The sequence below is a fragment of the Pongo abelii genome, chromosome 15 (assembly GCF_028885655.2).
Source record: "Pongo abelii isolate AG06213 chromosome 15, NHGRI_mPonAbe1-v2.0_pri, whole genome shotgun sequence".
Classification (NCBI taxonomy): Eukaryota; Metazoa; Chordata; class Mammalia; order Primates; family Hominidae; genus Pongo; species Pongo abelii.
In genome coordinates this window covers 44,649,757-44,793,935 of record NC_072000.2, presented here as the reverse complement: position 1 = coordinate 44,793,935, position 144,179 = coordinate 44,649,757, and the positions used below count along the sequence as shown (strand labels likewise).

General features: G+C 34.2%; 1 long non-coding RNA gene across 1 annotated transcript; it reads right to left on the bottom strand.

The window, feature by feature from the left end:
* Window positions 1-34,330: 34,330 nt before the first annotated feature.
* On the bottom strand, window positions 34,331-105,110 carry LOC134759971 (uncharacterized). The gene is made up of 3 exons (XR_010136873.1): window positions 105,058-105,110; window positions 93,600-93,650; window positions 34,331-34,602 (listed from the first exon to the last, which is right to left on the bottom strand). It is a non-coding gene; the product is annotated as an uncharacterized LOC134759971 (long non-coding RNA).
* Between the last annotated feature and the right edge of the window lie 39,069 nt (window positions 105,111-144,179).

The following is a 144,179-nucleotide window of genomic DNA, read 5'->3' as shown; positions in this document are numbered from 1 at the left end:
ACAGATAGAATAAATATGTGGAATAATGTGGTATATGATGTAATATGATTCAGCCTTAAAAAGAAATGAAATTCTGACATATGCTATAACATGGATGAACCTTATGAACATGCTAAGTAAAATAAGCCAGTCACAAAAGTACAACTACTACTACTTCATTCTATTTATATAAATTACCTAGAAAAGTCAACTGTAGAGACAAAAAGAGAAATAGGGCTTCTGAGGGCCTAAAAAGAGAAGGAAATAAGGAATTATTTTTTAATAAGCATAGATTTTTGTTTGGGATGATGAAAAATTCTGGAGATGGATGGTGATGATGATTTCACAACAATATGAATGTACTTAATGCCACTGAATTGTACACTTAAAAATGGTTCAAATGGTAAATTTTACATTTATTTTGCCACTGCCTAAAAAACAGAAATAAAAAAGATGCTCTATTAAAGAATCCTAAGTGGCTAATTTAAATCTATCAGGATTAACTAAATAGATACACAATAAAGAAACAGGGGACAAGACAAAATCCTGAATAAGAGAGAACTTGAGTTGAGAGCATACAATGAAATATCTTTTAGTAAAATTGACGAAACAGGAGGGAGCTTGTCTAGATGTTTGTGATGTTAAGTAAGAAGATGGTGGTGAAATCTCCAGAGTAAAAAAAGTAAAAACTCTACTGTGAGAATTGATCACAGGCTACTAACAAATCTGAAACACAGTATCAGGTAACTGGACTAAACAGCATTGAATTCTTCTTGCCTTGCATAAAGATTTATAGTTTAAGGTAGAGGGAGGCAGAGTTCTGGTTGGCACCAAGTAACCCAGCTGTGGTGAAAATGGGACTAAAGGAAAGTAAACAAGGAAAGACTGACAAATGCACACTGTATTTTATAGAAATCCTACGTCTGTGACTTTAGTGGTTTTAGTGAATCTGGAATACTTTATAATTCAATAGAATTTTCCTGCAGCAGAGCAGAAGTTGATAAATGTGACTTCAGCTAGCCTATCAACAATTGATGTTTGTCAAGAGGAAAAATGGAAGTATTTTCCCTCTGGTACTTTCCTGCAATAAATCAAAACACTTTGGTCTTTGACCAGATAAGACAATGAATCAGCAAAGGTTATCAATAATTGTCTTACTTTTCTATAGCCCAGGAATTTGCTACATTAAAACTGTTTTTGCATTCTAAATTTTACAAATCAATAACATATCTTCCTGATAATTCAAAAAAGTCAGTCACATAACTAATATCTGATTATTAAAGCTGTGTTGCAAAGAATCAGCCAGATGTTATGTGGCAGCTTTTTACCCAGGTAATAAATTATGAAATAATGATAACTTGACTTTACAAATTTGTCTTCCACATGAGCATAAAATTTATATTTGCCTCAGTTTTTGTCAGCATTAATAATGTGCATCATTAAAGGACATTAGGAACAGACCTGATGAAAAGGAAAGGTGAAATAGAATAAATAAAGAGTACTGTCTTTAAATCAATGAAGGCAGCCTACATGAAAGGAGAAAAAAAAGATTAAAGAAAAATATTTTAACGTGTTATAAAATAAGGTAAAACATTTAATGGAAGCCATGCTACTAGAAAAACATTTGTTTTATGCTAAAATCCATCAATTTTGTTTACTTTTGGTAAAATACAAATGTTTATACCTATAGTTTATAAATATTGATTGCATAATTAATTATATTTTGATTATTATGTATAAATAGCAAGGATAAATGTGCTTCAGTATAATTGTTTAATAATTATTTTATAAATATTAATTTAAAGCAGGTACTACAATTCAATATTCACTCTATTCCAAAATTGAATATCAAATATTTTAGTTTTGCATAATACCAAGTATAATTGACCTTTCTGGAAGGTATGCTATATTAATCTTGCGGCATTTTGAATCCCCTAACTCAACCATCCACTTATCCTGGAATGTTCTAAAATGTTCTAAAATCTACTTTGAAAAAAAATCTTACAGAAAGATTGGTATTCTATATTCATTTCTCAGTGTTAATTTTGTGGAAAGTGGGATATCAGAATACATTTTTTTAAATCTCGCTTTGTAAGGCCTAGACACGCTGCTTTTGTTTCTGCCCCTTCCATGCTTTCAGATACATCAGAGAAGGCTGATCTCCAATTCAGAATGAAGAGCAAAAGCTTGACTTGGTATGGCCTATCTTGGCAGTCATTTGTCAAGTTGACTGATGGATTTGTAGATGAGCACACAATACCTTTCTGCAAGTGAAACCCTAGGAAGTCTGCAAGAAATATCACACAAACAAAATTTCAAGTTCCACTAGGAAAGTTATGTTATATGTTCCAGCTGAAAAAAATTAGTTTGCAGCACTGGAGAGTGACTAAAGCAGGCAGAAATTGAAGAGATATAACCTATCAAAGAAAGAAATTACAATATGTACTATTCACATTTACATATCTTTTTACCTGAGGACACTCTCCAATCTATGAAGCCTGGTGTAGTAATAATTCAAAGAAAAAAATTGGTGTGGCTAAAATTCAAACAAACTTTTATTGGATTCAGGAGTTGGAGGATTCATTCTGGGGGTATCATAGCTTGTGGAAATTTAGAGAAAGGAACCTAGGAAGGAAGAAGTATGGAGATTTTTAAAATGCTCATATAAACTATGCTGAAATCCTCGAATAACATGTGGACTACACATATGCAGGAGGTTTTCCTGAAGTTCTGTCAGAAAACAATAGTTTAAGGCATTAAGAAGGCTGAGTAGGAGGTTTTACCCCACCCCTCAAGAGAGATTGAGTTTGTAACTTAAGTGTCATTAAAGTAAAAACCTTCTAAGAAGATAATCAAAATTCTTATGCGAAAGATAAAATAATTAGGTACCCTACAAAGTATCATCCACAATTTATATTATGCAATTTAAAATGCTATATATATATATATATACACATATGAAGAAACAGAAATTCATGAACCCACAGAGAGAAAAATAAGTCAGCAGAAATTGACTGCAATATAACAATGTTAAAATTAGCAGAAAGTGACTTTTAAACAATATTATAAATAGGCTCAATGACCTAAAGTAAAATACAGTCCTAATGAGTAACAAATGGAGAAGCATCACAGATTTTTAAAAAACTATAAAAATATTTATCATAAAAACTACATATAACGAAGAAAAATCACTACATGAGCTTAACTGCGTATTGAAAAAATAAAAGAAAGTGTTGATAACCCAGAAGATAAATTAATAGAAATTATCAGCTATGACAAATAGAAAAAAACTGCAATGAAATGATCAGGTCTTTTACGACCTGTGGAAAAATATCAGGTGCTATAACAAATGGAGCTTCAGTAGAAAAGGAGAGAGAGAATGAGACCAAGGCAATGAAATACGAATGGTGTAAAATTGCTGAGCACTGATGATAAGTCTAAAATTTATAATTTCAAGAAGCTCAACAAACTCATAATAGTTACAAAAACAACTTTTTCAATATACTAGATAGCTGGAATTAATAAGTTTGAAATACCTAGTGCTGTCTAGAAAATGGAACAATGGGAATTTTTGTATACAGTTTGTAAGAGTGTTAAGTATTAAGTTACCTTGGAAAATAGTTTGATACTTCCTTATAAAGGTAAATAATTAGCTATCCCAGGTTAAGCATTTTTTGCTACTAGGTATTTTCCTAGGATAAATTAAAACCTATGCCTCAGGATGATAGGCCCATTTTTTCCCCTGTAATGGTCTAACACTAGAAATAAACAAGATGTGTATCAATCAGTGAATGGATAAAAAGTCGTATATTGATACAATAGAATATTGCTTAGCAATACAAATGAAATGTGGATACATGCAACCATATGGAAGAATTACCCTGATACCGTGTTGTGCAAAATAAGTGAGATAGAAAAGAATGCATGTTGTATTGTCTCCTTTGTATAAACTTTCACATTAATCAAAATAATCTATGGTGACATACATCAGTTCAGTGATTTACTGAGACAAAAGGGATGTCCCAGTGAAAGAGCTGTTAGGATAATTTAAAAGGTGTTGAAAATCATCAGGATAATGGTTATCCTGATATCCCAATTGTATCCTGGTTTTGCTTATTTACATTTACAAAAATTGCCTAATTGTACACTTGTCTGTACATCTTTGTACATTTTACCAAAAAAAAATACTAAAATCTAAATGGTATGTGTATTAGTTTCTTATTGCTACTGTAACAAATCATTACAAGCTTAGTGTTTTAAAACAACAAAAAGTTATTTTCTTACTTTTCTGGAGGTCAGAAGTATAAAATCAGTCTCACTGGCTAAAGTCATAAAGTGTTCAGGCCTAGTTCATTCTGGAGGATCTTAAGAACAATCTGTTTCCTTGATTTTTAGTTTCAAATTACATATATGCACATACACAAACCTCTGTTTGTGTGCCTATACATATATATGTATATAAACATAAACATACACATATGTGTATTTATGCACAAATACATTCATATGAACATATATAGCATATAAACAACTATATATGTGTGTATCTACCTATTTGTATGTATGTAATGTTCTTATATTGTCTCCTGAAAATAGTTCTTCAGTAGCAATGAGCACACCCAGCACTCGGATCTCAGCCTTTGGCTTCTAAATATCATTCTTTACAAACACACAAAACGTTAACTCTTTAGAGAAATTATAGATTTCAGATCTACGGCAGGGATGTTAAGAGATAAGCAAGAAAAACCTTGTTAAGCCAGAAATAAAAGAAGTGCTAAAAAATGACTGAAATGTGTTGAAAGGGTACAATTACATGTACAGTGTTCTCATTAGCCAATTCAGAGACAACTTTACAACCAAAACTACCAAACATTGTAATGAGTTAAATACTATAACCAGCGTGTCCCTAAGTAAGTAAATAAATAACACAAAATTAAAATTCTTCTTTTGAACAGATATCAACTAATTAATGTGGATGAGTAATATATTTAGAAAATGATTAATGTTTACTAAAACTAGTGGATGAAAACTGTATACGAAACTTATCCAGACATCTTTGAAATATCCGCCAATATCTATTTAGTTAATACAAAAGGAAAACTAGGAAATTCACATGAGAGAAATCTGACAGAAACCACATTAACCATTAACTAAGCATTAAACAATTAAGCATTAATGTGCTTAAATGTCAGGAAAAAGAAACATGCCTCTTTATGTGTACTTGTTTACTTTTGCTACTTTTGGAAATTTTTTGAGTTTGAAATTATAACAAAGTAAAATGATTTTAAAAATCAGACACACCACATCATCTTCGATCTTCCCCTCCCTTCCTTGATCTGTGTAGTTGTAATCCCTATGTATCCGACATTATCATATCAACATGAAAGTCATGGCAAGCATGCTGAAGGTGCAGAGTGAAAGTGGGAGACAAATTTTAGCCTTAATTACACATTTGAGTCAATGACTTAGCAAATTTTGTAGCCATGAAGCTCTAGAGTTCCTATGTGACATAACACATACCATGTATGTTTAAGCCTCTTTTAATTGTGTTTTCATTTATTGCTGCCAAACCCATCAATACAAACAAACAAAAATGCCACATCTTACAGGAGCCAAACCCTGTTACCACCATAACAAACTAACTTAATAATATATATGGAAAAATCATTTGGAAGAAAATTATTTACCAGTGAAACTGTTTCAACACTCTTCTGATTGATGGATTTCAATCTTGTTAAACAATTTACCCTTAACACTTGCCTCAGTGGCATGAGTATGTTATTTAAATTCTTATGTGGCAAGTTTTGCATCTAATTAATTATCTGAATAGTCAATATGCAAGCAATGCTATTTCCTTACTCAAAATTAATGTCTGGGCCGCACATAGTGGCTTAGGCCTGTGATTCCAGCACTTGGAGAGGCCAAGGGGTGCATTGAGACCTGCCTGGCCAACGTGGGGAAACCCTGTCTCTATTAAAAATACAAAAAACTTAGCCAGGCTTAGTGGCGGGTGCCTGTAATCACACCTACTTGGCAGGCTGAGGCAGGAGAATCACTTCAACCATGGAGGCGGGGGTTGCAGTGAGCCGAGATTGTGCCACTGCACTCCAGCCTGGGCAACAGAGCGAAACTCTGTCTCAAAATAATAATAATAGTAATAATAATGTCTGAGTTTATTAATCTAATATCTTGTGAAGAAAAAGCAAGATTCAGATATTATTACAATGCTATTGGATATTGCTGATGACAAAGAGTGAAAGAAAGAGAGAGAGAGAGAATGGACGAGGGGGAAGGAGAGAAGGAACAACTTTTAGAGTCTTTGTTGATAAGTCATGAATTTTTAATTCATGGAAAATCTACATAGGTTGTATGTAAAGCTAATAAAATTTCTATAAAACCTGCATCATATCATAATTGTGACATTATTTTGAATTTAATGTTTTAGTCTTTCATATTAAATATCTCCCGGTTTCTTCATTTTCATTTCAAAATACACATTGAAAAAGCGTGTATTTTTCATTTTTATTTCAAATACACAAACAAAATATCACTGCAGTCATACCAAATTTGGGGCTGCTAATATAGTAATGTGTTTGTAATTAACTGCCACCAAACAAGGCAACTAGTCACTGGTAGTTATACTTACTATTCAACATTTCTTTCATTTGAAATTAGAAACATATATAATGTCTGATCAATTCACTTCAAGATTTCCACCATTTCTTTTTTGGATAATGCGTCCCTTGTATGTGATAATTAAAACCAAATAATAACTTTGGTGTTTCAAACTTGCAACTCTGAGCAATGATAATGTAAGTCAAGTGAAAGAAACACTTTATTAAACGACCTGATTTTAGTGTAACTATGTACCAAAGTCAAGGTTTACTTGTTTCTAATATACTTTTTAAGGTTAATTTTGTTCTTCTATAACATTCTCTTCCAAAGTGAGCTATTTAAGTACACTTCTTTTATCATTTAAATCCAACAATTTTTTTATCCTTTTAAAAAATTATAGATACATATATACTAGTTTGTCCTATAATTTCTTTGCTTTTTTGCTTATAAACTCTCTCAATTATGTCAAAATTTCTGCAATTATATTTTGGTTTGTTAAAATTTCAAGTTCTATTTTTGCCCATCATCTATACTGCAATTTTGTCACCAATTTTTTTTTTTTTTTACTTTCCACTAAAGAAAATACCTATTTTCTTCCTTTCTATAATCTATATCAGACCGATTGTCACTCTTTCTTTAAGTCATTTATACTCCGTTGTTCTTTATATTTTCATCTAGGTATTTCTCATACTTTACCTGAGATTAAGTTTCAGATTAATTGAATTGAAATTCTACAGTTAAACCTATTATCCCTAGGCTTGATGATAAGTCATGTGTCAAAAAAGTTAATTTGCTTGTGACATTAGCTGTAGTCTAGAAAATGAAATATTGTTTATCCATGAGTCACTATTCCCTCTTGATATGGACTTTTCTTCTTCAAAGTCTTAACTCTCAAATAAAAAGAAGTAACATTTGTAGCCATGAAAATAAGCATTTTATTTTTCAAATCAGAATTTGCCTTTTGTTTTAAACATGCAAATTATAACGAAGGTTTTGGGAGTAAAACTGTGGTGGTAGTATGATAACTTCATTGATTTTCTTTTCTTTTTTTTTTCAAAAATTATTATTATTATACTTTAGGTTTTATGGTACATGTGCACAATGTGCAGGTTAGTTACATATGTATACATGTGCCATGCTGGTGCACTGCACCCACTAACTCGTCATCTAGCATTAGGTATATCTCCCAATTCTATCCCTCCCCACTCCCCCTACCCCACAACCTATTCATCTGACAAAGGGCTAATATCCAGAATCTACAATGAACTCCAACAAATTTACAAGAAAAAAACAAACAACCCCATCAAAAAGTGGGCAAAGGACATGAACAGACACTTCTCAAAAGAAGACATTTATACAGCCAAAACACACATGAAAAAATGCTCACCATCACTGGCCATCAGAGAAATGCAAATCAAAACCACAATGAGATACCATCTCACACCAGTTAAAATGGCAATCATTAAAAAGTCAGGAAACAACAGATGCTGGAGAGGATGTGGAGAAATAGGAACACTTTTACACTGTTGGTGGGACTGTAAACTAGTTCAACCCTTGTGGAAGTCAGTGTGGCGATTCCTCAGGGATCTAGAACTAGAAATTCCATTTGACCTAGCCATCCCATTACTGGGTGTGTACCCAAAGCACTAGAAATCATGCTGCTATAAAGACACATGCACACATATGTTTATTGCGGCATTATTCACAATAGCAAAGACTTGGAACCAACCCAAATGTCCAACAATGATAGACTGGATTAAGAAAATGTGGCACATATACACCATGGAATACTATGCAGCCATAAAAAATGATGAGTTCATGTCCTTTGTAGGGACATGGATGAAATTGGAAATCATCATTCTCAGTAAACTATCGCAAGAACAAAAAACCAAACACTGCATATTCTCACTCATAGGTGGGAATTGAACATTGATTTTCACATAAGACAATTTATTAGTGGTTTAGAGTTTAAGCTTTTTTTTTTTCTTTTTTAGTTTTGGCACATTTTAGTCATGTTTCAAGCAACTACTTCCCAAAAGAAACAATAACCCTATTCTTTATCACTTTTTCTCAGGAAAATAGTTTCTAGTCTTAAATTTCATGCCCTACTAAGCAAGAAGCCATCAACTAGAGGGGAAATGACACTTGAATGAGAAACATCTGTGTTCATTCATGATTTCCCATTAAATATAATTTCTCAAGTTCAACAACCATTCTGACTTGGTAGGTGATAACTTTAAATACAGGCGAAATGGCTGTATTAGAGCAGATGACATTTATTTTACATAAGCTTGAATATTTAAAATCTTAGATATGGTCCATAGAACAATATTGGTATATTGTTCCCAGGAAAACAATTACTCTAGTAAATAATTGCATATTCAACAACATGGTTCTATGAACTATGCTCAAACCTTTAAATATAGAAGATATATTACTTTTTACAAAGGTTTGAAATTAATTGGAAAGTAATAAGTGCATTTAAAACACAGTAAACCTAACATCATTCCTACCTGGTAAAAAGAGAAATAATCCCCATTTAAGGAAGAAGAAGGAGAAAAGAAGAAATTTCTTTGTAATTACATTGTAATTTTCAAAATATAATTATAAGGGCCGGGCGTGGTGGCTCACACCTGTAATCCCAGCACTTTGGGAGGCGGAGGCGGGCAGATCAGGAGGTCAGGAGATCGAGACCATCCTGGCTAACATGGTGAAACCCCATCTCTACTAAAAATACACAAAATTAGCAGGGCGTGGTGGCGGGTGCCTGTAGTCCTAGCAACTCGGGAGGCTGAGGCAGGAGAATGGTGTGAACCCGGCAGGCGGAGCTTGCAGTGAGCAGAGATCGGGCCACTGCACTGTAGCCTGGGCAACAGAGCGAGACTCTGTCTCTAAATAAATAAATAAATAAATAAATAAATTATAAGGTCTAGAAATATCTACATGACATTAAAATCTTGCTTTTTGTACTATCCTAATAAAGTATGCAAGAAAAATACATTCATGATTTACAACTAATCCATTTCATGTAGACTTCAAATGTTTTCCTCAGATATTGTAAAGCGTAGTCAGCTCATTTTACCACAGAGTAATATTAACCAAGTTACATCCTTGGACAGCTGTTATGCACAAAAAAGCTTTGACTAAGGATTTTTAGAGTTTTTAAAATAATTCTTGTTTGTAATTTTTATGTGTATATAAAATGTTCCCATAGACCAATGCAAAATAAAATAATGCCTAAGTTTGAACGTGGTTCACTACCTAATAATATGAATATAATAAATACTTAGTTTTTCAATTTTATACAGTAATTGTTAAATAAATTTCTTTTCAGTACTTTTTAAAAAAACTAAACATCTTATTTGTTATGACTTGCAAAATACACTGTCATTATATTGACTTATTTATTTATTTATTTATTGAGACTCTTGTCAAGTTTCACCAGTCGCCAAGGCTGGAGTTCAATGGTGCTATCTCGGCTCACTGCCACCTCCAGTCACCAGGTTCAAGCGATTCTCCTGTCTCAGCCTCCTAAGTAGCTGGGATTATAGACACTTGCCACCAAGCCCAGCTAATTTTTGTATTCTTAGTAGAGACAGGGTTTCACAATGTTGGGCAGGCTGGTTTTGAACTCCTGACCTCAGGTGATCTGCCTGCCTTGGCCTCCCAAATTGCTGGGAATACAGGAGTGAACCACCACGTCTGGTGCTATATTGACTCATTGATCTTTGAACGTTAACCCATATCTTTCCCAATACTTGAATTTAGAATTCACTCACATAGGCAGACAATGACTTTTACCATTTCAACTATATCTTGATGTTGGAATACCATTTACCATCTCTCAGCAATATGTCTAGACACAACTGAGCTCAAGGCATTATTTGAACTTGCTTGTTTCATCTCCTGAGAGGTGAAATACTAATGTACTGTTAGTATATTGACAAAATACAGAATACTAGAACATATTCTTTAGATGAGAAAATTCTGAGAACAAACTAAAACAATCTTCCTTATTCATTTACAATCCATCATTCCCCGTATTGTTTCTGTATATAAAAGTTGCTCTAATATAGATTGATCACATATGTGACATATATTATACTAAAAGTATAGTGAAATAAATACATTTCTGGGAAGATGAAGTATGGTAAGGAAAATTATAAATATGGAAGAAATCTGCAAGATGATGAGAAATCTGGGATAATGGAATACATATGTATATAATAATGTCATGGCTGTGAAACAGATCAAATGCACATATGATAGAACATATTTCCCCAACACTGACAAGGCCTCAAACAAAAAGCACACATATCAGTGAAACAGGACATTTATCTAGCAAAGTGATGATTGAAAGATGAATGACAGTATAGGTAGATAAAAAGCGAAGGAAAGCAAGTATTAGAGCAAGCCTCTAGCCTGAAATCTGAGTGACTATAAACAAAGGCATGAAAGCTACCAGGATATGTTTACAAATACAGTGATGACAACAACAAAATTAACAATAGTGATTCTACTTCTCTTCCAATACTTGACGAGTTCTGTACTCCTGAGCTGGTTATATGAGGCTAAGTTAAAATGAAAACATTGTCATTTTTTATGGGTAGCTAAAGCATTCAGATAGAGGGGCACAATTAACCAAGAAGCCCTGACTTTAGAAACCCAAATTATTTTTGTTTATTTGTTTGTTTTAATAAAGGAGATATTTATAAGAATCACTTATTTACTTGCTTCTGTCTTCACTTGTCAAGTTTTGACCCATGGGTAATAACTTTCTTGCATTTCAGGACTATGTATGTGTGCGTACAGAGCAGATTTTCACAGTATGTGTTCCATACCGTGGCATCATGAAGTCCCAGAGCAGAAAGCATGAGAAACAGGGATAATTGTCAGTTTGTCCCCACAGGTTCTACTCTGTGCTTATAGGTTTCAGTTTCCCCTTACTTTCCTTCATTCCTTCACTTTTCCCTTATCCCTTACATCCAGATTTTTTCCAGAATGCCTGCAAGGCTGAACTATATAAACTCTGGGCCCACCACCAGACAAAAGAGTAAAAGCCTTCCATAGACTTCTTCAGCAGCACACTTTTATGTTCCATCGTAAATGATATCGACACTTCAAAGATCATCTTTCAAATCTTCATTTCTCATGTTCTCCCACAATTGTAAGGTTTAGTTCTCATAGTAAGTCCCATTTCACATCACTCGTAACTGTTGAATTGACCTAACCAACCTCTAAATAACATATGTCGTATTTATAACACAGAGTAGAACATAAATCTAGATGGTTTCTTAGTCGATCTGTAATACAGAATTTTGGTAAATGCCAGATAGTGAATAGCAGAAAAATCAATGTATATATTTGATAATAAATAAGCAATATGATGTCTGTACCCTCAGAATCCCATGCAGTGGAGCACAAGGTGAATAAAATCTATATTGGAGCAGAATATTATTAAGAATGCCATCATCATATTAGCAATTTAGCCATTCTTGTTACATTTAATCTAGGAATGAATGAAATGAACAAGGCAAAAGGCCAGGTTGCTATTCTCTCTTCTCTGAAAGATAGTATCCCTGGGTAAGAAGGGAGACCATAAACACACACACACACACACACACACACACACACACAAACAGAAACAAATAATCTACTGCTTTACCTTATCTACAGTGAAAAAACAAAAACAAAACAACACACAACTGGCTTGTCCAGACATAAAGATCAGAAAGATAGCATGAGCACTTACATGAGAACAGGAGAAATTCAATTTAGTGGTGGCTTCCATGAGCGGCAGACACTGGTAAGATGAATAGATGCATAAAGTCTAATCAAAGTTTTATTCTGGAGATTCTATATTCTCAGACTTTCATTGGTATATGAATCACCTTGGGGTCTTGTTAAAATACCTATCATAACAAATCTGTGATATGACCTTGTTTTTTGAATTCTTACAAGCTAGTAGGTCAGGTCACTGCTATTGGTCTTTGGACAATATATTGCTTAACAAAGATTTCATAGACAATAATTGAAAACAACAAACAAAAGCATACTGTTGGAAAAAAGACATGTAGATAATCAAATATAATCAAATGAGTCAACAAAGTTCATGAAAATAACCGTTTCCTGTCTGTAGGTATATTTAATTTCTTTGTAAATTACTTATAATCAGCTAAACATTTTAATAAAATATATTATGAAGAATAAAACATTAAAGATATGAACATGCTGAAGATAAAATAAGAAAAGGCCAGGGGTAAACACTCTCGCATCAGAAAATGTTACCTAAAGGAATTCATGATGGAAAAACTATAAGAAGGTTCTCCTTTTAAATTATCCTCATTTAATTTGTAATATTAATTATAATCAATTTTAATAGACTTGATCAAGAAGCTCTAAATATCATTTAGAATAAAAAATACTTGAGCTTTTTAAATAAATACTAATAAAGACAGTTTATCATGCATTAAAATCCATGTAGTATAAAATAAACTGTATTTTTAGACATGAAGTCCTTGCCCATGCCTATGTCCTGAATGGTATTGCCTAGGTTTTCTTCTAGGGTTTTTATGGTTTTAGGTCTAACATTTAAGTCTTTAATCCATCTTGAATTGATTTTTGTATAAGGTGTAAGGAAGGGATCCAGTTTCAGCTTTCTACATATGGCTAGCCAGTTTTCCCAGCACCATTTATTAAATAGGGAATCCTTTCCCCATTTCTTGTTTTTCTCAGGTTTGTCAAAGATCAGATGGTTGTAGATATGTGGCATTATTTCTGACGGCTCTGTTCTGTGTCTAAAACACCAAAAGCAATGGCAACAAAAGCCAAAATTGACAAATGGGATCTAATTAAACTAAAGAGCTTCTGCACAGCAAAGGAAACTACCATCAGAGTGAACAGGCAACCTACAAAATGGGAGAAAATTTTCGCAACCTACTCATCTGACAAAGGGCTAATATCCAGAATCTACAATGAACTGCAACAAATTTACAAGAAAAAAACAAACAACCCCATCAAAAAGTGGGCAAAGGACATGAACAGACACTTCTCAAAAGAAGACATTTATGCAGCCAAAAGACACATGAAAAAATGCTCACCATCACTGGCCATCAGAGAAATGCAAATCAAAACCACAATGAGATACCATCTCACACCAGTTAGAATGGCGATCATTAAAAAGTCAGGAAACAACAGGTGCTGGAGAGGATGTGGAGAAATAGGAACACTTTTACACTGTTGGTGGGACTGTAAACTAGTTCAACCCTTGTGGAAGTCAGTGTGGCGATTCCTCAGGGATCTAGAACTAGAAATTCCATTCGACCCAGCCATCCCATTACTGGGTATATACCCAAAGGACTATAAATCATGCTGCTATAAAGACACATGCACACGTATGTTTATTGCAGCATTATTCACAATAGCAAAGACTTGGAACCAACCCAAATGTCCAACAATGATAGACTGGATTAAGAAAATGTGGCACATCTACACCATGGAATACTATGCAGCCATAAAAAATGATGAGTTCATGTCCTTTGTAGGGACATGGATGAAATTGGAAATCATCATTCTCAGTAAACTATCGCAAGAACAAAAAACCAAACACCGCATATTCTCACTCATAGGTGGGAATTGAACAATGAGAACACATGGACACAGGAAGGGGAACATCACACTTCAGGGACTGTTGTGGGTTGGCGGGGGGGGGAGGGATAACATTGGGAAATATACCTAATGCTAGATGACGAGTTGGTGGGTGCAGTGCACCAGCATGGCACATGTATACATATGTAACTTACCTGCACATTGGGCACATGTACCATAAAACCTAAAGTATAATAATAATAATAATAATAATAATTACAATAAAAGAAAAAAAAAAATAAAAAATAAAATAAAATAAAATAAACTGTATTTTTACAGGCACGTGGTGAGATAGATGAATCAAACATAAGAAATAATGCACAAAGAGATTCAAACGTAGATTAGAAAATAAAAAAGGACTGGCTGTGGTGGCTTGCACCTGTAATCTCAACACTTTGGGAGGCAGAAACAGGAGGAACGCTGGAGCCCAAGAGTTCAAGGCCACCTTGGGCAACAGAGTGAGGCCTCATCTATACAAAACATAAATTTAAAAGATTAGCCAGATGTGGTGACATGCACCTGTAGTCCCAGCTACTCAAGAGTCAGAGGTGGGAAAATTGCATTAGTCAGAGAGATGGAGCAACAGTGAGCCATGATTGCCACTGCATTCCAGCCTGGGGGACAGAGTGAGACCTTGTCGCAAAACAACACCAAAGAATAAAAATGACATTGAAATCTACAAATAAAAATGTTATTTAACAAATATTACTGTCTAAAATATTTTATCAATATGCTACATGTGCCGACATAAATTATGTTTTAAATATTTTAGGGTAAAAGTAAATTGTAATATTTTAATAATATTATGTTGAAAAAATACAGTATAATAAGGGTATAAAATCTTTAAAAACATGACACTTAAGAGCAACTGTAAAACAAATTATTATCTCTACCTCTGTTAACAGTGATACTGACAAAAATACATTTTTATGGCATAATAACATTAACTATAAAAAGGTAAATTAATAATTTGAAAAAAATATGTTGCAAAGGAATTATATTCTTAAAGATAAAGTGTTTTTTAAATTATAATGAGAAATAAGCACCGAGAGTAAAGATACATACAACTGAAAAAACTATGTCCATTGTAGAGAATAGAAATTTGAAAATTAAAAAAATTCTTCAAAAAGATAATAAAATAACATGTCCCACATTTCTCCTTAATTAATTTCACAGAGTTAAAAATTATTTAAAAACTTATATTGATGAGTATGGGTAGGCAAACTCATAAACGACTTAGGGAGTATAAATTGGCACAACCATTCTGGAAGGAGACCAAATTAACATACTTAGCATTTAAAATGTATATACAGCACTTGACACAGCTAATATACACCCAGAAACTGTCTGCAATATTTGAGGCAAGAATATTTACTTATAAATATTTATAATTGCAGCAACATGTTAAAACATATACCCACTAATAATCCAATGGTAAAAATTATAGAACACATTGTTACAATGAAAATTTTCTGTGTTAAAAAATTTTCTATAGAGTATATTTGCATGACAAAGAAAAGTTTTCAGACAAATATCTAGATCATGACTATATACTTAGGTCAGTTTATGTATTGATTCACAGTCACTTATTTTGGCCAATATTTCTTTCTTTCTTTCTTTTTTTTCTGAGACAGAGTCTCGCTCTGCTGCCCAGGCTGGCATGCAGTGGCTCGGCTAACTGCAACCTCTGCCTCCTGGGTTCGAGCGATTCTCCTGCCTCAGCCTCCCAAGCATCTGGATTACAGGCACACGCCACCACGCCTGGCAAATTTTTGTATTTTTAGTAGAGAAGGGGGCTTCTCCATTTTCGACGGGCTGGTCTCGAACTCCTGACCTCAAAGTGCTGGGATCACAGGTGTGAGCCACCGCACCCAACCTGGCCAATATTTCTTTCCGCAAGCCCTGAGAACTCCAGAACTCACCTTGTTTTCCAGCTGGAGCTGCCCTGCAGATAAATCACATTTTTGCTTTGATCACAGGGACCAGAGAGCTGCACTGGTTGAAAGGTAACTAGAATGACTGGACATCATACTAGCTAGACAGTCCATGTAGCCCAACCAGGATTTCTGGAGGAGTAACTCTGGTCACTGGAAGATGGGAAAAAGGATGAACACCATGGGTAGATCGCTGCCTTTGTCTATATCCCCTCCCCCTGAAACTGTTCTGAGAAACTTTAGATTTCTCAGAGGCTCTCTGAATACATTACATGAGACAAAGTAATTGACCATAATTTTTTTGTGAAGCATTGGACAGTTTGGCAATACAATCCCATATACTGTACATATATTAAATTTATTGTGCTTCACTTTATTGCACTCTGCAGGTATTGCACTTTTTTTTTTTTTTTTTTTTTTTTTTTTTTTTTTAACAAATGGACAGCTCTGGGCAACCCTGCATCCATCAAGTTTCTTGGCACCATGTGCTCACTTTGTGTCTCTGTGCCACATTTGGTCATTCTTACAATATTTCAAACTTTTTTAATATTAAAACTGTTATGGTGATCTGCGGTTGGTGAGCTTTAAATGTGACTGTTGTAATTGTTTTGAGGTGCCACAAGTCACTCCCATGTAAGATGGCAAAGTTAATCAATAAATGCGTGTGTTCTGACTGCTCCACAAACCAGCCATTCCCTGTCTCTCTCCCTCTCCACTGGCCTTCCTATTCCCTGAGACACAACAATATTGAAATTAGGTCAATTAATTACCTTAAAATGGCCTGTAAGTGTTCCAGTGAAAGAAAGAGTTGCACATCTCTCATTTTAAATCAAAAGCTAATCTTAGTGAGAAAGACACATCAAAAACTGAAATAGGCTGCAAGTGAGACCTCTTGTGTCAACTAGTTAGCCAACTTGTGAATGCGAAGAAAAAGTTATTGGAGGAAATTAAAAATGCTACTACAGTGAATACAGAAATGATAAGAAAGCAAAACAACCTCATTGCTTTTATGAAGAAAGTTTCAGTTTTCTGGATAGATAAACAAGCCACTAAATTATATTAACACAAGGCCTAATTGAGAACAAGCCCTAACTCTCCCTTTATTTCTATGTGGACTGAAATGGTGAGAAAGCTGCAGAAGAAAAGTTTGGTTTATGAAGAGGTTGTTTATGAAGTTTACAAAAAAGAAACTGTCTAAAAATTCATGGTGAAGCAGCAGTTGCTGATGTAGAAGCTGCACAGGTTCTCTAGATGTTTTAGCTAAGGTAATATATAAAGAGGGCTACACTAAAAAAAATAGGTTTTTAATGTAGGCAGACTTAAACTGGAATACAATGCCATCTAATACTTTTATAGCTTGAGAGAAGTCAATGCCTGGCTTCAAAGCTTCAAAGGAGAGGCTGACTTGCTTCTCAGGAGCTAATGTAGCTGGTCACTTTATGTTGAAGTCAATGCTCATTGACCATTTCAAAAGTCCTAGGGCCCTTAAGAATTATGCTAAATTTACTCTGCTTGTGCTCTCTAAATGGAACTACAAGCCCTGGATGTTTAGTCTACACAATTTAGTGTAACTTTTATATGCACTGGGAAGCAAAATGTCCTGTGACTTGCTTTATTGAGATATTTTCAACAGAGTAGTTGGGCTAAGATTTTTAGACAGACAGACAGACAGATAGATAGATAATTTTATGAAGACACAATGACTATTCACATTTCATTTATTGATCAGTTACCACTATGTCATCATTCTCCTTCCTTCCTTCCTTCCTTCCTGCCTTTCTTCCTTCCTTTTTTTTTTTTTTCCAAGATTTCACTCTGTATCCCAGGGTGGAGTGCGGTGGCACAATTACAGCTCCCTTCCCAGTGGCTCTGGCCTCCTGGGCACAGACAATCCTTCTGCCTCAGCCTCCTGAGTAACTGGCACCGCAGGCACAAGCCACGGTGCCTGGCTAATCCATTATTATTATTATTTGTAGAGACGGGTGTCTCACTATGTTGCCCAGGCTGGTATCAAACTCCTGGGCTCAAATGATTCTCCTACTTCTGCCTCCCAAAATGCTGAGATTGCAGGCACGAGCTACTGTGCCCAGCCCACTAGGTAAGTGTCTTTTGGGCACATCTTGAAAAAGATGGATTTTTAAACTCTGTGACACATTGTCTAACCATTTGAGGAGAAACACCTACCCTTCCAACTTTTCTACAATACTCATAATTGGGTAACTAAAAAGCAAACAAACAAGCTAGTTTAGTCAACAATAGATTCAGAGGTAGTTTAATAATAAAAAACTCGTTGTATGAATGTAGCCCTACTATATTATTTTGCAGAAAGTCATCGAAAATCTGAAAACTCAGAATATTTTTGGCTTTTTAAATCTGGATCCAAGTGGTCTCTTTTAAGCCACAGGTGATGTGCTAACCTAAAAGTAACAGAGGGTAATTGGAAAATTTTCATTTCCTATCACATCATTGTGGAAATGGAGTTTATGAATAAACTTCTTTTCTACTTTGAATAAATCTAAAATGGTTGCATGTACTTCCAAAGTTTCTAATGGTGATACATAATATAAATAATGCAATCAAGGTAACAAATTCACAAATCTATTTAAATCTGCAAAATCTATTTATCTTTAAAATATGTTATCATATCAAATCTGCAAAATCTATTTGTCTTTAAAATATGCTGTCATTTGTTGTATGACATATTTCAAATATAGAGTACAGAAATGGACGGGGGTAGTGGCTCATGCCTATAATCTCAGCATTTTGGGAGGCCAAGGCGGGCTGACCATTTGATGGCAGGAGTTCGAGACTAACCTGGCCAACAAGGTGAAACCTCATCTCTCCAAAAATACAAAACTTAGCCAGGTGTGGTGGTGTGCATTTGTAGTTCCAGCTACACGGGAGGCTGAGGAGGGAGAATCGCTGGAACCCAGGAGGTGGAGGTTGCTGTGAGCTGAGAATACGCCACTGCAGTCCAGCTTGAGTGACACAGCGAGACCTTGTCTCAAAAAAAAAAGTACTTGCACATACTCATTTGTACCCAAACTAAGCTACATCATCTTAACATGTTGACACATTAGATCTTTTTGTCCATGAAGTAAAACATTATGGGTACATTGAAATTTCCAGTGAAACCCTCTGCTCTCTACCTGTTTTCCCTAGATTTAGTTTAATTATAATTAGTATTACTACATTCCTACATTCTTGAGTGATAGGAGCATTATGTAAAATGATCTGGTTGTCTTGTTAGTAGTGGATAAAGTTTTAACAGTTAAATCCATTACTTGAATTTCCATTATGCTATTAAGATTTCCAGTTTGTTTCACAGTAAATTTTGGTAAGAACTAATTTTTTTCTAGGAAATTGGATATCCCATTGATGTTTTCAAAGTACATGGCTTAGAGTTTTATTTAATATATTTAAAGTTGTTTTATGATAGGTGTTCAGAGCAATTAATTACCTCAAAGTGAAAACATCTATGCATCTTCTAACCAAGTCAAGAAATATAACATTATTGGACACTTACTATGTTCTGTTCCCTATGACCCACCATTCCTCCTCCTTCTCCAAACCTGATCTGACTTCTAATTCCATAGATAAAGTGGAATTTACTTTTTAATGTGAATAACAGAACCATAGAGTACATGTTTTGTGATTGACTTCCTTTATACAACATATGCTTGTGAAATGTATCTGTATTGCTTCTCATATAGCAGTTCTCATATTACATTTGGTTAGGTAGGGAAATGATCATTGCCACATAGCATTCAAATGTATTAACATATTATAATATATTCTATTATATAATTATATGAATATGTTATTTAGTACCTTGGTACTCAAATTAGCAGCAATAAAGTTGACAGACTGAAAGTCCTGTGGTAGTGCTCATGTGCACGTGTCATTTAGGAGTGGAATTGTCAAGTAGCAGCATTTAGAAATGCGTTTCACTTTATCTAATTCCACTAAGTAATTGTCTTAAATGTTTATAGTAATTTATATACATACTTGTATAATATAAAACGTTTTTCTTCACATTCTAGCTAATACTTGGTTTTCCCAGGATTTTTTATTTTAGTTATTCCTGTGGGTGTGTTTTTGTATGTTATTAAGATTTTAATGTACATTTCCCATATTATTAATGAGGTTGAGCAGTTATATCCTCACCAGAGGGTCACACTTAGCCTTATTCGTAGCAAGAAAACTGGCATTGCGCAGCCGTGATGATATTCATTACAAAATACGGAGAATTTATCTATTTTTTTTTTGCTAAAACTACTTAACCTGTATCTATTCATGCCTTAAAAGCTGCCAGTTTACATAAAATAGTCATTAGTAGAATAAGTTAAACAACATATAAAGATATAATTAGAAAAATGTATAATGTGAGACATGCTTGCTCTAAAGCTCCATTGGCATACTCTCCTCAGAATCAAGTTACTTGGTAGGAGAGATGAAGATGAGAGAATTGTTCTAGCTTAACAGAAACTAAAGAGTCATGAAATAACAGGGAAATCCTTGAAACTTGGTATGGTCTTTTAATGAAAAAGTAGTCAATTGAAGGTGTTTCTTCGGAGTAGGCTCTGAAGAAATTTAAATATGGAATGGTTTTTAAATATTAAGCAATTACTTTTAATTTTTAAATTAATGATAAATAACTTCAGGAGATGAATGCTGAATTATGAAATATTATGTTATTTTCAAGTTACTTTTTCAGCAGTTGAAGGATAGAGGGATTGTTCTATTATTTCATCTTCTTATTTTTTTCAATGTGAAGTAGTAAAATTTTTATCATACATATCTATTAGTCTTAATATCTTAAACTCTCAGTGCTCTAGTCCCAGATATAAAGGGCTTAGAGTTCAAAGTGAAAAAGAGTTAAGTGTATGCATCTTCAGATTATATTATTTTGTACATAGAATTTCCTGAGGAATTAATAAATAAAAATTAATAAATTAATGGAGTAGGGTCACAGGATACAAAATATGACTGTATACAAACATAAATTGTCTTCCTATATACTAGCAACAAGCAACTGGAAACAGAGCAAAAACTATTTATAAGACAAGAAGGACCTAAAATATCTAAAATATCTAAGACTATATATATGTATATAGTTATGGTTCACAGGCAATGTTTTGATCAACGATAGATCACATACATGACATGTTCTGCTAAAGAAAGCAATAAAAAAAAGACAAGACACGGTAGAGCAAGACAGTGGAAATGGGAATGTGACAATGAGAATGTTATATATCATGATTTGGGTGTTAATTACATGGAATTCATATATTCGTCAAAGTTCATCTATAGCTGGGGGGAGGGATAGCATTAAGAGATATACCTAATGCTAAATGATGAGTTAATGGGTGCGGCACACCAACATGGAACACATATACATATGTAACTAACCTGCACGTTGTGCACATGTACCCTAAAACTTAAAGTATAATAATAATAAAATTAAAAAGAAAAAGAAAAAAAGTTCATCTATAGCTTTTACTGCATACCACACTATACCTAATTTTTTTGACCTATCACTATTTATTATTTCAGCACTAAAACTGAGGAGACTGAACTACTGGCTCTTATTCCCTTTGTATTTCTGTAAGGATCACTGCACTAGCATAAAATGTTTTAAAATACAAAATGTACAAGAAAACACAATCCCAAGTGCTATAAACATAACTGAGAACCAGTTCCTTTACTAAACATCCATTTTATAAAATAGGAGGCTTCAACTTGAACCCATCTGAGCCTTAAAGTGGCTTAATGCAGAAACTATTTATCATTTCTCATGATTCTGTGAGCAGCAGCAGCTACATTATTTGCAGGGCCTTGTGCGAAATGAAATGCCTTTGGGGAAAATTATCATTAAAGGGCCTAAATGTAAAACTTTTTTTCAGTCTTCCCATGGGCTCTCTTTCTCTCTCTCATAAGCTATGTTAGTACTATTTTAATTTGTTATTTCATGGACAGTGAACACTCACTGGCAAGTATGAACCTGACAGGTGTTGGGAGTCCCATCCATGGCCTGGCACATGCCTGTGGCTCAGTTGCTATTAAATTCCTTCTCCCGCCAGCTGCCAGAAAAATGTGCTATGATCCTACAAAGGACAAGGAAGTCACTCAGCCCATTCCGTGGTCTCAATACCCCAACCAGTGACAGACAGTTGACCTCCAAAGGATCGCAATCTCTATTCAGGCATGTGTTTATCCTGGATCAAGGGAGGGCCAGGGGCTTGTTCCAGCTGAAGTAACTATAGAAAATGCCTTGGCAATTCACCGTAGGGCAAGGACAGCTGCCACCATTCCCCAGGCTGAGATGCCAAGGAGTGGATACTAAATATGGCCCTGACAAAGCTCGCACTCAGGCGCTTGAGGGCAGTAGGGTAAGGAGGGAAGGCCAAGTAGAGTCCTGGGCACCTGGGGAAAGTGGAGTAACTGCTGAGAATATGTTTCAGGGAGACAGGGAGGATATGGGTTGCAGGATTCCATGTGAACAAAAATTCCAAGCACTTCCTGTATGCTCCATTGCCCCATGAGACTTCATTTGGAAAATATAATTTAAAAAATAAAATTATTAGAAATTTCAAGACAGAGATCACAGTATATTTAACCCCTGGAGCTTTTACAGTATTGTTCTCAGAGTCCTGTGTAGTTACAAACTCATGAAGCCACATTTGTCTGTTTACCCTTGGAGGTTCTTCAGCTATGGGCTAACTCAGACAATCTCCAGTGTCAGAGTCCTAGTTTGAACTAAATTTCTAAGATGGCCACACTCACATTTGTGGTGTTTGGTTAGATTTCAGCTGGAGCAAGAGATGGCTTGATCACATGTTGATCATCATTCAATAGACTTGTTTTGCCTTTTTCAAACAGTTGTGGTTTCAAGGTTTCCAAGAGATGTAAGCAAGCACATCCCATGTGAAAGTATTTTCAAAGGCTCTGCTTTAGTCTCATGTTCCAATATCCCATTGGGCAGATCAAGTCTCAAGACCAGCACAGAGTCAGCGTAAAACTATATTTGCAAAAGGCTTGTTTAGAAAGAGAGGGACAAGTTGCAGCCTTTTTTTTTTTTTTCAACCTACTAAGCTCATAAAACTGTATACTCCAGATCTGTGTTTTTCCTTTATGTAAATTATGCAAGAATAAAATCAGTTAATTTTAAAAATCAATATACAATCTTGGAGAACACCAAGCCCAGCAACTTCTCCTGGAGCTGTTACTACATTGGCTCAGGTGGGTTGATTTGCTTTCCAATTCACTCTTTATTCTGCTCCAGGAATTTTTATATTTTATTTTGTTGTTCTTGTAAGCACAGTTATGCATTTAAAATTGTTTTCTTAAGCATTTTCTAAGATTTCTAGCAGATGGATTTTCAAGGTATCTAGTTCATCATTTTGCTCAAATAAGCAGCTTGCAATGTGATTTTAGAATGACTTGAACATTAAAAGAATGAGAGAGCTATTATATTTGTGAAAAAGAAGAATAATGCTATTAAAAGAGAGTTAAAATCATATGAACACATTGTAAATACAAATTGCTATAGAAAGAATAAGATAAGCTAAGATAAGATGGTGGTTGAAATAAAAAGTCATGTAAAATCCACCTTTTTGCCATACATCTAGGATATTTCTTTAGCTGCTCTTTTTCTATAATTTGATTATTTAGCATAAAATGACAAACAGTTTATGTCTCATTCTTACAATGATGGATCATCTATGGAAAGAGTGTATGTCTACAAAAATAAAATGTGAATTTCAATATGAAAAGTTCATATGTGTAATCACAGTATCATTTAATTTTTAATGCATTATAGCATTTTATGAATGACTGAATTTTATTTGCCCCAATGTACAAGGCTGGTTTAGGATACATGTCCTACCTTTTTGTGTGTGCGATATATCGTATAGATTATCACTCAACTAAAAAGTGGAATTTTTAAGTCTCCAAATACTGTATTCAATTCCAAGCCATTTCTATTAGTAACATTTTTCTTTGATAGTGAAAGCATCTTTTCATAGATTCAACGGCTTGTCTTCAATGCCATACTTTTGTCCATTATATTATAGTCCTTTATTTAACAAGAGTAGTGAAAGCCTTTTTAAATGTCAAAAAATTATATCAAGGGCCAGCCTATGTGAATTTTGTATCACTGTTCCTAAAAGAAATTCAATCTTACTGCAATCTTCCTTTTAGTAATTCCTGCTGACCAAAATGAATTACATTCCTAATATTTAGGTCACAATGGCAGATAGTTTTGTGTTCAGTTGCTCTGAAATCTTGACATTTACAACCTGAAAGCTGCTAGAATTTAACCTAGTGCACATTATAGTTTTCTTTCAATGAAATTTTCCTCATTTTGCTTGTAATTTTGTATTCTTTTTATTTTTACTCCTTAAGCTTTCAAGTTGTAGTGCAGAAGCTGTTTATTCCGTCTCAATTTCAGTGTACTTCCAAATATATGTATTTTTTCATACGTGTTTTATCTCTTTTTTACCATTGCCTTCTGAATTTTCACACAACCAAATAATTAGCTAGAGGACATAAAAGTATTTCTCTCTCCTAAAATAAACCATGTTTTCATATTATGAATTTTGAAAGTATTTCTTCTCTATTATTTATATCTTTCTTTTTGAAATTTGTTAGACTATGTCTGTCTATATTTGACTGCATTTCATAAATCCTAAGAGGCATGATTTCCATATTTGAATGCCTCTGAAATTGAGTTTGTCTTAGAGTGATGTCATCTTACAATTACTTCTGCTTGAATAGCTATCATGACATAATTACCATTATTTTTGAGTATGCAAAAAGTGATCATATTTGTCATAATTTTGTCCATCAATTAATCTACATGTAGAGCTGATACTAAATTTTAGGTTTAATTGTCATATTTAAACATTACTTTAGATTCAGCATTGCAACAGAAATTCATTGTGTACATACACATGAGTAGTATCAAACCATAGAGGTATAAATGTGATCATACCAAAGCCAATAGTCATCATTGGAGGAGTGACGGAAATTATCTATTTTCTTGCAAAACAGCAACCAAGTGCTTCATATCATCTTAGAAAGGAAGATATCTATGAGTAGTTTATTTATATTTCAAAGCTACAACCAAAATACTATCACACATCAGAATGGAACTGATTCAAGATAATTGTATTTTGAAATAATACATTTTAGAATATGTGTGCATGCAAATGGAAAGAACTTAATAGAAAAGAAATTCATATACAAAAAAATAATTTTTAAGGAGAGAATTCTTGAGAAAGTTAAAGGGGTTAAAATATGACTAGAAGTTGAAGCATGGGCCTTAGAATAAAATTCTGGAGACAGTTTTCAAGGCTGGTAAGAAATAAAAATAAACCCTAGTCATAGGTTCTGACTCTTATATTCATGTTTTCAACAATGTGTATTGAGGACTTATTATGTGTCAGACCTTGTGCTAGGCATGGGAGATGGAAAGAGAACAGAATAAATATTCCTCCTATTAAAGAAACTGGGTGTTAGAATAATTGTCACTCCTAAAAGTTTTAATTATACACTGAGGTGGGTTAAATTGTGTCCTACACAAAATATATGTTGAAGTTCTAAATGTTGGCTCTCACAAAAGATATGTCAAAGTTCTCATTCAGTACCTGTAAGTGTGACACTATTTAAAAGTAGGGACATTGAAGATGTAATCGAGATAAGATAAAGTAATACTGAATTTGAGTGGGCTCTAATCCTTATGGCTTGTGCCCATATAAGAGGAGACAAAGACATACACAAAAAGATGGATATATGACAATGGAGGTAAAGATTAGAGTGATTCCTTTACAAGCGAAGGAACACCAAAGTTTTGAGGAGTGGATCTTCTCCTATTCTTACTGGCAGTTTTTCTGACTATGTTTGTGAGTCAGATTTAGTGTATAAATAAGTATATGTGGGAAGGTGTGTATATGCATGCCAACATACTAAGCTCCCTAATAACAATGCATTTAGGATTTTTTCTTTTTGTTTCAATATATAAAATGCTATACATGATATAAATAAATTTATTTTTAGGGAAAAAGCACCATTTTCAATAATCTTAGTGTAGTGCAATTTTACAGTGAGTGTTGCTTTCACCAAATACAATGTAAAATACAGGACATAAATGAGGAGATATGTTAGAATCTTGGGAAATTATTCTGACATTATTTAGTTTTAAAAAGTGTTCTTTTTTTAAAGACAGTGGATTCAGTGAAACTGCCACAGTTATTAAAACATAACTGGCAGGAGCAAGGTAAAGTATTTTAATATCCATTTGGGTTGCCCATAGTAGCAAAGGGATATGAAGTAAAAGTAAAAATTGGGAGGCCTAGGCAGGCAGATCACAAGGTCAGGAGTTCAAGACCAGCCTGGCCAGCATGGTGAAACCCCATCTCTACTAAAATACAAAAAAGTTAGCGAGGTGCGGTGGTGCATGCCTATAGTCCCAGCTACTCAGGAGGCTGAGACAGGGGAATTGCTTGAACTCTGCAGGCGGAGGTTGCAGTGAGCCGAGATCGCACCTTGTTGACAGAGTGAGGCTCCGTCTCAAAAAAAAGAAAAGAAAAAAAAAAATCTAAAATCCTTCTTGATTAACTCCCACCCCCCAACAAACTAGTCACAGGGAGAATATACTCAAAATAGTAAAAGCCACAGCCAACATTATACTGAATAGCCAAAAGCTGAAAGTATATTCCTTAAGAACTGGAGCAAGATAAGGATATCCACTCTCATCACTGCTATTAAACGTAGTACTGGAGTTCCTAGACAGAGCAGTAGGAAAATAATGATAGATGAATTCACGAAAGTATCAGGATACAAAATTAAGGCACAAATCAGTTGCATTTTTGTATACCACCAATGCTCAAGCTAAGAATTAAATCAAGAACTCAATTCCATTTATGACTGCCACACACATACAAAAAACTAGGAATATATTTGACCAAGGGGATAAAATACTTTTATCAAGAGAACTACAAACCCCTGATGACAAAAAGGATAAGTGACACAAACAAATCTAAAAACATTGCATGCTCATGGATAGGGAGAAACAATATCATTAAAATAAATATACTTTCCCAAGGATCTAGAGATTCGATGCAATTCTTATCAAATTACCAATGTTATTATTTTTGTGGAATTAGAGAAAAATTCTAAAATTTATATAGAACCAAAAAAGAGGCCAAATAATCAAAGCAATCCTAAACAAAAAGAACAAAGCCAGAGGCATTACATTATTTGATATCAAACTATACTATAAAACTACAGTAATCAAAACAGCATGGAACTGGTACAAAAATGGACACATATATCAATGGAATAGAATAGAGAACTCAGAAATAAATCCATACTTTCAACCAACTCATCTTCAATGTAGTCAATAAAGGTAAACAAAGGGGAAACAACACTGTTTTCAATAAATGAGGCTTGGGAAATTGACTAACCATATGCAGAGGAATTAAACTTGACCCCAATCTCTCACTATATACAAAAATTCACCAAGGTAGATTAAAAACTTAAATGTAAGACCTCAAACTAAAAAATAAAATAAAATAAATAGAAGAAATTTTAAGAAAAACTTTTCTAGATATTGGGCTAACCTAAGAATTTATGACTAAGACCTCAAAAGCAAATGGAGCAACAATAAAAAATAGACAACTGGTACTTAAATAAACTAAAGTGAATCTGCAGAGCAAAATAAACAATCAACAGAGTAAACACACAACCTGCAGAATGGGAGAAAATATATGCCTCTGACAAAGGACTAACATCTGGAATCTATAAGGAGCTTAAACAAATTAACAAGAAACAGTAAATAACCCCAATAAAAGTGGACATGAGACATGAAAAGATACTTTTCAAAAGAAAACTTAACAAGTTGCCAATAACATGAAAAAAATGCTCAACAAAACTAGTCATCAGAGAAATACAAATCAAAACACAATGAGATGCTATCTCACACTAGTCAGAATGGCTACTGTTAAAAAGTCAAAAAATAACAGATGTTGAAGATGAGGAGAAAAGAGAATGCTTATAAACTGTTGATGGGAATAGACCAACTTCTATGGAAAACAGTATGGAGATTTTTCAAAGTACTAAAAATAGAACTACGATTCAGCCTAGAAATCCCACTACTGTGTATCTACCCAAAAGAAAAGAAATCATCTTACCAAAAGAACACCCACACTCATTTTCTTTTTGTTGCAGCACTATTCACAATAGCAAAGACATAGAATCAACCTAGGTGCCTATCAATGGTGGATTGAATAAAGATATCACATTATACATACACCTTGGAATACTACACAGACATAAAAAAATAGTGAAGTCATGTCCTCCGCAGCAACATGGATGCAACTGCAGGCCATTATCTTAAGTTATTTTCTCAGAAAGAGAAAATCAAATATCACATGTTCCCACTTAAAAGTGGGAGCTAAACAGTGGGTACACAAAGATATAAAGATGAAAACAATAAATACCTGGAACTCCAAAAGAACAGAGGGTGAGGAGTAGGGGAGGGTTGGAAGCAACATATTTGGTATTACACCCTCAATCGGGGTGATGAGTATACTAGAAGCTCAAACTCCACCACTGCAATATACCTATATAACAAACCTGCACATGTGCCTCCTGAATCTATAATAAAAACACAGAATAAAATAAAATACAAGAGAGATTAGACAGAAGAAAAGGATTATGAATGTTCTCATTTTAGAATTAATGAAAATAACTCAATATTGGAGACCAGGCTTAATTAAAGGAAAAATGTTATCAATAAAAACAAGAAGTACAAATGACAAATATATCTAACATATATACTTAAAAGCAAATAATCACAAATATACAAGAATTATTTTTGATGATTAAATAAACTAACACCGATGAATTAATGAGTTGTTTACCCATTCAACGTGGAGTAAAATCTTAATGATTTCACCCAGTGTTGGCATTTTCAATGTTTTAGAAAGCTTTTTTTAGTGGCAGAGAACTCACAATTATTTGGACGATAGAGTGAAAAGCTGAATGAGCACTTGAAGATGTATCCTCTGACCTAAACAAATGCCAAACCCAAAAGAGCCACATGTATCTCTGTGCAAAGGGCTGTGAAACTGGATGTTGAGCTGCATGAGGTAAGAGGATGCAAATTTGAATTGTTATTTTTTTGGACAGAGATGAAGAGGATGTTGATACGTCCTCTGTGAATAAAATGGTCCAGAAGTGGATTGGAGCAAAGCTTTTAGATGTTCCTAAACATCTGTTGTCATTTTCCATTGTTTACAGATATAGGTTGGAAGCTACTCAGGACGAAATATCCAAGTCTCCTCGTAAACATTTGTTTAGTTAATGCCAAAGGAACAAAGCTTTCAAAGCAGTCATTATTTATTTTATCCCCTTTTCCTTTATGTGTCCTGGATGTAGGTGCCAAAGAGAAAGACACCAGGTCGTTAATGATCAGTCAGAGGTCATAAATCCACTTAAAGGAGTATCCATAAAACAAATGTTTACTCTTTTGCACCATGAACACCTCTAGGTTACATTTTTTACAACACTTTAGCCTATCCTAACTAATACATTTATCTAGGGCTGTACGCAAATTGATGTAACTTTCTGGTGGCTAGCTTGGCAATATGTTTCAGGATCCTTACAAAGGTGTGTTCATTTTCAATTTTTTTTTTTTTTTAGTTTATTATTTTGTGTGGAGACAGTGTCTCACCATGTTGCCCAGGCTGGTCTTGAACTCCTGGCCAGAAGTGATCCTCCTGCCTTGGCCTCCCAAAGCGTTGGGATTACAGGTATGAGTTACCATGTCTGAACTTAATAATTTTTAAGTAAGGCAAAATAACACTCTTCTCTAAGATTTTACATACAAGTTTTTCACAAAAGTGTGGTTTACTTTTAAGAATAAATTTGAAATAACTATAATAAGCCAAAATATAGAAATAATATCAAAATTATAATGTGTCCTCATAAAATGATATTCTGCAGCCATAAAAATTCTGCCTTGGAGTACTAAAGAATAACTTTTAAACCATCAAAGTATAATAAATAAAAATAAATAATAGCACCATATATTATATATTTTATTTTTTTAAAAAAATTTTTTTATAAAGATCTATGAAAATTTTAATTATTACTTTTAAGTTGGTGGGATGATAAAAATTTGCATTTTATATATTTATGTGGTAAACATGTTTCCTAGAAATTAATGTAATGCGAAAGCTTTAAAAATATTTACTATTTTAGTGGATTCTAATTTGAAATCAGTCAGAAGGACATACTGACTTTCAGAGGCCAGATCATAATCATAATTTATAACTAAAACTGTTAGGTAAAAGTAATTTCATTAATAATATAAATATAAAAATTGTGAATTGAATGTAAAGAATTATATACAAGAAATTATTGTCATCAAATGTAATTATGCTGATACTATTCATATACAAAGTAGAATAATAAGCAGCATTTTATTAATGCACATTCAAAAACATTACTTAATGTATAAAAAACAAAGTCTTAAAAACTAGAACACAGACAATACCAAATGCTAAACAAGATGTGGAGCAACAAGAACTGTAACTTATTGCTGGTTGGAAAGCAAAAGCGTATAGCCATTTTGGAAGCCAGTTTCGTAGTATTTTCTTATAAAACTAAATATGCTCTTATCATATGATCCATCAATGGTGCTCCTTGGTATTTACCTAAAATAATTGAGAATTTATGTCCACACAAAAACTTTCACATAGATTATTGTAGCAGGTTTATTCATAATTGCCAAAACTTGTAATCAACCAAGATTTCTTCCATAAATGAATAGATAAATAAACAGTAGCATATCAAGAAAGTAGAATACAATTTAGCATTACAAAGAAATTCAATTTCAAGCAATGAAAAGAAATATAGAAAACTTAATGCATATTACCAAGCCTCCCAAAAATCTCAATCTGAACAAGCTGCTTACGGTTTGAATCCAACTATATGATATCTATATGCAAAAGGCAAAACTATGAAGACAGTAAAAATAGCAGTGTTTGCCAGGGTTTGGGTAGGGAGGTATGAATTGATGGAGCAGAGGATTTTTAGAGCAAGGCAATGAAAGTACTCTGAATGACGCTATAATGGTTGATACAAGTAATTAAACATTTGTCCAAATTCATGGAATGTACAGAACCAAGAGTGAAACCTAATGTAAAAACTATGGACTTCGGGCAACAATTATGTGTCAATGTAAGTTCATTGATTGTAACAAATATATCACTCAGGTGGGGAATATTGATAATAAAAAATATACACATTTGTCATAAGCAGTATATGGAAAATATCTGTACATTCTGCTCAACTTTACTGTGAATCTAAACTACTCTAAAAATAAAGTATGTTTAAAAATATTGAATAACCATGGAGGAAAAAAATGTAACTTTTCTAAAATGCATCATTTCAAAGAGCTTCTAAGATTATTCAAAAAGTATCAAAGAATATATTTAAACCAGAGAGAAAATGTACAATGCACATGGTTTTACTAAGATAAGACATTCTAGCCCTGTGTGAAATATTTGTATAATGCAATCTGACCCTCCTAGGGCAAGTCATTATCTCTGCACTATTTTATTTCCTGAAGTAAGTATTTTCCTATTTGAATAGATTTTAAAGAAAATAATCAACAGTGAATTGACTTGACTGCAGGTAGAACAGCATCTGTCATAAAGTAGCTATTCAATAAATAATTATTATATAAATGAATATATTAATGCCACTATAAAATATTTAGCAAAATTTCCAATATTACTAAAAATTGAAATTTTTTACCACCTAAATAAGACCATATAATATGCAATCACACTATAAAAATGTGCATGCATAATTTTTTGAAAGTTTAATACATTTTACCTCCACTGATCATTACAAATTTTATAGTGTAGAATTATGTAAGCAGAAAGAGATGGTAGACAATTTAATCAAAGGCTAAAGGGCCAGAGGACCGAAGGAACAGAGTCTATAGCAACAGAGCAGCATCTTGGTCATTAATGATCATGCACTTGTGAAAGTTCACAGCCTCCCAGCAGTGAAGAATATAAGACTTTAGAAGACAGGGACTGGCTTCTATTTCACTCTGCACTTGTCGCTTCTATGTCAGTGGCCAATACAGATTAAATAGGAAATAAAGTTTTATTAAAATAAATAAGTGACTTTGAAAAATTACCTAGTTTTACAAAGCAAATGAACCATACAATATGAATCACTCAAGCATAGTCAATCACCCATAATCATTTTAGTTGAATAGCACTTAAACTCAATTTCTTCATAGCCTTCTTTCGAAATTGAATGTAAACATTTCTTACTTTTCCTACCCCTTTAACTTGAAATATATGGATGTAGAGAGGCTTTGCTGACAAGATAATAACAGAATAATTTTCAATTTAAATGACTGTAACCAGAATGTACTTACATTTATTATAGCACTAATTTTAAAGAGCAGAAGAAAGTAATGGATCAGTGATTTTGTGATTTTGTGTATACTTTTAATAAAAGGAAAACATAATGTATCTTTTAACATTATTAATTATCAATTCATGAGCTACACTGGTATATCAAACAGACTAAAACATATTTATATAGCAGTGTAAATCCACACTAATATATAAATTTTTTTTTTAATTGTGAATTGGGCCTTGGTCACAGTTACATTATGAAGAATACTTGCTCTTGGACAAAACTACCATATATTTCTACAACTAAGTTAAACAGTACTTGGAGCTAGATGAACCTCATATGACTGAATTGTCTACAGTATTTATGACTTGCTAATGTGAATATTAAATACTACTAGATGCATATTATCTTTTATTGGTAGAAACTTTATTTTTACTAGAAGTTAAAGACATGTGAAATTCAACTGTAAATGTAATATTCAACTCCTGTCCTTACCTAGACAAAGTGTATTAATCAAGGAAAAGGTTTCATGTAGGCAATGGAAATATAATATGTTCTTTAGCATGGATTTGTTAATATTGAAAACAATAGTCACATGTAATTTATTGTATCTCCTGCCATCAAAATTTGATTAAGCGGTAAACCTACTAAAACCAAATGAAAGAGCAAAGGATACCTAAAACTTTTTCAGGCGTTTGTTCTTTAATCAGGATCCTTGTTATTTTATTTTATGTTTGTATCAACTATATCTTCTTGCCTTTCTGTGTCAGCTCTATCCTCCAGTGGCTTCCTCAAAGAATCGAGTGATTTTAGAAGATTCAGGCTTTAAGTTACAAATTACATCATGAAGAAAGAAATCTCTGTTTTAATGTTCTAAGTCGATTTTCTGAAATTCAAATGCATTGAACCAAATCTGAATCATTTTCTGTGGTCAGGCCAATGTCACCACACACCACTTGTTTTCTGCCCGGGTTATAAGAAACAATCAATGGTGGCAGAAAGCATAGGATAATCCCGAATGTTTTAAGTCTTGAAGCTGAGGGACTAGGCATGCCAATTCAACTATGTGCTACACAATCGGTGGATAATGGAAAGAAGGTTACAGAGAAACCCCAGTATCCACTACAGCATTCCTAAGTAACAGAGATAATAATGGAGAGTTCAGTGTGGGATGAGTGCATTTGTGTGTGTGTGTCAATGTATATGCAATTACTTAATCAGAAACATTATAAAGCAAGCCTCATTAAGGATCATTGCAGAGTAACTTTTCTTATGGTTGATGAAGTAATAACATTCTTTGTGTTTAGATCTATATTCTTGCCATGACTGTAGCCCCAACTAATAAAACCTGAAGATAATAAAGATCTATTAGTTGGTAGCACGGCTACTTTTTTTGCAGAAAGGATTTTTTAAGGTACCAGTAAGGATCATTTTTTCCATGCTTTTTCTAATGCTAACCTTGAGTGTTATTGTAAAGTATGATTTCAAAACGGTTTGTGTTTAAGAGTGGTGTTTTAATACCATTATAATGAGATTACTGTCTCTGAGTTGCTCTGTGAAAATTCAGGTGAAAGTCATGAGATCGAAAACACAACATAAATATTACTTAATCAATTCCAGTGGTTCATAATGTATTTTATTTAATTTATCTTATATGCAATTTGTTCTTTTATCTTCAATATTTCCTTTCATTGAGAAGCTACGCAACACAAGAGTCCTATTCTATAATCCTAATCTCATTATGTTTTTATAGAAAAGTCACAAAATAGTTTATCCCAAAGAAAAGACTCTTTTTAGTAAATCCTACACAAGGAAAAGAACAATCCTTAGGACTAAAGTTGATATAAATAATGATGAGCAGGCTGAGCATGGTGGCTCACGCCTGTAATCCCAGCACTTTAGGAGGCCAAGGTAGATGCATCACTTGAGCTCAGGAATTCGAGACCAGCATGGGCAACAAGAGGAAACACCATTTCTACAGAAACAAACAGACAAAAATTAACTGGGCTTAGTGGTGCATGCCTGTGGTCCCAGCTACTCAGGAGGCTGAGGTGGGAGGTTCCCTTGAGTCCAAGAGGTCAAAGCTGCAGTGAGCCCTGACGGAGCCACAGAACTCCAGCCTGGGTAACAGAGTGAAACTTTGTCTCAAAAAAGAAAAAAAAAAAAAGATAAGCAATTGGCAGTTGTATGTTTAGCTACATACCAAGTTATTTGAGTAAGCTGGTTTTGTAATTCAAACTATTTAACTTATAACTAAAAATATTAAATGATTGTCAGCATATATCAGTTACTCTCTCTTTCACTTTTATTGAGAATTACAGCAAATAAACTGACTTGTGGATTACTAATGAAATTATCAGTTTAGATGAGTGAGTATATTATTTAACATGGTGGCAAAATTTATATATTTGAATAATAATACATTAAATAATTTATTGACTCATACATTTGGTTCTTCACATGATTTACTAAATTTATATGTTACGTCTTCTAATATCACCTTCAGATTACTCATAATACCTACAACATTGTAAATACTAGGTAAATAGTTGTTATCTTTCATTTGCACTCTATTTTATTGTTTTTTTTCCTAATTTTTGATGAGCTCTTAGTTGAATTTGTGAATGCAGAAGCCATACATATAAAATCCTGAAGACCCTATGAAAAACTCCTAGACTTGATAAGGTAAATTTAAGGATTCAAAATAAACATACAAAAAACAGTAGTGTTTCTATACACCAATAACAATCCAGATGAAAACTAAATCAAGAAAGCAATCCCATTTACAATGGCTACAAAAACAAATACTTAGGAATATATTTAACAAAGGAGGTGAAACAGCTCTACAAGAAAAACTATCAAACTGCTGAAATAAACTGTAGATGACACAAACAAATGGAAAAACATCCCATACTCATAGAGGAATTAATAATATTAAAATGACCATTTCAATCTACAGATTCAATGCAATTTCTATGAAAATATGTCATTTCCCATGCAATTAGAAAAAAAAAACTATTCTACATTCATATGGAACCATAGAAAAGCCCAAGAGCCAGAGCAATCAAAATTAAAAAACAAAGCTGGAGGCATTCCACTACCAAAAAACAAAGCTGGAAACTTCCCACTACCAGACTTACCAAATTAATAGTATCCAAAACAGCATGGTACTCCTATTAGACACACAGATCAATGGAACAGAATAGATAATTCAAAAATAAAGCCACATATTTACAGCCTTCTGATCTTGAAAAAATTAACAAGAACATTCATCAGGGAAAAGATAACCTTTTCAATAAATGGTGCTAGCAAAATTGGCTTGCAATATGCAGAAGAACACAATTGGACACCTATGTCTCACTATCTATGAAAAATCAACTCAGATGGATTAAGTTCAATGGAAGACCTCATACTATAAAAATACTAGAAAAAAAACCAAAGGAATTTCTTTTGGACACTGGTCTAGGCAAAGAACTTATGATTAGGACCACAATAGTACAGGCAGCAAAAACAAAAATAGACAAATTAGATTTAACTAAACTAAAAAGCTTCTGCACAGCCAAAGAAAGAATCAACAGGGTGAACAGGCTGCTTTCAGAATGGAAGAAAATATGTGCAAACTATGCATCTGATAGGGGACTAATATCCAGAATTTACAAGAACTTGAACAACTCAACAACAACAAAAAGCAAAAACAAATAATACTATTTTAAAAATGGGAAAAGGTCATGAATATATGTTTTTCAAAAGAAGATATACAAATGATCAACAGGTATATGAAAAAATTCTCAACATCACTTATCATAAGAAAAATGCAAATTAAAACCACAGTGAGATATAATCTTACAGCAGTCAGAATAGCTATTATTAGAAAAACAAAAAATAACATGTTGGCAAGGATGCAAAGAAAAGAGAATGCTTATACACTGTTGGTCTGAATGTAAACTAGTACAACCTCTATAAAAATATGAAGATTTCTCAAAGAATTAAAAATATAAGTACCATTTCATCTAGCAATCCCATGACTGAGTGTCTACAGAAAAGAAAAGAAAACATATCAAATAGATTCCTATACCGGTGTGTTTATTGCTGTACTATTTACAATAGCAAAGATATGGAATCAACCTAGGTGTTCATCAATGGATAATAGGTTAAAGAAAAGGTGGTATATATACACATTGGAATACTATTCAGCCATAAAAAGAATGAAATCACATATTTTGCAGCAACATGAATAGAACTGTAGGCCATTGTCTTAGATTAAACAAGTCAGACAAAGAAAGATGAATACCTCATGTTCTTACTTATAAGTGGGAACGAAATAATGGTTACATGTGGCTGTAGATTGTGGAATGCTAGATAATGGTGACTCAGAGGAATGAGAGTGTGGGAGTGGAGCATAAGACATTACTAAGTGGGTTCAGTGTACAGTATTCGGGTGATATGGATACCCTAAAAGCTCTGACCTCACCACTTTACAATCTATGCATGTAACAAAACACTTGAATCCCACAAATTTATACAAAAAGTTACATGAACTAAACACACCAACTAAAAAACAGAGTAGTAAAATGGATTTTAAAATGCAATGTAATTCAACTATATGTTATCTATAAGAGGCATATATTAGATTCATAATCACAAAGAGCTGCCTTTTAGATTTTCTCTTAAGCATTGACTTTGGACAGTCTGGCGGCTATGTGCCTTGGATATGTCTGTTTCATATAGTATCTCTCAAGCATTCTCTGGATTTCTTATATCTGTATGTCTACCTCCCTCGCAAGGTTAGAAAAATTTTCTTGAATTATTCCCTCAAGTATGTTTTCCATGTTGTTTGCTTTTTCTCCTTTTCTCTCAGGAATTCCAATAATTCATAGGTCTGTTCACTTTGCATAGTCCCATATTTCTTGGAGACTGTTTATTTTTAAAAATTCTTCTTAATTTATTTTGTCTGACTGGATTGGTTCAAAACACTGATCTTCACATAGAGGGAAAAACACACACCGGGGTCTTTTTGGAGAGTGGAGGGTGAAAGGAGGGAGAGGATCAAGCAAAACAACTAATCAGTACTAGGCTTAATACTTGGGTGATAAAATAATCTGTACAACAAACCCTCATGAAACAAGTTTACCTATGTAACAAATGTGTACCTGTGCCTCTGGACTTAAAATAAAAGTTAAAAAAAAGTCTGGTCTTAAAGCTTTGAAATTATTTCTTCTGCTTGGTCCTGTCTATTGACAAAGCTTTTAATTGTACTTTGAGATTCCTTACATGAGTTTTTCAATTTTAGAAGCTTTGGTTGATTTCATTTTAAGATGTTTATCTCTTCTTTCATTTTCTGGGTTACTTTAAAAGTTTCCTTGTGTTGATTTTCAACACTGTCTTGGATGTTGCTGAGCTTCCTTGCTGTCCATGCTTTAAATTATTTGTCATTTCTGAGTTTCCATTTTGGCTAGAGGTCATTGCTGGATATCTAGTGTGATCCTTTGGTAGTGTCAGTACAGTAAGATTTTTCATGGTGCCAGAATTTTTGTACTGGTTCCTTCTCATGTAGAGACGCTGATACTTGTATTTTTTTGTAATTATTTTCATGCAGGTAATTTTTTTGTTCTTTCTTTCTCTATAATATTATTGCTTTCTTTCTTTCCCCTTTCCCCTTCCCCAGAGAGTGTGACTGTAGGGAATGCTGGGTAGAGTGTTTCGGCAATTCTTCTGGCATGTTTTATACTGGGCTGTGCAGTGTGACCTACAAGCCAGAAGATGATGCTTATAGGTAATAGCTGGGAGCAGGCAATATAGCCAGGTATAAATTTGATCCTTATTTACAGGCATAAGCTCTCTGCTGGCTCAGCCAATGGGGTAAGCAGTCAGAAAAAAAGAATGAAATCAATCATGCTTTTTGCAGCAACATGGATGCAGCTGGAGGCCATTATCCTAAGAGAATTAATGCAGGAACAGAAAACCAAATATGATATGTTCCCACTTACAAGTGGGAAGTAAACACTACATATTCATGGACATAAAGGTGGCAACGATAGAAACTTGGGACTACTAGTAGGCAGAGGTAGGGATGGGGGTAGCCATTGAAAAACTATTAGGTGTTATACACAGTACTTGAGTGATGGGATAATTTGTACCACAGACATCATCATCATGAAATACACCCAGATAAGAAACCTGCACATGTACCTCTTCAATCTAAAATAAAATTTAAAAAAACACAAATAGTTTAAAAACAAAAAAATGGAAAATGATATACCATGTAAGCATGACCAACATAGAGCTATAGTGGCTATAATAGTTTTCTATCTTAAGACAAAAGTTGTTAATATAGATTGAAAAATTGTAATGATAAAAGGGTAAATCCATCAAGAGGTGTACCAATTATAAACCTATGTGCATCTAACAACAGAGATCCAAAACATAGAGAGCAAAATTGACAGAATTGAAGGGATTAGCATATATTTCAATAACAATAATTGGGTATTTGAATGCTCACCTTGAAATAATAGCTATAATAAGACAGAATATCAATACTCAAATAGAAGATTTAAAAAACATGATAAACTACTTAGACCTAAGAGATATCTATAGAACATGTCAAAAAAACACAGCAGAATATACATCCTTCTCTAATAAATATGAAACATTCTACAGGAAAGAACAAAAAAAAAGCCTCCATAAATTTTAAGAATTGATTGCATCAAACTAAAAAGCTTCTTCAAAGTAAACAATGAACAAAGTGAACAGACAACCCACAGATTAAGAGAACATAATAGCAAACCATATATCTCTGATAAGGGACAAAAATCTAAAATATACAAAGAACTAAATAATTCAACAGCAAGAAAACAAATATCCTGATTATAAAATTAGCAAAGAACCTGGCCAGATGTATCTCAAGAGAAGACATATGAACGGTCAACAGATACGTTAAAAAATGCTCAACCTCTCTAATCATCAAATAAATGCAAATACAAATCACTATGAGATATTTTATCAAGCTCTTTTGAATGGCTGTTACAAAAAAGACAAAATGTAACAAGTGTTGGTGAGTACCTGAAGTAAATGAAATCCTTGTACACTGTTGGGGATGTTAACTAGTACAAGCATTTTGGAAAATGGTATGGAATTTCCTCAAAAACCTAAAAAGAGAATTACCATATGTTCAACAATTCCATGTCTGGAATATATACAAAAGAATTGAAATTTTTATATTAAAGATATATCTGTCCACTCATGTTATTTGCAGCATTATTTACAATGGCCAAGGATGGAGCAATCTAAGTGCCTATCCATGGGTAAATAAACTTTTTAAATGCAGTATATATACACAATGGAATACTACACAGCTTTTTTTAAAAAATGACGTTATTTTCATTTGTGACAACATAGAACTGGTCAACTTTATGCCAAGTGAAATAAGCGAGACACAGAGAGATAAAATAATGTATGATCTCACTTACATGTGGAATCTAAAGACATCGATTTCACAGAGGCAGAGAGTAGAAAGTTATTACCAGAGGCTGTGGTGGTTTGACGGGGGGAATGGGAAGAGAAGATATTGATCAAAGTGTACAAGGTTTCAGTTAGATGGCAGGAATAAGTTTTCATGATCAATTGCACTTCATCATGACCACAGTTCATAATAATGTATTTAATGTTTTAAAATTGCTAAAATAATGGATTTTTAATGTTCTTACCATAAAACTATAATAAGTTGGTGAGATAATGGATATGCTGATTAGCTTCATTAAATTTTTCTATAGTGTATACAAAGATCAAAACATGACATTCTATCCCATAAGTATAATTATTTCCAATTAAGAATAAATAAGGAAATCTTTTTTGAAATGGTTGAAATTGTAAAATTCATTTCACTGACCTTGGTTTAATGGCATTAGAAATCAATCCCAAAAGGAAATATGGAAAATTTAAATACATGTGAAAATAAACCAGACACTTTAAATACTAAACAAGTCAAATAAGAAATCAGAAGAGAAATTATAAAGTACATTGAGATGAAGGAAAATGAAAGCATAACACGCTAAAACTTATGGGAGGAAACTAAAACAATGCTTAGGGGAAAAATTTATAGCTGAAAATATAGATATTAAAAAAGAAAAAAATCAAATCCATAACAGAACTTTCCACCTTAGAAAACTAGAATAAGATGACAAATCAAATCCAAAGCAAGCAGGAAATAAAGAAAATATTAATAATTTAAGCAGAATTTAAAGAAATTCTAAATAGAAAAGCAATAAGAAAATCAGTAATATTAACAGTTAGTTCTTTTAAAAGATCAATTTAATTGATAAACCTTTAGCTAGAAATACCAAGCAAAAGAGAAAAGACAAATTGCAAAAAATCAAAAATAAAGGAATGATCATTATTACTGACTGCAGAAATAACTATACAAGGAAATATCATAAACAACTGGATTCCAACAAATTATATAACCTAGATGAAAGGCCTGATAAGGCCCTAAATTCCCACCTCTGGCTAACCTTGAGGGTTTACCATTATAAAGCTAATATAAGAAAGACTCTGTGGTACTGGCATAAAGATAGAAATATAAATCAATAAAATAGAATTTTATTGCCCATAAATTAACCCATTATTTTATGGTCAATTGATTTTCAACAAGGCTGCCAAGTTAATTCAATGAGCATAAAGTAGTCTTTTTAACAAATGGTTCTGGAATAAAACTAGATGCCTACATGCAAAATCATGAAGATAGATCTTTGTTTTCCATTATACACAAAAATTAACTAAAATGGAACATAAAATTAAATATAAAAATTAAAACTAAAAAAAAATCTCCTAGAAGAAAATATTTGAGAAAATATTTATGATCTTGGATTAGGCTAAAATTTCTTAGATATAAAAGCAAAAACACCAGTGGAAAAAAACATAAATTGGACTTCATTATCAAGGAAAAGAGAAAAGACAAATTACAAAATCAATATTAAAATTAAAACTGTATTTCAGCTGACACTATAAAGAAAATGAAAAAAGGCATTGACAGAATGGGGAAAATATTTGAAATCACATATCTATAAAAGCTACTTTTATCCAGAAGTTAGAAAGAATATCCATAATTCCATATTAAAGAGACAACCAAATTTAATAATTGGCAAAGAATCTGAATAGATATTCCTCCAAAGAAGATATAGTAAATAATATACAAATAGAAAATATTCTGGAATTATTCAGTGGTAATAGCTGCACATCTTTGTGAATACACTAAAAACACTGATTTTTACTTGAAAGGATAAATATTATTATATGTAAATTACACATCAATAGAAAATGACAGTCTGACTATCAAAATTTGTACAGATATTATTGGTTTTAGATAGACTAAAATAAGTGCTGAATATTTTTGTTGTTTTTTATTATTGTAGCATGAACTCAGGAATAATCCAATGTAAAATGGATACATACAGGCACTTAAGACTCTGGAAAGAATACATTTCCAAATGAAATAAAAGAAATAATCAGAAGCAGAGTCATTATTAATTCCTCTAAAATAATGAGTATATATATCTAAATTGCTAAGTTTAGAACATAATATGTCTATGATCAATTAAGCTTAATTATAGGAAGACAGATGACTTTTCTTTAAGTTCATATGTACGTTGTTTCACCTGACCAGTGACATTTATATTGATGCAACGTAAAATATGAACTATTACCTTTCTTGCCTCAGCAAAAATAAATCCAGGGCTGTGATTGGATCCTGGTTAATGAATATAAGCTTGACCCCTAGAGCAAAATCAATAGTTGTTTTTCACTTCTGTGAAATTTAATGATAAAATCTGGATCAATTTTTATTGTTGCTTACGTACTTGTTGTTGGAATAGCAGCCCAAAAGTGCACATGAAGAAAATCTATTCTCTTTTAGGAAGCAATCCTGAGTTGTCTGTGCTTTCCTTATTTTTCATGTTTCCAGGTATAATTCCCAAGGAAACATGGTCCTCTGGAGTGGTAGGGATTTTTTATATATTGAAAGTTCTAGTAACTGGATCATAAATACAAGACAAGGTACATAAAGTAGTCGATTGAAAGTATGCTTTCCACTTAAGAACTAAACTCTGGTGAGGAACATATTGTCTAATTTATCACATCAGGAATAAGCCAATTATCCATCCTTTGAGATTAGTGGAATTCTTTTAATAGAAATGAATAATTCCTGAGAAGCAGGCTGGAGAATATTTGAAAAGAACAAACACACTGACTACTGTGGTGAGAATAGCTCCTATATCAATTGTTCACCCTGGTGAACTCAGTTTATGCCCACAGGGTGAAATGGTTTCTACAGAGGCATCCTAGTAATTTGTGGTGAAAGCCTGATTTTTAGAAGATTGAAGGCTGGAGTTAATACAGATGAATAATTCCAGTATAAAATGAACCAGGGAATATTTCCTCTGTAATATTTAATGAAATATCAATTAGGTGTTTATTAGGAGCTTAAGTTGTAGCAGATAGATCTAATCATCAAAAAGATTCAGAGAAACGAACAGGTAAATGATATATTTAAATGTGAGAAAGGATAGGAGGGTCAAGAATGTGGTAATGATATAAATGGAGTAATATTTTGAAAAATCCTTTTAGGACAATTGCTAAGGTTCATTTAAATAAAGTAACAAGTAACAAAGTAAGAAGAAAGAAGGATAGTAAGATCTCAAAACATTCTTTTTCTGTTATTGTAGATGGAATCTTTCAATTTTGTGCCAACATTGTATTGATTTGAAGGTCTTGGTTTACAGTCTTTAGCCTGAAGAATATTTACTTCTAAGGGTTCTTAAGATTAAGGTCTCACTGAAAGGAGGGGCCAGCTGGGCTTCCTGGGTAGAGTAGGGGCTCAGAAATCTGTGAAACTCACTCAATTTCCTATATCAGGACTTACTTCATTCCTGGATGAATAATATTGAAGATATATGCTTAAAATATTCTTAACACTAGGATTTGTGCATGCATTTTCTTCCCCAAGAAAGCTACAAACAGCGAAAATTTTGCTATAAGTTTCCCTGAGTCCTCTCTCCCTCTCTCCCTGTCTCCTTTTCCCCTCCCCTGAAACGAAAAGGAATGTTAACTGCCTGTTTTTCTGTGACCAGCAGACCTTACCTATACTCCCAATTCCAGTTCGTTGTAAACATACTTTGTAAAGTCCTCTGAGATCCTGTCTTCTTTGCCATGCCACTGCAAGGTCATAAAGTAGATAAAACCTAAGCTGCAATTCTGATTTTCCTCAAAATCTAAGACATGTCACAAAATAATTTACTACCTTCCTCACTCTGGTGACATCTTCCTGCCACAAGTATTTCCCGCCTTAAGGAGTATAAAAGGCAATCACTAAAAACCCACAGTGGCTACCTGTTTGGGACCCCTTCCACACTGTGAAAGCTTTGTACTTTCACTCTGCTCAATAAAGCCTACAACTTTTTCTCTCTATTGGTCCGTGTCTCTATCACTTGCCAAGGTTACCTGCCACACCAATTCTTTGGTGTGGCTAGGCAAGAACCTTAGGCATTACATTTTGGTGAGCCAGCCAAGAGTCTCCAGGAAAGGCATCTAGATCGTCACATGGTGAGTATGATTGGACCTCTTTCGCTTGCTATTCTGTTCTGTCCTTCCTTAGAATTCAGAGGTTAACCCAGGCTCCTGTTGGCCACTTAAAAGCAATTAGCACAGCCGCTGGACTAAAAGACACAGGTGTCAGGCTGTCTGGAAAAGGGCTCTCTAACAACCCTCCAACCCTTTGAAGTTGGGAGCATTGGTTGGCCTGGAACCAGTTCCAACTCTTTTGCTTTCCGTGGTGGTCCCGAATTGCACCCGGGAGTGCTCGGTGGAGGTCTTAGTCTCCCAGATATCCTGGTTGAGACCATGGCCCCAGCAGAGGCTCCCCCTGCACTGGTTGCTGAGCATGAGATGGCAACATCTTCTGACTCCTGCCTCCTGGGTCCTAATGTCCACCGACTAGACTTCTTTCCTCATCTTGCAAGCAAGGTTATTTCCACTAGGCAGGATCAAGATTCCCTATTTAGAAGTCTTAAATTCTTGGGGTGGGACCCAGAAGATCCCTATTCATGGTGCCCTCTAGGGTTTAGGCAGGTGTAACCATTTGATGGCTATTTTGAAGGGCCACTATATATCCCCAATATAGTGTATGGTCCCCCACATCAGGACAATTTAAAGACAAGTCTGTAATTTTCATGTGAATAGTAGAAGCCTTAGGGCATTTCCTCAATTGCTCCCCAGATAAACTTTCCCCTTCCTTGGGGCCCCTCAAGTACAATCTGTGGTGCATAGGCACGGGTCTTAGAGCTGTTGAGTTGTTGTTTCAACCATTCAATAATTGGTATTGGAGGGAAGAAAATATAGTCAGTTGGGACACAGGATACTGGTACTGCCTTGAGAGGGGTGCTTACTCATTTGATGGCAAGTGGGGACAGAAGGCTAAAGTACAGCAGCTGTTCTCTCGGCCCTGGCCTAGAGGACATCCACCACCCCCTTTAAGCTTACTAAGCCTCCTGTCACTAATTCAGAGATTTCTCCTTGAAGGACAGTTTTATGGCCAGGCCCACATAAATTGGGCCTTACCATGTAAGCATCAGTGGTGCCCCCAACCCAGGCCTTGCCAGCCTGGAACAGGTAGGACACATTGGCAGAAGGACCACAATAAATCCGTCTGTCCTTGTGCCCTATTTAGTGGTCAGTGGGTGCACAGCAGGGGCAAGGGAAGTTTCCATCTTGCTAGTAAGCATGGTTAAATCTGGTAGATGGAGAGTTCAGGAAAAGCAGCCATGAGCTGTGAGCACAATTGGACCTGACCTTAGAGGACACTCTAAGGGAAGACGAGTCCCAGGACTAACCAGGGGTGCGGGCATTCCTGTGTTCAAAATTCCAGCTGGGCACCACATCTTCAAAACTGGACACTCCCTTAAGATGTATCCTGAATTACTGGGACAAATTCGACCCTGAAACCTTAAAAAAGAAGCAGCTGATTTTCTTCTGTACCACTGCCTGGCCACAGTATTCCTTACAAAATGGAGAAACTTAGCCCCCTGAGGAAAGTATTAATTATAACACTCTTCTACAACTAGATCTTTTCTGTAAACAGGAAGGTAAATGGAGTGAAGTCCCTTATGTACAGGCTTTCTTTGCCCTTCGTGACAATACTACCCTATGCCAAGCCTGCAAGCTTTGCCCAAATGACAGAGGCCCACAATTACCTCCACACCCAGGGCCTCTTCCCTTAGCCCCACTCTCCTCCCCCACTGATTCTACTCCATCCAGCCCAACTGAAGTATTAAAGGCACCCCGGAAAGAGAACATAAGCTCTGCGAACCAGGCACCCAAACTATGTCCCTTACAAGCAGTAGGAGGAAAATTTGGGCCCATTCACGTGCATGCCCCCTTTTCACTCTCAGATTTAAAACAAATAAAGGCAGATTTAAGGAAATTCTCTGATGATCCTGATAACTATATAGATGTCCTGCAAGGATTGGGGCAGTCCTTTGATCTAACGTGGAGAGATACCACGTTACTTCTTGATCAGACCTTAAGTCCTACTGAAAAAGAAGCAGCTTGAGCAGCAGCCCAGCAATCTAAGGATCTGTGGTACCTTAGCCAGGTAAACAATCGAATGGCCCTGGAGGAGAGGGAAGAATTCCCCAAAGGGCAACAGGCAGTCCCCAGTGTAGACCCTGACTGGGATACTGACTCAGATTATGGAGATTGGAGCAGCAGGCATTTGCTAAATTGCATTTTAGAAGGGTTGAGGAAGACTAGGAAAAAGCCTATGAACTACTCAATGCTATCCACAATTACACAGGGAACAGAGGAAAACCCCTCCGCTTTTCTAGAAAGGCTAAGGGAGGCCCTAAGAAAGCACACCTCCCTAACTCCAGATTCCATAGAAGGCCAACTCATTTTAAAGGATAAATTTATCACCCAATCAGCAGCTGACATTAGGAAAAACTCCAAAAGTCTACCTTAGGCCCAGAACAAAATTTGGAGACATTATTAAATCTTGCAACCTCGGTGTTCTATAACAGGGACCAAGAGGAACAGGCCAAAAGGGAAAAGTGAGATAAGAGAAAGGCTGCAGCCTTAGTCACAGCCCTCAGACAGGCAGACCTTGGTGGCTCAGAGGGAAACAAAAGAGGAGCAAGCCAATTGCCTAATAGGGCTTGTCATCAGTGCAGTTTGCAAGGACACTTTAAGAAAGACTGTCCAACCAGAAACAAACCGCCCGCTCGCCCATGTCCAATATGCCAAGGCAATCACCGGAGGGTGCACTGCCCCAGAGGATGAAGGCCCTCTGGGCCAGAAGCACCCAACCAGATGATTCAGCAGTAGGACTGAGGGTGCTCGGCGCAAGCGCCAGCTCATGCTCTCACCCTCACAGAGCCCTTGGTAAGTTTGACCACTGAGGGCGAGGAAGTGGACTTCCTGCTGAACACTGGCGAGACCTTCTCAGTTTTAATCTCCTGCCCCGGATGACTGTCCTCAAAGTCTGTTACTATCCGAGGAATCTTAGGACAGCCTGTAACCAGGTATTTCTCCCACCTCCTCAGCTGCGATTAGGAGACTTGCTCTTTTCACATGCCTTTCTTGTTATGCCCAAAAGTCCCACACCTTTATTAGGAAGGGACATATTAGCCAAACCTGGGGCTATGATCTCCATGAATATGAGGCACAAATTACCCATTTGTTGTCCCCTACCTGAAGAAGAAATCAACTCTGAAGTCTAGGTCTTAGAAGGACAATTCAAAAGGGCAAAGAATGCCCATCCAGTTCAAATCAGGCTTAAAGACCCCACCACTTTTCCTTATCAAAGGCAATATCCCTTAAGGCCTGAAACTCACAAAGAATTATAGGATATTTTTAAATATTTAAAAGAGGAAAAAGGAGCTTGAACACTCAGGACCCTGGAATATGTATAACCAATGGATACCTTGGCTCCTCCCCTTTCTAGTTCCTGTGACAGCCATCCTACTATTACTTGCCTTTAGGCCTTGCATTTTTAACCTCCTTGTCAAATTTGTTTCCTCCAGGATCGAGGCCATCAAACTACAAATGGTCTTACAAATAGAACCTCAAATGAGCTCAACCCATGGCTTCTACCAAGGACCCCTGGATAGACCCGCTGGTCCCTCGACTGGCCTAAAAATTTCCCCTCTGGAGGACACCACAACTGCAGGGCCCCTTCTTCACCCCTAACCAGCAGGAAGTAGCCAGAACGACTGCTGCCCAGTTCCCATCAGCAGTTGGGGTGTTCTGTTTAGAGAGGAGACTGAGAGGAGGGGCCAGCTGGGCTTCGTGGGTTGAGGAGGGCTCAGAAAGCTGTGAAACTCACTCATTTCCTACATCAGGACTTACTTCAGTCCTGGATGAATAATATTGAAGATATGTGCTTAAAATATTCTTAACACCAGGATTAATGCTTGTGTTTTCTTCTCCAAGAAAGCTATAAGTGGCAAAAATTTTGCTGTTAAGTTTCCCTGAGTCCTCTCTCCCTCTCTCCTTCCCCCCTACCCACCGCAAAACTAAAAAGAATGTTAACTGCCCATTTTCCTGTGAGCAGCAGACCTTACCTATACTCCCAATTCCAATTCCTTGTAAACATACTTTGTAAAGTCCTGTGAGATCCTGTCTCCTTTGCCATGCCACTGAAAGGTCATAAAGTAGATAGAACCTAAGTTGCAATTCTGGTTTTCCTCAAAATCTAAGACACGTCACAAAATAATATACTGCCTTTGTTTCTTATTCTGGTAACATCTTCCTGCTGCACGTATTTCCTGCCTTAAAGAGTTTAAAAGGCAATCGCCCAAAACCAACTGTGGCTACCCATTCAGAACCTCTTCCACACTGTGGAAGCTTTGTACTTTCACTCTGCTCAATAAAGCCTACAACTGTTTCTGTCTTTCGGTCCGTGTCTCTATCACTCACTGTGGTCGCCGCCACATCAATTCTTTGGCGTGGCTAGGCAAGTACCTTAGGCGTTACATCACTGCCATACTAGTGGGTAATAAGCAGAATAGAGTTTTGGGAGTGATAATTCCAGATTGATAAGGTAGCCAGCTGTCAGTTCATATGGAGAGTATCAATGAGATTCCATAAGAGGTGATCCCATTGCCTTTACAGTCATAGGCAATTTATCAGATCAAAAGAATAAAGGATTTATAAAATGCTGGTAATTTAAATTTAGAAAATACAATATTTCTTTTTTACTCTACCTGATCTTGAGGATGATATGGATAATAGATTTTTTGGGGGTAAAATTCAATGCTTAACACTACATTTCATAATGACATTGTCAGTAAACTTGAGTACTTTTGTAAGCAGAGAGATAGTTTGCAATTCCTTCACATGGTTGGAGGAGAGCATCAAAACACCAGAAACTTGAATAAGATAATTGCTGTTAGAGGATGCCTTAAGAATAATTATAATCTTTGAGGAATTCTGCAAGGCCAACAATATTACAGTAGGATTGCCAAATAAAATAAAGGATGCTCAGTTAACTTTGTATTTCAGGTAAACAATATTTTTAAATGTAAGTATATATCAAATATTACATGTTCATAATTAGAAAATTATTTGACATTTGTCTGAAATTCAAAGTCATCTAGGCATGCTTCCCCCTGCTCCTCAAATTTCACAATCTTATGCTTAAAGTCATGGTACTGAATACCCTGAACTCACCTTCCTCACTCTCTCTGCTCTTTTCCCATGGTATTCCATTGAACTAAAACTACCAGAATACATAGTGAGAAGGATGTCATTGCTGTAGTCCACCCAGATCAGGATTTCAGGCAGAGATTAATAAGGAGCCTGGAATCATGTTTTCTAAGGAGCAAACAGAACACATCCAGCACACCTCTTGGTTTAGGCTTTCTAAAACGATTCTTTTAAACCCATCTACATTTTAAAGTATCAAGTAATAGTTCACACTGTTTCTTAAAGCCATTGAACAAAAGGTTTGTGATGTCCTTTATGTAGAAAGACCAGACCATTTAGGCCGGGCGCGGTGGTTCACACCTGTAATCCCAGCACTTTGGGAGGCCGAGGCGGGCGGGTCACGAGGTCAGGAGATCGAGACCATCCTGGATAACACAGTGAAACCCCGTCTCTACTAAAAATACAAAAAAATTAGCCAGGCATGGTGGCAGGCGCCTGTAATCCCAGCTACTCGAGGCTGAGGCGGGAGAATGGCGTTAACCTGGGAGGCGGAGGTTGCAGTGAGCCGAGATCGCGCCACTGCACTCAAGCCTGAGTGACAGAGCGAGACTCAGCATCAAAACAACAACAACAACAACAAAAAAACCAGACCATTTAAAGTTACATATTTAATCAGGGATCTCAGGGCTAGGTCTTCTATAATAATCAAGGCTATGTTTCCTTTTGTGCATTACAATGCCAGCTCCCAGCTACACAGGATAATATCCAGCTTCAAAAATTATTGACTAACTAGATACCAGGTGATATGGTCTGGCTCTGTGTCCCCACCCAAATCTCATGTTGAATTGTAATCCCCAACTGTTGAAGGAGGGGCCTGGTGGGAGGTGATGAAATTATGGGGACAAATTTCCCCATGCTGTTCTAGTCATAGTGAGTTCTCATGAGATCTGATTGTGTGGCACCTCCCTTTCTCTCTCCTGCTCCATGATGGTATGATGTGCTTGCTTCCCCTTCGCTTTCCTCCATGATTGTATGTTTCCTGAGGCTTCCCACCCATGATCTGTACAGGCTGCAGAACCGTGAATCAATTAAACCTCTTTTCTTCGTAAATTACCCAGTCTCAGGTAGTTCTTTATAGCAGTGTGAAAACAGACTGATATTCCAGCCTAAACTTTCAATTCAGACTTTATGCTACCTCCTCATTTCTGACAACTGACATGAACACAGGTGTGTGTATGTGTATACATGTTTCACATCTATTTACATAGCTCCTTTTTTTGTGGCAGGCAGAGTCTTTGCATCAATTTAGTGTGTGCTGTTGTTTAAATTCTTCACCATGTCAGTCTCTAACACCATACTAGATTCAGATCACATCATGGAACTAGGTACATAGCAAAAATTCACTTTCTACTTACTGAAGAAATGATTTAATAAAAAACTAAGAGAGATTTGAAAACAGAATTTAAGGCATATTAGGTTTACAGCCTCATTGATATAATTTATATACTTAATCATTTTGTTAAACATAATGATTTACTAACAATGACTTGCCACCTCAGTCTTCAAATAATTAAATATTATCTGTATTTCAAAATATTTTATCATGTTCTATTTAATTCAGTTATACATAATTAGGTACTGATATGTTGATCTATCATCATGTTTAGTTTTCTAGCTACTATCTGTGATTCCAAAATAAATTGCTCTTCACATATTATGCTTTTTTTCCCTGTGAAATAAAACAATTTCAATGTAGATATAAAAAGCAGTACATTATGAAATGTATAGTTATTCAGGGGAGATGTCCCAGAGCTTAGCAGATGAACTCACAAGATTTTTTAGAGCTTCTGAAGACTTGTCAATTGCTTCAAAACATCCACATCCCCTCAGTATTATCCTACATGAGGAGTTCTCAAACTTGAGCATGCATTAGAATCACCTGGAGGATCTTGTTAAACCACAGATTACAAGATCTCATTCTCAGAGCCTCTGATTCTATAGGTCTGGAGTGGGAATGGGAATTTCCATTTTTAAAAAATTCTGAGGTGCTGCTGTTCCTCAACACTGACCTACATGATAAGGTAGTTTCTTTCCTTTTCCATTTACCAAATAAGACATAATTGCTTTTTATTATGTAATTTCTACTTTGGGGAGAGGGATGTATGATATTTTAACTCAAGAAAATTCTCTGAAGGTTTAAATTTCTGACCTAATGAAGCCTCCAGCAAAACAGACATAACAACCATTTCAGATGGTTGATATTTGAATATGATTGGAGTTAATAATAAATCTTTATGGATTAGGAATGGGACAGTTTTATTTGAATACAGTGACATTTATCCTGAGAAAGTACTTCACAAGACTTAGAAGAACTACAGAGATTTTGGGGAGATTAAAACTTAATTAATTAACTTATTTTTTTTACTAGTAGACAACGTATGGTTGTCTTTTTCTTTTTTTATTATTATATTTTAAGTTCTGGGGTACATGTGCAGAGTGTGCAATTTTGCTACATAGATATACACGTGCCACGGTGGTTTGCTGCACTCATCAGCAAGTCACCTATATTAGGTATCTCTCCTAATGCTATCCCTCCCCTAGTCTCCCACCCCCCAACAGTCCCTGGTGTATGATGTTCCCCTTGCTGTGTACATGTGTTCTCCTTATTCAACTCTCAATTATGAGTGAGAAAATGCGGTGTTTGGTTTTCTGTTCTTGTGATAGTTTGCTGAGAATAACGGTTTCCAGCTTCATCCATGTCCCTGCAAGGGACATGAACTTACCCTTTTTTATGGCTGGATAGTATTGCATGCTGTATATGTACCACATTTTCTTTATCCAGTCTATCACTGATGGACATTTGGGTTGGTTCCAAGTCTTTGCTATTGTGAATAGTGCCACAGTAAACATATGTGTGCATGTGTCTTTATAGTATAATGGTTTATAATTCTTTGGGTATATAGCTAGTAATGGGATTGCTGGATCAAATGGAATTTCTAGTTCTAGATCCTTGAGGAATCGCCACACTGTCTTCCACAATGGTTGAACTAATTTACACTCCCAACAACAGTGTAAAAGCATTCCTATTCCTCCACATCCTCTCCAGAGTCTGTTGCTTCCTGACTTTTTAATGATCGCCATTCTAACTGGCGTGAGATTGTATTGCATTGTGATTTTGATTTTCCTTTCCCTAATGACCAGTGAGGATGAACATTTTTTCATATGTTTGTTGGCTGCATAAATGTCTTCTTTTAAGAAATGTCTGTTCATATCCTTTGCCCATCTTGTGACGGGGTTGTTTGTTTTTTTCTTGTAAATATGTTTATGTACTTTGTAGATTCTGGATATTAGCCCTTTGTCAGATAGATAGATTGCAAAAATTTTCTCCCATCCTGTAGATTACCTGTTCACTGTGATAATAGTGTATTTTGCTGTGCAGAAATTCTTTAGTTTAATTAGATCCCATTTGTCAATTTTGGCTTTTGTTGCCATTGCTTTTGGTGTTTTAGACATGAAGTCTTTGCCCATGCCTATGTCCTGAATGGTATTGCCCAGGTTTTCTTCTAGGATTTGTATGGTTTGTCTTAAGTCTTTAGTCCATCTTGAATTGATTTTTGTATAAGGTGTAAGGAAGGGGTCCAGTTTTAGTTTTCTGCATATGGCTAGCCAGTTTTCCCAACACCATTGTTGCATACTGTGCTTTTTTATTGATATTTATTTTATTTTTATTATATATTATATAATGAAACTATATATTATAACTGTATATTAAATAATACCTATATATTATATTTGTTGTAAATAGTTTCCCAGGCAACTTGCTATTTTTATTTTTGTATTTAAGTTTTACATATGATCAATGTACTCTTTTGATTACCTTTCTATGTGTTTTGGGGAATGTAGAGAGCAATTTAACCACCAGACAATCAAGATACAGAATAGTTCCATCACCTAAAGGAATTTCTTCCTATTTTACTTGTCATCAGTCCCACATCTTACACCAATGCCTAGCAGAATCTAATGTATTTTTCTTTGCTATAGTACCCCCTCCAATAACTATTTTGTTAATTTTTAACTATATCCAGACCAAAGAAAATATATGGAAATAGTACAGAGAGTTTCCATATATCTCTTACCCAGCTTTCACCAAACTTAACTTATTACATAATGTTTTACAATTATCAGAAACATTATCTACTTTGAAGACTCTACTGGAATTTCACCAAATTTCCACTACTGTCTTTTTTTAGTCTTTCAGGATCCTATTCAGATTTCCACATTGTATGTTTGCTTTCCTTTTCCTAAGCCTTTTGTAAGCTGTGATAGTTTTTGAGTATGTCCTTGTCTTTCATCCTTTGACACTTTTGAAGCACACTGATTATTTGACACTTTTGAAGCACACTAGATTTTTCTAATGTTTCCACACTGTTAGACTAAGGATATGCATTTTTGTGAGGGGTTCCAGAAAAATGAGGTGTCCTTTTTACTGCATCGTTGTTATTTTCATCTTGTTAATATGTCTCACTACTAATGACATTGATTTAAATTAGTTAAGAAAATTTCTGCCAAGATTGTCCACTCTAAAGTTATTGTCTTTCCTCTGCAAATAAATATCTTGGGACAGATATTTTGAGGCTATGAAAACTCTATTTTCTTGTTTGCCTTTGACTTATGTTTATTTTGTTTGAAAAACCCTAGTTTAAACCTTTTATATATGATTTAACTTAAAGTTTATTCTGACATCTGTCTCTGGATATATGCATAGAAAAGACATATCCACATTTCTGTGAGTTAAATTTTATATTACTTCATCTTTTAGATTTTATGGCTTGACATTTTAAAAAAGTTTCAAATAGAATTTTGTATTCAGTATATTTCTCTGAGAAATGTAATATAAATTCAGATGAGCTAACCAGTTAACCAAATCAAAAATTTTATGAGACTTTTAAAAGAAATAATACACAGAAAAAATAAATCTCAATTTAGATTTAATGTTAGTTCAAACTAAAGAACTAACCTCAAGATATGGTCTATAATTTTCTAAAAATCAATTACTATATATGGGTGTTTGTATGTTTTCAGAATAACAAATGAATTTGTTTTTAATTAAAACTATGAGTAAATTTTATACAATGCATTATTTTTAATAGATAGAATTTTTAATAAATAACCCTTATTAGGTTTCCTGTGAAAGGTTTTCAGACCCAGCTTCTAATTGTATTAATGATGCCTTTCTATTAATTGCTCTCTATTTGTCCTGGATAATTTTGGACTCTCTTTATTATTTTACTAGTTCAAAGTGAAGTTATTTTCACCTTCTCTTAGGTTACAACTTTAAAAATTATATTATTTTATATCTTTAAGTATTTTACTTTCTACTTGCCTTACCCTCCCCAATACTTGAATGAAGCTAGAACTCACTAGTTGTGATAAAACCAATTAAAATAACACAAGTATGTAATAACACTGTACAGGTAACAGTAGATCATATTCTCCCTGTACTCATTTGCCCACTTAATAAAATAATCAGATTCCTCTCAAAGAATTTTTTGAAAATATACATTTTTTGCCTTGTGTAGTTACTCTACATAAATTTTACTGCATGAAATAGAGACAAAACAAAACAGTACATATGAGTCACTTACTTTATTCACATTATGTTTAAATAGACATCTTTAATTTTCTATGTCTTCCAGTTTTGATTTTCTATGTCTTCCAGCTTTAGTTTTGCTTATTTTTTCATCAAAATATTAGTAATTACCATGCTTTTTCTCAGGAACTCAATGTAGAAATTAGTTTCAAGTTTCTTTGGCATTATGATTTTCAATTGTACAGAATTTGAATCTTCAAAGAATCAGAGTTATAATTAACTGATGGTTTTTATGCACAAATTTATAAACTTATTTTAGCTTATGTTTTTTCTTTCTAAAGTCGTCTCCATTGTGTTATTTTTTAATAGAAGTGGAAACTTTCCCAACTACCTCTACTAATTATAAAAATGTCAAACTTGTTTACTTATCTATATAATGATATTCATGCCCATTTCCATATGTTTTGTGTGATAATCTCTTTTTGAGTAAAAGTTTATATGCAAATCATATTCATATTTGTCACATTCTTGTAAATCACATTTTTAACTTTGTAATATTACACCTGTGAAATTATTTCTACATATGATTTTATGATTTTTACTTGTCTACTACTGCAAGCGTTGTTGAGTGGTGTTCAAGATAGTAAGAAATGCAGTACCAGTCCTTATTATTCAGCAGCAAATGAGTAACAAACTAAAAGGAAGATTATCTTGGTGATTTCGTATTTGTGGGCATCTACACATTTAGGATCTGCCTACTTTTCTGAGTTTGAAATAGTCTAAGTCTAAGAGAGTGAAATGTTTGCTCTTAGATGTGTGTATGGTATGTGTAGTAACTGGGCATTAAATCCTTTTGATAATGCCATATGGAATAGCCTTTACTAAATGCTCTTCAGTTTTAGGAGAGATCTTCATGATGAATAGCAGGTGATCTATGGCCTAGTGTCTTTAGACTTACATATGGTATTAGCACACATGAGTGATTTTCTATTTGTCATGATATAATTGATCATATAAAAATGAATCTTAGAGTGGGAGGGGTGATGAAGAATGATAAATTTCTTAATGGGTACAATGCATGCTATCTAGTGATGGTTACATTAAAATCCTGCACTTCACTACGACTCAATAGATCCATGTAATAAAACTGCACTTATACACCTTAAATTTTACACAAGTAAAAAAAATTAAAATTACTTTCACAAATCTAGGTTTGACAAATGATTCATGACTTTGGTTTTAGAAACTCTATTTTCCTCTCATTAGTAATAATGCCAAAATATATTACCTAGGATAGCTATGTTCTCAGAATGAAATTAAAGGAATAATTAAGTTAGAATAGGTCCCAATCTAGATAAAGTGAAAGTGAAAGAAAGGAAAAGAATGACAATATACTCTCTTAGCCATTTTGTATCTAATTAAGATACATTTGAATATTTTTTTTCTAGTTTTCAAACTGCCTTCTAGATAGTTACCCAAACAAAACACTAACACTTGCCAATTAATGCATTCAAGAAGCATAACATCAATGCTGCAATAAAGTGGTCACAAATTTTATTTGAAAACGAAAAATTTCACAATCTAAAATTATGTTAGTTTTATGTTGAAGAGATGAGTTCAAGCTTGTAACATAAAAGAAGGGAACGCAGCATAGCCTAACAGTTGGTGAAGAGATGCTTTATATACAAAAGCCCAAGGTAAAACCAATAGGCAGGGGAAGAGATGCTTTAGATACAAAAGCCCAAGGTAAAACCAATAGGCAGGGATTTACCTGAGATGGTGTTGGACATAGAGAAAGAAAGATGCTGCCATTAACAAAGTGACGTCATGGTAGAAATTTTTTCCAAAAGTAGGAGAGAAGACATGGAATGATTTGGATGTTAGATACAGCAGGGTAGGGACAGCAAGGGTTGGGTAGGTGGAGTTTTGAGGTTATGGAAGATCAGGTTTCTATTAAGAGATTAAGTAAAGATGAGGTGGATTGGTTGGTTGGGGCTGGGTCATGCTGGACCTGCACATCCAGATAGGGATTTCAATATTATTTTTAAGGCAGATGCCACGGACTGAATGCTGTTTTCCCTAATGCATATGTTGAAGCCCTATTCCCCAATGTGATGGTATTATTTGTTATTGAGGCCTTTGAGAGTTAACTTGGTAATGAAGATGAAAGTGGAGGCTTCAAGATGGGATTAGTGCCCTTCTAAGAAGAGACACTATAGACCTTACTTCTTTTTTTCCCACCATGTGAAGATACAGCAGGTAGTCCCTCTAGAAGACAGGAAGCGGGCTCTCACCACACATTACATCTGCTAGAGCCTTGAACTTGGACTCCCCAGCCTCCAGAACTATGAGAAACAAATGTTTGTTGTTTAAGGCACCTAGTCTATATTATTTGGCATAGCTGCTCATATTGACTAAGACAGAAGTGGAGAGCCATATTAAAGGTATAGTGGCATACAGTGACATTATAAAAACTGCTTTTCAGAAGCTTACTATAGCCACAGTTCAGAGAATAACTAGAAGAGAAACAGAACTCGAGAATTTCCACTGTGACAAATGAATATTCTAATGTGCACGTATGTCCAACTCTTGTATTACAAATAAACTCATTTTAGTAAGATTATATATATTTAAACAAAGACTAGTTAAGTGCAAAAGTTGCCCAGAATTTGTATGTGCAGTCTAATTAATAGGAGTAAATTATTAAGAAACTTAAGTTGCTAAAATGCTGCACTCTAAAAGCATAAATAGGACTAAATAAAATGCATAAAAACATCTATGTTTTTCCGCAACTTGTGTGTTTTCCCACCAAAATCCATAAAAATATAAAACCATTTCATTACTATGAGACAAAAAAGAAACTGCTGATATGATTGAAACAGAGTAATCTGGCACTAGAAAATTCCCCAGAGTAATATACATATAGTACAAGGGTTTTTGTTGTTGTTGTTTTTGATTTTCAGTAAAAATTGGCAGGAAGCAAGCCTACTTATCAAAAAAAGATTGAAGATATAATTTTGACATTAACCCATTATGAAATTTCAAAACATTACTATTGTGAAATCTCACAAATTCAAGGAAAAAACAGACATCACATTTTTATAAAACAAAATTCAAAGGAATAAATCACAGCTAGTATCATAGTTCTCATAAATTTTTTATAAAGATTTCAATTTTTAAAATCTAAACTTTGATGTTTAGCCAAACTTTCAATCTAACCTATATGTAAGTTAAATAAAATTTCAGATTAGCAGACCTCACAAAGTTTATTTCACCTCTAGACACCCCTTCTGAAGAAGTTACTTGAGAATAAACTTCAGGAAATCAAGACAGTAACTTAATAAATGTGAAGACTCGACCATAGAGTATTGTTATGTACTTTGCAAGACTGAATACAGAGTGACAGTTTTAATGTCCTGAAAAGAAGAAACAAAACCCTATTTAAAATGCTATATCTAGTGAAATGTATTCAGTAATTAAATATTAATAAACAAGATAATTTTAGTAACTTTATAGTGAGAAAACCTGGCAGGCACCACCTTAATCAAATAATCAAGGTTTACATCACCAAAAATGAGGCGTGTGGCTAAAAGATGCAGAGACAGGCACATCTTTCCATGCAGAGATGGGCACGTGACCTCCATGGTAGTCTTCCCTCAAATCTCTAATCTCAGTCAAACTATGGGCAAACATTTGTCAAATTCAAACTATCTAACCTGTTCTCTTTAAAAGTGTCAAAGTCATGAAAAAGAAAAACAGAGGAACTGCTACACATCAGAAGTAACTAACGAGGCATGACAACTAAAAGCAATGTGGGAGCATGTATTATATACTAAAAAGAAGTGAATCATTTATGGAAAAGCTAGTGAAATACAAATATATTCTGTACTTTAGTTTGTGGTGTTGGAATAATGTTAATTTTAGTTGCAGCCATTATACAATGGTTATATAAGTAATAAGCATTAGTAAAAGCTGTATGAATGATATATGACAACTATTTGTGTTATTTTTCTAACATTTCTTTAAGCCTAAAATAACTTCAAAATTAAACAAATAAGATAAAATAAATTAATCGATCATTGTAATAAGTATTCCAAGAAACAGGCAAGATGCTCTGATGGAGAATGAACGGTGAGCAAAAGTGTTCAGGGAAGACCTTTTTGACAAGGCAATATTTAAGGTAAAATTTAGAATAAGCAAAGCTCTATCAACTTGGTAGGTGAAAAACATCAGACAGAGTATAGGTACAGAAACGAGTTTGGTACAAATTAGGTTATAAGACCAGTATAAGACCAGTATAGTTGAAATGTATAGAGAAAAAGAGGCTGTAGCAAGAAAATTTTGAAAAGGAATAAAGAGAAAGGTAATGAGGTCAATATCATTTGTATTTGACTCCATGCATTAAGAAGTCACAGAAAGATTTAAAGCAAGGTGAGGATGAAATATTTTTAGTTACTTAGCATAGTCACTTCATTTGGAATGTGCTACAGATTATATTAAATACATGCATTTCAGAAACCTTAATATCTGATTTTCTGGTTTCCAATTTTCTGCCCAAATTTGAATAGAAACATTTAAAAAATAACAAACATGCAAGCTATTACTGATAATCAATGGAGACTGTATGGTTTGTTTCTCCTTCATGCATAATTAATTGCCAATTATTTATGCCTTAACACGTATTTATAGAGAGCCTATTATTTTGAGATACTCACTGTTTAGTGAGTGGACACTTCATAGGTGAGGAATATAGACAGGGGTGCTGAAAGTTTTCTAGAATAAAATGGCTAGTATGTACCACAATTAGAATGGAAATCCATACTTTCTAAATCCCAACCCACATTTGTAAGTACTACATTAAATTTTATCTTAGTATAAGGGGAATAGCTTAAACTAGGATGTAATTTAACTTTTACTAAAACAACTGCATTTGAAAGTTACCAAGAAAAGCTGTTTTGTTTGTATTTTGACGGCAATCCTGTTCTGGATTTGCTTATTTAATTTAAGAAAATTGTTACCACATGTTTACCTTTGTTATCTGTTTCTGCATACTAATTGTAAAAGTAGTCTTTCTAGAATGTTAATAATTTGATATCCTCAGATATGTTTAAACATTCTATTTTGTTTCTTTTTAACATTGAGGAGCATGGAATACTTGAATAGGAAAACAGATTATTCTTAAGTATCATATTTAGAAGGCCCTATCATGTATAATTTTGAAACATAATAAAAATTTAATTACGTTTATTGCAAAAACTACCACACACACCCCCTATCTGACAAAAAAATGAAGGTCAGTCATTATTCCATTCCTCTTAGTTTGCCACTCTTAATACATCATAATAGTTGTTTCCAGACTGTTATACATACAATAGCAATTAATTTCTTAAAGTGCAAGGGATGGAAACTGACTCACTCTAAGATCAGAATAATTAACATACTGGAAGAATGTTGGAGCCAAATTATTCCGATTGAAAATCAACTAACAGGACAGGAATATGGGAAATCAATAGATTTTTCTATTTTGACATGTCTTTCAGATAATTAAGCTTTTCTTCTGCTCTTCTATATGTTTACTGAAAACTCAGATTTCTTAGTGAGAGGATCTGACAATCATAGCTTAGCTTATGGTGTTAATCTGCTGGCCAGGACATGATAGTTCTAGATTTGCCTGACCAGAACCAAGAGGATCAGTCAGGGGAGACTAATCAGTCAGATGTCCAAGGGAAGAATGAACATAGACAGAAGAAAACAGATTCTTACACAATCATACTTATGTTTAGCACGTATGTGTATGCACATGTACTTCACACATATGCCCTCCACATACATATTTATTGATAGGTCCTTTAGATGAATAAATAAAAATGAAAGTATATTATGGAAACTAAATGTTAAACTTATTTAGCAGTGAGTTTTGTTACTTTATTTATGTATCTTAATTGATTTATTTATGTATTTTTTAATTCACTTCTAAAACAACTGGTTTAAAAATTTGTAAATGTCCTTGTTTAAATTCCAAACATATCTTAATATAAAGTTGATTGTATAATTCCATTTGATAAGTAATTATTGAAATGTTACCATGCACAAAAGAATCAACCCTGAACTTCGGGGGGAAAAAGCAGTTTAAATACAGAGATTGATTTGTAAGTGCTTACAATTAAATAAGGAGCCAAATAAATATTCAGAATTATAATAAAAATTTTTTTTTATTTTTATAGTAAGTTGTCTTTGTGTATGTCTAGCTATATCAAATTTTGAGAAGGAGAGGATGGTTATTTGGTTACAAAAATTGTTATTTTCCAGCTCCTTTTACTTCCCTTTCTCTAATCAAAAAAAAAAAAAAAGTAATGAATACAAAAAAAAGAGAAAGCAAGTACATCTGTAGCTTGGAGATATTGCAAGTTTGTTTCCAGACCAATGCAATAAAGCTAATACCAGAATAAAATGAAAATGAATTACACTAACTTGTTGGTGTCTTGGTGCACTAAAAGGTAGGTTTAGACTATACTGTAGTTTAGTGTTCAATAGCATTGTGTCTAAAAAAAGTGCATAACTTAATTTAAAAATACTTCATTGATAAAACATGTTAATCATCTGATTCTTCAGTAAGTCATAGTCTTTTGGCTGATGGAAGATTTTGCCTCGATATTGATGCCTGCTAACTGATCAGGGTGGTGGTTACTGAAGGTTAGGGTGGCTGTAGAAATTTATTATATTAAGACAAAAATTAAGTTTGCTGCATTGGTTGATTCTTCTATGAACAAGATTTATCTGTAGCATGTGATGCTGTTTGGCATCATTTTACCCATAATAGAACTTCTTTCAAATCACTAGGGCCTAACTGAGGGTGAAGGTGGGAGGAGGGAGAGGATCAATAACTAATGGGTACTAGGCTTAATATCTGGGTGATGCAGTAATTTCTCTCCCCAAACACCCATGACATGCAGTTTACCTATATAACAAATCTGCACATGTACCCATAAACGTAAAAGTTAAAAAAAAATTGGAGTCAATCCTCTGAAACTCTAACATTGTTTTGTCAAATATGTTTATGTAACATTCTACATACTTTGTTGTCATTTCAACAATGTTCATAAGATTTTCACCTAGAGTGGATTCCATCTCAAGAAAACACTTTGTTTATTCACAATAAGCAATGCCTTATCTGATGAAGTCTTAGCACAAGGTTGCAGCAATTCACCTGCATCTTCAGGCTTGGTTTCTAATTCTAGTTCTCTTGCTATTTCCAGCGTATCTGCAGTGACCTCTTCCACTAAAGTCTTGAACATTTGAAAATATTTTGTGAGAGTTGATTTCAATTTCTCTTAACCTTCTGTTAATGTTGATAATTCGGCCTCCTTCTGTGAATCATAAATGTTCTCCTTCCTTCCTTCCTTCCTCCCTTTTTTTTTTTTTTTTTTAGACGGAGTCTCGCTCTATCACCAGGCTGGAGTCCAGTGGCATGATCTCGGCTCGCTGCAACTTCCACTTCCCCAGTTCAAGCAATTCTTTTGCCTCAGGCTCCCGAGTAGCTGGGACTACAGGCACGCGCCACCATGCCCAGCTAATTTTTGTATTTTTAGTAGAGACAAGGTTTCACCATGTTGGCCAGGATGGTCTCGATCTGTTGACCTCGTGATCTGCCCACCTCAGCCTCCCAAAGTGCTGGGATTACAGGTGTGAGCCACCGTGCCCAGCCAAATGTTCTTAATGGGATCTAGAATGGCGAACCTTTTCCAGAAGATTTTCAATTGACTTTTCCCAGATCCGTAAGAGGAATCAGTATCTATGGCAATCATGGCCTTATAAAATGTATTTCTTAAATAATAAGACATAAAAGTTGAAATCACCTGACCCACAGGCTGAAGAATGGATGTTGTGTTAGTAGGTATAAACACAACATGAATCCCCTTGAGTATATCCATCAGAGCTCTTTGATGACCAAGTACATTTTCATGAGAAGTAATATTTTGAAAGAAATCTTTTGTTGAGACGTAAACAGTATTTCTCAACAATGAGCTTAATATATTCAGTGAATCATGCTGTAAATAGACGTGCTGTCATCTAGGCTTTGTTGTTTCACTTACAGAGCATACAGAGTAGATTTAGCCTAATTCTTAATGGCCCTAGGCTTTTGGGAATGGTAAATGTGCATTGGCTTCAACTTAAAGTCACCAACTGCATTAACCTGTGACAAGAAAATCAGACGTCCTTTGACACTTTGAAGCCAAACATTTGCTTCCTTCTAGCTATGAAAGTCCTAGATGACATCTTATTCCAATTTTAAGCTGTAACAACCCTCATCAATAATCATAACTAGATCTTCTGGGTAACTTGCTGCAGCTTCTACATGAGAATTTGCTGCTTCACCTCACACTTTTATGTTATGGAGACGGCTTCTTTCCTTAAAGAACATTAACCCACTGCTACCTTCATGCTTTTCTGCTGCAGCTTCCTTACCTCTCTCAGTCTTCACAGAGCTGATGAGAGAGCCTTGCTCTGGATTAGCCTTTGGTGTAAGGGATTGTTGTCGCTGGTTTAATCTTTTATCCAGACCCCTCAAACTTTCTCCTTATTAGCAATATGACTGTTTAGCTTCCTTGTCATTCATGTGTTCACTGGAATAGCCATTTTAATTTCCTTCAAGAAATTTTCCTTTGCATTTGCAACTTGGCTGTTTTTCACAAGAAGCCTAGCTTTTATCCTATCTTGGCTTTCAACATACCTTCTTCAGTAAGCTTAATCATTTCTAGATTTTGACTTAAAGTAAGAGACAGGCAACTTCTATCAGCTGAACACATTGTAAAGTTGTGTATTGGCCTAATTTTAGTATTGTGTGTAATGAGAAATAGGGATGCCTAAGGAGGGAAAGAGATGGAAGAAAGGCTGTTTAATGGAGCACTCGGAACACACATAACACTTATCATTTAAGTTCTCTAACTTCTGTGGGCTCAGGTAGTAGCACCCCCAAACAATTACAATAGTAGCATCAAAGATTACTCATAACAGATATATTAATAATGAAAACTGAAATATTGTGAGAATTACCAAAATGTGACACAGAGACTCAAAGTAAGCATATGCTGTTCCACAGACAGCGCTGACAGACCTGTTCAATGCAGAGTTCAATTTGTAAAAAAAACACAATATCTGAAAAGTGCAAGAAAGCAACACGCAATAAAATGAGCTATGCCTGTATATTGAAAAGTAACTTTTCTTTTCGCTGAAGAAAATGTTATCATTAATATTTATTGCTTAGTTTTATACATCATAGCAGTGAGTGCAAGAGGAATAAGGCATAGTACCTGCTCTCACATTTCTCAGAATATTCAGAAACAAATGGAGTCTTAATAAAAATCCTTGACTACAATCTTAACTCTTCACCAGCAAACTGGAACATGCAATATGTGAAAAAGAAGAAATAAGGAATAATTTCCAAACATCTGGCTTGGGTGACTATGTGAGTAGCAAAATTATTAAGCAAAAATTGAAAATCAGTGGATATTGAAAAGATATTGAGGTTATTTTGGAACATGTTGATGGTGACATGTATGAGGCGTATCCAAGTGGAGATATCCAGTATATTCTTGTGTGTGTGTGTGTGTATGTGTGTGTGTGTGTCTGTGTATATACAGTTTGCTCACTTTATGAAAAATAATATATATACACATATGTGTATATAGTATATGTACATATGTACACATAGGTATATGTATGTATACATATATGTGTAAAAATATATATTTACATATAGGTATACTTTGCTTATTTTATGAAAAAAGAAACACTAATAAATGAGTCACAACCATTTAAAACAAAATTCTCCATAGCTATTTTAATAAAAAAATTTGTATTGATTATTTTAAAATTGCTTTAATCAATCAATCATTATGATTAGTTATATTTTACCTGGACATTGACATAAAACATAAATATTACATATTCAAAAATATTTTGCATTAAAGAGTGTGACAACATTTAGCCTAAAGCCTAAGATTACTTTGAACAATGTGCTGTAATAAACAAAAAAGTATCTCCATCACTGCAATCAATTTGCTTAGGATTATTTAACTTCAAGTCTATAATTATTTCTTTATGTACTTCTTTATGTAATGTTTGTGTACACCCATGGATATCTATGTGTGGATATTATAAAACAGAAAGTCAATGGCATTTACAATATATGATGTATTATATATATACACACACACACACACATATACATAATACATGCACATACATTTTAAAATAATCTAATAAATTTATATTCACAAGTATATTCTTACTTTTTTATGTTTGGTATTTTCAAGTATGTGTCTCATTAGAATTCAATGCTCTTCTATCCATGTCCTTAATTTCAAGCAACCCTGAGGCTGACGGAGGAAAACAACATGTAGAAAAGGAGAGCAATAATAGAAAGGGCATTCATCTTACCGGAAAATTGGGAGGACTCAAGAAATGGTCTTGAAGCTAGGTTTCTAGGAATCATGCCTCAATCTACTTTGAATAATTGGCAGGAGATCTCTTAATGCCTTTTTCACTGCCATGTGAATGCAGTGGCCAGGAAGCTACGGTAGTGTGCATACTGCACCCACGAATACGATCTTCAGCAGCTCCTACTGTCACAAACCACCAAGCCATTTCTGCATTATGGATGCAACCTTGCCAACACTGATGCCTCTAGAATTGGAGTGTTTGTATTTCTATCTTCCTCTTGCACTGTTTCTGCTTCTTCACATTGTTTAAGGTGATATGACTGTCTTTCACAAAAGGCCTAGTCAATCAACTGCTAGTGTGTATGTAGCAAACAAGCCTACAGGTGTAAATGTTTAGCTTCTACATTGGGGAGATAATGTGGAGATTTTCCAGAACTATAGAAATATGTTCAAAAATGACTGGGCAGTGAGACAAAATAACGATACTGATTTACTCTGTTAGGCAGTGGGAGAATCAGTATTAACCCCACTGCAGGTTGAAAAGTTGCTCAACCCACTGTTCTGTGATTAAACAACAACAACAAAAAGAAAACCCAAAAACACAAACAAACAAAACAGTCAAAGTCTCTTTCTACATTGGAATGCAGATCACATAGTCAAGGACACCAGAATTTACAGGAAGTGTTATTAAAAAAAACTAAAACAGGCCGGGCATGGTGGCTCACGCCTGTAACCCCAGCACTTTGGGAGGCCAAGGAGGGCGGATCAGGAGGTCAGGAGATCAAGACCATCCTGGCTAACGTGGTGAAACCCCGTCTCTACTAAAAATACAAAAAAAAAATTAGCTGGACATGGTGGCGGGCGCCTGTAGTCCCCAGCTACTCCGGAGGCTGAAGCAAGAGAATGGCGTGAACCCGGTAGGCGGAGTTTGCAGTAAGCCGAGATTGTGCCGTTGCACTCCAGGCTGTGCGACAGAGCGAGACTCCGTCTCAAAACCCCCCCACCAAAAACAAAAAATTAAAACAAAAAAAGGCGAAAAAATGAAAATGTTAATTTGATTTTGCTGACTTTGTGCAACTGTTTGAAAAGTCTTAGAAGAGATGAATTAAAAGACTAAAAGCAGCTTTACTGAGGGAGTGCCTCTCTACTTGCAGCCTGAAATCTAAATTGTCTGAAAATTCCCTTGCTCAGAGCCTTTCCAGACTCAAAAAGCCACATGCTCTGTATGTGCTGATGGTATTAGATGTAGAGAATGTCAAGTGGCAGCTTTTACCTATCTACAACTAGGAGTTCAGAATGTTCTAAGCACCATCCATTAAGCTCGTTGTGCCAAATAAAATGGTGGAGAGAAGCTAGTATATTGTACTGAAAAAGTAGAATGGTGTGGTCAAAGCAGCGGCCATTAACTTGTGAACTAACAAATAGGCATAACTCAGAACACAAAATATTAGTCTTCAGACTAAAAGGCTATGTTGATGTAATCCGTTGGCTGTGTTTAGAAAAAAGTGCAAATCATAAGAAGATAATAGGTTATAAACTTTTAAAAGTCTTGAGACAGTTATTTTGTCAACATGAAATCTCAGGTATGGCCTGCTACAGCCTGTAATTGTTCAATCCCTAAAGCTATTTCTAAGACCCCAATTTCCGCGAACTCAAAATGGGCTCTAAGTCTGTGCAGCCTGACAGAAGAATATCCTTTCCAATGATCCATTCAGAAGGGACAATCATTGTAATACCTAAGTCGGATTCTTATAAAGGCAAAACTAAGGTTTTTATATTGGCTAAAATAGCAGGTTTTCCTCACATACACATTCACTAAAATTGACTTGTGCTAGAGATAAGTGATTACTTCAGGGTTTCCCCTTAACCCCTTATGAATGAAAACCTTGTTTCTTCTTCCTTTGCTACCACTGTACATTATGTGAGTTATCTGAAGATAAATTGTATTTTTAGATTATAGGCTACCAGATCCTTAGAAACAACATCCAAATTTGTAACAAGACAACATCAAATTTCGGGCCATAGAGAGTAACTGGATGATACTTAGAGTCAATCTTATGCAGAAAAAGAAGTGAACTGTTCTATTTAAGGGGGCAATGAATGTAGATAATGGATACTAATAGAAGTCTTTGGCCTGCACCATGGGCTGCTGACAAAACACTTAAGTATGTATTCTGCTAGCTTCATTCTAACAAAGCATCAGCCCATGTCATGTAGTTTAGGTAGGAAGCAATTGGGAATCCTTGAGAAAAGGGTATATTTTGAATTGATAAAGCATTTCTTGTTTTCATTTCTACCTTTTTCCTGCACAAAACAGGTTATATTTCAAAGACTCAGCTGCCATCTTAAACACATGAAATGGAAAATATGAGCATGAAATAAGGCAGAGGGGAAACAGAGAATTTTACTTTCAATTTTACAGACAAATCTTTATCAATTTCAGCCACTGCACAAAGGCATTTCTATAGTAACTAACATTGTCTCCTAGAGTGAAAGGTTACTTATTTGTGTTATTTATAGATACAATATGAGAATATTCAAAAGTATTTTAGAAAACAGATATCATCTAAATTATAAAAAATCCCTTAGCAAACAAAATTAAAGTAAATATTATCAAGTAGTTTAAAAATTAAAAAGATTTTATTTCTTTTTATAAGAGTAACCATTATTTCACTGGTTTTTAAATGTTAGGGTCTTTTAGAATCACATGGACATCTTGTTTAAATGATTATTAAATGTATACAAAAGCAGGTGAGCCCAGGAATAAACATTTTATCAAAGACTATCAGTAATTTTGATGTCGATTTTTTATAAACCTGATGTTCCACTATTCATATTTTTCAGAAAGGAACAGCATACTGGTTGGAAGGACAATTTTTGAGCCAGACTACTTGAGACTAAATCCTATGGCTACTACCAGGAGCTAGGTAGCTAGGAGCAAATGGTAAAAGTTTTTTGCTTCAAATTCTCATGTATAAAATGCACGTGTTCATACATCTACCTCATAGGACAGTTGCAAAGAATAAATATAAAGAATGTACAAGATTCCCCGACATGTGGCACATATTATGTAAATATGACATATAATCATAAAGCAGTCAGGTCTATTATTGAGTGAAGATAGAAAACGAAATAGATTGATTTTGTTCATAAAAAGAACTAATAAATGTAAAAAATGTTGTGCATTTGAGACCAAGAACCATTTAGAACATAAGATAAACACAATAATTAGCCTTATTAGCAGTGCTATAGGCTGTTGTCTAACAAATGTAAAATAGGGGAACAATATGCTAAGTCAAGTACCTGCTGACTGGTAATTTCGATGTAAAACTTAGATAAAATTTAGAACCTACACTTAATCATATTAACAAGAGGGCTTAATTTTAAATTGAAGTGTTGATGATTTCATGAGGCAGAACATTTTAATTACTGACTGGACAATTCAATATTACCTGGAAGTAAAATAGTACAGATGGTTATTAAGTTTCGGGGATGGTATAATTTAAATAAAATTGTCTAATTACCTATAGATTTGAAGCCAAAGAATATGCAGGTTTATTCAAAGCAAAAAGGTAACAGACCGCAAAATTTCTTGTTAAATTTGGCTTTGCTCTTTCTTGACTTCAGAACATCTTAAAGCCTGATCTTTTCCCATGAAGTATTTTTATGGGATTTTCTGAGCCATCCCCTCACCATTTTAAGACTGCCTTTGAGGATTTCACATGTGCAGGGCTTTTAGTTTTTATTTGCTTGCTTTTGTTTTTGTTTCTTGTCTTTTGGAGGGAAACTTTGATGCATCCTTTTCCCTGACAGACTCCAGGATGCAGCTTTTGACGAATTCAAGCTCGATACTCTATTGCCATAGTCCATTCCAGGCATCTTGTGACCTTCTTAGCTGCATTTCAAATGCAAGTACAAATTACAAGAGAGTCTTAATAATCTCTTTGGTTGATCTCCCCAAATCCACATTATTGTCAGTATTAAAGAATACTAAGAAACCTATAAAACTTTTGTAAATTGATAAGCGAATTTCAGACAGTGGTAAGATACAAGATCAATTTACTAAAACCAATTATATATTTACTACTAATAATAATTATTGCTTACTACTAGTAATAATAATTTGAAATAATCACATTGAAGTAACGTTACGTTACTATGTAACATTAACATCAAAATTTGTAAATATTTTTAAGCAAATGCCACAAAAACCTGACAGATTCCTACAGTGTAAACAAGGCATAACTGATTGAAATTAAACAAGCTTTAAATTAATGAAAAGAAATGTTATACTCATGTATTGGAAAACCTAACATTTTAAAGATGTCAACTTCTCAAAATTTGTCTAGAGTCAAAATAAGCTTAATTAAAACTCCATATGCCATTTTAAAGAGGTTAACAAGTTAATTCTACAATTTATATGAAAATGCAAAGAATCTAAAGTAATAAAAGCAACTATGAAGTAGATGAACAAATTTGGGAAACATATACCATCTGATTTAAAGGAGTATTATAGAGTAATAGCACACAGGAGAGAGTAAAATTGGAAGAAAAATAGAGACAGAAATCAATGAAATGGAATAAAGATTCTGGAAATAAAGTCTCACATATTTGGCCAAGTAATTCTTAGCAAAAGCATAAAGCTAATTTAAGGGAGAAAAAGGAACTTTTTTTCAAAAAGTAAATATTTTAAATAAATAGTAAGGTGCCACTGGATATCTGTATGAGAAAAATGTACTTCAGCCCCTATGTTACCCCAAACCCCCCAAAGAATTCAAAATTAGCCCCAAGTCTCAGTGTAAAAGGAATCTTATAAGTCTTCAAGAATAACAACGAATCTTCACAAACATAAGACAAAAATTATTAGACAGATCACAGGCGCACTCATTACCAAAACAAACAAAACCAAAACAAAAAAGGCACATTACACTGCTTTACAAAAGAATTTTTAACATAACTCTTTAAAAAGACAATGATTGAAAAATGCAAAACAGAAAAGAAAATATGACCTACACACTGGCAGAAGATATTTACAGTACTTATATCTGACTAAGGACTTGAATATAGAATATATGAAATTATATCTGACTAAGGACTTAAATATAGGATATTTGAAAATCTGTTATGACTCAGTAATGTGAGAAAAAAATATCTTATTTTTTAAATGGGCAAAAGTTTTCAAGAGATACTTCAAAAATGACAGCTGATAATCATATGAAAAGATGCTCAATTAAAGAAATACAATTTAAAACCACAATGAGGTGCCAATGTACATGTATTAGAATGGCTACAATTAAGAAAGGTTTGATCTGGTGCAGTGGCTCACACCTATAGTCCCAGGTATTTGGGAGGCTGAGGCAGAAGGATCCCTTGAGGCCAGGAGTTTGAGACAACCCTGGGCAATATTTTGAGACCTCCATCTCTTAAAAAACAAATTGGAACTGTAAGAATTTGCCTGTTTTGTACAAATTTTAATGGGACTTAAATTTCCACAGTTGCTTAAAAAATTAAAAATACAGTTACAAAAACCCCTCAGTTTTACCCAATACAAATAAAATTATATGGCCACCAATAATTTTACATATACATTCATAGTATCTATATTCATAATTATTAAAATGGAAAATAAACCACATGTTTATCAACATTTATACAAATAAAAAGATGTAGTATACTATTCAGCAATATAAAGGAAAAATGTTATGCATGCAAAAACATGAAAGAATCTCAAAAGCATTATGCTAACCAAAAAAACATAAGAATAAAAGAAAACATGCTTTATGATTTCATTAATATGAATTTCTAGGACAGTTAAGCTAATCTATAATAGCATAAATGAAATCTATGCTGGGCCCTGGTGAGGGCATAATGGTGGAATGAGTATATTGAAGCATGAGGGAATGAAAGAAAAGGTTTTTATCTTGATTTGTGTGGCGACTATACATGTATTCTTATTTGCCAAAACTCAGAAAATGATATTTTTAAAACATTTTTATTGTATTGTACATAAAATATACCTTAATAGAGATGATTTTCTCAAAGTGTCATGCATAGAATAATAATTTTCTTTCAAGCATCTCTAAATAAGTATACCATGTATTGAGGCACTATTATCTTTCAGCATTGTCCTAAGAAGGAATACTATGTCCTCAATTTACAATTTAGAGGGACAATCAGTAAATTCACATAAAAATTAGATGAAGTGTGGTGGTGGTTTGATAGAGTTCTATTTCCTGAGACAGCAGAAAGCCTAAGTTGCATGAGATGAAAAGGTTTTTATGAGATCCTGTGTATAACAGAATTATCTGTGACTGCCTTTTCAGAGATCAACAGTAAATAAGGGAGAAGACAACTATAGAGACTAAGGAATAATATGAATATGTACAAAGGAACAGAGTTTTAGATTCATGGCATACCAAGGAAACTAAAAGAATTCATTACAGTTTGCAGAAGCAGGGAACTTTGAATGCTCAAAGAGCTGTAGGAAAGCTATACAACTGTTTTCAAAGGAATTAACATCATATATATATATATATTCCATTTTCCTTCTACATCTTATATGTATGTAATATGTATGTATATATATAAAATACGTAAAAGGAAAGTGGAATATATTATAGAAAATAAAATCTCCAGCTAATAGAGAAAAAAAAGTTGACTAAAATTATTTGATACTCTCAAATAATATAAAAACATTGACTCTAGAAAACAGAGTCCCTAGACAACTCCTGGTGCTAGACTGGGCCTAGAGCCAGTGAACAAGAGTGGCATGTGACCTAGGGATACACCAACTGGCATGGATAAAAGAGGGCTTGTGTTATCCCTCCCCTAGCCACAGGCAGTGCAGGTTGTAGCAAGAAAAGTGACTCCTTCTTTCTGCTTAAGAAGGAGTGATTGAAGAGTAAAGAGTGCTTTGTCTTTCATCTTGAATACCAGCTCATAGTAGGAGAGGGCACCAGGCAGAGTGGCGAGACCCCCAGTTCAGGCTGAGGTGACATTTCTCCCAGGTGACATTTCTAGACAGACCCTGAGGTAAAAAAAAAATACCTGCTACCCTGAAGGGAAGGACCCCATCCTGTCCAGATTCATCATGAGCTGAGTTAAGAGCCCTTAGTTCCTGATTTACCACCAGTGATACCCAGGGAGTATGGCATAGGCCTTGGGCTCTGTGACATGCTGGTTTCAGGGGAAACTAAGCACATTCCCGGCTGTGGTGGCTATGATGAAACATTTATTCTGTTTGAGAAAAGCAGAGGGAAAAGTAAAGGGGACTTTGTCTTGCACCCCTCAGCTCGGCCACAGTAAAGTAGAGTAGTAAGTAGAATCTTGGGGTCCTTGAGTTTAGGAGTAGGCATTACTGGACCTTCACTGGGACAGAAAGAATCCCATTTCTCTAAAGGATGAGGCCTAGGCCTGGCAGCGTTCACCACAAGCTGACAGAAGAACCCTTGGGCTTTAAGTAAATGTAGTGTTGGACTGGCAGAACACCCCATGGACCAGTGGTAGCAATGGCAGCAGGGAGAGGACCTTCTCCCTGTGGTAAGGGGAAGGAGGAGTGGGAAGGACTTTCTATTGTGATTTGAGTGTCAGTTTAGACACAGTAGAATAGAACATTAGGTAAATTGGTAAGGTTTGTGAATTCAATCCATGTCTCTCAAACAGCATATCTGGACACGTGCAGGACCGGGGGGATCTCACCACCCTGAAGGTAAAGGCTTTGGGCATGGCTCAGTGCTATACTGGCTTCAGGTCTGACCTAGTTCAGTTACATTTGTAGTGGCTATAGGGGTGCTTACATCACCACAACCCACTTTTCAGGTGGCTCACCACTGAGGGAGAGAGAGACCACATGTTTGGGAGAAAGTAAGTGAAAAGAACAAGCATCTCTGCATGGTAATCCAGATAATTCTTCCAGATCTGATTCAAGACCACCAAGGCAGTACTTCTAGGAGTCTGCCAGATAACATTATTGATGCTGGGGCTGAAGTCCCTTTAAATCTTTGAAAGTCTTCCTACAAACAACAGACATAAATAAGCTCATACTGTGGAGACTACAATAAATACCTAACTCGCCAATGCCCAGACAAGAAAGAACATCCACAAGTAACACCAACATAAAGAAAACATGACCTCACCAAATGAACTAAGTAAGGCACCAGGGACCAATCTTGGAAAAACAGAGATATATGACCTTTCAGACAGAGAATTAAAAACAGCTGTTTTGAGAAAACTCAAAGAAATTCAAGACAATACAAAGGAATTAAGAATTCTATCAGATAAATTTAACAAAAAATTAAAATAATTTAAAAGAATTAAGGAAAATTCTGGAGTTAAAAAAGTGTAACTGACATGTTGACAAATGCATTAAAGTTTCTTTATAGCAGAATTGATCAAGCAGAAGAATTAACTAGTGAGCTACAACACAGGCTATTTGAAAATACAGTCAGAGGAGGCAAAAGAAAAAACTGAAAACAATGAAGCATGCCTACAAGATAAATTAAATATCCTAAAAAGACTAAATCTCTCAATTTGTTTTTGTTTTGGTTTCTTGAGAGGGAGTCTCTCTCTGTCATGCAGGCTGGAGTACAGTGGTGCAATCTCAGCTCACTGCCACCTCTGCCTCCTAGGTTCACACAATTCTCCTGTCTCAACCTCCCTAGTAGCTGGGATTAGAAGTGAGCACCACCACGTCTGGCTAAGTTTTTTGTAATTTTAGTAGAGACAGGGTTTCACAATGTTGGCCGGGCTGATCTTGAACTCCTGACCTCAGGCCTCCCAAAGTGCTGGGATTACAGGCATGAGACACCGTGCCTGGCATAAAAAGAGTAAATCTAACAGTAATTGGCCTTAAAGAGGAGGCAGAGAATGGGATGAGGGTAGAAAGTTTGTCCAAAGGGAGAATATGAAAAAACATCCCAAACCCAGAGAAATATATTAACATTCAAGTATGACAAAATTATAGAACACCAAGCAAATTTTAACATTCAAGTATGAGAAAATTATAGAACACTAAGCATAGTTAAGCTAAATAAGATTACCTCATGCACTTAATAATCAAACACCCAAGGATCAAGGAAAAGAAAGAAAGAAAGAAAGAAAGAAAGAAAGAAAGGAAGGAAGGAAGGTTGATTTTAGGTCTTATGTTTAAGTTTTTAATTCACCTTGAGTTACTTTTTGTATAAGGTGTAAGGAAGGGGTCCAGTTTCAGTTTTCTGCATATGGGTAGCCAGTTTTCCCAACACCATTTATTAAACAGGGAATCCTTTCCCCATTGCTTGTTTTTGTCAAGTTTGTCAAAGATCAGATGGTTGTAGATGTGTGGTGCTATTTCTGAGGCCACTGTTCTGCTACATTGGTCTATATATCTGTTTTGGTACCAGTCCCATGCTGTTTTGGTTACTGTAGCCTTGTAGTATAGTTTGAAGTCAGGTAGCGTGATGCCTCCAGCTTCATTCATTTTGCCTAGGATTTCTTCTAGATTTTCTAGTTTATTTGTGTAGAGGTGTTTATAGTATACTCTGATGGTAGATTGTATTTCTGCAGGATCAGTGGTGATATCCCCTTTATCATTTTTTATTGTGTCTATTTGATTCTTCTCTTTCTTCTTTTGTATTAGCCTGGCTAGCAGTCTATCTATTTTTGTTAATCTTTTAAAAAAACCAGCTCCTGGATTCATTAATTTCTTGAAGGGTTTTTTTGTGTCTCTATCTGCCTCATTTCTGCTCTGATCTTAGTTATTTCTTATCTTCTGCTAGCTTTTAAATTTGTTTGCTCTTTCTTCTCTAGTTCTTTTAATTGTGATGTTTGAGTGTCAATTTTAGATCTTTCCTGCTTACTCCTGTGGGCATTTAGTGCTATAAATTTCCCTCTTAACACTGCTTTAGTTGTGTCCCAGAGATTCTGGTACATTTTGTCTTTTTTCTTATTGGTTTCAAAGAATGTATTTATTTCTGCCTTAATTTCATTTTTACCCAGTAGTTATTCAGGAGCAGGTTGTTCAGTTTCCATGTAGTTGTGCGGTTTTGAGTGAATTTCTTAATCCTGAGTTCTAATTTGATTGCACTGTGGTCTGAAAGACTTTTAGTTATGATTTCCATTCTTTTGCATGTGCTGAAGAGTGTTTCACTTCCAAGTGTGTGTTAAATTTTAGACTAAGTGTGATGTAGTGCTGAAAAGAATGTATATTCTGTTGATTTGGGGTGGAGAGTTCTGTAAATGTCTATTAGGTCCACTTGGTTCAGAGCTGAGTTCAAGTCCTGAATATACTGGTTAGGCAATACCACTCAGGACGTAGGCATGGGCAAAACTTTTATAACTAAAACATCAAAAGCAATGGCAGCAAAAACCAAAATTGACCAACTGGATCTAATTAAACCAAAGCACTTCTGCAAAGCAAAAGAAATTATCATCAAAGTGAGCAGGCAACCTACAGAATGGGAGAAAATTTTCACAATCTATCCATTTGACAAAAGGATAATATCCAGAATCTATAAAAAAAAAATTTACAAGAAACAAACAAACAACTCCATCAAAAAGTGGGCAAAGGCTATGAAGAGACACTTCTCAAAAGAAGATATTTATGCGGCCAACGAACATGAAAAAATGCTCATCATCACTGGCCATTAGAGAAATGCAAATCAAAACCACATTGAGATACTATCTCATGCCAGTTAGAATGGCGATCATTAAAAAGTCAGGAAATAATGGATGCAGGAGAGGATGTGGAGAAATAGGAACGTTTTCACACTGTTGGTGGGAGTGTAAATTAGTTCAACCATTGTGGAAGACATTGTGGCGATTCCTCAAGGATCTAGAACCAGAAATATCATTTGACCTACCAATCCCATTACTGGGTATATACCCAAAGGTTTATAAATTATTCTACTATAAAGACACATATGTTTCTACTATAAACACATATGTATTCTACTATAAACACACATGCACACATATGTTTATTGCAGCACTGTTCACAATAGCAAAGACTTGGGTCAAACCCAAATGCCTATCAATAATAGACTGGATTAAAAAAATGTGGCACATATACACCATGGAATACTATGCAACCATAAAAAGGATGAGTTCATGTCCGTTGCAGGGACATGAATGAAGCTGGAAACCATTATTTTCAGCAAACTAACACAGGAACAGAAAAACAAACACTGCATGTTCTCACTCATAAGTGGAAATTGAACAATGAGAACACATGGGCAGAGGGAGGGGATCATCATACACAGGGGCCTGTTGTGGGGTGTGGCCTAGGGGAGGGCCAGCAATAGGAGAAATGCCTAATGCAGGTGGCAGGTTGATGGATGCAGCAAACCACCATGGCACGTGTGCACCTATGTAACAAACCTGCACCTTCTGTACATGTATCCCAGAGCTTAAAGTATAATAATAAAAAAAGAATCAATGTAATAACCATTCCAATAGTTGAGTCAAAATTTAATTTTATAAGTTTTGTGTAAAAATATAATTAGGATATAATTAAGATCTCTTTAGCTCATGTCTATGTTAAAATAAGTTAGCAAAAATGAAAAGAATATTGTAATACAAAATCAGGTTAGTATATATTATGTGAAAAATCAAAGAATGTTATGAATTCAAAATTAAGTGTGTACTGAAAAGCCTTCAGATTTCTAAGAAAGATTTAAAAATACATGGAAAAGAAAGAAGAAAGAAAAGAAAGAAAAAGAAAGAGAAAACAAGAAAGAAACTCCAATACTCAGAGTAGACTTTTCAGTGAAAACCTTATAGGCCAGGAGAGAATGGCATGACATATTTAAAGTACTGAAAGAGAAAAACCTTTCACTACAGACTAATATATTCAGTAAAAATAACCTTTAAGCTTGGAGGAGAAATAAATACCTTCTCAGAAAGACAAAAGCTGAGGGATTTAATCAACTTCAGGCCCTTCCTGCAAGAAATGCTAAAGTGAGTTTTTCAATTAGAAAGAGCAGGATATTAATGAGCAAGTAGAAATCACCTGAAGATATAAAACTCACTGGTAATATAATAGTAAGCACACAAAAAACATATTTATATAACACTGTATTTGTGATGTGTAAACTTGTCTTGACTTAAGTAGAAAGACTAAATGATGAACCAATCCAAATAATAACTTTAACAACTTTTCAAGACATAGTCAATACAGTAAGACATAAGGAGAAATAACAAAAAGTTAAAGGGGAGAATAAAGTTTAATTGCAGGGATTTTATTAGGTTTTTATTTTCCTGGTTGTTTATGAAATCAGTATTGTTTTCATCACCTTAAAATAATTGGTTATAAGCTAGTATTTATAAACTTCATAGTAACGTCAAATCAAAAAACATACAATGAATACACAGAAATGCTAAAAAATTAAAGCATACTAACATAGAAAATCTCCTTCACTAAAAGGAAGACAGGAAGGAAGGAAAGAAGGAGCAGATGGCAAAACAACAAGAAAACAAATGACAAAAAGGGAGAAGTAAGTCCCTACTTATAAATAATAATGCTGAATATAAAGGGACTAAACTCTCTAATCAAAATACACAGAGTAGCTTAATGAATGAAAAAACAAGACTCAATGATCTGTTGCCTGCAAGAAACACACTTGACCTATAAAGGTACACATAGACTGCAAATAAATGGAGAGACAAAGATATTTTATGTCATTGGAAACCAAAAAAAAAAAAAAGAGAAGAAATGACTATATTTATATCAGATAAAATAGATTTTAAGAAAAGTAAGAAGAAACAAAGACACCTATTATATAATGATAAAAGAATCAATTCAGCAATAGAATATAACAATTGTAATTACATATGCACCCATCACTAGAGCGCTCAGATATATAAAGCAAATATTAGAGCTAAAGAGAGAGATAAACTCCAAGACAATAATATCTGGAGGCTTCAATGCCCCACTTTCAGCACTGGACAGATCTTCCAGAGAGAGAACCAACAAAGAAACCTCAGACTTAATGTGCACTGTAGGCCAGATGGATCTAATACATATTTACAGAATATTTTAGCCAATGGCTGCAGAATACACATTTTTCTCCTCAGCGCATGGATCATTCTCAAGAATAGGCTATATATTTGGTCACAAAACAAGTCTTAAAATAGTCAAAGAATTTGAAATAATATAAAACATCTTCTTTGACCAAAATAAAGTAAAATTACAAATCAAGAACAAGAGGAATATTGGAAACTATACAAATACATGAAAATTAAATGGTATGCTTCTGAACAACCAATTGGTTAACGAAGAAAATAAAGAGGAAATTGAAAAATTTCTTAAAATAAGTGATAAGGAAAACATAACTTACCAAAATCTATGGGATATAACAAAAGCAGAAATAAGAGGAAAACTTACAGCCATAAGTGCCTACATAAAAAAAAAACTTCCAATAAATAACCTAATTATGCATCTTAAAGGATTGAAAAAGCAAGAGCAAATTAAACCTAAATTTAGTAGAAGAAAAGAAATAATAAAGATCATCACAGAAATAAATGAATTTGAAATGAAGAGAACAGTAGAGAAGATCAATGAAATCAAAACTTGAATTTTTGGAAAGATAAACAGAATTGACAAATCTTTAGCCAGACTAAGAAAAAATGAGAGAAGACCCATATAAAAATAATCAGAGATGAAAAAGGAGACATTACCTTTGACACTGCAGAAACTCAAAGTAACATTAGAGACTACTATGAGCAACTATACGCCAATAAATTGGAAAATCTATAAGAACTGAATAAATTACTAGACACATATAACCTAACAAAATTGAACCATAAAAAAATCCAAAACCTGTACAGGCCAATAACAAGTAATGAGATCAAAGCCGTAATATAAAAAATATAGTCTCCCAGTAAAGAAAGCCCAGAACCTGATGGCTTCACTCTGGATTCTATCAAACTTTCAAAGAAGAACCAATACCAATTTGACTCAAACTATTCTGAAAATTGGAGGAAGAGGGAATACTTCCAAACTTATTCTATGATGCCAGTATTACCTTTATACCAAAACCAAAGACACACACACATACAAAAGAAAATTCCACACCATTATCTCTGATGAATATTGATGCAAAAATCCTCAACAAAATACTGGCAAAATGAATTCAACAATACATTAGAACAGAGATCCCCAACCCCTGGGCCATGAACTGGTGCCAGTCCATGGCCTGTTAGGAACCAGGCCATAGAGAAGTAGGTGAGCAGCAGGCAAGCAAGTGAAGCTGTTTGTATTTACAGCTGTGCCCTGTCACTTTGCATTCCCACCTGAGTACCACCCCCTGTCAGATCAATGGCATCATTAGATTCTCATAGGAGCATGCACCCTATTGTGAATGGCAAGGGATCTAAGTTGCGAGCTCCTTAGAAGACTCTAATGCCTGATGTCCTCAGGTGGAGCTGAGGCAGTGATGCTAGTGCTGAGGAGCAGCTGCAAATACAAATTAACTTTAGCAGAGAGGTTTGACTGCACGGAGACCATAATAAATTAATTTCTTGCAGACTCAAATCAAAATTCTGTCAGTGGGTAGCAAGTGACAATTAAGCTGCATTTAGTAGCAGGCTTTATATTGGTAAGTGAGTTGATGTACTTCAATTGTACAGCTGCATCTGGTGGTAGGCTTTAAGTCAGAATCTGACTCATTTTATTTACATATAGTGCAACCATTATTTTATTTACTACTTCCAGATGTGCCTCTTTCCTGCATTGTACACTTGGCTGAGTCACAGTTTTGGTAAGTTCAAAAGGTAACCCTAGCCAAAGTAAGTAAAAAACAGATGCCACTGGAGAGCTTCTTTGGACAGGGCAAAAGACACAATGATGAGATAGTAGAATACTTTAAAACCGCCAACAAAAAGAAAGCTGTGTTTAAAAGGAAATACTGAGTCCCACTTAAATTATGGGTTCATAGTAACAGGTGATTCACATTCTATAAGCCCAGTTTGTTTAATGTGTGGTGACCTGCTATCAAATGAGGCCATGAAACCTTCAAAACTGCTTTACCACATGGAGACAAAGCACCTTGTATTGAAAGACAAGGCTTTGATGTTTTTCAAAAGAAAAAAAAACATGAGAACAAAAAACCAGAAGGAATTATCGAAGGTTATCACTTCATCAAATTTGTCTGCACTGAGAACATCATTCTTAGTGGCTAACCTAATTTCTAAAGCTAAGAAGCCCATTACTGTTGGTGAAGTGTTAATCCTGCCTGTGCTAAGGACATTTGCAGTGAACTGCCGGGGGAGCCTGCAGTTCAAAAGGTGGCTCATGTTTCTCTTTTGGCTGGCACCATAAATAAATGAAATGATGAAATAGCAGAGGATATTGAAGCACAATTGTTAGAGAGGATTAATGAGTCACTGCGGTATGCAATCCAGGTTGACAAGTCTACTGACATTGATAACAAGGCAACAATGCTTGTTTTTATGAGGTACATTTTTCAGGATGATGAGCATGCAGATATGTTATGTACACCAGTTACCAACAAATGCCACGGCTGCAGAACTATTCAAATTTTTGCATGATTACATATCAGGAAAACTGCACTGGTCATTTTATGCCAATATATGCACAGACCTAGCAGCTGCCAAGATTGGACAGCTTTCTGGTTTCTCTACTTGGGTCAAAAAGGTTGCTTCTTAATGTGAGTTTACGCACCATGTCATCCATAGAGAAATGCTGGCTAGCCAAAAAATGTCACCTGAACTTAACAACATTTTGAAGGATGTGATTAAAATTATCAACCAATTAAGGTACATGCTCTTAACACATCTGTTCATGCATCTCTGTAAGAAGATGGATGCAGAGCATACATGTCTTCTCTTATATATAGAAGTGAGATGGATTTCTAAAGGTGGATCACTGGACAGAACTTTTGAGTTGTAAAAGCCACTCCAGATATTTCTTTTACAAAAACAGTCACACTGGTACTACATTTCAGTGACACAGAATGGGTTGCAATACTTGCTTACTTGTGTGACATATTCAACCTGCTCAATGAACTCAGTCTGTCACTTTGAGGGAGAACAGTAACTGTGACTGGAATTACAGGGAAAACTAGTGAACACTGATATTTTTGAGATGTTTAAATATTAGCAGAGATTTTGAAAGAGACTTAGCCAGGGCCTTGTTTCTTGCAGCTGGTGCATGATCACCTATCTCAGCTTTCTAAAGAGTTTGAGCATTACTTTCCAACACAAACGCCCCCAGAACTGGGAAACAATGGATCCACAACCCATTTGCGAATAAGCCAGGTAAATTGGCTTTATCCATGCTGGAAGAGGATCAACTGCTTGAGATTGCAAATTATGATGACCTTAAAAGTATGTATGAGACAACTTTAAATCTCCTTTCATTCTATATTAGAGTCAAAGTAAAATATCCTGAGATTTTCACAAAAGCATTGAAAAGCCACCTCTATTTCCAAAATCCCATTTTTGTGAAGCAGGGTTTTATGCAGTGACAGCAACCAAAACAAGATTGTGGAGTAGACTGGACACAAGTAAACACTTCGGGTGTCACTATCTCCCATCACTCCTACATTAGACCCTCTTGTTGCAGGAAAACATGCTCAGAGCCCCCACTGATTCTACATTTTGGTGTATTGTGTAATTGTTTCATTATATATTAGAATGTAATAATAATAGAAATAAAGTAGACAATAAAGGTTGTGTGCCTGAATTATCCTGAGCCTCCCCCCACCAACACACACACACACACACACACACACACACACAAAATCGGGGTCCCTGGTGCCAAAAAAGCTGGGGACTGCTGCATTAGAAAGATCATTTATGATGACAAAATGGGATTGATCCCTGGGATGCAAGGATGTTTCAACATATGCAAATTTATCAATGTGATACATCACATCAACAAAATGAACAACTAAAACCATATGATCATTTCAATTAATGATGAAAAATCATTTGCTGAAATTCAACATCCCTCTATGATAAAAACCTTAGAGAAACTGGGTATAGAAGGAACATACCTCAACATAATAAAAGCCATATATTACAGACCCACAGCTAGTATCATAACGAATGAGGAAAACCTGACAACCTTTTTTTTTCAAAGATCTGAAACATGACAAGGAATCCCACTGTCATGACTGTTATTCAACATAGTACTAGAAGTACTAACTGGAGCAATCAGACAAGGGAAAGAAATAAAGGGAGTCCAAATTAGAAACGAAGAAGTCAAATTATCACTGTTTGCAGATACTATGATATCATATTTGGAAAAAACTAAAGACTCCACCAAAAAACTATTAGAAATGATAAACAAATTCACTGAAGTTGCAGGATACAAATCAACATGGAAAAAGAAGTTGCATTTTCACATGCCAACAATGAATAATCTGAAAAAGAGATTTAAAAGTAATCCCATTTACAGTAGCCATAAATTAAATACATAACAATTAACCAAAGAATGAAAGATCTCTACAATGAAAACTATAAAACACTGATGAAAGAAACTGAAGAGGACAAAAAATCTGAAAGTTATTCCATGAGTATGGTTTGGAAAAATCAATATTGTTAAAATGTGAATACTACCCAATGCAATCTACAGGTTAAGTTCAATCCCTATCAAAATATCAATGACACTCCTCACTGAAACAGAACAAACAATCTTAAATGTGTATGAAATCATAAAAGATCCAGAATCGCCAAAGCCACCCTGAGCAAAAAGAGCAAAACTGGAGGAATCCCAGTATATGACTACAAATTATATGACAGAGTTATAGTAAGCTAAGCATCATGGTACTGGCATAAAAACAGACTCAGACCGATGGAACAGAATAGAGAACCCAGAAACAAATCCACAAGACTACAGTGAACTCATTTTCAGCCAACGTGCCAAGAACATACATTGGGGAAAGGAGTCTCTTCAATAAATGGTGCTGGAAAAACTGGATATTTATGTGCAGAAAAATGAAACTTGACCCCATCTCTCACCATATAAAAAAATAAAATCAAAATATACGAAAGACTTAAATCTAAGACCTCAAACTATGAAACTGCTAAAAGATTGGGGAAACTCTCCAGGACATTGGTCTGGGCAAACATTTTATAAATAATACCTCACAAGAACAGGAAACCAAAGGGAGAATGGACAGATGGGATCATAGCAAGTTAAAAAGCTTTTGCATAGCAAAGGAAACAATTAATAAAGTGAAGAGACAACATCCCTGCTGAATGGGAAAAAATAATTGCAAACACTCACTTGACAAGGGATTAACAACCAGAATATATAAGGATCCGAATAACTCCCTTAAAAAATCTGATAATTTGATTAAAAGGGGCAAAAGATTTAAATAGAAATTTCCCAAATGAAGACATACAAATGACAAACAGGCATGTGAAAAGTTGCTCAACATCATTAACATCAGAGAAATTTGAATCAAAACTACAATGAGGTATTATCTCACCCCAGTTACAATGGCTTTTATCCAAAAGTCAGGCAATAACAAATGCTTGTGAGCATGTGGAGGAAAGAGAACCCTCATACACTATTGGTAAGAATGTAAATTAGTACAGCCACTAGAGAGGACAGTTCAGAGTTTCCTCAAGAAACTGAAAATAGAGCTACCATATGATTCAGCAATTCCACTGCTGGGCATATACCCAAAAGAAATGAAATAAGTATACTGAAGAGATATTTACACTCCCATGTTTGTAGCAGTGCAGTTCACCCTAGCCAAGATTTGGAAGCAATTTAAGTGTCCATCAATAGATGAATGGATAAAGAAAACATGGTACTTATACACAGTGGAGAATATTCAACCATAAAAAAGAACGAGAGCCTGTCATTTGTAACAAGGGTGAAACTGGTGTTAATTATGTTTAAGTGAAATAAGCCAGGCCTAGAAAGGCAAACATTGTATATTCTCACTTATTTGTGGAGTCTAAATATCAAAACAATTGAAATCATGGAGATGGAGAATAGACGGATGTTTACCAGAGGCCTGGAAGGATAGTGGGGAGTTGAGAGTGGGAAGGAGGTGGGAATGGTTAATGGGTATAAAAAATAGCTAGAAAGAATGAATAAGACCTAGTGTTTGCTAGCACAACAGAGGGGCTATAGTCAATAATAATATAACTGTAAATTTCAAAACAACTAAAAGAGTACAACTGGATTGTTTGTAACACAAACGGTAAATGCTTTAGGGGATGGATACCCTATTCTCTATGATGTGATTATTACACTTTGCATACCTATATCAAAACATCTTATGGAGCTTATAAACGTATACACCTACTAAGTACCCACAAAAATTAAAAATAAATGAAAAAACAACCAAGCAAACAAACACAAAACACTTATGAGAGTTTTAATCTTTGCCGAGTCAAGATGGTGTTCAGCAGTGAAGGTAAATTTCAGTAATAAGAAAAAGACAAAAATCTATTTGTACAATTAGTCTCATCATATTCAGAAATGGAGAAGCATTGGAGTATTCAATGGAGTATTAAAAAGGAGAGTTTAGGTAAGCATGAACCATATTAAGAAAAGGTTTATATGTAATATGCCAGAAAAGTGTCCTTTCTGCATTCCTTCCTCTTCTCTTTTCCCCACCCATCTCTTCCTTCTCCTCTTCCTTTTGTCCTTAGGTTGCAAAATTTCCTTGTTGAGAGTGACTGGGGTGGACTTCTAAAATAGGGCACTTGGGCCAAATAGTAAAAGGAAAGCCCCTGATGGAGCATAAGTTCCTTAGAAACACAGAAATGCTAATGGTAAAGTCTGAAAGAAATAGGGGGGAATAAAAAAATTTGATGAAACTGTATCATGGGAGTTCAGTGTATTTTTCCCTAACCTTATCTATGCACTTTTTAATTTCTTTTGTTAGTTCTTCTCATACCTGTTTTCCCCTTTTCTGCTGTGTTTCTCCAATACTGAGCCTCACTGAGATATCTTCTCAATTCTCTTTTGTTTTTTTTGGCCTTTGTTTGGGTGAGGCATCATTTAATCTGATCTGAAAAGAGACCAGAGGAACAATGAGAACACATGGACACAGGAAGGGGAACATCACACTCTGGGGACTGTTGTGGGGTGGGGGGAGGGGGGAGGGATAGCATTAGGAGATATACCCAATGCTAAATGATGAGTTAATGGGTGCAGCACACCAGCATGGCACATGTATACATATGTAACTAACCTGCACATTGTGCACATGTGCCCTAAAACTTAAAGTATAATAATAATAATAAAAAAAAAACAAGAGACCAGAGGATGGGAAAGACCAAAAGGATCATTTCTTTCCTACTCATTGTGTTGGTGCCTCTTATCCTAGTTGATTCTCTCAGGATCTCAGCTTCAGACAGACCCTACCACAGGTTACAGCTCTCACTTAGTGTTGGTAACACTCTTTCTTCCCTTGCCCCTTTACCATAGGAGTAATTGTATCCTGCTATTGCTGGTGTCTGGGTGCATTGCCATCTCTTGTTTTTATTTAATGTTGACCTTGCATCTGAGTAGTATCTTTATTGAAGTCTCCTCATTTGAAATAATGGTATTGAATTATGGTTCTTTCTAGGACCTGGATTCATGCATTATTTTGAGTAACTAGTAAAATTTATAACTAACATTAATAAACTTGAGAATTAAGAGATCAGATTGAAGCCCTAGTTGGTTGTAATTCATGAATCTGTAGTGATTTCAGGTTGTGCACATTATTTCAGAGTGGCTAATATCACTGATATAAAATGTAAATGCTTCAAACCAAAAATCCATGAAAAAATTGGCTAACTGCTACTCAAGCTCAAACAGTCCTACTATTTTACCTTTACTAAAATAAAATATACAGTAGTTTTTTCTGATGTTCTATAATCAGAAAATGCAAATGCAACAAGATCTCAGTAACTGACACTACGTGTGGAGAAATTAGAAGCTAGGAAGAAATTTTATTTTAAAATGACAAACATAATTTTTATTAACTTATTCAAATTCCACATGCATCCAGGATTAGCTCCAGTGGGAAAAGCCTAAATCCAATGATAAGAAAAATGGAATTTCTCTCTTTAGACCCCGTTCTTTCAACAACGTTATGCAGAATAAATCAGTTCAAACAACACCTGAAGGGCAGATTCAGAAGAGGCTGAAGTTCATCAGAATTGCTAAGGTAGCAAACCATAACATGACTCAGAGGACCCATCATCCCTGTTGCTATAGGAATGGAATTTATGGGATGTATGGTGCGTAATCACTGCAGTATAGTTTCAGCAAAACTGGTAATGCTACCTCTTTCTCCACTGCTAACTGACTCCCTAGATCCCTGTTCTCGCATCACCAGAAGAAATCCCCTGTTCTCACTCTCTCTACTTCTTCCATATTTTACCCCTCACTCTTCTCCAATAAAATAAAATAATAAGAAGAAAGAGGTCTGTAAATTATCAGGTTTTGATGCATATATTTGGAACTATGCCATTTTCAAGTCTATGTTTTATTTCTTCTATATTATGAAAGAATCATGGTGTTCTTTGTTCATAATTTTTAGTTTCATTTGATATTCAGGCAAAATGAGATTTTAAAAATGTGCACGAATTACTTAAATTGTCAAAATGGAATCAAAGGTTTTATATTTCCTCAGAATGGTCAGGGTGTAAAGAGTATCAGAAAATGTTTAATTCTATTTTAGAATAGTGTTAAAAATACAATATAAATTGGGTTCGAATTTCTTGCAAATATTGGTCATTTTATCACCTAGTATTCTGAATTAATTGGACTTAATTTTAAAAAATTTATAATTATGTTTTAACAATTATTCATTGGTATTGAAGACAAATAGTTTGGATAAAGGTTAACCTTTTCAAATACATGTAACTCATAAAAATATTGTTCATATCTCATGCTAAATCTGATTTACAGTTATATTAACCTAAAATATTATTTATTCTAGAATATAGATTTTATTGGAAACATTAAATTTTTTTGCATAGAATTTTATATCCAAAGTGGTGTATAGCTCTAGTGAGAATTGACATAAACGCAGGAAATTGCATTTTGGCATTCATCTTGTTTATTGTCCCACTATAGCTTGATTCTCCTTGTAATTATGCCTTAGTTGAAATGAATATGTGATGAAACTATCTGAAAATTACTAAATTCTCAAAGACATGCTTTAAAAAATATATTATAGTGTGAAAGCATCTAAACCACATTTCAAAGCAATTCAATTTATTCCAGTGAACTCTCTCTTTTTTGATGAAAGATGCTTTGAGGCAAAATTATAAAGAAGATATAAAGGGAAATTTACAGTGAATAGGTTTACAAATATATTTATCTTTGTGGAAGCCATACGTATTTAGTGTAAGAAGCTATGAATTTATTGTAGAGATAACTAGGACTTCTTATAGGCATATAGGTGTAGAATTAATTAGATTATTTCTGAACTAGTGATTATTTTAAATTGGATATCTATTACTGGAAATGATAGATAGATTCTATCTAGAATAATAATATTAGTAGTGTTATTTCAAACAATGAGCATTATTTGATTATTATTGTGATTTAAATATTCAGAAGTTAGTTTCATTATGCATGAAATATAAACATGGTATGCATATATTACCAAATAATATTTATTTTTCTTTTTTATTATTCTACATAACATCTTAAACCAAAACAATAGCTTAATAATTGCTTACAATGTTTTACTTTTGAAATGCCAAATAAACACCTGTTACTTAATTCTCAAGGAATAATATGTTTTGATTGTATAAATTATGTAAAAACAAATTTAGAAATCACAATATGAAAAGAAGTCATCAAACTCACTCAAAAAAATTAAAATCTTCCTTTAAACAAAGGTTAAAAAATGAATTTATACTATTTCAACAACAAAAAAAGTGGGAAAATAGAACTTCAAAAAATCTAAATTATTAGTGTTATTTTCTATATTATTTGTATCTAACTTTTTGTCTACTTAATTCTTTATTATTATCAGGAAATAACATAGAAATAACATAGATTGAGCTTCATAAAGTGAATTATTCTTGAAAACTGTTTGCAAAATCCCTACAGAACCACCATGATACAAAACTATTATGCCTTTTGGGACATGTTGTTTTAGAGTACATGATATATGAGAAAATACAAATAATTTCAATATGACAGATTAGTTAAATTTCACTGGAACTATCTCCATTTTTTCCCTTGGAATTTGTTCTTTAATTTATGTATCTAACTTCATTCCCAGAATATTATCCTTAAAAGAAGAGATCCACTCTTGTAAGAATTTATTACTACCTGTTTGCTTTTTTAAAGTATGAAGGGGAGAACAGAAGCATCAGTATTATTTGGGCCTTGTTAGAAATGCAAATTTTTAGGCCCCTACCAAACAACTGAATCAGAATTTCCAGGTGTGGGCCCTAGAAAATTAAGAAATCTGTGTTTTAGCAACATTTTCAGGTGACTTTGAGAAGTACTGTTCTTAGCTACATTTGAACCAAGGTCAAGTGTTTCAATGCAGCACTAATGTCAACAGTAGGCAGTTTATGCACTCACTCTTAAAACCTCTCTTTCTCATGAAAGACTATATACTTTGGATGTCTCGAAAGTGATAATCCAGCTATTGTGATTACTGTCACATAAAATATATATACAGGGCCTTGATAGAGTGTGTTACAGTTTATTCACGCCTGTAGCCCCAGCTACTCAGGAGACTGAGGCAGGAGAATCATTTGAACCCAGGAGCTGGAAGTTGCAGTGAGCTGAGATCGCGCCACTGCCCTCCAGCCTGGGCGACAGAGCGAGACTCCGTCTCAAAAAAAAAAACCTTTAAAAATAACAACTTCAATCAAATTTTTTAAACTTGATTTTCTACCTTACATATTATTAATTCATGTGGCAAATGGAATATAATGTTAAGTATATTTCAACTAAATTTTATTACATATTATAAAGGCTCTTATGTTTCACATATCCAGTTAACACATCCAGAGGAGCTGGCTTATATGCACATAATATATTTGATAGACAAGTCCTATGAAATTCCACTCCCAGGAAATAGTTTTACAGAACAGGCGATATAGATAACATATTCAGAACTTACTGAATCAAAATTGAATTTTACTAGTTATGAGAGAAAAATATAGATAGAATTATAAAATTCGAACGAATACTGTTAATAAGCATTTATTAAACTAATTCAATGAGAATCTAGCTTGGGAAATTTATTCTGATTTACAAAATAACACGGAGTCTTTAATATGTACAGTACTGATGGAGATGATAATGTTTATATTACAGTCATCAAGCTGAATATAATTTTCAGGGCTTCTTGTTCTAAAATTTATAAAGGAACTTGGATAGTTAAATCACATAGTTTGATTAATATATCACAAAAGCCTGAAGACTATACCAAACTAGTCTGTAGGCATTTATCTATGCTTCAAGAAGATCAAGCTAATCTCACACACTTGAGTAATAATACTACCTGGATTTAAGTCCAAAGGTGCATAGAAACACTATGGAGTTGAACACATAATAGATAGACTAGAGAATTATAATAACATTAATTAGCCAATGATATGGGTGACTTACCAAAAAAACCCACGTTATTCTTTACATCTTTGGTCTTCCTTCCAAGAACACAAACAAGTTTAACCATAAGAAAATTACCAAACAAATTTTAATAGAAATACTCTCTACATAGTACCTAACTTGTATTTACCAAAACTCCGAAGGTCATCACAAACAAGAAAAATCAAAGTAACTGTCACAGCTAAAAATAGCACATGAAGACATGATTCTGTGAAGAAGGACATCAGTAATTTGATAGGAATAATGTCAAATTCGTGAATTGCTTTGGGCAGTTTGGCCATTTTTACAATATTGATTCTTCCAATCCATGAGCATGGAATGTTTTTCCATTTATTTGTATTATCTCTGATTTTGTTTTGTAGTTTTCCTTGCAGAGATCTTTCATGTCTTTGGTCAGCTATATGCCTAAATATTCTAAATGTTTCATTTTCTGTAAGGCTATTGTAACTGGGATTGTGTTCTTAATTTCATTCTCAGCCTGGATGTTGGCATATACAAATGCTACTGATTTTTGTACACTGATTCTATATCCTGAAACTTTACTAAAGAAATTTATCAGTTCTAGGAGCCTTCTGGCAGAGACTTTAGGAAATCTAGTTATAGAATCTTATCATCAGTGAAGAGAGGTATTTTGACTTATTTTCCTATTTGAACGCCTTACTAAATGTAACACAGAATCCTGGAACCAGAAGAAGTTATTACAGTAAATTTTTTTTAAAAAAAAGTATGTACTTTTGTTAATAATAATAATACATCAGCATTGGTTTATTAATTGTAACATATTTGTGTAAGATGTTAATAAGAGGGAAAACATAGCGTGAAGTGTATGGAAACTCTTTAGGCCATTTGCTCCATTTTCTTGTAAACATAAAAGTGTTCTAAAATCAAAGTTTATTTTCAAATGGTGCTGCATTATGAGATGTTATGTTTGGTGTGAAATACTAAATGTTACATGCTAAATTCTGACTGGGCATGGTGGCTTGCACAGATAATCCCAACACTTTGGGAGGCTGAGACCAGAGGATTACTTAGAACTTAGGAGTTCGAGACCAGCCTAGGCAACATAGGGAGACCTCGTCTCTACAAAATATAAAAATAAATTAATCGGGTATGGTGGTGTGCACCTGAGGTCCCAGCTACTTGGGAGGCTGAGGCTGGAAGTTGGCTTGAGCCCAAAAGTTAGAGACTGCAGTGAGCCGTGATCGTGGCATTGCACTCCAGCCTAGATGACAGAACAAGATATACTGTCTCAAAAAAGGAATAAAAAAAGCTAAATTCTGACTAGAAACACAAGTTGCTCTTTGTTTTTACAAAGCACTTACTTTTGAAATATGAAGCAGTATGAAGTAGTTCTTTTTGCATCCATAATGGTCATTTTACAGATATGCTACCACATATTAGTTATTCTGATGAAGCGATAAATTAAAAAACAAAGCTTAAGACATCCTATTACATAATTTTATATTGTTTTAGCCTTTTTGGTATTTTCTTGTTTTGTAATATTATTATAAAGGACAAAAAGTCAAGAACAGATGAACTGCTAAAGAATCACAAAATGTTGTATCATACGTCAATACACTAAGTTCAATAGTTGGTGATCTGCTATTCTCTTTGCATTATTTCTTCCACCCACAAATGAACTTTCATTTTACACTTGATTCACAACTCCTGAAGTGATTCAACCCTTAGGCATGCTGCTTTTATTAATAACACAAATAATCTGGTTGGAGAAGAGAAAAGCCATTCTTTATTTGAAAGGGAATGAAATATATTTCCAAACCTACATGTGTGAAGTTGACATTAAAGGTTGAAGGAAACATATATGTGTATATTTTTAGGTTGAATGATTCTATAGTCTTTACTTGTTATTTATTCAGTAAAGAATATCAAATAACACAGGAATTATACCGTTGAATTTTTCTAAAATTTTTTGTTTTCAGGACTTTGATATCAACACATGTGTAAGATTGCAATTTTCCCAGAAATTTTCACTGTTTTTGTTTTCTCTTTGGGGTAAGTTCCATTTCACTGCCTTAGGTGTTTGAAATGCTGAGCTGAAACTTCAGCATAATGAAAAGAAGGAAATCATACAGAGAAATGTTTATAGCTGCTGGCATTGTGAAGTGTTCCATTATAGGAAGCCTACAAATCTTTAATGCTAAATTTATGAATATGTCCTTATAGAGGCATGCAATTATTAAAAACTATCCACCTACCAGCAAGTTGTAAAGGAAATACTAAAGATTAAGATTCAGAAAACCTAAATTTTATTACAAATTTTGCATCCTCTCTGGATACCAGTACCCTTGTATGTAAAATAAAAGGGCAGAGAAAAGTCATCTCTAAACAACAAATATATTTAACTTCAAAAACATTGCCTGAAAACATGCTAACTTCAGAGACAAAAGACAAGCAATGATTTTTCAAAAGAAATATGGGCTTTTCATGATTTAAATCACATAAGAAATGAGGGAATCACAACAGGTGTTAGTTCTGAACGCCTTGCCTGAGGGTTTCAGGTGAACTTACCTAATGACAAACAAGATAGCATCTGTTACACAGATTTGAAGACATGCTGAGTCTGATAACCAATCATTCCAAGTAAAACAGATTATAAATAAAAAAAGACTTCAAATAAATCATAAATAAAATAATTCTTGATGTGTTAGCTTCCAAGATGGTCTCCAATGATTTTCACCTCATGATATCCACCCTTTTATGTATTCCTCTCGCACATTAAATAGGGTCCACCTGTGTAGCCAATAATATATTGCAGAAGTAATGATGTGTGACTCTGAGGCTTGGTTATAAAAGACTTGGCAGTCCTTCCTTACTCTCTCCTAAATCACTCATCCTTAAGGAAGATAGTAGCCAAATCATGAGGACAGTCAGGCAGTCCTCTGCAGAAGTCTATGTAGAAAGGAACTCTGGCCTTGCAGTAAGAACTCCTGGGAAGCAGATCTTCCAGCCCCAGTCAAGCCTTCAGATGACTGAAAACTTAGTAGCCATCTCCACTTTAATTTCATGAGAGATCTTGGGACAGAACTGCCCAGCCAAACTGTTTCTGAACTTATACCTATAGAAACTGTAAAATAGGCCAGGCATGGTGGCTCATGTCTGTAATCCCAGCACTTTGGGAGGCTGAGGCAGGCAGATCACGAGGTCAGGAGATTGAGATCATCCTGGCTAACACGGTGAAACCCTGTCTCTACCGTCTCTACTAAAAATACAAAAAAATTAGCTGGGCGTGGTGGCTGGCGCCTGTAGTCCCAGCTACTCAGGAGGCTGAGGCAGGAGAATGGCGTGAACCCACGAAGCGGAGCTTGCAGTGAGCCGTGATTGTGCCACTGCACTCCAGCCTGGGCAACAGAGCGAGACTCTGTCTCAAAAAAAAAAAAAAAAGAAACTGTAAAATAATGAAAGCTTATTGTTGCTTTATGGTATTAAGTTTGTGATTAATTTGTTTCACAGCTGCTATGATCTGAATATTTATGTCCTACAAAAATTCACACATTGACACCTTATCCCCAGTGTGATGGTATGGTGAGGTAGGGCTTTTGAGAGTTTATTAGGTCATGAGAATGGAGCTCTTGTGAATGAGATTAGTGCCCTTATAAGGGACTGAGGAGACCAGAGTTTTTCCTTTTCACCATGTGAAGACAAGATCAAAAAGACAACCTACTACATACCAGGAAACGAGTCCTCACCAGACACCGAGTCCTCAGGCACCATGGTCTTGGACTTTCCAGTCTCCAGAACTGTGAGAAATAAATTTGTATTGTTTTTAAATCACCCGGTTTATATTTTGTTACAGCACTTGAACAGACCAATAATGCAACAATAAATGGTCCATGCTTTGGTTATAGGAGTTACTGAGATTGCATTTCTTCACAGAACTTAAAAAGCATGAGAAGACTCTGGTAAAAAATGCAATTACTGTTGCCTCCTTGATTATATCTGCAGGGTGGAAAAACTGAGACAATTGTCAGGGTAATGTAACTTTGAATTATTTGATTTTTTTCATAATACAATTTTTGGACATAAATATTTATCATTTTATTTCAATTTTTCCCACATTTCACACTCCCCACCAACAATTGAATAATTACTCTATTTTCTATAAATGCTCCCTGATAGTAATAAACAATGTCACTATCTTAGCCTTAATACTTCAGCTAATACAATTCCTCACCAGAATTTAATCTCTGTGGGAGATGAAACGTATTCTCTCTGGTTAACTGTAACTTGAGAAACAAGTATCTCATTAAATATATAAATATATAAAATACATATTTGAATGAATATATAGTCATATATATTCATTAAATAAATAAATGGTTCAATATATAAATGAATGAAAGCATCCCTTTTTTATTAAGTAGAAGAAAAATGGTTTCAAAATGAAACTGTAGATTTTTAAAAAAATACTTCTTACCCTGGAGAGAGAGACAGAGAGAGAGAAAGAGAAAGAGAGAAGGAGAAACAAGAAAAATACACACAGAGAGAGACAGAGAGAAAGAAAATGATTTTAGGAATAAATAATTTTACATATAGAGATATTTTATTTTCAGAGAAATTATTAGCTGCTGAACTTTAACTTGCCTCTACTACAAATGAGAAAAAAGAATAATATTCTGGTTTGCTAACACTTGCATATCAATTATAGTTGTAATTGCTCTATAAATAAAGGTGGCCAGCTGAGCAAGAAAATTGGTACTGATTTGGGATATATAAGAAAATATTCAGTTATATTTATACCTTAATTACTTACCTTAGTTCAAGGAAAGTCAAAAGCATATAGATTAGAAGAAAGTTGCTATAGTTTCTTCTAGTTGTTTCTTTCTTTTAAACTGACCTCCTTTTGTATCCAGATTCTTTATTCTTTCCTTATTTGTAATTAATAACTGAATAATATTTTGGTAATTTTAATAAAGTAATGTTTTAAATAAATTGTTTAATCCAATTTTTAGACCCATTTTTCCTAAAGATCTTTATAACTTTGATATCACAAGGGTCTATGTAAACACAATTATGACAATTTCAGATAGCAGTGCTAAGGTATGGGACCAGCTATGGAAATTACAAACCTGTAGCTTTAATGTTGGTAAGAAAACCATAAAAAAAAACCCTTGGAAAAAATAAAATACATTAACATCTAATTTTCCCAGTAAAATCAAAAGATAAGATTTTTTTTTGTATCCGTGAACATATCCGGAAAAGTTATCTAAATAGTTTTTCAATTAAAACATCTTAAAATTGGAGTCTAAATTACTTGCTATGTTAGAACAACTCTAAGTATATATAGTAAATCTAAAAATAATATAATGTTCAGTTAATGACAATACAATTGATTCTTGTAATTTATTTCTTTTATTTTAGTTAGTTGTGGATTATCTTCTTGAATAGTCATCTTGTTTGATGTTGAGGCCTAATAACTATCAAGTTTTCTGTTCTCTATCCTGTGAAACTCAGACTGCTGGGAATTTATTTGCTTTTTCCATTACTGGGTGGTTACCTCTCTTCTCCATCATCATTTATCCTGTAATGAGCCTATTTTCATTGCTCTCATTTTTCTTCTTTCTGAATGTGGTATAAAATTTCTATTGTTAGTTCCTACAGTCTATAAATGTTACCAATTGTAACAAGGTAAGTACTAAAAGCAAAGTATACTTTGTGTCTGAAAGATCTTATAAGCACATTCGCTAGTTTCACTGGGCTTAATGATTTTCTTGTTTCAACCTAGAAATAAGCCTATAAGCCCAGAAAGTTATGACTATTTAAATCCTTGGGATTATGTAAGTAAGAAACAGCAAATCTGAAATAGCCCAACAGTATTTTATCAATCCATTCAGCAATGCATGTTGAGAATCTATTACGTGCCAAGCACCGGTCAAGCCCCTTGAAATACATCAGGAACCAACATAGGGAAAGCATCTGCATTAATGGAGCTATATATTGTAAGGGACAATAGGAAATGAACAAATTATTTGGAGAAATATAGATAATATAAACAGGACGAACAGTTCGGAAAGTGTGTATGTTCTATATGGTGGTCGGGGGAGACCCAAATAAAGTGAAATTTGAATAGAGACTTGAAAGAAGTAATAGAACAGAATGTATATTACATGAGGGAAAATGGTTGAAGTAGAGAGAATAATAACTGTAAAAGGCATAAAATGGGAGCATGCTTGGCTTTTTCTAGAAACAGTAAGGCTGTCAGAGCATCTGGGGCAGAATGAGCAAAAAGAGTAGAGTGGCAGACCCAGTCAGAGAGGAATGGAGGAGCCAGACTAAGTCACAAGAAGCCTTAGTCTTGTATTACGAGCTGGAGAGAAAGCAATGGGAGGCTTTGAGAGGAGAGGAATGGCATCTTGACATTGTATTAAATGATTCCTCTGACTATTGCTTTGATAATAAATTTTAAGGAGCAAAACTAGAAGCAGATAAACCTGTTAGAAGCCAAATACAATAAATCAGCTAAGAAAAGATGGTGGTGCCACTGTACATGTTATCAGATAAAGTAGTAAAAATGGTTACATTCTGAATATTTTAAAATACACAATTATATTTTCTGAACATCTAGAAGCAAAAAGATGGAGAAGGCTGCAAGAATTTACTTTTCTAAAAAGGCAATAGGATTTAGGTTTTGAACACATCAAGTTTAAAATGCACACTCATGTAGAAGACTAAGCTATTAAGTACATGCGTTTTGAACTTTGGAGAGAGGTTCTAGGAAGAGATGTAAATTGTTAAGATGAGAAAACCTACAGCATGTTAGTAAGCTTGAGGGTACTATCCAATAAAGAGGTAAGAATTCATAATGTAGATGGAAAAAATTACTGAGACTGTGTCTTTGAGTTGGAAAGAAGGGATGGGATCTAGTGAGCAAGAGGAAAAGTTGGCTTAAGATCTAAACAGATGTTAAATCCTTAGTAACAGGACAAATAAAAGCAGAACATATGGGCACAAAAACCAGAAGCAGTGACAGGACATATATGGTAGGGGGGAATTTATGCAGGTTCCCTTTGATTGTCTCTAATATTTGCAGTGGTACAAGAAACAAGGTCTTCATTTATGATAAATGATGGGGAAAGAGTTTTTCCAGGTTTGAAGATAGAGAAAAAGAGGTGATGAATTCAGGAGAAAAAATTGGGAAATACATTAGACTTTTAAAGAAGCACTTAGAGGTAACTTGAAGTTAATGGTACAGAATTCTTAGATTAGGAGAGGAAAAAAATGCTTCTCTATTTTACTCTCCTAGTAGAGTAAAAACATACAACATGTCAGGTGAAGTATGCCAATGCAATTTTGGTGAGTGAATACATTGAATAGTTTCAAGGATAAATTGTCATATATCTATATATCTATATATATGATATATATGTGTGTGTATACATATATATATACACAAATACATATATATTCCACACAGACTATAATAAATAAATGTCTTCTCCCAAATGATCACTAGGACCTTTGTAAGTTTTGGGACCTTGACAGATAAAATCTAGGACACAGAAACAAAAGGCCTCTTCTAAGAGAGAAGGACGGTTTTGACACTCAAAGAAACTAAATGTATATTATCTTGGGAAATAAGGATAAATAAAGGTGTGTTTCAAAATTTTCTGGTAACCTACAGAAACTTTTGGTAGTATAATGTATGTTATATCTTTTATAAATAAACAATTTTTATGAGAAGAATTAGGCTACAGTTCCTTTAACTATAATTTAATCTATTTCATAGGAACTTTTGTGGTATGGCCAAAAGACAGAAGACAATATTTTCTTGCTTAAATTTGGCCCTTCTAAAGACCATGTTTCATTGACTTCCTGATGCCATCTCACATCCTTTAAAGGAATGAAAGTCCCTTGGTAGTGAACACAATGATACACAAAGTTATTGCAAATATTTGATTTTGTTTCAACTTTACATATCTACTGTATAAAGTGAAATAGATTTACACTGAGTGAGCAGTTCTCCTGAAGTGCAAACTTGCAGTGAAATTCATACTGATAAATCAGTGTTTATTTATTAAAATATTGCAACAGAAATCTTAGTAAGGAATGTAAAATTAATAATCGTATGATGTTTTAAGACTATCAGATTTGAATTTTCTCTGTCATCCATCATTGAATATCAAGATAGTTTTAATAGGTAAGATGAGATGATAAATAATTTCTTTTGTCTGGAATCTAAATTTTTCCTAAGTGTATGGAACAATAATCAGGTGGTCTCAACCTAATATTTAATTTTATGGTTCTGTGATATTGCCTGGTAGTAAGATAAATATATTTTTCTTATTTAAAGTCATTTCTGTGCTTAAACATACCCTTTGGACTAGTGAACATAACTACAATAATATGTAGGACAGATTATTTAAATTAGTATTAATTCATTTCAAAAATTGTTATGATTTATATGCATTATATCATCGCAGTTTCTTTCCATTGAAAGTCATGTATTTGGAAGGTGACTGACGAAGTCTACCAGTTAAATATATTATGATAAGATAAAGAAATACTAACAGTTTTGAAAGGTACATTAATCTTTTATGTTGACCTGTTAACAGATTATTACCCAACTTGGTGAAATAGTTTCAGAGTAGCTCATTCTCTAAGTATTGCTAAATTTATCAAATCAGCATACTTCAAAATCAACTTTACTGATGTTTCTTTCAACAGTAAACTCTTGATTGTAATTTCGTGAATTTTCTCCTCTTGATTATGGCATAGCTAATCTTTGGAGTTTTTAATTCATATTATAATTTTATTAGGTAGGACAACAAATTGAAATTTAGAAATGGAAACATTATAATATAGCTTTTATTAACCTATCTATAATATTCAGATTGTAAAAATTATATAATGCTTACTTTCTGCATTCTTTCTGACTTGTTTGAAATTACTTGTTTTATTTATTCATTTTATATACTTTATAGTATAACTGTCATAAAAAACTTTGCCTAAGTAATAATGAGTCTTATAACAGATACTATAACACAATATTATCTATCCAATAGGTTGTATATATATAAAATATGTATTAGAGTCATATATATATATAGAGAGAGAGATGTGGGCATGTGTATGTGTGAATAAAACACTGTTCAAAAAAATACTCGAATTCTGGAAAAAAAATGAAAAAAAATTTAGAGTAAATAGAATTTGATGGAGCACTGTAGTTGCCTCAATTATATTCAGATTGAAAAATAGTATAGCCTGGTATAACACTATGGGCTTTGGAATCATAAGTATGACTGTGACATGTGCTACATGTGTGACCTTGGACAGGAACTCAGATTCCTCAAGTATAATGCAAGGTTTTAAATATAATAATACAGTCACCATGATCCACTGGTACTAGGCAGTTGATTTTCTCACACGACTCCTCTAAACCTACAGCACTGAATCCAGATTATCTGGGTCCCAGAAGCCTACGTATCCCTCCTCAGACAGTATGCTTTATCATGCTTATACTACAGGAAGATAGAACAATAGGAAGAGACAGGGTACATCTAGGGAATGAATAAACACACCACATATCAATTAGGGGGCCTGAGTTCCAGCCCGCCTCTATCTGGGGACAAAGCCCAGACTGGGAATCTGAAAGCCCTCTTCTCTTGATTCTGTGAAGCCTATTGTTTCTTTTAAGAGGAATAAGTTCAAGAGATCTATTGTACAACAGAGACTATAGTTAATAACAATATATTATATTCTTGAAAAATGCCGAGAGCAGATTTTAAGAGTTCTTAGCACAAAAAAAAAGTTTATGAAGCTCACTCTTTTAATCCACACTATGTGATATTGTAGAATTTGTCTGGAGCACAGTTATATGAGATGTGGCGACCCTGAAAGGAACCACTTTGAATGCTAATTAGCTAACACAGTGGCTGGCACATAATAAATGCTTCATACATGCTAGCTTTCTCACTGTCATTTCCTTCTCTACCCTTTGAATAAATGAAGACAGCTCATGGGAGATAATTTAAAGCTAAGTTTGTTTTAGTTCTTGTTTCTTTGAAGAAAATGTGTAAAACAATTTTCTGCTAATTTGAGATGAGCAAGCTGCTTTGCTATCTTCTAAAAATAGAAAGAGATTATGGCTAATAAAAGACAAATAGGTTATTATTATTTTTGCATAAGGAACATAAAGTGTACATTAAGAACCTGACAGTGTAACTGTTCCATATAACTCTGCCATGGTCAGGACTACATACTTGGGCTCTGTTGCTAGAACATAGTCAAAGTCTTAGTGGAAGTATAGCACTATTTTTGGTAGCAAAAAAAGGAGTTTTGCATTTCTCACATTGAAATTGAAACATTAATTGGGAAAATTTTTTCATGTGTTTCATTTTGTTTTTAGTTCTTTCCACTTAAACTTTCATTTTAGGTTCAGGGGCACATGTGCAGGTTTGTTGTATGGGTAAACTTGTGCTAAACCCCATGCTAAAAATGAGCATCCATGTACCTACCACCAAGCTTAAGATATGTAATAATACCAATGGATTTGTAAAACCATGTGTATTCCAAATACGAAGCATCCCTTTTCCCAGTCTCCAAAGATCCTCTATTTTTCTATTAACTTTCCTCTTGCATGCCCTTGTCATTTTGCTATATGAGCAGAAGACGGCTGCTTACCTCATATACTTCCCTTCGCTCTTTACCCCAGTAGAGAGCCCTGATTTTGTCTGAGGTGGCAGTATACCCAGCTAAAATACTGATCTAGCTTCATCTGAAGACAATGGTGGTTTCTTTGTATTTTTGTTTGTTTGTTTGTTTGTTTCTTGGAGACAGAGTCTCACTCTGTCACCCAGGCTGGAGTGCAGTCGTGTGATTCTGGCTCACTGCAACCTCTGCCTCCCAGGTTCAAGAGATTCTCCTGCCTCAGCCTCCCAAGTAGCTGGAATTACAGGCGCGCGCCACCATGCCCAGCTAATTTTGTATTTTTAGTAGAGACAGGTTTTCACCATGTTAGCCAGGCTGATCTCCAGCTTCCGACCTCAGGTGATCCACCGGCCTTGGCCTCCCAAAGTGCTGGGATTACAGGCATGAGCCACTAGGCCCGGCTGACAATGGTGGTTTCTGAGATGAAAGATCTAAGAGAAAGCCACTGAGTAGGATTCTTAGGAGAACCCCTTTTCTATTTTTTTAACTTCTTCTCCTTATTACTGTCTGGCATGTGTTCTTGATTGCTGATCTTCAACATTCATTTTTTGAACTTGAATATAAATGACAATGCTAAGTATGAACCAACATAAAAAATAATTTTAGTGAAACCTCTCTGCTATGCCTGGATTAACAATCTCCAGGCTATAGTTAAAAAGTAAGATTCTAAGTTATTTGAGTTAATATAAAATTTCTATTAGTTTAACACAAATCCTAGCTGATGTTCTTCATTACATTTATCCACACGTAGATACAGAGAATGGAATGACAGAAAATGGAGATTTCAAAACGGTAAGAAAGTGAGAGGTCATGAATAATAAAAAATTACTTTATGGGCACAATGTACGTTATTTGGGAGATGGAAACCCTAAAGGACCTGACTTGACCACTCTCTGCGATATTTGCATGTAAGAAAATTGCACTTGTACCCCATACATTTGTACAAAATAAAAAATAATTTTCATGAGTTTTCATGCATATGTAAATGAAATCATATTGTAAAGAGACTTTTTGTGTTTCACTTAATTACTCCATATTAATATTTTGAGATGTATGTAGTTCCCTAATTTCCATTACTATTTGAGATTATCTTTAGTTTTTGAACAATTTACTTACCTATTTTATTGTTGATGAAGATTTGGGTTGTGTTAACATTTATTATTGTTACAATGTTGCTAGGAACAATCATGTAAATATCTCCTGGATCAGCTAAGAAAGATTTTCTATATTAATATTCTATGACTGGAATTCCTAGATTACTGGATGTGTGCATTTTCAAATACGTTTAGTAAGAAAAAATTGTATTCCTACATATGCTTACCAATTGAAAGTGTGGCTATGTGTGAAAGAAAATCATATTTCACTAACACTTTGAATTATCTTTTTTTTCATTTTTTCCAGTTGAGTGGGGATGAAAATTTATCTCATGTGTTATTTTATCTCAATTTCTAGTTAAATTATTTTTATCATATATTTTTATAACATTGTGCCTTTTGTATGAAATAACAGATCATGTTTTTGTCCATTATCCTATTGAATCTGTTATTTTTATTACTTTAAAATAATTACATTAAAATACCCATCTTAGGAGAGTTGGGAATTGTAAATATATCTTTGTAATGTTCATATTTATTATTTTCAATATTAATGTAGTTGAACAAAGAAATCTTCTACTTTATGGTTTTTGAGTTTATTTTATGTCTTGTTTAGAAATTACCTTCCAACCACAATTAGGTGGTTTAAGTCTTTAATCAATGTGAAATTGAATTTATGTAAGATGTCAGGAAGGGATCAAATTTCTTTTGTAAACACATAAGTAATCAATTTTCCCAGCACTATATCTTTGTACTCTTCAGTTCTCCTCTCTAGTCTGAAATGCTACTTATTTCATCAATTAACTTTAAAATAAGTTGCATCTAATTTCCAATGTGCTAGGTGCTTTCTTTTTTGTACAAATACTTTGTATCAGAATTTTAAATCTATGCTCAATGCTGAGATTGACCTATGATTTTCTTTTCTTTCTTTTTTTTTTTAATCGACTCTGCCATTTTCTGTTCAAGGTTTCACTACCCTGACAAAATGAATTGTGAAGTTGCTTTTCTTTTTTAATTCTAATGGAGAAAATGAAAACGTTTTGCTTGATTTAACATGCCTATTCTTTGAATACTTGCTAAATGTTATATTAAAATTTCTGTATTATTATTGATGATGCCAGTGGTATTTACATTTCTGAAATTCATTAGAATGACCCCATGAAGATCATTCCTAAACAAAATTGGAATGTAAATACAGTTTATTATTATGCCCATTTCTCTTCTCAAGTTAGCTTATTCTTCACCTTTGGTATTACTCCCTACTCTGAAATAGGTGGCTCCAATCACTTTCTTCCTGCTGTTTCTTCATCTGCCATGGAGCTGCCTACTGTGGTATTTAATCTGAGTCTGCCTTTCTTACAAGTGCTTCAGCTATTTTTACATGCCTTTCTTACATGCTTCTGATATATTCTGGCTTTATTGTAAGTGACTTACTGTGTATAGGTTCTGCAAAAGCAACTATTTATTGTTTTGTGGGCATCTATATTGGTAGATGTGAAAGATAAAAGACACGTCATGATAAAAGGAAGAGTAAGTTCTATCCATTATATTGTAAAGATCCTATTTCCTTTTATAAATAATATAATACCTGTATTAATAATTTAATCGATAAGTGGCTGAAAATAGCTTATAGTGTTATCATTTCCAGAAAGCATACATGAATTTTAACTGTCAACATTAAGGCATTAAACCCGTCATTTAGGCAGAGTTAAGTCAATGAGAATGTATTTGGGGACTCAAAAGTCCTGTCAGTCTTCAAATGGCAACATGTAGTAAGTTGTCTGATACATGCATCAGGAATTTCCTACATAGTCAGCAAGTTAGCTAGTAAAGGAAAGTTTAGTTTCTAATTTAAAACTATGTTAAAGGTGTATAGCATTTAAAATACTAAAGTTACTTTGTTTTTTGGTTAAGGATTTTAGATGGCATTTTTACCTATGATAGCTATTTTGATTAATAAAGGAATTGTGAATGTCATTTGGGGAAGCCTGTTGTTTCCCATTTTGGCTTAAAGATAAACAACTGATGTGTAAAACATAGGCATAGATTTTTATCTACTGCATAAAATAGAATTCTCTTTCAAAAAGTTTTGTTGGCATAATTGTCATTTTAGTCACAATTGTGTTTCCTACTTGATGATGAGAAACACTGAATTAACCAGGGAAGAGAGAATATTGTAGAGACCATGGAGTCACACCAACTGGATTCCATAGTGACTAAGGTGTCATACCACCTGGATCTGCACTTATTGTGCCAACAAGTTACCACATCTTATCCTGCCTCCATTGATTGTTCTGTCAATGTGTAATTATTTATAGTGGTACTGTGCTAATGTTAACCTTGAAAACACTTAAAAGCTGTGCATATGATATTCGAGTATTTTCTTATGTTAATTATGTGATTTTTTACTACCATAGGCTATTACTAATTTTACTGATACTAGAAAAAATTATGTGTATGGCTGTATCTATTTAGAGGACTGTAAGATGATCATATACATACTTGAATTATAAAAGACTGAAATGTTTAAAGCTAGTTTCATGTATGCATTTATGTCCCTTCTGGTTTTCCTAGTAATTAAGAGCTCATGCTTTCAATTCAGACTACCTGTGCTTGAGTCTCAGCCATTCCACTGACTAGAAATATAGTCTAATATTAGTATGGAAGTTCCTCATTTGTAAAATGATGTTAAGAACAGCACCAGCCTCACTGGATTGCTGATGGGATTATACAAATTAATGCATACAAAGTATATAGGACAACATCTAGCACATAACTAGTGCTGAACACTCCAAAATAAATTTTGTATGTGTATGTGTATTTATGTAATATTTCACAACATTAATATCATTTTAAAGTTCTAAAGAGGAATTATAAACTTATTAGCCAGAAATACGATCATATGCAGGCATTTCCAATATAATATTTTATTATAAGTTGAAGTTAATAGTATGTTAGAATTCCGCAGACAAGGTAATAGAAAATCTGCCTTGTCAATCTCAATGGCTTAACGTAATAGATTTTACTACTGATCATTACATAGTCTAATGAGATTGGAAGTTATGGTAGAGCGTCTTTACGAAATCACTAAGGGGTACAGTTTCTTTCAATCTGGAATTACGACCATCTTTTACATTCCACTCCAAGACTATACCAGAAGGAAAAGGCATAGGGCAGGATTCTTTATGGAATATATTTATAAATGAGACCTAGAGCTGGTTTACATTACTTTTATTTCGCAATTTTTTGGCCAGAATTAGATGCAGCTGGACTTAGGAAATATGCTCTTTCTATGTACTCAGGAGGAAAATGAAGTAAATGCTATGTGTTCATCATATTTCACACTATTATAAATGTTACAATTGTATTACCAACTTCATATAATTTTTCTACAAGTCATATTTACCATGTAATGTTGCTGAAGCATGTGAGGGCAGCTCTATAAAAGCAATACAAAACCTGGATCAATAAAAAGTGATCATTAATATGTTGGTGCAAATGATGAATCATTAAATTATTTTAACAGTATGGTGTTTCTTACAGCTGATTGTGACATAAACCAGTAACAACCATTTCTGAAGCTTGGTTCCTGAAAATAACATTATATATTATAACCCTGTAAAAATGCGAACAGAGAATGTGCTAGCAGCCATCATTCATTTTCTATATTTTTAAGAGTTCTAGAAAGTGATCACTCCATAAAGTAATCATGTCAGCAAAAGTATTGCCAAGTACAACATTTTTCTTCTTTTAAGCATATCATATTCAAAATATAATGACTGAAAAATTCATGGCTGAGTCTTTATAGTGTTTCTATTCACAGAAATGATCACCACTTGCCATATAAAGCTAAGTGTTGCAACATTTATTTCTCTGACAATAATTTTATCAGATTACAATATTTGTTACAATATTATAATTTATTTGCATAGAGAGTGAGCCATATTGTAATTGCATTATAGCATAAAGTGTTTTAGAAATAACTTGGAATCTCTTTCTTGCCCAATTTTCTTTAACATTTATTTTCAGGTATTTTAACAGCTTTATTGAGGCATGATTTAAACAAAACATTCACACATAGTATTTACAATTCAATAAATTTTAGTTATTTACAATTTAATAAGTTTATAGAGTTGCACAACCACCATGGTCTAATTTAAATTTTCCATTGAACCTGCTGAAAGCCAATTCTCACATCCATCCCCATCCCCAGGTAACTATAGATATGATTTCTATTTATGTAAATTTGTTCTGAACATTTTATGTAAATGAAGACATATAATACATAGTGTTTTGTGTCTTGCTTCCTTCATAAAGGCTTTGAAGTCAATTCACCTTCCAGATGTATAATTTATTCTTTATTATTTATTTATAGTATTCCATTGCGTGGATATATCACATTTGTTTATCCATTCACCAGTTGGGTTTCTACTTTTTAGCTATTATTAACAATGCTTCTATGAACACTGGCATATTAAGCTTTGAGTGGAGAGTGTATCTAGCATTTTAATTCTCTTGGACAGACTTTTAGGACAAAAATTGCTGGTCATATGATAAGCTTATGTTTAGCTTTTTAAGAAACAGATGGACTTTTGCAAAGAGGTTGTACTATTTTTATTTGCAGCAGCAATTTAGGAGGGCTCCAGTTTCTTGAAATCCTTATAATACTTGGGATTGACTCTCTTTTATATCATGGTACTTCTGGTTATTGTATAATAAGATATCGTTGTGATTTTAATTTTAATTTCCTTATTGCCTAATGACGTTGCAAACATTTTATAATGCTTAATAACAGTTTGTATGTCTTTCTTGATGAAAAGCTTATTTAAAGTGTCTTGTCTATTTTTTGAGTTGGATTGTTTCCTTATTATTTTTGAGTTGCAAGATGTATTTATGTATTCTGGATGAAAATTCTCCATTAGATATATGATTTGCAAAACTAATTATTCTATTTTAGCTTATTCTTTACTGTTTCTGAAGGCAATTTTAATATATGCATGTTTATACCTCTCTGAATAACATAGGTATTTTGCTTTTCAAGAAAGAGTTCAATGTCTATTTTGTCAGACATTTTCCTCTGTATATATGTACAAGGATAAAACCTGTGATCTAGTTAGATACATATATCTTTATTTTCCTTATGTGTATTTGAGTTTTACATTAAAACCTAGCTTTCTATGTCTTTTCATGGTTTCCAAACTTCCTTAAGATTTTATTAAATACAGAAGTGATAATGGCAGAGAAACAAGAAGTTAGAGTCCTATGGTCAGGCCCATCTCAGAGATCTTGTTTCTAATAAATCCAACTTATGACTCTTGTGCTATTCCATATACACTGTTTATATTTTCTGCCATATCAATCCAGAAAATAATTTCATACCTTTTGTAATTTCCACAAAACAAATAGATTAAACACTAAATAATATGGCTTGGCTGTGTCCCCACCCAAAGCTCATTTTGAATTGTAGCTCCCATAATTCCCATGTGTTGTGGGAGGGACCTGGTGGGGGGAATAATTGAACCATGTGGGGGATATTCCCCATGCTATTTTCATGATAGTGAATAAGTTTCACAAAATCTGATGGTTTTATAAGGGATTTCTCCTTTCACTTGGTTCTCATTCTCTCTTGCCTGCCACCGTGTAAGATGTGCCTTTCACCTTCAGCCATGATTGAGCTACATGGAACTGTGAGTCCATTAAACCTATTTTTCTTTACAAAGTACCCATTTTGGGGTATGTCTTTATCAGCAGCATGAAAACAGACTAATACAATAAATTGGAACCAGGAGTGGGGTGCTGTTGTAAAGATACTTGAAAATGTGGAAGCAATTTTGGAACTGTGTAAAAGGCAGAGTTTGGAACAGTTTGGAGGGCTCAGAAGAAGATGCGAAAATGTGGGAGAGTTTGGAACTTCCTAGAGACTTGTTGAATAGCTTTGACCTATGCTGATAATGATATGGACAATGAAATCCAAACTGAGGTGGTCTCAGATGGAGATAAGGAATTTCAGTGGAACTGGAGTAAAGGTGACTCTTGCTATGTTTTAGCAAAGAGACTGGCAGCATTTTCCTCCTGTCCTAGAGATTTGTGGAACTTTGAAATTGATGGAGATGATTTAGGGTACCCGGCAGAAGAAACTTCTAAGCAGCAAAGCGTTCAAGATGTGACTTGGGTGCTGTTAAAAACCATTCAGTTTTAAAAGGGAAACAGCATAAAAGTTCAGAAAATTTGCAGCTTGATGATGTGATAGATAAAAAACATTTTATGAGGAGAAATTCAAGTCGGCTGCAGTAATTTGCTTAAGTAATGAGGAGACAAATGTTAATTGCCAAGAAAATGGGGAAAATGTTTCCAGGTCATGTCAGAGACTTTCAGGGCAGCCCCTCCCATCACAAGCCCAGGGGTCAAAGAGGACAAAATATTTTTGTGGGCTGGACCCAGGGCCCTCCTGCTGTATGCAGCCTAGGGACTTGGTGCCCTATGTCCCAGCTGCTTCAGCTGTGGCTAAAGGGGTCAGTGTACAGCTCAGGTCATGGTTCCAGATGGTGCAAGCCCCAAGCCTTGGCAGTTTCCACGTGGTGTTGAGCCTGCAAGTGTACAGAAGTCAAGAACTGAGGTTTCCGAAATCTGCCTGGATTTCAGAGGATGTATAGAAAAGCCTGGATGCCTAGGCAGAAGTTTGCTGTAGGTGTGGGGCCCTCATGGAGAACCTCTGCTAGGGAAGTATAGAATAGAAATGTGGAGTTGAAGCTGTTACACAGTGTCCCCATTGGGGCACTGACTAGCGGAGCTGTGAGAAGAGGGCCACCATTCTCCAGACCCCAGTGATAGATCTACTGTCAGCTTGCACCCTGTGCCTGGAAAGGCTGCAGACACTCAACGTCAGCCCATGAGAGCAGCCAGGTGTGAGGCTGTACCTGCAGCCTGCAGCAAAGCCACAGGGCCAGAGCTGCCCAAGACCATGGGAACACACCTCTTGTATCAGTGTGATCTGGATGTGAGACATGGACTCAAAGATCATTTTGGAGTTTTATGATTTGACTGCCTTTCTGGATTTTGGAATTACATGGGGTCTGCAGCCCCTTTGTTTTGTCCAATTTCCCCTATTTGGAATGCGCATATTTAATCAATGCCTGTAGCCCCATTGTATCTAGGAAGTAACAAACTTGCTTTTGATTTTACCGGCTCATTGGCAGAAGGAACTTGCCTTGTCTCAGATGAGACTTTGACCTATGGACTTCTGAGTTAATGCTGAAATGAGTGAAGATTTTGTGGGACATTTGGGAAGGCATGACTGGTTTTGAAATGTGAGGACATGAGATTTGGGAGTGGCCAGGGGTGGAATGATAAGTTTTGACTGTGTACCAACCCAAATCTCATCTCAAATTGTACTCCTATAATTCCCACATGTTGTGGGAAGAAACTGGTGGGAGATAATTGAATCGTGGGGGTGGTTTCCCCCATACTGTTCTCATGGTAGTGAATAAGCCTCACAAGATCTGATGGTTTTATAAGTGGTTTCCCTTATTGCTTGGCTCTCTTTCTCTTTGTCTGCCACCATGTAAGATGTGACTTTGCTCCTCCTTGTCTTCCTCCATGATTGTAAGGCCTCCCCAGCCACGTGGAACTGTGAGTTCATCAACTCTTTTTTTCTTAACAAATCACCTAGTTTTGGGTACGTCTTTATCAGCAGTGTGAAAGTGGACTAATACACTGCATAAGAATAAGACACCTATGAATTTTAAAGTTATTAATTTGTTTTGCCCACACATCCGTGACATTAATTTCAAATTTAACATTGTCCATCTGTGTTCCTTAAAGTCCATAGAATATTCATCTGCTTGGGAATTTTCCTAGGATATCTATACCACATACTCTTTCATTTATAGTAATATCTTCCTGTTATTTCTTATCGCCTTCAAAGAATACTTTATTAACCTTTTAAGAAGAGCATCTTAACTTTCCTTTATCTTTCAGATTTTTACACATCACATTTTTGCTAAGGGTCTTTCTTTCTACTGTAACAATCTTAAGATATTTCCCAAGTAACCTCTCTAAGAAGAACTCTGCAGCTAATTATTAAAAGAACAAAGCTCAGACTTCCAATTCTGGACAAGATGGAGTATCCCATGCCTTCCAGGTCCTTCCTCTTACAAACAAATACTCTAGACATAGCAAAACAAACAAGCTTATGAAGACTGTGTATAATGAAATGAAGTAAATGGATGCGCTGGTAAATTTAGAACCTGAGGAACAACGTGGTAGTGAGTCTCCTGTATATCTTTATAACAGGTCGTATTACTCAGTCAGAGTGCTGTAGAAACCTCCGACTGGGAACTGCCATTGGGTGCAGCTAAAGTAGATCCAAGAAAGCAGTGTTCCCCCTAGCTAAAAGTCCACAAAGGTGTGTCCTAACAACTCAAAAATCTTTCTTAGCAATGCTTACTCTAACTCCAGCCAAACACTAATGGAAAAAAGAAAATGGATACATATTTATACACCTCATCTTCTCACTCTCACCTTCAACCCCAATAGTTTCAGGAAGAAATACTCCGATTCCTCTACCTAGTGAGTGTTAAGGCCATGCAAAGACCTATATTTTAGCCAGTTCCTCTCCCACACACACAGAAGGTAATGACACTACAAATTACCCACTCGGTGTTGTCGGTATAGAGCTGATCTTCAGTTGTTTGCTACAAAGAGGCAGTCAATTCTCTGATTCTCCAGCTAGTGGAGTCCAGGAGCAAACTGAGCCTCCTTCCTTATACAGAAGCAACAAGACTTATGAAGGTGGCACTAGGTAGGACAAATAAAAACGCTATGAATCAGTAATTTAAAAACCTACCAATGAGAAAACAGCCCTGGACCAGACCGAGTCACAGCTGAATTCTACCAGAGGCAAAAAGAAAAGCCAGTCACAATCCTACTAATACTATTTCAAAAATTCAAGGAGGAGGAACTCCTCCTTAGCTCATTCTATAAGACCAGCATAATCCTGATACCAAAATCTGGCAAAGACAAAATGAAAAGATAAAACTTCTAGTATCCCTGATGAACACAAATGCAAAAATCCTCAGTAAAACACTAGCAAACCAAATCTAGAGGCACATCAAACAGCTAATCCAACCATGACCAAGTAGGTTTTATTCCTGCCATGCAAAGTTGGTTTAACCTATGCAAATCTAACTGTGATGCATCACATAAACAGAACTAAAAACAATAACCACATGATTGTCTTAATAAACATGGAAAAAGCTTTTGATAAAATTCAACATTCCTTCAAGTTAAAAACCCTCAATAAATTCACGTTAAAAAACCCTCAACAACAACTTCATGTTAAAAAAACTTCAACATCAGGCATTAAAGAAACTTACTTCAAAATAATTAGGGCCGTCTATGACAAACCCAAAGCCGAAATTATACTGAACGAGCGAAAGCTAAAAGTACTCCTTTTGAGAACTGGAAGAAGAAAAGGAAAATGACTCTCACCACTCCTGTTCAACATAGTACTGAAAGTCCCAGCAAGAGCAATCAGTCAAGAGAAAGAAATAAAAGGCACCCAAATAAGAAGACAGGAAATCAAACTATCTCTCTTCACAGATGATATGATATAATAGTATACCTAAAAACCCCTTAGTCTCTGCTCAAAGACTACTAGATGCAAAACAATTTTAGCAAAGTCTCAGGATACAAAATCAATATATAAAAATCAGTAGCATTTCTATATCCCAAAAACATCTAAGCTGAGAGTCAAATCAAGAATGCAAACCCATTAGCAATTGCCACAAAAAGAAAAAAAAAAGCTAAAAATACAGTTAACCAGGGAGGTAAAAGATCACTATAATGAGAATTATAAAACACTGCTGAAAGAAATCAAATGACGCAAACAAGTTGGAATACAGTCCATGCTCATGGATAGAAAGAATCAATATTGTTAAAATGGCCATACTGCCCAAAACTACATACAGATTCAGTACTGTTCCTATCAAACTATCAGGCACAGGAATTAGAGACTAACCTAGGCAACATGGCAAAACCCTTTCTCTACAAAATATACAGAAATTAGCCGGGCATCCTTGGGAGCCTGAGGCAAAAGGATCACTTGAGCCCAGCAGGTCAAGTTGCAGTGAACCACGTTCATGCCACTGCACTCCAGCATGTGTGGCAGAGTGAGACCCTGTCTCAACAACAACAACAATCAATCAATCAATTACACTTTTCACAGAAATAGAAAAAAAAAATCTAAAATTCATTTGGAACCAAAAAAGAGCCTGAACAGCCAAAGCAATCCTAGATAAAGGGAACAAAGTTGAGGCATCACACTACCTGACTTCACACTATACTACAAAGGTACAATATGTGTGCAAAAACAGACACATAGGCCAATAAAACAGGTTAAAGAACCCAGAAATAAAGCTGCATACCTACGACCATCTGGTCTTCGACACAGCTGACAAAAACAAGTAATGAAGAAAGGACTCCTTATTCACTAAAGGCTGCTGTAATAACAGGCTAGCCATATATAGAAGATTAAAATTGAACTCTTATATTTCACCATATATAAAAATCCACTCTAAATGGATTAAAGACTTAAATGTAAAACCTAAAACTGTAATGATCCTAGAAGGTAATCTAGAAAATACCTTTCTGGACATCAGCCTATACAAAGACTTCATAAATAAAGACTCCAAAAGCAATTGCAACAAAACTAAAAATTGACTATTAGGACCTAATTAAAATAAAGAATTTCTGCACAGCAAAATAAACTATCGACAAAGTAAATGAACAATCTAAAGAATGGGAGAAAACATTTGCAAATGTTTCTTTGTTGGCTTATCCATCTGACAAAGTCTTAATATCCAGAATCTGTAAGGAACTCAAGTAAGTCAACAAACAAAACACAAACAACCCCGTTAAAATGGCAAATGGCCAAGGAACTGAACAGACCCTTCTTGGAAGAAGACATACAGGCGTCCAACAAGCATTTGAAAAAATACTCTATCACTAATCATTAGGGAATGCAAATCAAAATCACAATGAGAAACAATCTCATGCCAGTCAGAATGGCTATTAATAAAAAGTCAAAAATTAACAGAGGTTATTTTTTGGTGGTTTGCTTGTGAGGTTACAGAGAAAAGGGAATGCTTATACACTGCTGGAGGGATTGCAAGTTAGTTCAGCCGCTGTGGAAAGCAGTCTGGAGATTTCTCAAAGAACTTAAAATAGAACTACCATTAGACCCAGCAATCCCATTATTGGGTGTATACCCAAGGGAATATAAATCTTACTACCATAAAGACAAATGCATATGCTTATTGCAGCACTATTCACAATAGCAATGACATGGAATCAACCTAAATGTCCATGAATGGTGGGCTGGATAATGAAAATGTGGTACCTACACCATGGAATACTACACAGCTATTTAAAAATAAAGTCGATCATGGCTTTTGCAGCAACATGGATGGAGCTAGAGGCCATAATCCTAAACAAATTGAAGCATGAACAGAAAATCAAATACTGCACGTTCTCACAGGCGAGAGCTAAATATTGAGGACATATGGACACAAAGAAGGGAATAAGACACTGGGGCCTAACTGAGAGTGGAGAATGAGACGAGAGTGAGGATTGAAAAACTACATATCGGGTATTACAATGATTATCTAGGTGTCAATATTATCTGTATACCAAAGCCCCATGATATTCAATTTACCCATGTAACAAACCTACACATGTATCTCTTGAGTAAAAAATAAAAGTTGGAAAAAAAAATAAAAATTTAAAAATACAAAAATAAATCTGCTATTATGAAAATGATCTAACAAGCAATTACAAACGCTTTGTAAACAAATTAAGAAATGAAAAATCTTAACAGTGAATTAGAAGTTTAAAAAAATTCACCTGAAAATTACAGAGCTGAAATATATGATAATAATAACAAAACTCACTTGATAAACTCAATAGTGAAGTGAGAATGATAGAAGATAAATTAAGTGAACTCAAGTCCTGAACAATAAAACTTACCTATTCTGAACAGCAAAGAGGAAATAAAAAATAAACAAAGGCCCTTCAACCAATGGGACAGTAACAAATGAATTAAGATAATGTCATTGGAATCCCAATGAACAGTGAAGCAAGATCAAAATCGTCCTTAAAGAAATAATAGATGAAAACATCTCAAATTTGTCAAATGTGAATCACCTTCAGAATCAAGAAGCAGAACACACCTCATATATAACAAACTAAAAAAAAAAAATATTCCAGGACACATCACAATTAAAACTCTGAAAAATAAGCCCCCTAAGAAACAAAAACAAAAATAAAAATAAGAATACCTTGAAAGCAGCCAAATAGAAATGGCACATTATTTATATGACATCCAATACCTCATCAAAAACAATGAGGCAAGAATGTAAGTTCAATTGCCCAAAGACTATTTATTTGTTAGCTTTCCTTTTAACAGTCAGGACCCTCAGCTGCAGGTCTGCCCTTTGTAGGGACATGGATGAAGCTGGAAACCATCATTCTCAGAAAACTATCACAAGGACAAAAAACCAAACACCATATGTTCTCACTCATAGGTGGGAATTGAACAATGAGAACACTTGGACACAGGCAGGGGAACATCACACACTGGGGCCTGTTGTGGGGTGGGAGCAGCGGGGAGGGATAGCATTAGGAATATACCTAATGTAAATGACGAGTTAATGGGTGCAGCACACCAACATGGCACATGTAAACATACGTAACAAACCTGCACGTTGTGCACATGTACCCTAGAACTTAAAGTATAATATATATATATATATATATACAAAAACAGTTGGAAGTGCCAACAACAAAAAAGAGATTTTATTTATTTATTTGTCTTTAATGCATCCAGAGTCCATTCAGTGCCTGGCAACATTTGGTCCTTAGTAGAAAAAAACTCACTGAATCAGCAATCTATTGAAAGTAAATTAACCCCAGAAGAGCTGAAGATATTTCATCAGAGTTTAAAGAAGATTACCTGTGCATTTTCACCCAGGTAAAATCCAAATTCTTCCCTAAGATTTTCATAGTTACCTCTAAATAGGGAACTTTCATATACAATAATAAATTCAGTCTATGGATTATCACACTTTCAATGAAAAACCAGTTTTATTCATCCTATATTAATCCAGATTTGAAAATAGAATCCTGCTATGAAAAATAATAAAAGAACACCAAGACCTGACTAAACATAATATAAATTAACAAAATTAACTAAAAATAACAGAGGATATGTGAGTTTGATTTATTTTACTGTAGATTTGACTGGTGTAGGAGGAATTTTAACCACTGAAATGCAAAATAACATAAAAATAAACACTAGACTCCCCTTTTCCTAAATATCAGCACAACCTATATTCAGTGATATAAACCAACATACCTGCCCATCTCATGCCAAGCTTGGAGTTCTCATCTTACTCATGATTTTTCTTTTTTTTTTTTTTTTTTCTTTTATTATTATTATTATTATTATTATTATACTTTAGGTTTTATGGTACATGTGCGCAATGTGCAGGTAAGTTACATATGTATACATGTGCCATGCTGGTGCGCTGCACCCACCAACTCGTCATCTAGCATTAGGTATATCTCCCAATGCTATCCCTCCCCCCTCCCCCCACCCCACAACAGTCCCCAGAGTGTGATGTTCCCCTTCCTGTGTCCATGTGTTCTCATTGTTCAATTCCCACCTATGAGTGAGAATATGCGGTGTTTGGTTTTTTGTTCTTGCGATAGTTTACTGAGAATGATGATTTCCAATTTCATCCATGTCCCTACAAAGGACGTGAACTCATCATTTTTTATGGCTGCATAGTATTCCATGGTGTATATGTGCCACATTTTCTTAATCCAGTCTATCATTGTTGGACATTTGGGTTGGTTCCAAGTCTTTGCTATTGTGAATAATGCCGCAATAAACATACGTGTGCATGTGTCTTTATAGCAGCATGATTTATAGTCCTTTGGGTATATACCCAGTAATGGGATGGCTGGGTCGAATGGAATTTCTAGTTCTAGATCCCTGAGGAATCGCCACACTGACTTCCACAAGGGTTGAACAAGTTTACAGTCCCACCAACAGTGTAAAAGTGTTCCTATTTCTGATCTTTGACAAACCTGACAAAAACAAGAAATGGGGAAAGGATTCCCTATTTAATAAATGGTGCTGGGAAAACTGGCTAGCCATATGTAGAAAGCTGAAACTGGATCCCTTCCTTACACCTTATACAAAAATCAATTCAAGATGGATTAAAGACTTAAATGTTAGACCTAAAACCATAAAAACCCTAGAAGAAAACCTAGGCATTACCATTCAGGACATAGGCATGGGCAAGGACTTCATGTCTAAAACACCAAAAGCAATGGCAACAAAAGCCAAAATTGACAAATGGGATCTCATTAAACTAAAGAGCTTCTGCACAGCAAAAGAAACTACCATCAGAGTGAACAGGCAACCTACAAAATGGGAGAAAATTTTCACAACCTACTCATCTGACAAAGGGCTAATATCCAGAATCTACAATGAACTCCAACAAATTTACAAGAAAAAAACAAACAACCCCATCAAAAAGTGGGCGAAGGACATGAACAGACACTTCTCAAAAGAAGACATTTATGCAGCCAAAAAACACATGAAAAAATGCTCACCATCACTGGCCATCAGAGAAATGCAAATCAAAACCACAATGAGATACCATCTCACACCAGTTAGAATGGCAATCATTAAAAAGTCAGGAAACAACAGGTGCTGGAGAGGATGTGGAGAAATAGGAACACTTTTACACTGTTGGTGGGACTGTAAACTTGTTCATGATTTTTCAAGTACAAATGTTTTCACTTTCTCAATGTGAACACCATAGCTACCACTTTCATTCTTTTGTCATGCCTCCAAGAGAAACATATTTTGAGATTTTTTCACCTTCTACCCTCAATATTAATCAATTTATCCCTGAAAAATAATAGTGCCTTCCTAAGAAAATTTCTGTCCCAAGGTGCTAAGATAATACACATTAAATCTGTCTATCATCTATCTATCTATCTATCTATCTATCTATCTATCTATCTATCTATCTAATCTATCTATCTATCTATCTATCTAGTTTTATTCCTGTGTTTATCAATCTAAACATATATATGCCATTCTTTTTGCCTGTTGTCCTTCTATTTCTGTCTCCCTGTAGCTCTCTAACTGATTCTCTGCAGCTATGTTATCTGTATATCTCTGTCTGTCTGTCCATGTGTCTGTCTATCTTTCTATTTGTTTACTTTTTCTGTCTATCTTTGCCTGTTTATCTATGCCTTCACATCTGTGTAAAGACAGAGTGCTATATATATAAACACAGACTTGTCAGTTGTATGTGTATGTGTCCAAGTCTGCCTTTCTATCATCTAATCTGTCTCTCTTTGTCTATTGTACAGTTTCCTGTTTATTTGTCTACGTGTCTCTGTCTGCCTACCCTCTATCAGATGTTTAGCCACACATGTATCAGTGGAATCACTGACCCAAAATAGGTGTAAATATGTCATGTTTAAAACTAGCTATATAGTATTCCTTTTCATTAATTTTACGAAATGTAGTTAACTGTCCTATTGTTTATGGACATTTAAGTTGTTTTTCAAATATCTGAAATAATCTGGCTTTAGAAATCATAGAATTCCACTCTGAGGACTTAATGCTATGAAAGTTTAGAAATTCACAAAAATAATTTTTATACAATGGACTGTTCTTGCTGTTAAAATATACAAAAGATTCCAATTTAAAGCATAGATCAACTCTTTCAGTTATTTCATTCCTAACAAATAACGTACTCAAAGGTTTTTTTCACATTTTTTAACTGATTTAAAACATTATTTTTAGACAAATTTCATTGAAGATTAAATGATATCAAGTTACTTGAGAGAAGCAAGTATATTTTACATACTGAAATATTATTAATGGATGTATGTGAATTAATTATCTGCTAAAGATCTATAATGATAACATTAAAACTTCAGTTTTCATGTAGAGGAGAATAGGCATAGGTCAAGCAAAATGCTGCAGTGAACAAAATGTTATTTGCAAAATGTTAACTCTAATTATTTGCCAGTATTTTTAGTTTATTCAAAGCTACTATTTAAACATCTAAATCATAGATCAGTGAAAAATCATCCAAAAAATGTAATTTGAAGCATCTCCTCAGATTTTCAGTGTTAAGATGAAGAAATATGAGTTTGATGGCAATTCAATTAGGCAAATCAGTAACACATCAAATAACCTTCACTAGAAAGTGATAATTAAAGAATGAATGCCATCTTCTGGGAAGGATTTTAGTTATGTGTAAAGGGTTTCCTCTGTTCTCTGACCTATTCTACAATTTTAGATTAATGACCTGAATAAAGACATATCAATGTACTTTTAAAAGGTGCTAATGATAAAAATTTATGACAAAATTAGGATAAAATTTAGGTTTACACTATGGAATAAACTTTACAAAATTTTATTTAATGCCAATGCATGTAAAAAGTCTGAATACTTATTTACAAATATAAATTCAAAATTGTCAAAGAAGATGTCTGAAAAAAATCAGCTCTGAAAATCATATATTCAACACTTCAGTAATTTATTCTCTAGTTATTTATTATGTATTTATGATGTACTAAATATTGATAGAACAATAAATTAATATGTTTACTAGAATTATTAATGGGAATTGTGGATTAATTAGTAGTATAATTACAAACAATTAATAGTATACCGATGGATGAGATAAGATACTCTAAGTAGATCTTCAAAATTCTATGATATGTTGATATCATCTCAAGTGTTATGTAAATTCAGGAAAGCAAACAAAAAAGGTAACCTTCTTAAATTCCAGGACTGTATAAGGGGATTAGTTAAGACGACCCAGGGGTTCTAACCTTGTTCCTTGGGGACCATTAAAAAAAAAACTGGAGGGTTTAGCTCAGAAAAATTAATGTCTCTAACATAGGAAAACTCTCTCCAAAAACTTAATTTATAAAAATTTGAAAAGTAGAAAAGGTGGATAGATTTGTTTTTAAGAAAACAATGGTCAATGTGAAGAATTCATCAAACAGTGCTACTGTTTCCACAAAAAGAACTGAAAGTCATTTTTTCCTTTGAAATGAAATTGGCTTCCATTGCAAAATATAAAAAGAAATTTTTTTTTGTTTTTATACTACAAATGACATGTAATCTCAGTTGGCTTCTTTGACAATTAAGGAATAAAATCTCAGATTCTAGTTTGTTCAAGTTCCCAATCAGAACATAGTAAGTATGTTAAGTACTGACGGTGATTGAAGTTTTAAAAATCAGCATGTTGTTTTTTAAAAAAAATTTTTTTTAAAATGAGTTAAAGTCAAAGTTGGTCTTTTTCCAGAAACATATGCTCAATTAGAATATCTTGAAAGACCATTTCCCTAAGAGCAACAAAACTATTGAATTAATATATATTTTAAATTTTAATTTTATAAGATGTATAGACCAGACATATCCTCATGAAACTTTTGGTAATCCACCAACGGGTTTTTCCTTGCTAGTATCAAAAGCAATGTCTATCATAGTAATTGTCAAACTGAATTATACCCTGTGTTTGCAATTGTCCCTCTAATGTGAACTCATTCAATGCAGAGACCAAAATCCATTATTAATTCCACAGTGTTTACAACAGCTGCATATTGTAAATGCATAATAAATGATTTTGAATGAGAAAGAAACTGCTGTCCTTTTATTATTTTTATGGCATCTTGGAACATTGTTTCCAACATTAAAACAATGCAAATTCTTTTAACGTTTGTCAGTTTATGCATAAAGTTATATAAAATATAAATTATTTACAGATCTTTCAATCTATCACATTGTTACACTTTTATACTTTTAGATTAATACTATGGATGATAAAAATAGGCATAAAGATGATTTAACAATTGCTGTGTAAGTTTTACCAGATATCAAATTTGACATTATTCCATAAGCTATTTTGATGCTGAGTCCAATTGGCTTTGCATTATACTTGCTTATTCTTGTCTATTAGAATACAGGGGTAATACAGATTCTGTTAGAGTGCACATGGTAAACTGATTATGTAAAGCATGGGGGTCACTTACCGTTCTAAGATGAAAAAAACGGTAGCTCAACTTAAATAGCTAACATTATTATTATATTGCATTTCATCAAAAACTAAATAAAGCACTAAAAGTTTTCTCATTACTCTTACTCATCAGAGTAAACATTTTGGTATCCACTATTACTATAGTGTCCTAAAATTACTATTAAATAAACGCTTTTATTTCAATCTATTTGATTAGCAGTCCTAGTGGAAAGGCTAGCTATTTAATGATGACAGAATCTTTGGATAAAAATAGAAATTTAGGGACGTGAAGTGAAGTGAAGGCCTATAATAACTAATTTATATTAAATATAATTACATGCACATAAAATAGGAAAAATTGGATTTTAAATTTGGCAAAAATAAATTCACATATATAAAAATATATAAATGAAATTAAATCATAAGCCATAATTTATAGATAGGTAGATAGATAGATAAATAATAGTTCTTTTTGAAAAAACAAAAACATTATGGGGAAGAAATTGTTAACTTTATGACATTATGATTTAAATTATAATATACTGCAATTAAAATTATTGCTTTTTTTTCAGAAACGTTAAATTGAGACAAATGAATTTCTTGAGGCCTGGCTCACTGTCATTCCATTGTAGTCAGCATATTTTAACTTATTTGCATATAAACAAGAAAATTAGAATAATTTATGATACATGAATTTAAAAGTGATGTTTAAATTAATGAGTATAAAAAATAACACAATATAGAAAGTTGATTAAGGGAAAAGAAATAAGAGTGTGCATATTTTGAAGGTAATTTCTACCATGATGTAATTTTCCTTTTCAATTGTCTCCCAGTGGTGCATATAAGAAACATCTACATATCATATTTTCATCCATTACAAAATATAGTCACAATATTATTATAAAAAGTACATATAGATATAGTTCATATCTGAGTAAGGTATTGTGTATCATGGGTCTCAACATTAATGTTTACTTCATTGTAAGTAGGACTTCCAATATGCATGGAGAAAGCAAATCATAAAACAAAGCTGTACTTGCTATGAATCAGGTAGTTTTTGCAAGTTTTGAGTTCAATACTGTGAAAAGTTATCCATCTTTAAAGATTTATTGTGTCTTAAAATCCCTATATAATTTTACAAACAAATTATTTTTATTGCTGAATAATGATTAAAGTTAAAAAATATTTTGAACTAAACCTAGCAAAGAACAAACGTGGTTAATAAAATGAGAAAATAGGTAACATTTGGAAGGAAAACATATGTAAATAAAGTCATGACACAGAGTGATGGTAAAATTTGTTTTGTGTCCTTATTTTAGAAATAGTCAAGGTTCATTTAAAATGCATAGAACAACGTGCAGCTATGTCTTTTTCTCCTTGTAGAAAAAGAATCAACGTTAGAATTTTCCTAGCAGAAGAAGAATCCAAGAATCAAAGGAATTTTTTCTTTGTAGAAAAATAATCAAAGTAATAGAATAGATAGAGATATACACAAGAAGATTGTGAGGAGAGCTGGTTCCCAAGATTATGGAGGGTGAGAAGGTTTATGATAGGTTGCTTGCAAATTGTAGACAAACCTAGCAGGCCAATAACATGGCTCAGTCCAAGGGTGAAGCCTTCAGATCCAAGTTGATGGTGTAACATCTGGATACAGTACAGTCTTTGAGCCTGACTGTAACATTCATCTAAGCAAAATAAAAATAGTGAGGAGCATGTTGTGTTGTGTGTTTGTGTGTGTGTGTGCATATGTGCATATACACTCAGATACCAATTCCATGTTTTCATCAGGGTTGTACATATAACTAACCATCAGGAATGACTTGTGCAAAGTATTCCACAGGTCCCATGTGGACCATTGTCAAAAGTCAGTCTTCATAGCAATCAGAGGGCATCAGACAGGATTACATGGAAACAAGCTGTGGATCAGCAGTTTGAGACCCACAGGGTTTGTTTCCACTATGAGCATCGAGAGCTTTTTTCAAGATAAAGCTGAGAATTAAACATGTTTCTTTCTGTATTTTGTTCTAATAATCATATTTCTCCTATAGACATGTTTTTTTTTTCTGTCACCCAGGCTGGAGTACAGTGGTGCAACCTTGGCTCACTGCAACCTCCCTTTCTGGACTAAAGTGATTCTCCTGCCTCAGCCTCCCAAATAGCTGGAACTACAGGCATGTGCCATCACGTCTGGTTAATTTTTGTATTTTTTTTATAGTAGAGGCGGGGTTTCACCATATTGGCCAGGCTGGTCTCAAACTCCCGACCTCAAGTGATCCACCCGCCTCGGCCTCTCAAAGTGCTGGGTTTACAGGCGTGAGCCACCACACCGGGACTTCTACAATTTAAATGCCTCTGAGTAATTTACAGAAAATGCCAAAAAGTAAGCAAACAATTACTATTTCAAGATACTATATTGCTACCTATTTAGAGTTTGAGAGGTACATCCCAGAAGGAATAAATTTTGAAAAGTCATATTTTATTGTGCAAATGAACTGTAGACTACTTCTGATTCTCTGTGTTGATTTGATATTCAAAAGGATGATAAGCAAATAACATAATGTCAATTGAGTAAGTCAGCCCTGGAGTCTTATGTATTTATGTGTTCATGAAATCTATATCAGGGATGGGGAAGCTGCATGCATCTCATGGTATGGTGAAGAATCTCTAAGATCCTCTATTCAGTATAAAAATTCTATAACATGTTAAGAAGAAAATATTCAATTATTAGACTCCTTAAATGGACAAATATATGCTGTACATGATTAATCTTGATGAGACTATAATACACTCTTAAAATGCACATAAATTAAATGCAAAACTTATACTAAATATATTTTTTAAAGAATTTAATCCTTGAGTTTGGAAGGAAGTGCTAATGAAGCACAATGCTTTATCACAAAATATAGTTTCTTCTTTTAAGGCCAAATTTGATAGAACAGAATAATTTTATGAATTGCCTTGTCTGTTCATTGTGATTTGAATGAGCTTCATTGTAGTGGGTCACTTGAAGTATTAACTTCTAAAAATAAAAAATTGATATACCAAAAATAGAATATAAATTATCCATGTTTGCTTTTACATTGCTTTTTACTTGCAGTAACAGACATAATCAAGAAGCTTCAGTTATACAAGCTGAACTAGTTCTAAAGATCTGCTGTAAAACCTTGTACCTGTAATTAACAATATGGTATTGTACAGTTTTAAATATGTTAAAAGGATAGGTCTCGCCTTGAGTGTTTTTACCACAAATACACATGCACACGCACACACAAGAAGATAAGAACATTTTTGGAGGTAATGGATATGTTTAATACTTTGATTATGGTGTTAGTATCATGGGTGTATACATATGTCCAAGCTCATCAAAATACAAATTAAATATGTGCAATTTTATACATCAATTTACCTCAATAAAGCTTAAAAAGGCTAAATTAAAAATGTTTTTGTATTAGGATTCTTCAGAGAAACGAAACCAATAGGATAGATGGATGGATAAATAGACAGATAGATAGATAGATAGATAGATAGATAGATAGATAGATAGATAGATAGATAGATAGATAGATAGATAGAGACATATGAGACAAGATTTGTTAGAGGATGTGGTTCACACGATTATGGAGACTGAGAAGTCCTGTGATAGGTTGTTTGCAAATTGTAGAACCAGGAAGCCAATAACATGTCTCAGTCCAAGTGAAGGCCTCAAAACCCAAGTTGATGGTGTAACTCTCTAAGGCTGAATGTCTAAGCACCTGGCAAGCCACTGATGCAAGTTCTGGAGTTCAAACACTGGACAGCCTGGAGTTCTGAGGTCCAAGGGCAGAAGAAGGAGAGTGTCTTAGATCCAGCTGAGGGGAGGGGGAGGGACGGGCAGGAGTAAATCCCTATGACTTTTTGTTTTATCTGGGCCCTCAGTGAATTAGATGGTGCTCACCCACATTGGGTGAGAGCAAGTGATCCTTATTCAATTCAGTGATTCAAATGCCAATCTCTTCCAGAAATGCCCTCACAGACATGCCCAGAAATAATACTTTACCAGCTCTCTGGGATCCCTTAGTCCAGTCAAATTGACACCTAAAATAACCGTCACAGTTATAAAATAAGGATATTCTTGAAGTTAATTTGGATGTAGCAAAATTCATATATTGAGTTGTCTAAGACTTTAAAAAATGTTAAGTTCTAATTTAACTTTATTCTCTCAACTCTAACGGGTATATGAGTCGATTTTCAGATAGATTTAACAGCTAAAATTCAGTTAACTACCAAGTTCCTGAATTATGAATAAAAGCTTAGGCTTATAAAATGTGTTATTTTCCCATGTCTAGATTTATTAATTTCTACAAAGGGTTTGAACTTTTTAATCAGATCTGCTAAATCTTCCATATACATTCATAAGATATTACCACATTAAAAACAATATATAATAAAACATCCACTCAGTCACATTTGAAAAACTGATGCTTTTTTTTACTGCTTGTAGCCTAATTATAACAAATCAATATAGTCCTTTAGCTTAATTATTTTATTAGATTGTCTCTCCATTTTACATCTCCTGCATGAGTGACAGACTAAAACTTGGACTGACATAAGATGCTAGAGCTTGTGACTCCTGAATGAGTGTTGGACCTATTGCACCATGCTCTCTCTCATTAGCGGTAAGTAGGTTATTTGTGGTATTACAATTATTCCACCATTTCAGATTTCAAGCTAATGTTATTAGAAGCATATATAGTATTTACTTGTGAGATATACAGGATTTAAAAATTCTGTGGCTTAAACATACAGAACTGGGAAGAATACGCAAAGAATCAAAAATATCTGTGTTCCTCCTGAATCTTTCTTAGCTTGTGGCATTTTTCTTCATTGTCTCAAGATGGCTCTTTCAATTCTCGTCCTTGCAACGAAGTCCCAGTTTGGAAAAAGAGATAAACAGAGAAGGGTAAAGAGAAAAATGTAATAGACAATCTCTCATAGGATGAATAGATAGATAGGTAGATAGATAGAAATATACATAAATGCATACATGCATGTATGTATGCATAAAATATATGGTTATATGTATGTATATACTCATATTGCACCAAGAACTTCTGTAAATATCTAATAGCCAGAAACATATCATGTGTTACACCAATAGCTGCTAGGAATAAAATACATCAATTTTATCTGGGAACAAAGTCTTGTTTCTATTAGTAAGGGAAAAATGAGGAAATAAACATGGGTAAGAAATATGCAGTGACTACAAAATATGTATATGATTATATATATATTTTTTCTAGCTGCCTAATAATATATATTTTTTTAAGCTTCCTACTAATACATATTTATATAAATTATATGTAATATATATTATGATTAATTATATAATCATTATTGTATAATGTATATATATATAATATATAAATATATAATATTAATTATATATTTATATATATTAGTAGGCAGCTTGAAAAATAATAACCCAATGTGTAGTTTATTTTGCAAGTAAACATAATTGGTCTTACTATATTTAAGGGTTATATAATTTTCTGTTAAAATAGTCTAAGGAAATAGCTGTTCTGTGTTTTGCATCAGGAAGAAAACACAGAATATATTTCTTACCCTTACTTCTACAAAGACTGAGCAAGTTTCAAGGACTATAGAGCAAACTAAGAAAGTTGACAAGATACCAATAACTCTGAAAGAGGTGCTGTTAGGAAGGCTTCTGCTAGGGATATCAATTTGCCTCTGACTCCTTTTTTCCTTTATCTTCCACTGTGAATCAATAGCTAAATCCTATCTATTTGACTCTCACAATATCACCTGTTGTCATATCTTCTTTCTCCTCCTACTCCTGATGTCCTAGTTTCTTTCATTGTCTTGCACTGGACAATTTTTCTAAACTGGTGATCTTAAGCACATCAATACATGTACCATAATAAAAGTCTTCCAGACATTTTACTTCAGGATTTCTTAGCGTTTTTAACACTACTCACAATTCTCTATTATAGAATCTCTGAGAGTAGAATACAGTGTTTCTCAAGTATATGTTATCATATTTCACAGAACACAAAATATCCCTCATAACAGTGTCTGAGTAAAACAGAACAAAACAATTGAGTAAAACATGAATCCTGCACCTGAATTTTTACAATTTAGAAACAGAAAACCCTGACCTAAACTATAGGGAAAATCTTCAAATATTATTATTTTCTCTAGTTCCTTTTTCCTCTTCTTCTTTCCTATCTATCCTACCCACTGTTGATCAAATTATTTTTGTGTCATGTATTTGATTATGTTACCATATTCTTCTAAAATTTTCAGTGACCTGTTTTCATATCCAGAATAAGTTATTCAGGATAATGAAATGTAATTTTAATCTATATTTCCAGCTGAGTTTTTAATCAGTCCTCATCTTCTGCTAATGGAATAGTGGAACATAACCAAACTGCCCACTGCCATGACCTTGGCATGCTGTTTCACACATCTGTGCTTTGTCAGTCCCTGCCTGAAATGTCTTTCTTTGAACTGCTAATCTCTGTGTGTCAAATACATTTAAGACAAAATAAAAAATGTGTGTTTAATCCCCAAATTTACAAAGTATCTATTTCACTAATATAGCACATTGTTCATACCTGTACAACTATTATATTTAAACTTGCCTATGGTTAGGTGTGAATATGCTATGTTACTAAAATATGAAACATAACTGTAGAATCCATGTTTTATTCAACCGTGTGTTCCTATTTGCCACAAAACATAGTGTAGTACCGAATAGAAATATGCGTTTTGAAACTATTTATTGAATTTAATCCATGGTCACTACTATGACTCCTTCTGCCTTTATTCACTTCATAATTTGAAGGACTATAAAAGCACCAACAATTATCTTTTCCATTCCTCACTGACCCAAAGCAGACAGCTCCCTGACAACCAGGAGGGGCAATGAAATATGACTCACTCTCTTGGAATCTGGGTTTCTATTTATTAAAAGTCTGTGTGGTATTCAATAAACACAATAACTGTATTTTCTTAAAAAGTAATTTCAGATATACAATTTTACCTGATCCAAAACACCCTAAGAGTTAAGCATTTGTATGTATATTTATGTGTGTATGCATATATGTGAACATACATACATATGTCACCCATGAGCATACTCTAGAGAAGAATAATGCAGAATTATAACCTAGTTGTTTTGACTGCAAATTCGAAGATCTCTCTTTCCAAATTACCTTCACTTACAGTTGCAAGAATCATCGAAAGGTGTTTTATTATACCTATATCTCACCATATTTTTAGAAGCTTGTAAAGAGAAAAAGGCAGGTTGCTATTGTTATCTTATTACATTGAAAATAGCTTTGTCATTTCTACCTAATTTGTGGCTCAGCTCCAACATCTTTAGGGAATACGGATTCAAGCATTTAAATTTGTATCGTGGTAGCTGAGTCACCTCTACAAATTACATCCTGAAAACAAATTAAAAAGTAATACATTTCAAAAATTCTCCACAGTATTCATATATATCATCCAAAATTTAAAAAGACAAAATAAAGTTGTTTTATTTTTCTATTTTATTTTTCTGACCACTTACTTTAAAATATAATCTTGCATTTTGCATTATTTGTTAGCAGGTGTCTATGTATGAGACCCACATCAATACACGATGTATTTGTGTTGAGCAAAATAATTTATTTAAGAAATGTGTTTCATTATTGCTGTGGAAAAATATATTTTTTGGAGCATAACCAGAAGATTCTATCTTTACCTAAGTTCCAGAGGGACTTCATGGAGTGATCAAAGAAATGTCTATATAGAAAGGCTTATCATGTTTAATCCAAGTTCAATATTTTAATTTAATCTGGTCAAAGAATATATATGGCTTTGTAGAATATGAAAATGAAGACTTTAAATTAATGTGAATGCATTTTACCTAAATGAAGGGACAGCTGTTTGGGAAAATAATGTAGAACCCTTGTCTAAAAGTTCTGATGAGAGTTATCTGAAAAGTTCCCTAGGGATCTGTATTTTAGCAAGTGCTGCTAGATGATATTTATTGATATCAAAGCTTGGAAAACATTTAATTTCTTTAATAAATGCTGGATATTAGACTTTTGTCTGATGCAGAGTTTGCAAAATTTTTCTCCCCTTCTGTTGTAAAGCATGCATCCAACAAAGGTCTAATATCCTGCATCTATAAGAAACTTTAACAAATTTACAGCAAAAAGAAACCAACCCCATTAACAAGTGGGCAATGGACACGAACAGACACTTCTCAAAAGGAGACATACACGCAGCCAGCAATCTCATGAAAAAAGGCCCCAAGTAGCCAATCATTAGAGAAATGCAAATCAAAACCATAATGAGATACCAGGTCACACCAGTCAGAATTGTTATTTTAACAAGTTAAAAAATAAGAGATGCTGGTGAGGTTGTGGAGAAAAAGGAATGCTTATACACTGTTGGTGGGAATGTTAATTAGTTCAACCATTGTGGAAGAGAGTGTGGCGATTCCTCAAATACTTAAGACAGAAATACCGTCAACTCAGCAATCTCATTACTGGGTATGTTTACTGCACCACTATTCACAATAGCAAAGACATGGAATCAACTTAAATGCCCATCAATGCTAAATTGGATAAAGAAAATGTGCTATATATACACCATGGAATACTATAAAAAAAAAAAAACAAGATCATGTCCTTTGCAAGGAAATGGATGCAGCTGGAGGCCATTATTCTTAGCAAACTAAGGCAGGAACAGAAAACCAAATATCGCATGTTCTCATTTATAACTGGGAGTTAAATGATGAGAACACATGGACACATTAGAGGGGGACAACACACACTGAGGCCTATTGGGGGATGGAGGGTGGCAGGAGGAAGAATATCAGGAAAAATAACTAATGGGTACTAGGCTAACACCCCTATGACATAAGTTTTTCTATGTAACAAACCTGCAAATGTACTTTTGAACTTAAAATAAAAGTTTAAAAAATGTTTTCCAAAAGACTGTTAGCTATGTAAGAACTACCACTTACACTTTTTGTTCTCCTCTTTAAAAATCAAGACAGTGAAATGTTTTTAGTAACCTAATATAACCTTAGTCAAAGTTTGCAAAGTGGAAAAAAAGAAGATAAAATGAGTAAGTAATTACGACTTTTTATAAACTGTGGCCTGAAATTAGATGAGGTATACTTGGTGAATTTTCCTGCCATTATGGGGCATTTAAAACACTGGACACAGTAATTCCTTCAAATTGACAGAAATATAAGTTGGGGAAAAATGTAAAAGAAATTTTTACAGCTGCGAATAAATTAAATGTGTGTTCATGGTCTCCTTGTTGAATTTTATTTATTCCACTTGAAACTATCTGTATTCTGTGACTGATATTTTATGAATAATACTACACTATTTATAAAAAAGACAACGGATTTTATCCAGTACAAAAGTGTAATAAAGACAAAAATCCACCCAGAAATTTCAAAGGGTTACAATGAACACTAGTATAGCTGATCTTACAAATTTCTATCATTTGAAACTAATCTATTTTTTTATTTATTATTTTGACACAGGGTCTTGCTTTGTCATCCAGGCTGGAGTGCAGTGCAGAGATTCTCCACTCACTGCAATTTCTGCCTCCCAGGTTCAAGGTATTCTCGTGCCTCAGCGTCCCAAGTAGCTGGGACTACAGGCACCGCCACCATGCTCAGCTAATTTTCGCATTTTTTTGTATAGACAGGGTCTCACCATGTTGTCCAGGCTGGTCTCAAACTCCTGGGCTCAAGCCATCTGCCCACCTAGGCCTCCTAAAGTGCTAGGATTATCGGTGTGCACCAGGGCACCTGGCCCTGAAAATAATCTTATATTAAGGTCTATTTGATAGTATAGAATGATGACCTGAAGTTTGCTTGCAGATAATATATTGAGTAATACTTTTAATGATTGAGTTATGTCCTTTAAGATAATAGAAAGGTTAGGCAACTTTCACATAAAATATATTTATTTTACTCATGCCAATTTGATATTGATTAATTATAATACAGGCAACACTGCTCCTACAATTTGCCTATTATAAAAGATTATCACACTTGTTAGTAGATTAGACTGGTAAGCAGGAAAAAATAATGTAATAGAACCAATGACCGTTGAGAGGAAGAAGAAGTTAACATTTAATACAGTCAAAATATTTCATATGCATTCAAGTTTTTTCTCAATAGGCTATTGTATATGTAGATCTTTTGCTTTTCTTTTACTTGTAACTGCCCTTTTTTTAAATGATTATGGAGCTAGATTTAAGTATGAATAAAGCAAGTTTTAAATTTTGTGCCTACATGTAATTTTTATTATATAGGTTGTAAAAAACTACTAATGCTTTGTATTGGTGGTACTAAAATGTAATGTATGGTAATTAATCACACATCACTTATACAATTTTTATAATTAGAATTATAAAATGTGTATGTACTAATTAAGTTTTACTCTTAATTTAAGAAAATTAAGGCTGGGAGTGGTGGCTCACGCCTGTAATCCCAGCACTTTAGGAGGCCAAGGCAGGCGGATCACGAGGTCAGGAGATCAAGACCATCCAGGCTAACACGGTGAAACCCCGTCTCTACTAAAAATATGAAAAAATTAGCCAGGTGCGGTGGCGGTCGCCTGTATTCCCAGCTACTCGGGAGGCTGAGGCAGGAGAATGGCGTGAACCCAGGAGGCAGAGCTTGCAGTGAGCAGAGGTGGTGCCACTGCACTCCAGTCTGGGCGACAGAGTGAGACTCCGTCTCAAAAAAAAAAAAAAAAAAAAATTAAAATTACAAGTGTTTATCATGTTTTCTTTTTCTGTTTACAGTATTAAAAACAAACTGTTCTTAATCTAGATTTAAAAATGTAATATAGATCCACAGTATTTGGAATATCTGCCTTAACTATTCTCCACTGTATATTCAGCATGTCACATATTGTTTGGCATATAGCAGGGGTTCTTATTTGTAAATATTTTGGAATATATGGAATAAATATTTTAAAATTCAGTATGTACTTTGGTCTCACAAGAATCAAATACGAATGGGTTAGATCTCCATTTATTCAATAATGGAATACAGCTACTTATTCCTTTAAGGAATAATGTGTCTTATAAATTTATATTTCCATAAGTCATTGTAAAAAAGTATTATTAATGCTAAGTTTCTAAACTTCTTGGGATATAAAATGCATTTCAGCCGTTTATAAGTAGGATATTTTAATATTCAGAAAAAATTATTCTCCACACTAGCATTAAACCCCATAATTTGACAGCTTTAACAGTCAAAATATTCAAACTACTTAGCATTTATAGGTATTATTTTATGTCATTATTACTTTGGCACATTTTAAAACATCCATCATCTTCAAATTCCTTTATATTTTATTTCTTGTACTTTTTGCCTTAAGCTCGTCTTCTCTTACTAGAGATTTAATTCACAGATAAATCATAGAGTAATAATAAAAACTAAATCTCATTAATTTACCTAATCTGATCATTGGTGACCTAAAATAATTGAGTACATTTTAATTCCAATCTAGAAAATAAACAAATCCAGGCTAACTTAGAATGATCTATTTTAAATATTAAATATTATTCTCTTAGGAATTATAGATTCATCTCGAGAAAGAATGGACATGCACATAGTAAAAAAATTAATATCTAATATTACATATAATAGATCCATATCATATAATGTATTGGTCCTTATTTAAAACTTACCTGGAATATTAATATGTTATCATTCAATAGTAGTTATGAAAATAATGAAATTTTACATTGCCAAAAACGAGGAACAAACTGGATTATAATATATTATACATTTAGGACCTTGTATTGTTAGAATGTATGAGGTATAAATTTAAGACAACTTACCCCATATAATTTAATTACCATAAAATAATTTTAATATATTTATGTAAGTATGTGAATGTGGGCATGTAATTGTGTTTAAGATTAATAGGCTAGTTAACATCAAATTAGCTACTTATTGCTATTTATATTTCCCTTCTGAACTTCATATTTTAGAAGGTTATTAATTTCTATAAATTTCCTTATTTTTTGTAACTGCCAAAATATTACGGGCCCTGGATTTAGACACTATTTATTGACATGTTGCATTACAGAACTACCTCTGTCTCCCTATAACAATTTTGCGTGGATTATAATATTCTTATGTACTTCCTTTTCATTTCACTGATCTTCTGATCCAGGTTCAGTTATGCACCTGTATGTACTCTATACCTTATCTCCTCTTATTTCTTCAGTGTGTTCTCTTGATCATTTTTCTTTTCTCTGCCCTGTATTGCAACTTTAATTTCTCCAAGTTGATTGGTTTTTTGACTTCATGTCTTGCCCATGTTAAAATAAAACTTTTTAAAAAATCACAGTATCACTAACCTACGTTTTGTTTTCTCTTGTGTTTCTCGAAATATTACTATATTTTTAAAGGTTTCAGTAACCCCCTTGCATTAACTACTCAAAGCAAAACAGGACATTTATGCTTTCTTTCTACTACTCACTGGATTTGTTCTCCCTAGTACACCAGTTATTCTTATATTTTCCTTAGTTACCTATTCTGATCTTACTTTGTTTTGCAGCATTTGCCACTGTGGACAACTTTCTTCTTTTGGAAATTCTCTTCCACTGGATTCCACAGGATACCACAGGGATTCTCATCTCAACTCCATGTTCTCCTATGCGCACCTCTCTCTGTCCAGTGATATCTGTACTTGCAAGTACATCTGTATCTGCTCATTCTTAAAATTTTGGTGATTGGCAAGATTCCATGTATGTTTTTTTCTTCCAATCTTCATGTTTTCCTTTCATCATCTTCTATAACTTTAACCACCAAATAAAATCCACTAATGTTTAGATCAAAATTCCCACACGTTTATCTTCTGAACTTCAGACAAGTTTATGAAACAGCCTATCAGACATCTTTACTGGGATGCAATAAGGTATATTTACTTGAATATATCTAAAACAGAATCAATTATTTTCCATCCCACTTCTCTTACACACTTCAACACATACTTTCTCTTATTTATCTTATCTTAATTCCTCCTTATTGAATGAAATACTATCCAGATATGTAAAATAACATTTCACCCTGTCTCTGAAATTTAGTGACACTCATTTTTTTCAATTTATCACATAATTAAATTTAACTAAATACTTGTAATGTATCATAACTGGGTGTTATAATTTCCTTTTTAGTAACTTTTCAATTCCTAGAGGATGGATCCTTCCATTCTGAGCTTTCTTACTCTCCTTCATTGTTTACAGTAGTGCTCTGCTACTGGAGAGGAATTTCACTACCTCATAGGGATGTAGTGAAGATGGGGTACATAGTGTGTGAAAGAATTGTGATAAAACTAAGTGTTATAGAATGTTATACAAGAGGTCATCAGTAAAAGATTCTTCTCTCTGGTGGCTGAATCAAGTACTTTATATAATTGAAGAAGAAGAAATTAAGTATCTTAATTTTGATCCATTCCTTTCCTGTTGTGGAGGGTATGGAAATGCTTCAAGAAGATAGGTTATTTTTCCTAATCTCTTATACACAAGCTAACAGACATCCTGAAAAATAGAAAACAAGTTTCTCAAAAGATTTGGTCTCAGAAATTCCCCTTATACAGTTATAAATTAGTAAAGGTGACAAATGGGTGATGTTTCTGTGAGTTGTTGATATTTTCCGTACTTAAAATTAGAATGCTTTTACACTGTTGGCGGGAGTGTAAATTAGTTCAACAATTGTGGAATACAGTGTGGTGATTCCTGAAGGATCTAGAACTAGATATATCATTTAACCCAGTAATTCCATTACTCAGTATATACCCAAAGGATTATAAATTATTCTACTATAAAGACACACGCACACATGTATTCATTGCAGTACTGTTCACAATAGCAAAGACTTGGAACAAACCCAAAGGCTCATCAATGATAGAATGGATAAAGAAAATGTGGCACATATACACCATGGAATACTATGCAGCCATAAAAAACGATGAGCTTTGCAGGGACATGGATAAAGCTAGAAACCATCATTCTCGGCAAACTAACACAGGAACAGAAAACCAAATACCGCCTGTTCTCACTCATAAGTGGGAGTTGAACAATGAGAACACATGGCCACAGGGAGGGGAGCATCACACACCAGGGCCTGTTGAGGGATGGGGACAAGGGGAGGGGTAGCATTAGAAGAAATACCTGATGTAGATGATGCGTTGATGGATGCAGCAGACCACCATGACACATGTATACCTATGTAACAAACCTGCACGTTCTGCACATGTATCCCAGAACTTAAAGTATAATAAAAAAAAATTAGAACAGAGACATTTAAACATCTTATTTATGAATTCATTTAAAAATAAAAAATAAAATTATTTTAAGATTTAGAATAACAATTACTTTATAAAAATAATTTCCGTATCCCAAAATATGAAGCCATTTTGTTGGACATTGTGCAAATCTTGCACAATGATATAATTGAGACATAATTTATATGTCACAAAACTCACCATTTTTAAGTGTACAATTTTCTGGCTTATAGTGTATTCACCAAGTTGTGGAACCATTGTCACTATCTAACTTTAGAATATTTTCATTACTGTAAGAAGAAAAATCCCATTCTGATTAGCAGTTAATTCTAGTTAACCCCTCCTCCAAAACTCTGGCAACCACTAATCTATTTCCCTGTATATGTGGATTTTCCTATGCTAAACATTTCACAGAAATTAAGTCATAAAATAAGTGGTGTTTGCTGACTGGCTTTTTAAATGCAGCATGGTGTTTTCAAGGTTCATTTATGTTGTGTAATATACAAGAATTTCATTCTTTTTTATGGATAAAGAATATTTCATTATATCGATATACTGCATTTATTAATCCATTAAACATTTGATAAGTTAATGGACATTTGGGTTGTTTATACTTTTGGATATTATAATAGCTTTACTGTGAATGTTCATAAAAAGTTTCGTATAAACATATGCTGTCAGTTGCTGGGTCATATAAATACTGACTAGAGTTTCATCTTTAGAATTATCTTTTGTCTTGTTTGTTTATTACAAGTATTACACAAAGCAGTAATTATTTAGGTACCGTATTCATCTTATTACAAAATAAATCAGTTAAATTACAGTTGGAATATCTACTTCTTCCCATAAAAGTTGACTTTATCTATATACTAATTATAAATCTACTGTGGAGTATATATCAAGAATTAAGCTTTGGTAAATTCCAAATGTCACATCTTTTGTGGATGTTGCCAGAATAATTTATTCATATAAATGTATCTACATGGATTCACTGGGATTTTTTTCTCTATTTTTCACCTTCTTCAATGGGAAATAATGCTAGTCAAATTTAATAAGTTTTTCATACTCACTGACTGTGTATTTAGATATGTATCATTTTCATTTAGATGAGAGTGCTTGGCTCCAAGACAACATCTACATAAAAACTGCATTCTTAATGTGTGAGGTGCCACAGATTCAAGGAACCATAGTTTTTCCCAAGATTTATCCTTGTGGTCCTGAGGCCAATGTCCCTGAACATCTTTCTTGGGCTAATTGTAATTGCCTTGGATTGAACATATTCAATAGCCCACTTGAGTCAGGACAGTCTCTTTCCCACCTCTGTCTTGTAGCATATTGTATACTTATCTGTTGAGTTTGTTACACTCTCATTTCTAATTCTGAATTGTCAGTCCAGGCAATTAATACCATAATTATCCAGGTATATATTACCATAATTATCCTACTAAAATAACATCCCTTTTAGAAAGCCTATCCAAGCTAATGATTTTTTTCCTGAGTGGATTTTCTCAAATTTACATAATTTTGGTTTGTTTTATGTACTCTAGGCCAGCGCCAGGATTACTTGATGTATTTTGATGTATTAGTTTATAAACTGTATATGTTGCTTTCACTATGTACTAGTATTCTACATTTAATTTGGATATATATTTTGTCTCAAACAAATATTGTTTCTTAACAGAAAGGCATTTGAGTGTAAATAAATCTTATACACACTTTAGTTTGAATTCACCACGTCACTTTCCTTGACTGCCTTGAGTAAATGTCAAAGCTTTCAATTACGGTTATGCAAGCCTACCATGTAACTCTTAGGCACATATCACTCTTGATATGCCAAATATTTTGCATCTTGGTCTTTGCTTTCCATCCACAAAAACAAGGCCTATCAGTATTACAGTACATTATTCTAAGACAGTCAAGGCATGTGTCTAACAGTCTCCATTCATCATAACTATGCATTTTTCTCAAAAAGTTACCACTCATTTTAATAACTGTATAGTAATCAGTATGTCTAATACTGAATAAATCCCATTGTGATGATTTTGGTGGCAGAAACTCATTCCTGTGCTTCCTAGGAGGTTTCCTTGATAATAGATATAACCTGTAAAATTCAAGACAGAGTATATTGCCATATTGAAAACATTCAAAATGTGTATTAAAAACTTATTTTCCAATTATTCAAACTGTCTCATGTGAGTCAAATGGGCTTAAATATTCTTAAAGTCTTCTGGGTTCTAAATGATATCCTTAACTTTTCAGTAATGAAGATGATTTTAGAATACAAATAGCTTTACTTTTCTTGTCATCTGAGAATGTAGCTAAGAGACAATACTATTTTCCTGCTTTCAAGCTATCACAAAGCATCAAAGAAATACTAGATTTACCTTTTTGTGTTATGCTTTTATTGGCCCCCTTTCCTTCAGCAATCACTTTCTCTCATTTTCATGTATCATTGCATTTCATCCTTAGATATTCTCTCTCTTATTGTTGCCTGAGGATACAAACATCTGGTTTAATAAGAGTGCTAATCTGTAAAGTGACAGCAATATGAATTTGGCCAATGTTTCCCCCTTGTCCCATTCTAGCTGGACAGAGTAAAGTTGTGTAAGTATAATCTTATACATTTCTCTCATTCACAGGTTTCAAGAGTCTGAAATATTGAATCCTATCTTAGACTGGTGAGGAGAAGGAAGAACTCACTCATCATTCTTTAGGAATTTATGTTATTATATTTAGAAATCTTGTCACAGTGTATGAGATGCCAATGGACTGAGAAGCACATGTAAAGTTCTCAGTGCAATGGTGCAGGCACACTAAGGGACTGAGACCTACTCAGGACTGTAGAACCCTTCCCCTACCCAACATCTCACCACGTTACTAAATGTTTATTTATAGCAATTCCTCTTACTCAGTATTTCATGTCCAGTTATCAATAAATAATTAACAAACACACTGAAAGACAAAAATAAAGCATTACAAAAAGACAGCAGGCTGGGCACGGTGGCTCACGCCTGTAATCCCAACACTTTGGGAGGCCGAGGCAGGCTGTTCACGAAGTCAGGAGTTCGAGACCTGCCTGGCCAATATATGAAACGCTGCCTGGCCAATATATGAAAATACAAAAATTAGCCGGGTGTGGTGGCACATGCCTGTAGTCCCAGCTACTTGGGAGGCTGAGGCAGGAGAATCACTTGAACCCGGGAGGTGGAGGTTGCAGTGAGGTGAGATTATGCCACTGCACTCCAGCCTGGGCAACAGAGTAAGACTCCATCTCAAAAAAACAATAATAAATAAAAATGAATAAGAAAAGACATAGCAAGTATCAGAGCCAGAGTCAGACACATGGCAGGAATGTTGGAAGCATCAGATACTCTCTATAAAAGGCCCACAGACGTTGTTGAAAAAAATTTTTTCATTACATTTTTAGCTTCAGAGAGTTAGTAAAATACGACTTTTTCTTATGAATTATTACATCATTTGGATGTTCCTGTGACTTCTTATCTGCTTATTTTATACATACGAAAAATAATCTCCAAGGCACAGGCTAGAGTATGACTTTTTGATTCCAGTTCCTTTCTAAGTTTAGAAGAGGGTTTATCTTATGAGTATCAATAAGTCCTACCTTAATTTCCCCTTTCTATGTCTATACAGTTTTCATAACATAGCTCCACATATCAGAATACCTTTTATTTTCCAGTCATGTAAATTCCAATATAGTAAAACCATTTCTTGACCATGTAGCCAAATCACTGGCTATGGAGCAGGAATCAATATAAATCCATACCACATTATTTTTATTATCATTTGGTTTCTCTGATACTGCAAGAGGTGCTTCTCATAATTTTACTTTTTGAACATATTTATTTTTTACTTATGCCATCAGTGTTTAGACATCAAAAGAATGCAATGCAACTACCTTCCAGATCAAGTGTTGTTTCTCATCATTGTGTTACTGTCCATAATTTATGTTGTCCTTTGGAATCCTCCAGTAACCAAGCATATTGTAGTGTCCGTTGAATCACAGTATCAGATAATTCCTGAGAGAGACTTAATGCATGGCCTAGATGCCACTATCTCATGCAGGCAATAGTTACCTCCAGTGCTTCCTTCTCTTGCATATTATTATTTTTATTATTGTGGTAAAATATACATATCATAAATTTTATAATTTATCATTTTTTATTGATCAATTTTTAAAATACAATTAGGCAACATTAAATACATAGTGTTCTGCGCCATTATCACCTTCCATCCCTAATAGTTTTTCTATTTTCCTCAACTGAAACTCTGTATCCAATAAACACTAATTTTCTATTCCTCACTACCCCCAGCCCCTGGAAATCATCATTATACTTTATGTTTCTATGAATTCTACTATTGTAGGAATCTCATCTAAGAGGAGCCATACATATTTGTTCTTTTGCAACAAAATTATTTTATTTACCATATCTTCAAGGTTCATCAATGTTGTAGCCTGTGTCAAAATTTCTTTGTTTAAGGATGAGTAATATTTTATTTTATGTGTGTACCATGTTTTGTTTCCCCATTCATCTTTGGTTCAACACTTGGATTGCTTCTATCTTTTGACTATGGTAAATAATGATTCTATGAACCTGGCATAGCATGTTCACTCCCTTTATGCCATTCCTCTGTAACCTATAACCTATATAATATTGTTAGTGAGATGGGGGACACATCAAATTCTATTTTACACACACACACACTTTTTGACAGCATGTCTCTTACCTTTACAAACATGATTATTGTCTATAACTCAGCTGACTTGGCAGCCTTGGGCTCTATCATGTTCACAAACAGCTAAGAAACAGAATTATTGGCTTAATTCCCCAACCCCCTCCCCCTGACCCTTTTAAATTCCTTTGAAAAGCCTTGAACTGTTTTTCCTGTTTGTGGATCCACCACTTCCAGATTCCATTGATAAGCTTTTCTTCTCCTTGGTGGTGGTGGCAGCTCTTGAGTCATTTCACACAAGGTTTATTCTCCAGTTAACCTGGCTTCAATAATTCTAAATCATTACTCTATTCTTCATCTTTCTCCCAAATAAGCATTGGTGATTATGTAAATTATTAAGTGAAGAATCATTTCAATGATTTTTTTCTCAGTGTCAACTACAGCAATTCCAAGTTCAGAAAATTAAAATAACTCACAAGACTTCACAAAAAATAGCTATATAATGCACTGATAAAGACAAAAGGTACAATACAGGAGGAGAATTAAGACACAGGCAACATGGCAATCATACAAGCCATCCATGAAGGAGGAGCTTCCTAGGTCCATTTTCAGATTTACAGGACAAACTTTAGATTATAAAACAAAAGCTACCAAGATAAATGGGTCTTATCTTAGTCTTAGTGAATCCAAAGTACACATGTACTGGGGGTCTTTAATACCCCATTAATTATGTAACCAAAAACAGGCAGATATACCACAAATCAAGTGCAGGTCAGTAATCTACATATTTTCAATAAAAATGTCAAGTTAAAGAGAAAATTATAAATCTCTAGCTAGTGCATTTCATCTCTATCTTGTCCAAGGTTCAGTATAATGGACCAGGTGTTTTTGGAGATAAGCATAGAATTACTGTAAACTATCTGCAAAATAATTTTATCCATATATATTCATATTTCTATATAAATAAGTTAGTGGCAATATGTCTAGACATATTCAAAAAATAAGACACTGAAAAATATACAAAATGTAACAATTCACTTGTGTGACAAATTTTATAACCACAATAGCACACTGCTACTTCTGATATTGACAAAAACACTTGAGAATATTTGTTGAAGAATTCCTCCAAGTAAATAATAAATTATATTACATGTTCAGGAGAAAGCATAGGTTTCTATAAAAATAAAATTCTCCTCCAAGTAATTTGAAAATTGCTTAATATGACAACTTTATTTTCTTAGTTATAAGCAAAACATCACGGTACTGTGTTAATAGACTGGACACTTGATGAATTATTGTATTTTATGTGGGAAAAAACTCATCTTGTTTTTTATTTTGTCATTGTACTTTCAAAGAATTATTTCACATGAGAATGCAATTGATAAATAGAGCATAGTTAAAGTAATGAATCTGAGATATAGAGACACCCAACAATGCATGTGATAGCAAAAATGAAATATTCTTTAAAACTATGATGGCAATATTCAAATATTATATTGTTTCTAGAATCTTCCCAGTTAATGTAGTCTATGGCTGAAAAATGCTCCATGCTCAATGAAATAAAGGAAGTTTTCAATGTTTGAATTTTGGAGGTAGATTTATTTATTGTGTTTTCTCTGTTGCATCACTGTTGTGAAAAAAAAAGATGCAGATGAGAACAAGAAAAGGACCACATTCTAATGGAGTGGATATCTTAGGGGGAGAGAAAGAGAAACAATTGATATGATGCCTTATAGTGCCAGGTACAAATAATTTTTAATAAAAAGAGTAAAGTAACATAGGATGCTCATCACTCTGAGGAGCTGATGTTGTACTAATGGGATACATAGTAAAAAGCATGAAATTAAATCAGGGAAAAGAATGAAATTAAAGACTGATTAATGAGAATGGGGATTTTCTTTTGCACAACAAGTAGCATACACAGCTTGACACTCACCACCACATAACTAATTTTCTTTAAGTATTAACCAAATCTTGAGCACTTTTATTTCAAACTTATGTTATACTTTATGAGTTCTTTTATTTTTATATACTCTCAAATAAAGTGTTATTTGAACTCCACTTCCCCAAAATGTCTTACATTGAAGATTCTTTCTCATAAAACCTTTAATTCAGAGAAAGTGTAAGATCATTTTGGTATATGTGCTGCCAAAGTGGGCACCCAAAAGATCATTTTGGAATCAGAGACATTTGCCATCAAGGAAATGATGGCCAACCCTGGTTTTTACATAAAGAAAAATGACAAAATATAGTTGTGCAATGTCTTTCTCTTCAAACTACATCCTCCAAATTTTTCTGATTGAACATTCTTTTTTCATCCCATGTAATTTTATAGGTTGAGGATAAAAACAACAATGACAAATTATCATGCTATTATACTTATAATTTCTGATAAATGACCTAGGTGGCAATAATAGCGTTATTAAGAGAATAACCATTAAAAAAAGATGAAATTCACACTCAATTGAAAGTCAGGCAATTAGACATAATATATTTAATATATATACACACACACAGACCTCGAATTTAATATGTATATATTAAGGTTTTGTTTATTTGCTTGTTTTCTCTCATTAACACATCATGAGGCAGGCACTCCATGACTGAAGTTCCACAATGACCACATTTTCTTGTCCACCAGACTTAGCATAACACTCTCATCCTTATGCTTACTCAGTGATTCTAACAACTCTGGGCATCATATCTTCCTTGTAGGCATGAAAAAGAGGGGAGGCACAGGACAATAAACAGGTCAATTGAGAAATCATTTTCACTACTTAGGCATATAAGCAGATTTTCTAGAAATCTTATGTTCTGCAAATCTGCTTACATTTCATTGGCCAAAGCTTAGTTAAAGAACGCCTTTCATTGTAGGAAAATCTGTGGCAATGTGGATGTTATTATTCTTTTATAACTAAAGCTATTGCTAACATGAACAAAAAATGAAATTGTTTTAAAAGGTATGAAGAGAAGAAGCAATATTTAATAAGAAAATAATTATCACAGCCATACACAAAATCAAAGTCCAACTTAAAGGATTAAGAGCTATTCTTTTGTCTTCACTCTTCCCATTTTAAAATCAGGTTCCAGTATGACAGTAGATAATTTTTATGGTTACCTGCAGAAGCAGATGGACTCCCGTCCAAAGTTCAGGTTTAGATATCAAGGCTGATGACACCTGAATATGCAAAAGTACATCACTTACATAATTTAGCAGGTGTGAAATAGCTTGAGAGAGCAAGGAATGGAGATTGGCCTAGCTGTTTACTATGGTTAAGAAGTGGGGCCAGGGTTACTGCTCCTGCTTACAGGTTTGACTCTCCTGCCTGGGTTGAAGGAGGGAACACCCAGGCTTTCATATGAATTAGCCCAGATGTGTGGCACCAGGAGAAGAGGAAGGGTTAATGCTTAGGAGCTGTCAGCAGTCAGTTATCAAAACAGGGAGTCAGAATCCTCACTGCAAAAATGAAACCAGTTTTAAGGACATCCAAGCCTCCTCTGGAGAGTGTCATTTGATTGGCAATCTCATCCAATGTCACCAAGATACCTATCATACTACTTCCAGTAAGTTTCAAAGGGTTTATGACTATTTTGCCATCCTTCAGATAGAGATGCCTCCAAGTACATGCCATTTTATCTTTGTTGTTCCTTCTAAAGCATTTACTGCTAATTTATTGAACAGGATTTTATAGTGAACCAAAAAAAGCAAACTCCATGCTATCAAACTTAGGTTGGAGAATTAAAGAGAATAAGCGATTTCTGCAAAAACATGCCAAATTGTAAAGATACTAGGAAAAAACTGCATCAACTAACAAACAAAATAACCAGCTAACATCATAATGACAGGGTCAAATTCACACATAACAATATTAACTTTAAATGTAAATGGGCTAAATGCTCCAATTAAAAGACAAAGACTGGCAAATTGGATAAAGAGTCAAGACCCATCAGTGTGCTATATTCAGGAGACCCATCTTACGTGCAGTGACACACATAGGCCCAAAATAAAGGGATGGAGGAAGATCTACCAAACAAATGGAAAACAAAAGAAAGCAGGGGTTGCAGTCCTAGTCTCTGATAAAACAGACTTTAAACCAACAAAGATCAAAAGAGACAAAGAAGGCCATTACATAATGGTAAAGGGATTAATTCAACAAGAAGAGCTAACTATCCTAAATATATATGCACCCAATACAGGAGCACCCAGATTCATAAAGCAAGTCCTGAGTGACCTACAAAGAGACTTAGACTCCCACACAATAATAATGGGAGACTTTAACACCCCACTGTCAACATTAGACAGATCAATGAGACAGAAAGTTAACAAGGATATCCAGGAATTGAACTCAGCTCTGCACCAAGCAGACTTAATAGACATCTACAGAACTCTCCACCCCAAATCAACAGAATATACATTCTTCTCAGCACCACATTGCACTTATTCCAAAACTGACCACATAGTTGGAAGTAAAGCACTCCTCAGCAAATGTAAAAGAACAGAAATTATAACAAACTGTCTCTCAGACCACAGTGCAATCAAACAAGAACTCAGGATTAAGAAACTCACTCAAAACCGCTCAATTACATGGAAACTGAACAACCTGCTCCTGAATGACTACTGGGTACATAACAAAATGACGGCAGAAATAAAGATATTCTTTGAAAACAACGACAACAAAGACACAACACACCAGAATCTCTGGGACACATTCAAAGCAGTGTGTAGAGGGAAATTTATAGCACTAAATGCCCACAAGAGAAAGCAGGAAAAATCTAAAATTGACACCCTAACATCACAATTAAAAGAACTAGAGAAGCAAGAGCAAATACACTCAAAAGCTAGCAGAAGGCAAGAAATAACTGAGATCAGAGCAGAACTGAAGGAGATAGAGACATATAAAACCCTTCCAAAAATCAATGAATCCAGGAAATGGTTTTTTGAAAAGATCAACAAAATTGATAGACTGCTAGCAAGACTAATAAAGAAGAAAAGAGAGAAGAATCAAATAGATGCAATAAAAATGATAAAGGGGATATCACCACCGATCCCACAGAAATACAAACTACCATCAGAGAATACTATAAACACCTCTATGCAAATAAACTAGAAAATCTAGAAGAAATGGATAAATTCCTCAACACATACACCCTCCCAAGACTAAACCAGGAAGAAGTTGAATCCCTGAATAGACCAATGACAGGCTGTGAAATTGAGGCAATAATTAATAGTCTACCAATCAAAAAAAGTCCAGGACCAGACAGATTCACAGACTAATTCTTCCAGAGGTACAAAGAGGAGCTGGTACCATTCCTTCTGAAATTATTCCAATCAATAGAAAAAAAGGGAATCCTCACTAACTCATTTTATGAGGCCAGCATCAACCCAATAC